General features: G+C 40.1%; 2 protein-coding genes across 8 annotated transcripts in view; one reads left to right on the top strand and one right to left on the bottom strand.

Moving 5' to 3' along the window:
* znf236 (zinc finger protein 236) overlaps positions 1-44,710 on the bottom strand; it is a 62,266-nt gene extending 17,556 nt beyond the window's left edge. The window contains exons 1-23 of the mRNA XM_016676396.1: positions 44,606-44,710; positions 42,026-42,132; positions 40,642-40,806; positions 40,371-40,549; positions 38,074-38,204; positions 35,621-35,793; positions 30,857-30,979; positions 28,975-29,148; positions 28,277-28,454; positions 27,353-27,625; positions 26,135-26,338; positions 25,897-26,029; positions 23,439-23,699; positions 23,093-23,325; positions 22,343-22,444; positions 19,831-19,973; positions 19,465-19,568; positions 18,536-18,687; positions 18,181-18,357; positions 15,544-15,853; positions 14,021-14,124; positions 12,916-13,353; positions 11,596-11,732 (exon numbers count right to left, since the gene is read on the bottom strand). Coding sequence (XP_016531882.1) covers positions 11,596-11,732; positions 12,916-13,353; positions 14,021-14,124; positions 15,544-15,853; positions 18,181-18,357; positions 18,536-18,687; positions 19,465-19,568; positions 19,831-19,973; positions 22,343-22,444; positions 23,093-23,325; positions 23,439-23,699; positions 25,897-26,029; positions 26,135-26,338; positions 27,353-27,625; positions 28,277-28,454; positions 28,975-29,148; positions 30,857-30,979; positions 35,621-35,793; positions 38,074-38,204; positions 40,371-40,549; positions 40,642-40,806; positions 42,026-42,132; positions 44,606-44,657 — 4,053 coding nt within the window. The 5' untranslated portion in view covers positions 44,658-44,710. The remainder of the gene's footprint in view (positions 1-11,595; positions 11,733-12,915; positions 13,354-14,020; positions 14,125-15,543; positions 15,854-18,180; positions 18,358-18,535; positions 18,688-19,464; positions 19,569-19,830; positions 19,974-22,342; positions 22,445-23,092; positions 23,326-23,438; positions 23,700-25,896; positions 26,030-26,134; positions 26,339-27,352; positions 27,626-28,276; positions 28,455-28,974; positions 29,149-30,856; positions 30,980-35,620; positions 35,794-38,073; positions 38,205-40,370; positions 40,550-40,641; positions 40,807-42,025; positions 42,133-44,605) is intronic.
* Positions 44,711-79,626: 34,916 nt separating this feature from the next.
* On the top strand, positions 79,627-136,638 carry znf516 (zinc finger protein 516). Of its 7 annotated transcripts, none has more exons than XR_476776.2 (6): positions 80,824-82,093; positions 116,161-118,271; positions 120,146-121,453; positions 126,808-126,912; positions 134,128-134,774; positions 134,811-136,638. XR_476776.2 is itself a non-coding variant. In XM_007559776.2 (6 exons), the coding sequence occupies exons 2-6, from the start codon at positions 116,525-116,527 to the stop codon at positions 134,185-134,187; spliced, it is 3,291 nt and encodes a 1,096-aa protein (XP_007559838.1). In that variant the 5' UTR covers positions 80,825-82,093; positions 116,161-116,524; the 3' UTR covers positions 134,188-134,281. The 7 variants fall into 7 exon arrangements, 6 of the variants coding, with proteins under 6 accessions (XP_016531701.1, XP_016531735.1, XP_016531845.1 ...); XM_007559776.2 differs by lacking the exon at positions 134,811-136,638 and adding an exon at positions 131,184-131,254 and having other exon boundaries at positions 80,825-82,093; positions 134,128-134,281; XM_016676215.1 differs by lacking the exon at positions 80,824-82,093 and adding an exon at positions 79,627-79,739 and having other exon boundaries at positions 134,128-136,638.
* Positions 136,639-144,179: the final 7,541 nt, after the last annotated feature.

Raw genomic sequence — 144,179 nt, 5'->3', positions numbered from 1 at the left:
TAGATTTCAACAACAGCCGGAGACAGACAGACGCATAACCTTGCTCCTCTTGTGCACGGCTTTAAAAATGTGTATTTCGAGCTCGAAATGAGTCATCCCTAATGGTCTTTTTTAGCATTTGAATTCTAAGTGAAGAATCAACAAAAATTACGTCAATGACGTGGCCACAAACCGCAGCGCTTTTTGTCTCCTTTGAATGGAGATAAAGTACAGGAAGGGGTTGTGACGCACCAAGCTACATTAGGACTCTTAACAGGCTAAATGATTTTTGAGAGGATTGAGAATAATATGTTTTTTTTTTAAAAAACACCCTTTAGAAAGAAGCAAACATATTGCAATGTAGAATTTCTATTATTTGTAAGCAGCTATAAAAAGCTACGCAACGTCGGTTACGATAACAGGAAATAGCGAGCGATAACGTGAGAGAGCATCCTGAAAGGTCACAACTCCAAGAAAGTTTTAAGTGATTTGAGACGACTAAGCCAACAACTTAAAAAAAAAAAAAACATGAGTATGTATGAAGTTGTTTTTATTAAGTATTTACGCTTTAAGTATCTGTTTGGGTAAAGCTTCTGGTTCACATCTTCACTGTGAAGCAAATCTTCTTTCCTACTTGTGAAAACATCCAGTAGTAGGTTTAGATGTTTTAAACTGTTTGCAGAAATCAGTATTTTACCTGCTTTCTGAACAGGTTTTATTTTAGAGAAACAGAAAGGCGCCGTCGCATGAGACGGTGGTGAATGACCACCGCCTCAAAACAACCCAGTCTCAAAAACCAAAGCATTAGACGATCGTTCGCTGGAATTACAACATAAAACAAAATAAAGAAAGTTTTCTTGATTTCAATCTTGAGTCTGTTTCCAGGTAGAGATCCATCGACCCGATATATTAATATCTGTATCTGTCCTGATATTGAAAAAGAAAAAAAATGATAGCTCAGGTTTTGGTGACAATGTGCCCGATCTATAAAGGAAGATCTATTCAGTCTAATTCTATGCTTTGTGCTCTGAGCGATGTCATGCTCTATTACTTATTTTACATTATATCCAGAATTCCTTTCTGAATCGTTTGTTCAAGGTTTTCTTTACATATTTGAACAAGGTAGTCAACCTGCTGTTTTTGTCCGTTTCAGATTCTTTATTTATTCTGCATTGGCTGTTATCCTCCTTGTTGCACTGACTGAACAGTTTAAATCTGTTTTTACATGTTTGACCAAAACTTGTGAAGTTGTTGGTGCATTTAAGTGTGCAGCTCTACTGGTGCAGCTTTAGCAAATACATTTGAAACTTTATGTGTTTAAAAAAGGAAACCTTTTAGGTGAATCCGGTTCTGTTTTTCGGTATCGGATCGGTATCAGCCGAAACCTCAGATATCTGTATTTGTATCAGAAGTGAATAAAGTGAATCGATGAGTCCCTATTTCCGTCTTGAGACAAAGTTTCCACTTTTAAACCGGTGAACGCAGCTAAAAAGTTAACTTTTCCGACGTGTTTGCTCGAGTCTCGTATTCATTCACAAACATTCCCTCCTGTCTGCTCTCTTTTATTTGTCTGCCTTATCGTCTTATGTCCCCCACATGTAGGCATATTGTGGCATTTAGAGGCATATTATGAAAACTTTGCTCGTGTCTAAATGTCTCGTAACCTCAAGAGTAAAACATTTGGCACCAACGTCTCTCGCACAAAATCTCATTTGCCGCCTGTGTGGGGGGCAGCAATGTGAACACCATCCTTGATTTTCTCAGTTTCGCTGCTTTTACGACATCCACAGAATCGCTGAAGGTGGGATCAAATCCCCCCGATATAATCAGAGTCAGACAGCGAGATGCCGAACCTGAACTCGTTCTGAGTGACGGTGTCCTCAAAGGCTCTACAGATGATAATGTGAGAATGTAAAGAGGGATGCTTTACATTCTTCTACACATTATGTAGAACTGGTACATTAAATAATATATATATAAAAAATTATGTAATTTGCTAACTAAATGTAAAAGAAAATGAAAGTTTTATGCAATACATTAAACTACCACACACAAAACAGGACATTTTTTTAAATATATTTTTCGAGCTGAAACGATGAATCAGATTAATCGAGATTGTTGAAATAATCGTCAACTGGTGTAGCAATCGATTGGAGTGTACAGACTCAAAGGAAGCCCCCCAAAAAAATCAATAAACTATTAATTAAGTCATAACTGTACAAAAAATATATACATTTTGCATTTAAAATAAATTAAAAAAAACCTGTGTCTATAAATATGTTCTACTCAGAACTCAAGTGGCAGGTTTAGCTCCAACCTGTTCAAATTCTGCAAATAAATACATAAAAATCTCCTATTAAGCACCTTTTGCCATGCAAATATTAATCGGTTTATCCAAAACAGAATCAGCAGATTAGCCCAAAGCTGTACTGATGTCAAGTTAAGCAGAAACAGCTGAGCTTTTCACACGTTGATGTTAGAAGTATTTTTTGCTACAAATGCTGTCATTGGATTTTAGGACGGTCGTGACCTCTAACCCCATGATCCACAGTCTCAAAAATCCTTTCTATTTAGACATGAGGTTTTTATTTCCCCAACTATCATTGAGGCGAATCAATGTAAAAAATACTAATTTCCTGCAGTGTATAAATCTGAATGGATCCCATTCCTGATGTGTATTCTGTATTTATTCTGTAAATAAAAAGAAACTTTAATCACTTTCCTAAACTGACTGAACAAAACTCTTATGATGCGCTTGTCACAAAAAAAACCCCAACATAAATAATGAAAATCACAGCAGACTTTTCAAAACAAAACCTATTTTTACACAGAAGCTACAAAATAAATTGCTGCTGAGCAACATTTGTTTGCCCGCTGCAGGTCTGTGGGACAGCACATGCGGTTTCACGGGGAGATGAGTCACCTGGAGTGTGATGTTGCTCGTGTCGATGCCAGAAATCTGCACGTTGGGGCACACCAGGCTGGCCGGGGTCAGCTGGAGGTGGATGCCGTCCAGCGTGGTCAGGCCGTCCGGGAGGGAAACGGTGAGGTCTCCCGCAGCTGAAACACGTACGCAGGCACAACTTTACAAGGCTGTAATGGTTTACAGTGTTCCTCCTTGAGACTGTGAAAGCCTGTTATGTCAGACTTCAAGCTTTTCTATCAATCCAAAGAGCTTTCGCTTGATCAGAAATGCATCTAAGCTGAGGACAGACATGACAAGGGATCTTTGAAGGCTCTCTGATTAGATTTAGGCTGGAAAGATTCAAAAGCTGTGCTGTGAATTGAAGAGATAAGGCAAAGAAAGTGGCGCTTGGTGGTAAAACAGCTTCGTCCTCCTGGGTTTGACTTGTTAAGCCGTGACATGAATCATATGGTCTGAGTAACAGCACAGATGCTGCCATAAAACGTCCCACCAACACAGAGATGATGATGGTGATGGTCTTTTTCAGGATTTCACCTACACTGCAAAAACACAAAACCTTACCAAGTAGTTTTGGTCCAGTTTCTAGTGCAAATAACTTATTACAATTCAAATAAGACAAAAATGACAAACATGACTTACAAGTAACTTTTTGTCAATATTTAGGAGTTTGTTTGAGTCGATAATTCCTTAATATTGACTAAAACAAACATTGTTGCACTGGCAGAATTGTTTTGTTATAAGTGAAATAAAATCTGCTAGTGGAACTATTATTTTTTAAGTATGGCGCTAATTTAAGACAAAACTAACTTCCAAGTTTTTATCAAGATATAGAAGCTTTGTTTTAAGTTAATAATTCCTCAACATCAATATTAAAAGGACTAGTTCCACTGAAAGATTTTGTTCATTTATAATATGGCAAAGATGTGTTATATGTGGAATAAATCTTTTTTGTAAATCAATATTAAGGAATAATTGACTTAAAAACAAACCTCTATATTTTGCTGAAAAGTTACTTGCAAATTAGTTTTTTCGTTTTTCAAGTGTACTATAAATCAGACCAGAAATACTTGGTAAGATTTGTGTGTTCACACGCTGCCTTTAGAGCATTAATTATGAGCCGCATATCACAGAGTAGTGATGTAAAAGTGACTCTTCAGGATAATGCAACATGTCGCCCTGAGCTGAGATGCTACGCTTAAGTGGATAAAATCAATTCTTTGTAACAAATTCCACATTAAGTGCTTTATATCTGCTCTGCAAACCATTTTCCTTCAACAAAATGCATTTCATTGTTCAGTTGTCATCAACAACACCCACCTGACATAGAGGCTGGCAGGATGGCCTGGCTTACGAGGCCCGGCTGCAGCAGGTTCTGGTCGAACTGCCCGCTCAGAACCTGACTGGTCGGAAGGTAGATGCTGGGGTCAGAGCTGGGCGCCTGCAGCAGACCCACAGGCTGGAGCGGCTCTGAAGCCGCCGGTTGCTGGCTCTGACCGGAGGCCCCGGTCTGCCCGGTCCCTGAGTCCTGGCTGTGTCTGGAGTGGCCGGCGGAGGAGCGCTTGGATTTGCGGCTGTCGCTGTTGGGCCGGAAGTGGCACTGGATGTGGGTTTTGCGGTGCCCCGAGGTCCTGAAGCGCAGTTCGCAGAAGGGACACTTGAAGGGCTTGGAGCCCGTGTGGAGGCGCATGTGCACCTTCAGGCTGCCCTTTGTGGAGAAGGAGGTGTTGCACATGTGACAGCTGAACAGTTTCTGACCTGCAAAAATAAGGCAAATCAAATCGCTGCTCAAAATCGAGTTTGCTTCTTTGAAATCAAACGTCTGTGAAAAGACTTCATTTCTCCTTTGTGCAGCTCACCTTCTGTAAAAGTTGAAAATATTTTACAACTTGAAAATTACAAGAACAACCTTTGTTTTGGGAGTCTGCTGATGACAAGAGCTTCAGCACTTTGATGGATTTCTGCTTTTGATTTCAATTTTAAATCCAATCCAATTCAATCCAAACACCAAGTACTGCCCAAAGGATGAAGTTATACACCTTCTATTAATGCCAAACTTCAGCTATTGATTAACATTACAGTGTGAGTAAAACACATTGTGATAGTCAGGGCCGTTTCTTTCATTGAAAACAACTCTTTTAAAATAAAATATATATTTTTCACAATATCACTGGTGAAGCTATTCTGTAGCTGTAAAAAAAACTTTTAGAGATGCACCAAGAAATTGTTGGTTATTTAAATAACACACTTGCATTTTTTTAAATTTATGTGTGGCATAGTAAAAAACATTCTGTTACTATTTGCGGTTTTTAAAGATAATTCAGGACTGGCTAGAATCAGCTTCAATGTAACAATGCTGCATAATTATGTCTCATTGTTTTTAATGCATTGTTCCCCTGCTTCGTACACCTCACTGGTGTTTCACCTGTGTGTGTTTTCACATGGCAGTCGAGGGTTGATTTCACCGTAAAACTCTTCCCACATTCGTCACACTTGTAAGGTCTTTCACCTGTGTGGATCCTGATGTGTCTAAATAGGAAAGCAGATTGTGAAAAGTCACATGCAGAATAACTCGCTGACAGATACGTTTCACATTTGTGAAAACAGAAAAAGAGATAAAAAAAAAAAGAGCAGGTATGAAAAACAAGAAAAAAGTTACTGCTAAGTCTCTGGGTCATATTAAAATATAGGGAGAAATACGGCTCACTGTAGCATTTTCAAAAGGAAAACGGCCTGAAGGCTTGACAGAGGAATTTGGGATTTGTCCAAAAAACATGAAAGAGGAGCTTAAAGTTTTTCATTTTAGCACCAAAACATTTTGCGATAAAGAGAAAATGTGGCACTAAAGATTATTTACCCACTTCTAAAATTGCTGAGAGACATCTTATAAAACTATAATTGGTAGAGTAGCTCCACTGATCAAAGAGAGCTAAAAAATCTTTGAAAAAAATAAACAGAACAAAAAACCCCCTGGTGTGACAGTAAGTAAAAGATAACCGTTAGATGGTATCTTTGCAAAACAATAACAGTAACAATAACTCTGATAACAACAGTTTGTTGTAGAGGTACAATTTATTCCATTTAGTTTGTTTATTCATATAAATAAATGCTAGTTTAACAAAACAGCTGCTGATCAGCTTTAAAGGAGGTTTATTTCAAAGAGGTGATTTCTCTTAAAATGACTTGGCAGACCTTGTAACCTCTTTTTGGCCATGTCCACAGCTTATTCCAGATTGAGGTCAAGACTTTGTGATGGACTTTGACCTTCTCCCTAAACCTGCATGTAACTAATTTGGATGTATGGAGCTGATTGTTGCTCATTTGGAAAACTCAAGCTGATGTTCCAGCTTAAATTCCAGACTGATGCTTCAATATTTCCATATGACGTTATTTCCTGAAGCGCACCCGTCCCTCCTGAAGCAAAACACCGACGCATCACGAAGCTGCCAATCCTTTACCTGACAGTTGGGTTTAATGTTTTTCCTTTGAACATAACTGCTTGTTATGACCAAACATTTTCATTTTAGTTGTACTTATTCAGCCTGAAATGCCTCCAAAAGATGTGGCATTTATTCCTGAGTACATGTGCAAACTATGTTGTGCTTTTGCAGAGAGAGTTTCTTTCTATTGGAGTCTTTTAGCTAGCATCAGTAACACTGCTTGCTTCCACGGGGCTAATGATGCTAGCAATTTCAGCGAGCATCTTGATAAGGTCTTTCGCTTTCTGTTTTGGGGTCAAGACTCACATTTCACACCAAAACCTGTCCATCTCTGAGATGGATCCATCTTTCTCCCAATCGATGCGGTTGCTGGAATTCTCAAGCTATTTATATCTTAAATTTGATTGAGGGTTTATAAGTTTTACACTGCAGCATTGGAAAGACCAGAAAAGCTTCCGTCCTTCTGACTTGACAGGAAAATGACCAGAAACAGAGGTGTGACCTTTACCTGACGAGGTCGCTGGGCTTCTTGAAGCTCTTGGGGCAGTAACTGCAGCAGTTGGCAAACTTGGGTTCGGTTTCCAGCTCCACCGCTTTGTCCTTGATCTCGCTGATGCGATCCCTCTCGGCCGCCGACTGGGCGAGGATCCGCTCCGACACGGAGGCCTCCTCTCCGGGGTCCTTGGCCAGCTCGGCTGCCTGCTCCTCGGTGAAAGTGATGATCTCCAAACTCCTCCTTTTGGATGTTTTTTGATCTCCGTCGTCGTCGTCATCGTCATCGTCGTCGTCATCCCCGTCTTGAGGCTCGAGATCTACAACTGGCAGACAAGCGAACTGTCAGCGCAACCTGAAGTTTGAACATGCCTACCCTTTACTTCAAGATTTTACCTTTGTTTCTTTTCGGTGCAGAACAACACAAAAAAAAGAATAAATGAGAGACGGATGGAGCGCAGCATCAATGTGAAGCTCTTTAATCACGTGAGCTGAACTTAAATAAGTTGACTGGCAAACAGACTCCGCTGAGAACCGCATGAAAAGGGTTAAAAGTAGCTGCAAATATGACTCCAAGTATCAAGTTTATCAATCCCACAGTTTCAGACACAACGGTACTTTTTTCTACGGGTCAAGACAGAGTGACGTGGTCAGGTTGGGTGTTATCTCACAGTGCAGCTGCCTACACTGGAGGACAGCCTTGGTCATTTGTCTGACACCTCGCACAGCTGAAGCTTAAACACCTGATGTGGACTCACACACTGAGCCACGCAGAGAGCATAATTCCCTCAGTGCATTTCTCAGAAAAGTCCACGCAGTCTTACGGATTTTCTCAGTATTTCTTAGAACAGATTTGTAATTCTCAAAACCACTTGTTCAGTCTTCAAATGATTGTGTCCCCTTGCGCACATTGAGAACGCAGTTTCTTGTTTCTGATGTTCAAAAGCATTTGCTTTTGCTTTTGAATGTCCAACATTTTCAACTGCTTGTGGCGTTACGGGTCTTCATTGAATGGTCTGGACCTCCACAACATTTAAGCATAAGTTTGTGACCCACAAAAAGATTCTCATGGAGTTCCTCTCATCCTGCTCCTCAATCCTTTACTTTATTGAAGATCTTGTTTTCCCCTCTGCATGAAAATGGGAAGTAAAGGAAAACTGCACTGTAATTCTTACAGGACTGCATGAACAGTTTTCCATAAGGAGATTGTCTTATGTTTTTCTTAGTGCTGTCTTTTCCTTTCTGTGTCACATTGACGAGGTATGTCAACAAATTACAGTAAAATGTGAATTCTGTCCAGTCTCTTGCCATTAATCTCCCACAAATACAATTTACAGTACTTGTCATTAAAACTTTACCCTTAGATCATATCGGAACATCCCTTCAGAGTACCCTGCTATATTGACAGCATGACTTATTATTTTCATTGCCCGATCTGTATTCAGTGAAACAAAGGCTTATCATTCTGATGCACTGAGATGTTCATGGACAAATATTTACTTTTGAGAGATGAAGTAAGGATTTTGAGAAAGAGACTAGCTTTTGCAGGTAATCCATGCTGTTCTGCTGTCTGCATGAATTGTTTCGAGGGATGCTTTGCAAATGTCGAGGTTGATTCGAGAAATGCACCAAAGCACCTGAGAATATCTGTAATTGATAAAGGGCTACTAGACCAACTGTTGTAATCTTGTTGACACGTCTTTGGATTTTATAAAACATCGAAAACTGACTGACTGTCAACTCAGGAGCAGAGCTGTATGTATTGCTGACCTGCCTTACATGCTGATTGGTCTCATGGTGATGTTTATTTTTCTAAAGTACTCCAATAATTTATCCTGACATTTGCTGAACAACTCTGTTTACTGATGATTTACCTTACACCACTTCTAAAGGAATATCCTAGCCAAACATACTGAACATATGCCAACCGCAACCAAGGTATTCATTGGTTTTGATCAGGTTATTCAATCATCAGGTTCATTCAGCATCCAGGTTTTTCAGGAACCCCTGATCATTCATGTGACCCCTTTGAAAAAGTATTTCTTTAGAAGTGTTGACTGTCGACGATGACATTAGCGTTCGGATTGTCTGTGCAACATGTTTAGTGCTGAGATGCTATTTTAGGCTTCATTAGCTTTGGTGACAATTTAACTCCTTTTAGCACAACTTTCACGCAGTAGACTTTAGAAGACTATTGTGCCATTAGATCGTTTTTTTTTTCCATCTAGTGTGCCAAGAGAAGCGGCTTTGGTGTCCATCGCTGTTGTTCTCGGTTGTCACTTGTGAGTAAAATTTACAGGTGTATCAGAAACGTGCAAATACAAAGGTTCCGGCCGCAAACGTATTAATTCCGGCAAAGTTTTAAACAATTAAAAATCTATGGAATGAATTTGCGTGAATGCATTAAAGTCCCAGCCCTCTGTTATCTATATTTAATAAATGATATAACATTTTTAGCCTTATGTCCATATGTTCCACTAGTACATAAAATCCTATAATAATATTCTTCACTGTAACACAACAAAATGTAAAAAAGTGAAAAAACCCATGAAAATGAATCTAAATCACTGAGAAGGAGCATCATGTGAGAAATTGTAACGACAAAAATCATATAAAGTGCTGAGAAATCCAGATATGGTGTCGACGTCCTTACCTTTTTCCTCCACACCGTGCTCCTTCTTCATATGCTTTTTACAAAACAGACTGGTGCGGAAGCACTCGTTACACATGGAGCATTTGAATGACTTGCTGTGGATAAACGCGTGCCGACTCAGACTTCCATTAGTAGTGAAAGAAGCTTCACAAACGTCACACTTATACGGCTTCATCCCTGTAAGGCAGAGGTGAGAGCAAAGCTGAGTGTCTGAAGTTTTCTAAGTATTTGAAACCGAAATTAGAAAGCAGATTTCCTCTGATGCGGTTCCGGACAACATTGAGGGATTTTAGAACTCTCTGTTCGATACAGAAACGATTCAGAACGTTTTCCCACCTCTGAAAAGAAAGCTCACCTGTGTGTGTGTTGAGATGGGACTTCAGCACTCCAGCCGAAACAAAACCTCGTCCGCAGAGGTGACATGCGTACGGTTTCTCCCCTGTGTGGGATCGGATGTGTTGCTTCAGATGGCTCGACTTTTTGAAAGCTTTGGAGCACCAGCTGCATCTGAAGACAGGCGAGGGTCAGGTTTAGGAAAATTTATTTATCATTTCAGGTCGTCTTAATGCAAAATGGATGAGAACAGAGTGTTCGGGCATGTAATTTTAAGACGGATTCAGCCAGGAGGAATTATCTCCCGTCTCCAGAGGAGCCGGCTGGTAAAACAAAGCCTTTGTTTCTTGTTTGTTTTGTAGCCGAAATAAATGTTTGCAAGAAGAGAGCCAGTTATTGGAACAATGAGCAACTATTGAACAAGTGAGAATGAAAACTGCAGAGGCAATAGCTCTTTGTTTTAGAAGGTTTCTTCTATTCAAGGCTATTCACACATCAGATCCGCTGATTTCTGTCTCTCTCATGTTTTATTCATTTTATTCACTGTGAAAAAGAAATTTAAACAGTGATAAGACTTTCCTAAATTTAAATCTACATTGTAAAATCCAGAGATTTATTTATTTTTTTTTTACAGTCAGAGAAAATAAGCAAACCGAGTCAATGTCATGCCCGGTTCCACAGCTTTGATTCCTATTCAAGTATCTTTTCAAGCCTATGGAATGGTCAGGCCTAATTTTATGGGATCATCAAGTTATGACAAAATTACACCATGCAAACATAATTTACTATATGCAGAGAAACATGATCTTATTAGACACAAACAGTTAAATGTTGATTTTACAGTTTCAGAAATTTCCCCAAAGCTTCAAATTTGAGTTGGAAATTTAACACAACACCCAGATATTTGGAATCATCAACTTTTTGGATTTCCTCGTGATCCTTGAAACGAACCTGTAGGCTCTCTTGGTGTTGTCTTCACCGTCTTCCTGGTAGTCTGCTGCTTCTGTAGGCAGCTGGAGATCAGCCTGGCTGCTCTCCTGAAGAAGTCCGTTTGTCTGCATTAGCAAAGAAAAACCAACACATCAACAATCCAATTATAAAATATACCAGATTATATTTCACTGCTGCGGGAAAATTCCACTGCATGCTTTTTGAAACAGTTTAATCGATTCTTAAGTCTCCTGGGAGACTTANATAAAAATCTCCTATTAAGCACCTTTTGCCATGCAAATATTAATCGGTTTATCCAAAACAGAATCAGCAGATTAGCCCAAAGCTGTACTGATGTCAAGTTAAGCAGAAACAGCTGAGCTTTTCACACGTTGATGTTAGAAGTATTTTTTGCTACAAATGCTGTCATTGGATTTTAGGACGGTCGTGACCTCTAACCCCATGATCCACAGTCTCAAAAATCCTTTCTATTTAGACATGAGGTTTTTATTTCCCCAACTATCATTGAGGCGAATCAATGTAAAAAATACTAATTTCCTGCAGTGTATAAATCTGAAATGATCCCATTCCTGATGTGTATTCTGTATTTATTCTGTAAATAAAAAGAAACTTTAATCACTTTCCTAAACTGACTGAACAAAACTCTTATGATGCGCTTGTCACAAAAAAAACCCCAACATAAATAATGAAAATCACAGCAGACTTTTCAAAACAAAACCTATTTTTACACAGAAGCTACAAAATAAATTGCTGCTGAGCAACATTTGTTTGCCCGCTGTAGGTCTGTGGGACAGCACATGCGGTTTCACGGGGAGATGAGTCACCTGGAGTGTGATGTTGCTCGTGTCGATGCCAGAAATCTGCACGTTGGGGCACACCAGGCTGGCCGGGGTCAGCTGGAGGTGGATGCCGTCCAGCGTGGTCAGGCCGTCCGGGAGGGAAACGGTGAGGTCTCCCGCAGCTGAAACACGTACGCAGGCACAACTTTACAAGGCTGTAATGGTTTACAGTGTTCCTCCTTGAGACTGTGAAAGCCTGTTATGTCAGACTTCAAGCTTTTCTATCAATCCAAAGAGCTTTCGCTTGATCAGAAATGCATCTAAGCTGAGGACAGACATAACAAGGGATCTTTGAAGGCTCTCTGATTAGATTTAGGCTGGAAAGATTCAAAAGCTGTGCTGTGAATTGAAGAGATAAAGCAAAGAAAGTGGCGCTTGGTGGTAAAACAGCTTCGTCCTCCTGGGTTTGACTTGTTAAGCCGTGACATGAATCATATGGTCTGAGTAACAGCACAGATGCTGCCATAAAACGTCCCACCAACACAGAGATGATGATGGTGATGGTCTTTTTCAGGATTTCACCTACACTGCAAAAACACAAAACCTTACCAAGTAGTTTTGGTCCAGTTTCTAGTGCAAATAACTTATTACAATTCAAATAAGACAAAAATGACAAACATGACTTACAAGTAACTTTTTGTCAATGTTTAGGAGTTTGTTTGAGTCGATAATTCCTTAATATTGACTAAAACAAACATTGTTGCACTGGCAGAATTGTTTTGTTATAAGTGAAATAAAATCTGCTAGTGGAACTATTATTTTTTAAGTATGGCGCTAATTTAAGACAAAACTAACTTCCAAGTTTTTATCAAGATATAGAAGCTCTGTTTTAAGTTAATAATTCCTCAACATCAATATTAAAAGGACTAGTTCCACTGAAAGATTTTGTCCATTTATAATATGGCAAAGATGTGTTATATGTGGAATAAATCTTTTTTGTAAATCAATATTAAGGAATAATTGACTTAAAAACAAACCTCTATATTTTGCTGAAAAGTTACTTGCAAATTAGTTTTTTCGTTTTTCAAGTGTACTATAAATCAGACCAGAAATACTTGGTAAGATTTGTGTGTTCACACGCTGCCTTTAGAGCATTAATTATGAGCCGCATATCACAGAGTAGTGATGTAAAAGTGACTCTTCAGGATAATGCAACATGTCGCCCTGAGCTGAGATGCTACGCTTAAGTGGATAAAATCAATTCTTTGTAACAAATTCCACATTAAGTGCTTTATATCTGCTCTGCAAACCATTTTCCTTCAACAAAATGCATTTCATTGTTCAGTTGTCATCAACAACACCCACCTGACATAGAGGCTGGCAGGATGGCCTGGCTTACGAGGCCCGGCTGCAGCAGGTTCTGGTCGAACTGCCCGCTCAGAACCTGACTGGTCGGAAGGTAGATGCTGGGGTCAGAGCTGGGCGCCTGCAGCAGACCCACAGGCTGGAGCGGCTCTGAAGCCGCCGGTTGCTGGCTCTGACCGGAGGCCCCGGTCTGCCCGGTCCCTGAGTCCTGGCTGTGTCTGGAGTGGCCGGCGGAGGAGCGCTTGGATTTGCGGCTGTCGCTGTTGGGCCGGAAGTGGCACTGGATGTGGGTTTTGCGGTGCCCCGAGGTCCTGAAGCGCAGTTCGCAGAAGGGACACTTGAAGGGCTTGGAGCCCGTGTGGAGGCGCATGTGCACCTTCAGGCTGCCCTTTGTGGAGAAGGAGGTGTTGCACATGTGACAGCTGAACAGTTTCTGACCTGCAAAAATAAGGCAAATCAAATCGCTGCTCAAAATCGAGTTTGCTTCTTTGAAATCAAACGTCTGTGAAAAGACTTCATTTCTCCTTTGTGCAGCTCACCTTCTGTAAAAGTTGAAAATATTTTACAACTTGAAAATTACAAGAACAACCTTTGTTTTGGGAGTCTGCTGATGACAAGAGCTTCAGCACTTTGATGGATTTCTGCTTTTGATTTCAATTTTAAATCCAATCCAATTCAATCCAAACACCAAGTACTGCCCAAAGGATGAAGTTATACACCTTCTATTAATGCCAAACTTCAGCTATTGATTAACATTACAGTGTGAGTAAAACACATTGTGATAGTCAGGGCCGTTTCTTTCATTGAAAACAACTCTTTTAAAATAAAATATATATTTTTCACAATATCACTGGTGAAGCTATTCTGTAGCTGTAAAAAAAACTTTTAGAGATGCACCAAGAAATTGTTGGTTATTTAAATAACACACTTGCATTTTTTTAAATTTATGTGTGGCATAGTAAAAAACATTCTGTTACTATTTGCGGTTTTTAAAGATAATTCAGGACTGGCTAGAATCAGCTTCAATGTAACAATGCTGCATAATTATGTCTCATTGTTTTTAATGCATTGTTCCCCTGCTTCGTACACCTCACTGGTGTTTCACCTGTGTGTGTTTTCACATGGCAGTCGAGGGTTGATTTCACCGTAAAACTCTTCCCACATTCGTCACACTTGTAAGGTCTTTCACCTGTGTGGATCCTGATGTGTCTAAATAGGAAAGCAGATTGTGAAAAGTCACATGCAGAATAACTCGCTGACAGATACGTTTCACATTTGTGAAAACAGAAAAAGAGATAAAAAAAAAAAGAGCAGGTATGAAAAACAAGAAAAAAGTTACTGCTAAGTCTCTGGGTCATATTAAAATATAGGGAGAAATACGGCTCACTGTAGCATTTTCAAAAGGAAAACGGCCTGAAGGCTTGACAGAGGAATTTGGGATTTGTCCAAAAAACATGAAAGAGGAGCTTAAAGTTTTTCATTTTAGCACCAAAACATTTTGCGATAAAGAGAAAATGTGGCACTAAAGATTATTTACCCACTTCTAAAATTGCTGAGAGACATCTTATAAAACTATAATTGGTAGAGTAGCTCCACTGATCAAAGAGAGCTAAAAAATCTTTGAAAAAAATAAACAGAACAAAAAACCCCCTGGTGTGACAGTAAGTAAAAGATAACCGTTAGATGGTATCTTTGCAAAACAATAACAGTAACAATAACTCTGATAACAACAGTTTGTTGTAGAGGTACAATTTATTCCATTTAGTTTGTTTATTCATATAAATAAATGCTAGTTTAACAAAACAGCTGCTGATCAGCTTTAAAGGAGGTTTATTTCAAAGAGGTGATTTCTCTTAAAATGACTTGGCAGACCTTGTAACCTCTTTTTGGCCATGTCCACAGCTTATTCCAGATTGAGGTCAAGACTTTGTGATGGACTTTGACCTTCTCCCTAAACCTGCATGTAACTAATTTGGATGTATGGAGCTGATTGTTGCTCATTTGGAAAACTCAAGCTGATGTTCCAGCTTAAATTCCAGACTGATGCTTCAATATTTCCATATGACGTTATTTCCTGAAGCGCACCCGTCCCTCCTGAAGCAAAACACCGACGCATCACGAAGCTGCCAATCCTTTACCTGACAGTTGGGTTTAATGTTTTTCCTTTGAACATAACTGCTTGTTATGACCAAACATTTTCATTTTAGTTGTACTTATTCAGCCTGAAATGCCTCCAAAAGATGTGGCATTTATTCCTGAGTACATGTGCAAACTATGTTGTGCTTTTGCAGAGAGAGTTTCTTTCTATTGGAGTCTTTTAGCTAGCATCAGTAACACTGCTTGCTTCCACGGGGCTAATGATGCTAGCAATTTCAGCGAGCATCTTGATAAGGTCTTTCGCTTTCTGTTTTGGGGTCAAGACTCACATTTCACACCAAAACCTGTCCATCTCTGAGATGGATCCATCTTTCTCCCAATCGATGCGGTTGCTGGAATTCTCAAGCTATTTATATCTTAAATTTGATTGAGGGTTTATAAGTTTTACACTGCAGCATTGGAAAGACCAGAAAAGCTTCCGTCCTTCTGACTTGACAGGAAAATGACCAGAAACAGAGGTGTGACCTTTACCTGACGAGGTCGCTGGGCTTCTTGAAGCTCTTGGGGCAGTAACTGCAGCAGTTGGCAAACTTGGGTTCGGTTTCCAGCTCCACCGCTTTGTCCTTGATCTCGCTGATGCGATCCCTCTCGGCCGCCGACTGGGCGAGGATCCGCTCCGACACGGAGGCCTCCTCTCCGGGGTCCTTGGCCAGCTCGGCTGCCTGCTCCTCGGTGAAAGTGATGATCTCCAAACTCCTCCTTTTGGATGTTTTTTGATCTCCGTCGTCGTCGTCATCGTCATCGTCGTCGTCATCCCCGTCTTGAGGCTCGAGATCTACAACTGGCAGACAAGCGAACTGTCAGCGCAACCTGAAGTTTGAACATGCCTACCCTTTACTTCAAGATTTTACCTTTGTTTCTTTTCGGTGCAGAACAACACAAAAAAAAGAATAAATGAGAGACGGATGGAGCGCAGCATCAATGTGAAGCTCTTTAATCACGTGAGCTGAACTTAAATAAGTTGACTGGCAAACAGACTCCGCTGAGAACCGCATGAAAAGGGTTAAAAGTAGCTGCAAATATGACTCCAAGTATCAAGTTTATCAATCCCACAGTTTCAGACACAACGGTACTTTTTTCTACGGGTCAAGACAGAGTGACGTGGTCAGGTTGGGTGTTATCTCACAGTGCAGCTGCCTACACTGGAGGACAGCCTTGGTCATTTGTCTGACACCTCGCACAGCTGAAGCTTAAACACCTGATGTGGACTCACACACTGAGCCACGCAGAGAGCATAATTCCCTCAGTGCATTTCTCAGAAAAGTCCACGCAGTCTTACGGATTTTCTCAGTATTTCTTAGAACAGATTTGTAATTCTCAAAACCACTTGTTCAGTCTTCAAATGATTGTGTCCCCTTGCGCACATTGAGAACGCAGTTTCTTGTTTCTGATGTTCAAAAGCATTTGCTTTTGCTTTTGAATGTCCAACATTTTCAACTGCTTGTGGCGTTACGGGTCTTCATTGAATGGTCTGGACCTCCACAACATTTAAGCATAAGTTTGTGACCCACAAAAAGATTCTCATGGAGTTCCTCTCATCCTGCTCCTCAATCCTTTACTTTATTGAAGATCTTGTTTTCCCCTCTGCATGAAAATGGGAAGTAAAGGAAAACTGCACTGTAATTCTTACAGGACTGCATGAACAGTTTTCCATAAGGAGATTGTCTTATGTTTTTCTTAGTGCTGTCTTTTCCTTTCTGTGTCACATTGACGAGGTATGTCAACAAATTACAGTAAAATGTGAATTCTGTCCAGTCTCTTGCCATTAATCTCCCACAAATACAATTTACAGTACTTGTCATTAAAACTTTACCCTTAGATCATATCGGAACATCCCTTCAGAGTACCCTGCTATATTGACAGCATGACTTATTATTTTCATTGCCCGATCTGTATTCAGTGAAACAAAGGCTTATCATTCTGATGCACTGAGATGTTCATGGACAAATATTTACTTTTGAGAGATGAAGTAAGGATTTTGAGAAAGAGACTAGCTTTTGCAGGTAATCCATGCTGTTCTGCTGTCTGCATGAATTGTTTCGAGGGATGCTTTGCAAATGTCGAGGTTGATTCGAGAAATGCACCAAAGCACCTGAGAATATCTGTAATTGATAAAGGGCTACTAGACCAACTGTTGTAATCTTGTTGACACGTCTTTGGATTTTATAAAACATCGAAAACTGACTGACTGTCAACTCAGGAGCAGAGCTGTATGTATTGCTGACCTGCCTTACATGCTGATTGGTCTCATGGTGATGTTTATTTTTCTAAAGTACTCCAATAATTTATCCTGACATTTGCTGAACAACTCTGTTTACTGATGATTTACCTTACACCACTTCTAAAGGAATATCCTAGCCAAACATACTGAACATATGCCAACCGCAACCAAGGTATTCATTGGTTTTGATCAGGTTATTCAATCATCAGGTTCATTCAGCATCCAGGTTTTTCAGGAACCCCTGATCATTCATGTGACCCCTTTGAAAAAGTATTTCTTTAGAAGTGTTGACTGTCGACGATGACATTAGCGTTCGGATTGTCTGTGCAACATGTTTAGTGCTGAGATGCTATTTTAGGCTTCATTAGCTTTGGTGACAATTTAACTCCTTTTAGCAGAACTTTCACGCAGTAGACTTTAGAAGACTATTGTGCCATTAGATCGTTTTTTTTTTCCATCTAGTGTGCCAAGAGAAGCGGCTTTGGTGTCCATCGCTGTTGTTCTCGGTTGTCACTTGTGAGTAAAATTTACAGGTGTATCAGAAACGTGCAAATACAAAGGTTCCGGCCGCAAACGTATTAATTCCGGCAAAGTTTTAAACAATTAAAAATCTATGGAATGAATTTGCGTGAATGCATTAAAGTCCCAGCCCTCTGTTATCTATATTTAATAAATGATATAACATTTTTAGCCTTATGTCCATATGTTCCACTAGTACATAAAATCCTATAATAATATTCTTCTCTGTAACACAACGAAATGTAAAAAAGTGAAAAAACCCATGAAAATGAATCTAAATCACTGAGAAGGAGCATCATGTGAGAAATTGTAACGACAAAAATCATATAAAGTGCTGAGAAATCCAGATATGGTGTCGACGTCCTTACCTTTTTCCTCCACACCGTGCTCCTTCTTCATATGCTTTTTACAAAACAGACTGGTGCGGAAGCACTCGTTACACATGGAGCATTTGAATGACTTGCTGTGGATAAACGCGTGCCGACTCAGACTTCCATTAGTAGTGAAAGAAGCTTCACAAACGTCACACTTATACGGCTTCATCCCTGTAAGGCAGAGGTGAGAGCAAAGCTGAGTGTCTGAAGTTTTCTAAGTATTTGAAACCGAAATTAGAAAGCAGATTTCCTCTGATGCGGTTCCGGACAACATTGAGGGATTTTAGAACTCTCTGTTCGATACAGAAACGATTCAGAACGTTTTCCCACCTCTGAAAAGAAAGCTCACCTGTGTGTGTGTTGAGATGGGACTTCAGCACTCCAGCCGAAACAAAACCTCGTCCGCAGAGGTGACATGCGTACGGTTTCTCCCCTGTGTGGGATCGGATGTGTTGCTTCAGATGGCTCGACTTTTTGAAAGCTTTGGAGCACCAGCTGCATCTGAAGACAGGCGAGGGTCAGGTTTAGGAAGATTTATTTATCATTTCAGGTCGTCTTAATGCAAAATGGATGAGAACAGAGTGTTCGGGCATGTAATTTTAAGACGGATTCAGCCAGGAGGAATTATCTCCCGTCTCCAGAGGAGCCGGCTGGTAAAACAAAGCCTTTGTTTCTTGTTTGTTTTGTAGCCGAAATAAATGTTTGCAAGAAGAGAGCCAGTTATTGGAACAATGAGCAACTATTGAACAAGTGAGAATGAAAACTGCAGAGGCAATAGCTCTTTGTTTTAGAAGGTTTCTTCTATTCAAGGCTATTCACACATCAGATCCGCTGATTTCTGTCTCTCTCATGTTTTATTCATTTTATTCACTGTGAAAAAGAAATTTAAACAGTAATAAGACTTTCCTAAATTTAAATCTACATTGTAAAATCCAGAGATTTATTTATTTTTTTTTTACAGTCAGAGAAAATAAGCAAACCGAGTCAATGTCATGCCCGGTTCCACAGCTTTGATTCCTATTCAAGTATCTTTTCAAGCCTATGGAATGGTCAGGCCTAATTTTATGGGATCATCAAGTTATGACAAAATTACACCATGCAAACATAATTTACTATATGCAGAGAAACATGATCTTATTAGACACAAACAGTTAAATGTTGATTTTACAGTTTCAGAAATTTCCCCAAAGCTTCAAATTTGAGTTGGAAATTTAACACAACACCCAGATATTTGGAATCATCAACTTTTTGGATTTCCTCGTGATCCTTGAAACGAACCTGTAGGCTCTCTTGGTGTTGTCTTCACCGTCTTCCTGGTAGTCTGCTGCTTCTGTAGGCAGCTGGAGATCAGCCTGGCTGCTCTCCTGAAGAAGTCCGTTTGTCTGCATTAGCAAAGAAAAACCAACACATCAACAATCCAATTATAAAATATACCAGATTATATTTCACTGCTGCGGGAAAATTCCACTGCATGCTTTTTGAAACAGTTTAATCAATTCTTAAGTCTCCTGGGAGACTTAGATTAAAAAATTAGCTTTACTCAACTGTTTCTGAAGCAAAACAATGTAAAGGGCATATCACCTTTTGAAAACACAAAAGATGATTGTTTTTTTTGTTTTGTTTTTTACAAATTTGAGTACTCACAACCTCTGAGCTGGGGACATGGAGCAGGTTTGGAGGATGATAGCTGGAAGACAGAGCCTGGGACTCCAGTGTGCTGGAATCCTGCAGCTGCTGGACAGCGGAGAACTGGGGCTGGTTGTAGCTCGGCTCCGGTATGGTGAACCCTGGGTGTGGGAAGTAGAGATTGTTTATTTCCTGGATAATTGCGTTCTTAGCACAACCACAGAAGCTAATATCTACGGTCTTCCTTATGTCGGCTGTTGATGATACAGCCAGCCTTCACCGAAGAAATTAAATATTGCTCCTACTGGATTGGCTACTTTGCAAATGTCAGGCCGAAGTAATGCTGTTTAACACATAGGCGAGTTTTTCACAAATAACTTAGTTACTTTCCATAGAACAAAATACTGAATAGAAAACGATGCACTGTGTTTCCATCTTCTTGCTATTTGTGTTTATTTGTATTAGGGCTTATGACAGTGATCGTGGAGGATTGTGTTGTATTTAACTGAGGCAATGGTAATGGTTATGTTTTCACTGTAGGGACATATATATATATATATATATATATATATATATATGACATAAATAGTGTTGTAAATATCGGCTATTGGCCACAGCAATATTAACTTTGGATAATGATATCGGTCCTAATTTTCATGTAGTTGAGGGTCTGGATTATTGCACTGATTATTTTAGTGGCAGTGTTTCTATTTATGATCGCAATGTAAATTGTTGTTCCTAAAACAGGTAGGAATGAAAAATAAGGAAAAAAAAATAGTAATAATTTGATGTTATCTCTCATCTTTTATCCACGTTCGATTCATATTTATCTCCAAGGATACAGTAATTTCATTTTCTTAATCTTATTGTTCCAAGTTTTCCAAAAATGGTGGGAGCTCCGTAAACAATGCCCCTTATCCTACATTTTATTTTTTACTTGACGGTGGACATCATAGACGCTACATTATCAATACTGATACAAAATGTTGTTTTATTATGAATTTTTGATATAAAATGACAATAAATGATTTTTGTTACTTATTACTATAACTGAAAGATTGCTATTTCTAGGAATCAGGTGTTTGCTTTAAAAAAAAAAAAAAAAAAGGTCTTTCATGTCTCTTTGGGGTTGTTACATTTTGAAGAGCTGCTCATTTTGAAGCCACATGTGAACTCCAAATGCTGCATCATCTCCCAGCACCAATAAAACCAGGGGATATAAACCAGCTTACCAAATGAGATTCTGCAGTAAGTGACTAAATAATGCTGGGTTTCCACGAGGGACCCAGAGGGCTGCATGTCATCAATAGCAACACTTCAATTACAGCACATGACAGCACTCCAGCTCTGACGGTGTGGCACCACAGGCTAAAGGTTTGATGTTCAAGAGCCCCACTTATCCAGATACACGAGACGCGTGCCCTTCAAAATCTGATGGCAAACCGGTCCGCGTGTCTTTCTCCTTGAGCCAATTAGATCTCCCATCTGTTCTGCTTAGATGTGAAGGTCACACTACATCCTGGGAGAGCGGAAAAAGACGGACCTATCTGCTAAATGTTTGATGAGCGAATGTTAAATTGTTTGTAGCATCAGAACAAGCTGTGTTTTCAGACTGGGCAGGAGAGTAAGAAGTGCTGGCAGGGAGGGTGGCAACAATGTGGTGGGAAGAAAATCATATATCTTTGAGTTATGCAGGAGAAGAAAGACTCTCCTACTTCTCTCTTTTCCCAGTTGAAAGTGGAAAATTTAGATTTATTATAGAAATTATGTCTACATCTCTCCTAAAAATCGTGAAGCTACAAAAACAATAATATATAATTTTTCTGGCCAGAAAATCAGTTCCACTCTAATTAAATCAGGTGTGTGGTTTAGTGATTATAGTTATTTACTGAGCAGTGTAGGCAGATGCCAAGTCATGTTTGAAAATAAAAAAAGTAAAATCTGTAACTGTAAAGGTTGTCAGGAGAGAGGAATCACATAAACTCACTATAGCCACGGTTCATACCACGATTAGCTTGTTATGCTGACATTACCGTATGACTTCTGCCCATTTTTTACTTAACTTTCCAATAATAAGCTTATAGTCAGCGCTCTAAACAGATACGATTCTTGAGCAATGTCCTTTTGAGACTTACCTGGCTTGTTCAAGGTTTCATTAACCATTTCTTGAACAAATGTCAAGCTGGTAGTTGATCAACATAATCATTTCTGTATTAAAAATCTGTTTTATTAGTCTTATGTTTGGACTTTTATTAACTGTAAGTCGTAAATATGAAAAATAACAGAATGAAGGCTTGAAGAATAACACACCGCAATTAATCTGTAAAGGAATTTCACTTTTTGAACTGAATTATTGTAATAAATTGACTTTTTGACGGTATTTCAATCTACTGAGGTGCGTCGGTTGAGACACATGTTTGATGGTGTTCAAGTTTATAGCACGCAATATGTAAAATAAAGAATTTTCAAAAATGTTAAAACCTTCGGGATGAAAGCGGAGTCAACTTGAATGACTGTTTTTTTTTTTTACCTTGTGTTAGACTTTGCTGGTCAAAGGTAGGCTGAGGTAGAGTCTGTGTCTCAAACTGACCGATATTCTGCGGCAAAGCATGTTGAGTGGTCACATACGAGTCTGCAAGAGCAAAGATCCACAAAACATTTGGTTAGGAAATGATTTCAGGGCACGTTTACACTTTAAATATTGGACTATAAACATTTGCTGACACAGCAGTTGATATGACTGAATTCTATTGTTAAACTCCATGAAAAACTTCATGGAGGGTCTCAGTCCAACAGGAAATAATACATGATTTTCTACATTTTTTATAAATGAAAATGTGTAAATTGTTGCATATATTTTCATATTCAGTATACGGCCAGTTTAAAAAAAAATAAAAGAAAGAAAAATAAAGATTTTTGTTGCACTAATGCAATTTATTCATTAGTAGCCGGGCAGGAAGTGAAGCAGAAAGAGATGAGAAAAAGAAAAACTTGTCTAATAATAGCCAATGAGTTAAGTTGATTCGTTTGATTCAGGGTGACAGTGATGACCCTACAAGTTATTGTCAGAGACCAGTTCATGTTTTAACAGTCACTCTTCTTAAGCATGTGAAATGCTAAAACACTTCAGAGACATATTTTTTCTAATCTCTATCAATTGCACAGAGGAAAGTTTAAATAGACTGATATTGTTACTAAAGAGAGAACAAGTCTAAATGTAGTTATCTATTTCATATCTCTTTGTTCTCTCTCCAAAAACACATTTTACGTATGCTGCTACCTTCGCCTTGAACTAGTGGCTGGTCAGCCAAAGGGGCATCGAGTGTCACTTGCTGGCCTCCATTCACAACCTCTCCCTGGCCCAGTCCCAGCATGCCTTGCTGCTCTGCTGCAGTAGTGGCAGCCTGCTGGAGAGACTCCGCCTCCATTTCCACCGGCATGTCATGGGTAACGGCGCCTGTTCCCAGCGGATCCTCTCCTGACTGTGGTTGCAGCTGCTGGGCCAGTTCATACCTGATTTCCCAGCACGACAGCAGAAAGTCAGAGCACAACACTAATCCTCAAAAAGGTCACTTCACTGCACACAAACAAACAAACAAACAAAAAACCCGCGAGGACCCACAAACCTGTGCGTCTTCATGTGCTTCCTACAGTTGGGTGACGACTTGAACGTCTTCTGGCAGTAGGGGCACATGTAAGGTCGGAGTTCGCTGTGAGTGGTCATGTGGCGCCGCAGGCTCCCGCTGGTGGTGAACGTTGTGTCACACACCAGACACTTGTACGCCTTTAGGCCCGAATGCGTTCGGATGTGAGCTTTGAGGACTCCGGAGGAGGCGAAACCTCGACTGCACTGGATGCACTTGTACGGCCTTTCTCCTGTGTGAGATCTGGGACAAACAGAGCAAAACGTCAACACAACTATAGTTTCACACACCAATTACACGGTGCGCGGTGGTGGGACTCGGCCAGACAAAGGTTGTGAATGGATGAAATGTTGGAAAACAACCGGATCAGTTGTGCGCAAACTGCTCTCCAATGCCTCCTCCAAGACCATGTACTACTTGGCTGACATTAATCAAATTCCATTAATTTTTCCAGTTAATCTGTGATCCGAAATAAATTGCCTCTTGGTGTAGAGACTAATCTTCTGCTTGAGACATAACCCCATGAATCCATTTCTCCTAACAGAACTTTTACTTTGTGTTCATTCGTTCCTGCTTTTAGGCATTCTACATTACAGAGTAGATTTTTGAAAAATGTTTCGCTGTGGTATCTTGCTCATTAGTTTTGTGTCGGCCTTGTGAAACACTTCTGGACAACTTAATTTTTTTTAAAATGTGCATTAAAGATAAAGTTGCCATTGAGTTTGTGAATTATTCATCGCATTGAGATTTATTAACTTTAATGTAGTTATCATCCTGGAACTTTGTTGGCAAAATGTCTGATCTTAATTACTTAGATTTGGTATAGAGGACAAATAATACTGAATGAGATATGTCATTTTAAAATACTAACAGCATCTGCCTTTATCTACTATTATTAATCAAAGTTCCATTCGGCTCAGAGCAACATTGTGTGACATGGATGGCTCTAGCTGATAAGAGCCTACAGTTTTTCTTCTTGTTTTGTTTCTGTGTAGCCACTTTTCTAGTTGAAACAGATACGACTGATGTAAGAAATCTTTTCTTTTTTTTTCTTTTCTTTTTTTTTTTTTTAAGTCTTCCACCAAGCGTCCAGGCAAACAGGGATTTATTCTTGCGGATACGTCTAAGCTCCTCCAGAAGGATCCGATTCGTATCAGATGAAAATGATCACATACAAACTCGGAAACCCCAAATGGGAGCAGATCAGCACAACACTGACAGCTGTAGAATAATGAAAAGCTCTGCTTAAAATCAAAGTGGATGTGTTGTCAAGATAGTGTTGCCACGGGAACAACATAAAAAAAAATAAAAATAAAAAAACTGCTGTGTCAGGGGGAGACATTTTTTATGAAACGAGAGGAAAAAATGTTTGTCATTATCCTTCTAGCATCTTTCACAGCTTGCAAAGAAATACAGAGCTGTGAAAAAAAAAGTGTTTTTTTGTCTCGGTTATATGGTTCAGATCTTCTAAAAAGTGTTAATATAAGAGAAATGTACGCTGAGTAAATAGAAAAAGGAGTTTTTAAAAGACGCTTTAATTTACTAAGGAAATAAAAATCAACCCAAACAAACCTTTGTCTGGGTCTTTTTCATATAGATATGTCTTTCTGTCATATCTTTTTCATTTTTCACATAGAATCATAAACTTTCTCTATGACACTGCCTTCAGAACGTCATCACAGCAACGTTTGTCCACTGATGCCATTCACAACCTTCTTAGGAGCGACGGACTGAGAAATAGTTTCTATGATAAGCTCAGTGGACTCACAGTTCCACCAGGTGTTTGCTAATTGTTGCTGCTGCTAGTCTGGAGGAGCTGTGTATGTGAACATGCATGAAATAATCAAAGCAACACTCCAGGTATGTTTTTGATGAAGGAATAACAATATAACATAATATAAAACTATTAAAAAAGCTGATTTTACAAAATAGCCCCCTTTAAGATTTTTATTTATAAAAAAAATAAAATAAAACCAAGCATACCTTGTATTTCAGTTCTCAGTTACACAAAAAGAAAATTCAACGGGGCATCCATACTTTTGGAAGGCGCTGTGTTTAGGCTTTAAGTTAAAACTAATGTCAAGAAGTTGGAACACACAAAGAGAAAAACAAAAATTGAAGAGAATCACCAGTTTACTTCAAAGACGTTTGGGTTTTTTTTTCTTTGGGGAAAAGCAGAGGGGAGACTTTTTTTACCAAACGTTAAGTAAATCCTATCTGCTCCTCCACCACCTACCAGCAGACAATTCTGTTTCCACCTTCCACATCAATTTATTCTCATTTCCCTCGGTGCTGTCATACCGTTCAACCCAAATTTATCACCTCCACCACCATCGCATTTCACTCTGCTCCATCTCGCTGGTTCCCCCTCCAGTTTTGTTCAGGAATTCATGGCATCATCCTGCCAATGTTGAGAGAATCTCAAAGAGGAAAACAATACCTGACATGTTGTTTTAGATGGCTTGACTTCTTGTAAGCCTTGCTGCAGTACTGGCACTTGTACGGCCTGTCGTTGCCCACAACTTCCAGGAACTGCTGAAAAGCAAGGCGGGGATTCTGGGAGGGGACGAGGCCTGGTCAAACAAACAAAAACACAAAACCTTCAAGTCTTCCACGTGAAGGCGCAATGGTGAGCATGCACACATTTATGACCAGCAAAATTCACAAAGTGTTCGCACCGTAATCCGTGATGAGGATGGGTTCCTGCAAGGGGATGTCGGGCAGAGGTAAGATGTTCTTGGAAGCTTTGGCTTTGTTGGCTTTCCGTTGAAATCTGTTCTTCTTTTGCTGCAGGCTTTTGAAGTGTGACGCAATGTGCGTCTTCCTGTGACCGGACGTGCGAAAGATCTTGTCACAGTGAGGGCAGGGGAAAGGACGTACGCCTGAGGACACGGAGCGCAAAAGTAGCCACGTCACGTAAAAACTCACAGACAAACTCTAGTTATTAACCTGAAACAAAAACAATAATAAGCACAGGGTCTCTGCAGGGTCCACCCAGTCCAAATTAAAGCTTTCTAAAACCTTTTTTAAGACTATTATGATGAAAATTAAGTTCTGCATTACATCAGAAATGTATGATAGAAACATAGTATCGTATGGGTTGGCAACACACGTGATTTAATGGTGAAGATGAACGTTGTCTGGTCAAACTGCATGAGATTTACACTTAAACCATAATAGATGCAAACAAGCTAGTTGCTAACTAGCTAGCTTACTTTGTTATAAATAGTTTTTTTATTAGCTAGCTAGCTAGTTTTTCTCCTCCCTTCATTTTCACTGCAGGAACCAGAACCAAAAGTTCCTACTAATAGAGCCACTAATATACATTTGCTAGCTAGCATGTGTTTATTAGCAGCTAGCTGCCAGTAACGTCAATTGCCTTGAGTCACAGAATGCAATGAAGTGACTCAAACGTTTGAATGACAGAAAAGTCCCACAAGAAAAAAGACTATGAAGGATATAAATAGTCCTGCCACCATAAAATATAAAACCTGTGATTAACGTATTTTAAGGCCAACTTACCTTTTTTTTTTTTTTTTTATGATTTTCAAACATTTTAATTCCTGAATTTTAGATACATGAATTTTAGACTTTTTAATGATGCGCGGACTCCCTGAAAAAATTAATAAATCTGATAAATGTCTGCTGAGACAAATGGAAATAGTTTACATCACCAGAAAATATTAAACACTTGAAAGGAAGCACATAAATAACCACAGGACAAACACAAAGGCAGACATTGAAAGCCTGGCTCTATCAACTCATACTAGAGGTTTCCACAGATGCTTGAACTGAATATGATCTACAACGTGGCCTTTAGACGGTATTCGGTTAAATAAAAGCCTTAGCATTGGCTTTCAGTGCAACCACTCCATGGGGCGGGCCGCCAACTTCACCTGTGTGCAGCCGCATGTGCACTTTCATGCTGCCTGAAGTGGAGAAGCGCTTCAGACAGCACTGACACTCAAAGGCCTTGATGCCTGTGTGTGTCTTCATGTGAGCTGTGAGGGTACTCTTCACTGCGAAAGCTCTGAAACACTGTTTGCACTTGAAGGGTTTCTCGTGGGTGTGGATGCGAATGTGGCGGACGAGGTCGCTGGGCTTCTTGAACTCTTTGGCGCAGTAAGGGCAGCCGTGCCAGCGCACACCGTCCTCTTCCCTGATCGAGCCTGTAGCAGAGCAAACAACTGAATCAGCTCTTCAAAGATATTCATGCTAAACAAACTGCTCCACGTCTTGTCATGTTACAACCACACCTTTCACTGTTTTACTGGTCTACTATCTTAAGGGTGCATTCTCACCTGATAGGCTTGTAGTTTCAGTTCAATTGGGGGCCAAACTTACAACATTTGTTACATTTTCAGGTGCAGCGGTTAATTTCACACTGTGTGAAATGAGCCAAACCCTTTGAAAAACCTGTTTACCTCCTCACCAGTGATGGCGCTGCACCTAGACCCACTGAAGGAAACATCTGAAGGAGACACTGAGCACAACGTCCTTCTTCACAAAATGTAAGCAAAAATGAAATGGTGTGACACCTTAGTGGTTGTACGGTTTCTTTTTTGTCTTTAGTAAAAGACCACAAGTCATTTATCCCGGACAAGGAAGCTGGCTAAAACTGACGTGAAGATTAATGGAGCTAAATCCTGGAAGAACAAAAACAACTAAATACCCTAAATACCATTCTACACATGTATTTCCAGCTGTTTCATGTCATACATGAGATGAATTCTTAGCTATGAAAGCTTTGAAGACCTCTGACAGTAGCTCTCACAATTTAATAAATCTCATCTCACCCCACATCTTCACCTCCAGCCTACCTGGCATTTGTATAGGCTTCTTAAAAATGCTCCTCCTCTTCTCCCTTAGTGATTTGTCTGGGAACTCCACTTTCTTGCTCTCTGAAGCGGTGCCCTCTGTGCTCGGATTCTGAGACTCTCCGGATGGGGCGTCACTCTGCGGCTGGACGACACTCAGACCACTGTTCTCCAAAGCTTGCTGCAAACACAGAACAGCCATCCCGCCAAACCCGGATCAAAAAGCAGTCATAAGGAAAAAGTAGAAAAAAAAACTGAGGAAACAAAGAGGAAAAGCTATTATCTACAAAATGATATTGGAGAATTCTTATCATCTCTTCATTCGTTTTTGGACATGGTTTGCAAAAGTGGAACATATCCAGGCATGAAAATGAAGCCCTGATCCCAATCCAAAGCTCAGCGATAATTGCATCCATTTACACTGTCATGCATGGGTTCTATTAACTCTACGGCCGCGGCCACGGATGAAGCTTTCTGCAGAAAATTCATTATGTGCTTCCCATCTCCACTGCATGATTGAAGTTTCCCCTACAGTGAGAGAGACCCTGACGTCCAATCACTGCAGAAAAGCACATTGAATTATATCATAATTCAGTGTGCTTTATTATGATAAAGCATATAATAAAATATATGATATGTTTTACACCAGGCCCTTCCATTTCTTAACTGTTATCCTGAATGTATGGCTGCCATTCACTCACCTGCAGGATGTCCTGGTTGATTGCAGTTTCCATGGCAATAGTTGGCTCCGGAGGCTGAGGTTGAGCCGTCTCCCCACTGACCTGCTCCGACAGCTCCAAGAGCTGCTGGATGACATCTGTCACCCCCTCGCCACCCTCCGACCCCCCCACGGTCTGACCTGTTGTCTCGGTCTCCTGCAGTCAGATAAAGTAGAGGGGGAACAAGAGTGAAAAGAGAGAGAGAAAAAAAAAAGGAATGAGCAACATGACGAAAGAACCGAGAGAGGCCAGAGTTTGATGGCTGACTAAGTTTTATTAGGGAACCCCCGGAGCATAAAATGAGCCAAGGATCGGGGAATGACTGAGCAGAATGCCAATGTCTGAATCACTGGTGTGCAAACACAGGTGACAAAATAAACACCAGGCTGTAGTTAAATCTAAATAAACAAATTTAATTTGTGGCAGCTAAACTGACATCATTTAGCTGCAAATAAAAACAGTTTGAATAATCAGTGTGAAATTATTCACCATATTCAAATAGAATATTAATATAAGCACACAAATTAAGTAGGCCGGTTTTTACAGAGACACAATTTAGATTTTTTTTTTTTTTTAACCCATCCAGATGTCTGAATCTGGATGGTTTTTTTTTACTCCCATCACCTATCCGAGCATTTTAAAATGAATGCATTTGTCAATAAGTAGCCAAAATGCGGTGAATTGAAAAAAATGAATGGGATAGACATATCTACTGAAGACAAATCTAGCATCACATTTCATTAGAGGGCTGAGATCAGATTGTGAAAGTTTTTACACAATCAATGACATTACAGAGTTACATTCTACAGAGCAACAGACACTACAGCACTAAATATTCACATTTATGTTTAGCGTTTTCAGAGGGGTTTTTTGTGTACTCCAGTAGTCAAGCAATGACATTTGGTTTTTCACTGTTGTGTCCTTGAACAATGACAATAAAGTACGTCTAAGTCTAAGGGTGCTTTCACACCTGATAGTCCGGTAGACTCGGTTTGACTGAGGACCAAAACTGCAACATTTGTTCCATTTTCAGCTGGTGTGGTTCGCTTTCATACTGCGCTGTGTAAAACGAACCAAACTAAATGAAAATCCTGTTCACCTCCTCGCCTGTGGTGGCGCTGCACCAAGAACTACTGAAGGAAACAACACAAAACCTCAGAAGAAGACACTGAGTGCAACTTCTTGCTTGTTCATAAAATGTCAACAAAAATGGAGTGGAGTCACATTTGAGCTGTTGCAGGATTTCTCTTTTAACTTTGCTCAAAGATCACGAGTTATTTCTCCCGCTAGCACTAGTCTTGAGCTTTTGTTTTGGTTGTATTTTCCCAGAATGCCCTGCACTATTGTCCACTTCCTGCGTTTGGAGCGGTCTCCAGTTCGCTTGGCATTAACATAAACATTTGAACCACACCACAGTTCACTTCAACCAGGGGCCTAGGTTTCTAGGTACACCAGTATGGTCTGCATCAGAGTTCGACTGTGCATTCACACCTCCCCAAATGAACTGAACTTTAGAGGCAAACAAACTAGAGCTCTGTTAAAAGGGCTACTATGAATGCACCCTGATATGAAGGCTATTTTAGTCCCAAAAGGTTGTGATTAGGAAAGCTGCTCTGCTCAGAATATTTTCTGACCACTCTTCACCTAAGATGTACATTTACTCCTAAAAATATAGTGGAACTGACCCATTAGCTAAGTCTACAATAAACTCACCTCTTGCTCCCTCTGAGAAGACATAGACATATGTGTTGGACTAATGCAAGTATCTCTACATTTTGACCTCCAGCCGGTGCTTATTATCTGATAGACACTGAACATGTGTGACAAGGCTTTTGCTTGCGTTTTCTTCATACGGCTCTCTTACCGAAGTGCTGGACGGCACCTCGATCACAGAGATGTGCATCTTGCTGATGTGGGCATTCAGGCTCCCCAGTTTCTTGAATACACAGCTGCAGTCCATGCACGGGAATAGAGGTACCCCTTTGGTCTGTGGGATAAAAGGAATGCACATGCGCGCTGTTACTGCTTGCAAATGGCTTTTAAATATTCCTTTCTGTGACTTATTGCGACGCACTTCAAAGGGAAATGTATGATTATAGGAGCTCTAAATGGAGACCTGAAGTCTAAGAAGACACGGAATTAGGTCTATTGATGGAATGTGAACTGGAAATTATTTGAAATCTTGAAGCTGAGCTAGTTTTATGTTGCCACTTTCACGCTCTAATCCTGAAGGAAGACTAATATTATGCGCCACAGGCGAACACAGAAATCAGCACTTCACCAGAATTGCACATTCTGTTTAAAAAAAGGAAAATTCAATTGCATGCCCCATATATAACTCCTAACATGTGCTAACGACAGAATATGGAAGTTGTTACTGCAAAAGGTTTATTCAAATAAAGCAAAGAGAATGCAAATATGAAATATGTCTGTGGTTTAATCAGGTTGCAAGAGAGTGAGAGAGAGCAAGACTTAAAACATATTAGGAAAGCTAAATTGAATACACAAAAGTTGTTCAACTGGATAAGCAACACAGAGGTACAGCAAACATCCACATTCTCATCTCTGATTTTACACACACAGAGACTGCTCTACTTCTGGTGCTAGCTGTGCTAACCATGCTAGTCAGCAATACAACATTGCCTTTCTTGCATTCCAGCAGAAAAAGTTGGTTTCAAAGGTGCTGCTCAATCAGAATGCTGTTCCCATATCTTCTTAGATTATCGGTCTTATAGACAAATCATGAGTGTCCAAAATTTTTATCAGCAGGTCAAAGTTTGTGGCGTTTCTTTTTTTTTTTTTTTTATGTGGCATTTTATCTTCGAGTCCCTGGCAATAGCCAACGTTTGACTAATGGGTAATTCTGCCAGGACAATAAATCTTAAATTCCTTTTTTTATTTTGCTTTTGCAGCACAACCAGTGCATTCACCCAGGGGTTTCCTTTTTTTTTTTTAATAAGTTAGAGGAGGGCTTCTGGTCAACTGTTCATCAAAAGTGAAGGCTGCTGTGAGAATCCATTCATTATGGCATCTCTAGGGAAATACTCTAGGGAAGTACCCGAGCTACAGCAACTGTGATGCGTCAGGTTTAATGTTTATAGAGAAGGAAGACTACATTTCTCCAAGGACAAACATATCTGCTTCAGTTTTCTTAGTTTGCCAAGAATTCTTTCATGTGCATTGTTAGCAGTGTACAGTACAGCTCAGTCGATCGCTAAATCTACACTAGGAGGGAAACAAAACTGAATTTTAAAAACTTTGCTTCAGGCAAAAAGAAACAAAAAATAACAAAAAACTGGGTTTTTTATTGGTGTCTTTAGCTGTTTCTAAGGCTCTGCCTTCCAGCTGTAAAATCCAAATTAAGCAAGTAAGGTGCGCTGCTGAAATAAGAGAGAAAATTACTTTTGAATGGAAGCACTTTTCAAAACTTGACGTCAACACCTGAAATGATGAGTAAGTGATGGGCTTTGGAGCACACCACTCTGGAAAAGGGGTTGATTGCTTTTTTGTGATGATCGCAACGGAAAACATCTGTGAGAGCGGACAGACTTCTCTCAGAAGCCGGGAAAGTTTTCTGAAGTAAAGTGGCTGCACTCTGGAAACCAAAAGGAAAACGTTGGAGAGTGTTTGGAGTGTGAAGCTATGAGTGGGCAAAGGCACTCGGTAAGGTGTTATCACCGACTTGATTGTAGGTTTGCAGCTTTAGGTTAAGACTGTGCGAAAATGTAAAACAAATACTTTTAACGAGCATAGCTGGGTGTAGGAAGAGCATTTGTCACATATGGTGGTTGCCGTGACATCAGAAAGAGGGTTAAAAAAAAAAAAAAACAAGAAAGAAGGCAACATGTCACATAACCAGCTATCAATGGCTTAAACGTTTTTTTTTCTTTTTCTATTTTCAGTGATCCAATGAATTCAGATGCTGAAAAAACAATAGATTAACTATGAACTTAATGTTCCATAAGAAATGCTTTGTTCTGAGAAGCGAGAGATAAAATTGTGCTAAATAAATTCATGGTTTCACCCTGTAATAGTTCAATAAGAAACATACTGAATGGCCATTACAGAGGCAGATATATTGCTTCATTACTAGAGGGGTGATGAGCTTGCCATAAAAGACTTCACTTCATCAAGCCGCTGTATAGTTTTAAGCTCATTAATATTAGCCCTGCCAACAGCACCATGAATGTGTCCCACTACATTTATGATTTATTTTTACTTTTTGTAAAAAAAAAAAAAAAAAAAATGTATTTACTCATAAGGGAGTAAATACAAAAAAACAGTGATAATTTCCCCTTATTAAAAGGAAGAAGCTATAAAAACCAACTGGGCTGGATGGAAAATATGATCCTCTTTAAATGTGGTCAACTATTGTATCGCTTTTCCTGGCAATTGTAAACGGAAATGCATAAGAAAATGCAAATAAATACTTCAATTCCTTTTTGAAATAGGAAAATAAATATTTCATTGCCTAAAATGCAACAGTATGGCTTTCCCTTCAGTGTACCATGCTCATTTGTACCAGAGGTTGCAACTGCAGCTAAAAATCAATTACTAAATTAATTAAATAACTCAGCCCTAAAATCTTTTAGAAAAACCTGATCTAATTTATTTCACTATCATGTCAGACCAGTAAAGAAATCCCTTAAATAGAGATGTAACAGATGTAATTACTGGTTTAAAGTACAGCACTATCACATCCCTCTGTGAGGGTAGGATGACTCAGGTGAAGAGTAAACAGGAAACACATTATCTGCATAATGGATTTCTTATTCCTTTATCGATGGAGCCCGTGCAGTTCTGGTGAAAAAGCTTCTGAGCTCTTGTTTCACGTGTGAAAATATTACTGCCTCCACATTCCTGGAAGAACCACCAGCACTTAATCAAATGCAAACAGGAACCCGTTTCCAGGGCTCTCAATATGGCTACGAAGGCAAGAAAAACACCTGCATCCAATTTATCAATTAGGCCAGCAAATCATAAACGGCAAACTCTCTCTGAAACAAGAGAGGTGAAGCACTCTTGTGGAAATTGCATGTGTTATTTAAATGGCCCTGCTGTTTTGCCTTCTTGAAATAATTCACTCACCTTGGCCTGTTGTTATCTGCTACTATGGGAAAAATACATTCATGGCAGTAATGGTGAAAATAAGTCCTGAATTTGTTCTGATGTATTTTTAGAGAGGAATGCAGTTTTTGACCTTGCTGAGGAACACTCAGATATTGTCTTTTTTTTCTTCTTCTAAGTATAACTCATAAGTAAAACCAAAACTGAATGTGTAGAATAGTGAGCCTTTATGCTGTCTGTTAGGTGTCCATAATGTTGGTAAAAAAAATAATAAAAAAAAAATCTCTGGGAAGGGTACTGGTCCATTTGATTGATTGATTGATTGATTGATTGATTGATTGATTGATTGATTGGACGGATGGATGGAGTAGTAGCACTAGCAGCAGGTCTCTGCATGACAGATAAGCTTGTGCAGAAGCAAAACCTTAATGCACCTAAATATTTTACAATCACTGCCATATGATCTCTCAAGTCTGGCAGGTGGCCATTGTTTTATGTGCTGATGTCAGAGTTTGATTTTTTTCTATGTTACGTTATTAAGCTGTTTTTAAATGTCTTGTGATTCTTTTTTTTATGTTTTGTAACATATTTCTTAACATCAGACATACTCGTGGATATAACTAGTCTGAGCTACAAGCCTAAACACAAAGTGAAATTTGAAAGTTGGTGTGAAGCTGTGCGCCCTTAAATTTGTCTTCTCAAATTTCTCACTTTTCCTCAAATGTATGAAGCAGAAGTTTAAAGAGCAAAAAGCATAGCATGGAAATAGAACCGGTTCAATTCAAGCTAAATCATCCATTTGCAGGAAATTGCAACAAGCACATCAAATTTCCACATCAGCTATCGCACAAGACTGAAGCTCGGTGTTACCTTTTAGCTAAAATATGTTATTTCTGGTCGACAGATGGAGACCATCGTGGTGCTTCACACCGACACTGACATGAAACTGAACGTAGGCAGATTGTGGCATCGACCACTAACAACGCTGAGAATCTTCACTCAGACAAAGTGGGGAAAACATCCTCACAGGCTGATTTTGCTCTTCAGGGGCGTCTAGGATATACTTTGACATCAGCGCCTCTTTTGATCTCTTAACCCCCGCTTCGCTTTCCAAGGAAAAGCTGACAGATCTTCAAAGTTCAGGCAAATCTAGCTTGCGTTTTATCATGCTTGGATTAAAGAATAAAAGTGCAGAAGAAAGAAGCACAACTTCCTTTTTACTCTTTGAACTTAACAATAAAGAGAATGTGTTGCACTGCAGTCACTCGAAAGTAAAATGCTGCAGACCTGAAGGCAGGCACTTTACTTTGTGTGTTAGAAGATCTTCCTAAAAAGTCATAACAAAAATTATTTTCAGATACGCAGCCAGGGTGCATCTTTTATATTGTCGTTGCACTAAATAAAACCACAAAAACATTGGTACACAGCTTGATGGTGTCCTTCAACCTGACGATTCAAACTGGTAGCTTTTTCCAGTATATAAAATATTTCTTTTAAATGACAAAAACAGATGAAAAAAAAGGATGAAGTGAATAGGTTCAGTTTCGTCCTGTGGCGTTACCTCAGAATGAACCCTCTGAACGTGAGAGTGCAGGTTGCCCTTCTGGGAGAAGGATGCTGGGCAGAACATGCACATGTGAGGTTTCTCTCCTGTGTGTTTCACCATGTGGGTCTGCAGCACCACCTTCTGGTTGAAAGCCTTGTTGCAATGGGTGCACTTGTAGGGTCTTTCACCTGAAAATCAGAAGACAATCTGTTCAGACAGTAAATAATTTCCATCCAGTATTATCATCTCTGATGCAAAAAGGAACAACAATGGCATAACTAGCATCTCTTTATGGGAGAAAAATCAGAGCTCGAGCCTCTGCAGAAATCCCAAAAGCAGCTCCCGACCTCATCGACTGACAGGCCGATATGGATTCCGAGCTTCAGCCGCCGCCGCTTATGGAGCCGAACCCATTAACACCTGGATGATGTGCGATCAACATGTGGATGAAAGCTGCTGCTCAGGATCATCCTCAACTCAGACAGATGAAGGAGCATTAGAGCAACTGAAGCAGCACATAAAAATTCTGCCCGCCCTGCTTTTTTGCATCGCAGATGAGCGAAAAGACATGTGCCATCTTTCACCCGTGGATAAGAAAAGTTGGCCAACTCTGAGATGTTTTGTCGGGGAGAAATATCATTGATGCTGGAGCAGGACTACGCCGTCGGATATTGCCCAGATTTGCATTAATGGGGACATAAAAGACTCCAATCAAGAAGACAAACTGCCACATCTCTTATTTGTGTCAGCGTCTTGCACCCCACACGGCAGAAGGTTGAGCTTATGTTGGGGGAGTTTTCTATGAAAGCAAGAAATCAGAAGCTAAAATACAACCTGGTTGATTGGACCACGCTCTAAAACATGCAGCTGGTTAAAGTCTATTAACACACCCTTTCAACTTGCTCTGAACCAACACACAATAGTGTATAACTCTGATTTAACCACCTATAATAAATGCCCTGCCATCAGGTAATTCAGCTCTTATCATTAAAACCACATACTCCATAATGCATTGCTGCAGCTACTTGTGGTTAAGGGATGGAGATTTACAAGCAGGGCTTGGGAGTGTTTCTCCATGAGCAGATAAACTGAGCAAACTGCACAAGGGATTCTGGCAGCACTTTGTTGACCTTGAGGTGTAAAAAAATATGGAATGGTTTTGTAATCCGTTCACTTCAGACTCAGGCCTTGTTACGCACGCACCCAGGTCTTTCTGAAAACCATTATCTCTGCCACATTGTGTAAAAAAAATATAGTACACACTATAAAGTCTTCATCCACATGAACTCGTACAAATACACCACTAATGTTGTTTTAAACATGCCAAACCCATAGGGGGCAGTGTAGTACAAAGATAAAAACCAATGTCAGCCAATCAGAATCCATCAAAACAATCAAGACTTCCTGTTGGGAATTTAACATGGCGTCAGCAGGTTCATTTTGTCAGTCGGTTTAATTACTTTTAAATAACGTATTAGAATATAAAGTTGCTCAATTATAAGACAATGTCGTTTGGGAATTGTGTTAAAACACACGTGTAGACAGATTGTAATGCATGGGAAAATCTGTTTTCTAATGTTGATACACTAACAAATGTGGGGCTTTCTCAAATCTTCAATTTGACCAGAGTTTTCATAAATAATTGTCTTTAGTAATAATAAACAGAGCTTTTAATGTGTATGAAAAGTCAAAACATGTAAAAAAAAATGTTTGCCCAGATATCCGGTTACATTCAGACTAGTCCTTGGATGTCAAGATGGAGTTTACAGCGTTTTAAAGCAGCCGTCTGTGGAGATCCCCACACGGTTTTCTCCCTTCATCCCTGAGATGTTGTTCCAAATCCGCCTCCAGCAATTGTTCTCGGTTACCACGGTGAACAAGGAGGCACACAGGAGCTGTCTCGCTGATGCACACTCCCAAGGCACTCTAAGAGTTTCCACTGCTCAGAACATTGAGTTAAACTGCTTAATTTGTTGTTGATTATACAACGCCCAGAGTGTCCTGAAGTCCAAGATTACTCTGGGCTCATTTATAGATTTATTTATACATTAACATATTTTCATGTGCATACTTGTTATTTTATTGATTTTATATTTAGGTCATACTTAAATGACTTATAACATCACACTTATGTATATATTTCTTTTTATACATTTTATATCACCAATGGTTATATTTGTATTTGCTAATATTTAATACTTTAACAGAAAAGCTTGTCGAAAAAAAAAAAGCAATTTCCCCTTTGGGGATCAATAATGTACATTTTATTCAACTGTAATAAAGTGAAATAAATCCTTCTTTCAGTACAGAAAACACACTTGAAAACTCATCATTTCAGAGAAACACCATGTGTGGGTGAATGAATATACTCCTATTTTCCTGCAGCTTTTTTTTTTTTTTTCCTGAAAATGAATGATCAGAGATGTGTGAGCGCAGAGGTTTCTGAGTTTCTGTGCTTTCTCACTCACCCGTGTGTATTCGTATGTGCCTGACAAGCTGGCTGGGCTTTTTGAAGGCCTTTCCGCAGTGATGGCAGCTGTTTGTGAACCCGCTGCGATCGATGTTTTTCTTGTAGTTTCTGGAGCTAGAGGACAGCGCCCTTTGAAGGAAAAGCGTACAAAGATTTGTAGGTGGTTTTCGGTGGCATTCAGTTTGAAAAACCTTACGCGTCACTGACAAAGAAAACATTAACTTTGAATCAGTCATTAGTATTTTAAGTTCATTTAAAGCAAATCATGATTTGCTCTAATATTTAAAAAAAATTGGGTAAGCAGTGTCTTTTGCTTGGATTTAATTATTTACATGACTTGACATGCTAGATGCTAACACAAGCTAAAAAAAAATGGTTAAAATACAGTTTGATTTTTGTGAGGTACCTCGGTAGCCGGTTTAAATTCATTAGCACCATATCAGGCACTTTTTTAGACCCAGTTGTTGAGGGGAGTCTGAGAATATCAACCCAGATTTGCTTTCCAAAAGAACACATACCTGTGGGGACTTTTCTTCTGTTTGCATTCACAGGGGCGATAAGAAGGCCGAACTAACGTAATAGCCAGTCCAACAATAGCTGTACAAGTCACAACGAATTGTATATCCCTTGCCACACAAATGCTCAGCAAAGTCTAGAGTTCAGCGCCATCCAATTCTCTGCTTTACTGTCTCATTTCTAACAGCTAACAAGCAGAACTACTGCCAGAACTAATTTTAGTGCGGTTACTCTGCAAACATGTTGTTCTCGCTGGACGACAAACAGTGACTTGCAAAAGTATTCACACCCCTAAAACCATGATTGGTGAATGATGTTTTAACAAAACATCATTCACCAACACACTAGCACATATTTGTAAAGTTGAAGAAAGAAGAAACATGCTTTTAAAAACCGCATACAACTGACTGTACAACTGAAAAACGTGATTATTATCCTGGTTTTTAGAATTAAATGGAAGTTTTGGAAGGTTTTCAATTTTTTTTTTCCATGGAAAAAACTCCAAAAACCATTGAATTTCTATAACAGGTAAACACTCAAAGCACCAGGAAAATGTTTATAGGCTTTTGGAAATATTTTTCTACAAACATCTATGTCACAAGGAAGATAATTTACCCATCATCTTTTTATATTTTTGTATAAGATATACAAACTTTTGTGACTGTAATATGTCAAAAGCTCAAGGTGAATTACAAGTATCTATGGGCTCAGATGCCCTCCAGCTCTCAGGATGTTTACAGCTTATTCCAACATTAAAAAGAGCAAAGTAAATCACACATTAATGTGCCGCCATATTCAATAACTTGAATGACAGTGAGTCTCATTTTTTGTGAGATTAGAAGTACCTTCGGAAGAGAACCTTTGAAACCGCATAAAACACTTTTCATAGGGCCCACTTACAAAATGTTTCATTGGTCTGATGTGATATTCTAGTCTTGAATGTCATGTTTTGATTAGCTATAGGCAGAAGACCATCGCTGAACGATGAACAGAAATAAAGGCAATTAAAGAAATAAAACCAATTAATTTATATAATGTATCTCACTTGGTGAGTTGAGTTACTGAAATAAGTTATGTTTTCGGAAATATCTAAAATTAACGAATGCACCTGAACTCAGGAGAGAGACATTGGCAAGTGTTATTAAACTTGACAGATTGAAAGTAATGGAGTTTTAAATAGAGATGCACCAATCAGATATTGATATCTGTATCGGTCCCGAAGCTGAAACAAATTCTAGATCATGTATCAGTGAAAATGTGTCTGATTCAAAGGGGAAGATCTATTGAGTCTAATTCTATGCTTTTAGCTCTGAGCGCCGTCACGCTTTTTTTATGTATTTTACGTTATATTTTGAATTCCTTATTGCACTTTCTGAACCATTTGAACGTTTGCTACAGTTTATCTTTGACCAAGGTAGTCAACCTATTTTCTTTTTCCGTTTATTTTTCTTTATTTTTCATTTTACATTGGCTTTTATACTCCTAATTGCACTGACTGAACAAATTAAAGTTGTGCAGTTTTTACATGTTTGACCAAGCTTGTGAAGCCATTGCTGTATTTAAGTGTACTGTACTGGTCCAGAGACATCAAATACATTTGTATTTCACTACATTTAGTCTGTGTTTAAAAAAAGAATAAACATTTTAAGTCAATTCAGCTGTTTTTCCGTGTCGGATTGTACCGGTAAACCTCAGGTATCTATATCGGTATCGGAAGTGAAAAAAGCAAACGGGTGCATCTGTAGTTTTAAACTCGCTTTAGTTTTGAACCCGGCTTACCTCATCTTGACGTGACTCTTTGTGTGCTCCCTCAGCTGCACGAACGTCTTGAACTCCTTGCTGCAGGTTTTGCAGGTGTACACCTTAATGCCCGAAAGCTCCTTCCGGTGCTCCTCCATGTGCAGCGAGAGCTGGCTCTGGAGGACGAACTCGTCGCCGCACTCCGAGCAGATGAGGTTCTGCAAAGAGCAGAGCAGAGCGCAGTGCGAGACTCAGAAACAATAGCCAGTAAAGTTTGCCGTTGAACGCAAACCGGAGGAGGTGAGCTCACCTCCTCTTTCTTGTGCAGCATGACGTGGGATTTGAGGCCTGCGACGCGGGAGAACTTCTTGTTGCAGACAGGGCAGGTGAAGTCGGCCGTGTTGTGTGTGGACTTGTGCAACGTGAGGTTGAACTCCACGTTGAACGTCTGCGGGCACTGGTCACAGCGGTTGGGCTGCGGAGAGGAGGCAGAGGTTGTAATGTGATAGCAATAACGCAAACCGATAGCAGACTCGACCGTTTTCCTTCCTGAATCAGTTCATGTTGCCTTAACAGGTGGAAGAGACAGAGTTGATAGAGTGAATGTGTCTAAAACAATAAAAAAAGTACAGTAATACTGAGCGGCAGCATTTTCAATGAGGTGAAAGTGGCACCAAAACTAATTTTCCTTTCTGTCTGTGGGGTCGGCTGACTTCATTTCTAAATCCAGTCAGTTAAACTGACTCCTGCGTCTCAGTCAGGGGGACAGACGGCGAGGCTGCCGCTCTTCAGCCTGGAGAGAATTCAAATGAAATGGAGTCCTTCCATTTGAAAAGGCAGTTAAGCACACATGCAGCAAAGTGGAAGAGTGGATTTTATTACTTTCTTTTTACATGAATAATAATCAGACAATCAAGCGGTTTTCCTGAGCCACTGAGAGCAGGACCTGATGTCAAGCATTCAGGAAAAGAATGAGGGCTGTTGCTGTTCATGAAAAGAGGAAGATCAAAACTTAAATGTGACAAGACAAATTTTTACACTCAGGACAAAAGTTGCCGCTGGCCGGTTAAATGGATCAAGGTATGCCAAGTTATTAAAAAACTACATATGTTATGGATTCCAAAGAGATGAAGAGCCGGATTGACCCAACGAGTCACTGCACGGCTGTCTGAAGGATGAGACTAATGAGTAGGAACAATGGCGGGTCAGAAAAACATGTAAGGGATGTGGGGGCACTACTAAAAAAATGTATATTAGAATCTGTGTGTGTGTGTGTGTGTGTGTGTGTGTGTGTGAATTCATCTACAAATTTATTTTTAATTTTATAGGATTGTTTATTAGATTTTACATTTAAAATGAAGAAGATGACTGTCTGTTGTTCTACAAGCACAACATGATTCTCTGGGGTGGCCTACATTACTCAAGAGTGGCCCCATCATAACCCCCCTGGGGGCGCAACTGGATACAAGTACTTCAGCAAGCGAATGTATGATCAAATGCTAACTACAAAAGTCAAGGTGTAAAAATCCAAATTGAAATCAATCAATTTTCCAGTAAGAATTTATGGTGAATATTTACCAAAATAGTCATACAGCACATTTAGAGCAAACGTAAAGAAGACATGTGGTTTTCCCACGGTAAGGCCGGTCCTATGCAGCGACCCGTAACTGAAAGCTCACACTTCATGAGATTACCTTATCGTTAAGCTCATGTTCACGGAGATGTTTCTGTAGCTTGCTCTCTTTGGTGAAGGTCTGGGAGCAGATGGTGCACTTCTTTTCCCGCGACCCATCACTGAAACCTGTAAGAGAAACAGAAACAGCGGGTCAAGAGGCTTTTTGAAGAACACATAAAGTTCTTGCATCTTGCATGAATCTATGCGGCAAAGGCAGTGTGATTACTTGTTAAATAATTAACTAGATGCATACTTTACCAAAGAGAAATACAACGTTTTGATCTGACCCTAGTTACTTCGAAAAGTTTGTGCCCATCTCGAGACTTCCTTTACTTCTCAAGAATGAAGAGAAGATCTTTATTGAGCAATTAACTACATTCTTTACTAGAAATGACTTGGGAATATACCAGTCTGGTTTTAGAGAAAACCTCAGCACAGGGACAGAAACAGCAAGTGTCTGCTGCGGGAAAAGTATCAAGCGTGTATCACTGGATTTGATCAAATTTATCTCAATAACTGGGCTGGCATTCCCAGAACATTTTTCATCTGATTTTACTCTGATTTTCAGGACAGATCTTTTAGTGTGGCCACAGAAAACTTTTAGTCATCCTCAATAAAGGTGATGTGTAAGGGGTGCCTCAGGAGCCCATCCTTGGACATCTCAGTTTTTTTCGATGGAAACCTCTAACAATTTATAAAATCATCTAACCTTTAAGAAAGTCTGTCAATTCAGTTTATCTTGCATTTCACACAGCAATGTCTGGTAAATTTTAGCTAAAAGAGAATGAGAGAAAGCTATGTTTTTTTCTCCTCTAGATTTATGTATTCCTCCTCACAACACACCTCTAAAATGATACAAAATGCATCAGCTAGACCTCTTACTTAAACTAAAAAAAGATAGAAAACGTGGCACCCATTTTTGTGTAGATTTATTGGCCACCACTGAATATCAAAATTGATTCTACAATTCTTTGAAAGCCTGTACTGGCATTGGTCAAAGCTTAGATTTGCCAACACCACACATTCATGTGCGTCAAGTCCTAGGGTCAAAGCTTTTCCGACAACTACAACACAAATAATAGCTAAAAACTAACCGTAAGCAATCTTGTTCAATTAGGCCAAAAATGATCTGTAACAGTCTGAAACAATCAGATTGGCATATCCTTTTTCAACTTTAAAAACAATCAGAAACATATAAAGTTGAAAGAAGGCTTTTTTTGTGCCTCCAAATGTTTCTTTTAGAATTTCAAGGGTTTTTTTAAAAAAATCTTATTTCATTCATGTATTAAAATGTATCCTATTTTTGCGTTTTAACTGAGTTGCTTTTAAACCACAAATTGCACTTTCTAACATTGTTAACATGCTATATGGAGTTGGGCTCAAAAATGTTAAGCAAATTTACATTTATACGATTTTGATTCAGCCAAAAATGGTTGGAAATGACAAAGCATGTTAAAATACATTTTTACAAACACAGCATCTCAAACACCCCTCTAAATAAACAAAAGAAAAGCCTTTATTGGTGTTACAGCATTTGCTTGTTGTGACAGACCCTTTTAGATGTCTTATCTTATCTAAAACTACTCAGTGCTATCACTAATCTTCAGTTCCTGACCCAAGCCAGGCTACTCAACAAGGTTTATATTTTCTTTCAGAGCATGTTGGCAAAATTAAAAGATTGTTTTAAATGTATAGGATGAATATTTTTTAGTCTAAGTGTGAATGAAGTTTATTACTATAGTTGTTCTTGCTCACAAAAACTGCACGAATAGCACTCCAAATTTTGCGTATCACTTTATTCAAATCATCTGTTTGTGTGGAACTCATTCAACTTGGTATCAATTCATAACCGGGTGCAACACGCCCACTTTAGCTGCTTTCCGACACTTTTTAACAGTAGGCTGGTCGAGCAAAGCGACTCCATCTTAATGTATTCACTAATGTGGGATGTATATTCGACTATATCTTTAACTTTTGCATCACCTCTCCAATATGTCATTTACATTGAAAAGCCGAACGTATCATAACAATGCATGTCGTCAGATATAACACTTAAATGACGACTAAACTAATGCAATTCTACATTTATGTTGTCACGTTGTGACGACTGAGGCTGATACAACTTTTTTGTAAGGAGCTGAATCCATGAGAGCCTGGAAAGCTTCACCACGGCGCTCCACAGCAACAAACTAACCAGGGCAAACAGTTTAGCGTGCTAACTGTAATGCTAATGGTGGCAAAGCGAGCTAGTTAGCAACATTAAGCTAACAACGAACTCCGTATAAACAAATATTACCTTTAAAAAGGCTCGCTCTAACTAACAATACGCGGTACCACAGCTTGCTCCTCTCTTCGCGGACACCAATTTACACTGGAAGCCAATAAGAAGAGCCACCGAAACGTTATTAATATCATTCCGCCTCAATCACTCCTTCGCCGCACAAAGCAAAGCCCACACGCAATACTATATCCGGGGACTATATACACTACATTCAAGTGTTAATAAATAGGCTACGGAGATACTTGGCAAAATAATACCCGGCTTTTTGGATAGCCCATAATAAGTGCTATTTATTTCTTGCATTTTGGTACTTGTTACCTGTTTCGTCCTTTCTATCTAGGTTCAGTTTGCGAGGCCGGCCCCGCGGCATAGTTCCTGTGCTCAAGACGGTTGTGCTGTGAACGATTCGCTTCCAAAATGGCGATTCGGTCATCTGTAGACAGTAGCGACTCAATGAAGGCTCTCAAATACACGGAGTAGAGAGACATCTACCGTTTGTCTCAATGTACATGCAGCTTCAGAAATACGCTAAACTTTGTAGAGATGAGCATATAGTTATACTATAAATAAGTGTGCTTGTTGAAATATTTGGGAATGACGTTCAAATTTCAAATATGGTCTCATAGTGGGATGGGATCACTTCAAAACTTCAAAGATCAGTCAAAGAAACGAAAGCTATCTTAAAGTCTTTGATATTTATAGGCTACTGAAAAGAAAATTCTGAAAAAAAAATTAACACGAACTTTATGTAAATACAAATGTTATTCAAAACTTTATTTCACAAAAGCAATTTTTTATGTTCTACATCTTTTTGCTGAGGCACAAAAACGTCTTAATTGTATGTTTAAAACTAAAAAAAATCTTATTTAATTGGGAGAGACATGAGTTCTTTAACTGGGTTTTTATCGGCATGAGACTAACATTTTCTGATGTGTTTCAACTCACAAATACTATGAGGAGGGTGCCACAGTGATACATAATACATTATAGATATTTTTGTAGTAATACAATTAAATTGCAAAATAAATACATTATCTGAAAAAAGATCAACATAAAATATGTATATTTAAAAAAATATTTTCATTCAATTCTGTTTTCATCAAATTATGTGTACGATTGTCCATCTCTGTGTACTGTAGAACATAGGGTGAGGAAAAAGTGCCACAACGTAAAAAATAAATAAATTCTAAAAATAATATTTATATATGTCATAGTTAAACCTTGTGCGTGCAAGGACGTAGAGGACTGTGGCAAATGATACAAGTTTTACATGTGTGTGGTTGGTTGGATCCCATTTCCAACCGATTTTTAATAAATAAATTTATTAAAAATATTTTTAATAGATTTATTGAAAAATAAATAAATCAGTGGTTATTTCCATGCCAATAACTGCTTCAGATAAATAACGTCACATTTAATTCCATTAATTAAAATGCAAACCCATTTGTAGCTCATAAATTAATACTATGTAAATAAATAAATATTTTTTTATATTTCATTGTAAAATGTAACTTGTAAAATGTACATAATTATTTATGTACACATATAATCAGATGTGTACTGACACATCTGATTATATTGTGTCAGTACAATATAATCAGATGTTAAATTCTGAAATATAATAAAAGTAATAAGGAGTAGAGCATGTGTAGTGTTGCTAAATGACTTTGAAGAGTAGGTCTGATGGAAATTTTAACCTGTCATCAAATAAATTGTTTCAGAAACATATTTTAATAATAATAGATTCAATGTATTATTTGTGTATTTCTGTCTAATTTAAAATAAATTATAGCAATTATGTATTATCTAATTTTAGACAAACTCCAATTGACTTTAAGACATCCATAATTGATTTCACTATCTTTTATCGCCAGCAGAGGGAGGCAGTGAGTTTTAAACGAGTTAGGTCATTTACTTGACAACAATCCTGCAAACGCCACTAAGACGACTTTGCTTGTGATATAGGATTTTCCTGCTGCTCACGAATCCTGTTCTCTGAGGTGCTGTGGCTGGTTTATGTCAGGCAGCAGGGAACATGAACAAGGGTGTGCTGCTGGTGATTTTGCCAGTGGTTAACAAGGTTCCTCTAGTGTTGTGTTGTGTGCTTGTAAAGCATTCATGGGCAGAACAATCCATGCAAACTCCACATAGAAAATCCCAAGGGTGTGTGCCACACATATTGTTGTTCCAAGGCTACAGTGCAAACTGAACTCCACATTCAGACACCTGAGAGCAAACGAAAAGGCATGCAGGAAAATACATCACACAGTTGCTTACAGTGCTTCTCAAAAGTATTCACACCTTTGAGGGTTTTTTTCTTCAACATTTTGCCACAACATAATCACGATCCTCAACATATTTTTGTGCATACCTTTGAAGTGGAGGGAAAATACAAAGTTTTAAATCTATATTACAAATCCAAATCTGAAAAGGGTCAATGGTTTTTAGAATTGGCTTTGTTGTGGCTATTATCCATTCACTTATCCATCGTCTATGCCTGCTTATCTGCTCATGATCACCAACGGAGCTGCTGGCTATCTCCAGTGGTCACTTTGAAAGTGGTAAGGTACAATCTGGATAATTCACCAGAGGCCAGTCTACCATAAAGGTTTTGGACTGTGGAAAGAAGCCAGAATAGCTGACAGCAACCTGCAAATGCACAAGTTGATTATGCAAACAGCAGCAAAACATACCAACAACTGCACCACTTGCCAGCCTATCTCACTATGGTTTTTTCCTTTGTAAAACAGCTCGAGCAGACTGACTACATCTCTAAATATTGATTTTCAAACCTTGTCACTCATTCTCATTTGAATTTAGTTCTAGGCTTTGACTCTGCTAGTCAATCAAACATATAAGGTCCACCGTAGCTCAGTCTGTATAGTTGGGTTGTTCTGCTGGAAATGGAATCTCCACCTCGGTCTTAACTCTCTTGATGTTGATGGAGAAATAATAGATTTCAAAGCTTCAGAGGTTCTACAAATCTGGTTTTTGAAGTGAGGCTTGCTTAATCCCTTCTTGGATTTTAGCAATATGCTTAAGAAGCAGCCAATCAGAGATGAGCCTATATTGCAAGAGCAGATAAAAAAAAAATGCTTAGCCACACAATAATGTAACTTGAGCCTGCTATCATGGCCATAAATAGATGCCCATCTGTTGTGTGGATGTGGATGTTGCGGGACATAAATCACATTGTTAGAGCCTGATTGTCTCAGCAACATTTTCCTCTGAGATAAGACCCAACAGGTGACTCTCGCCTGTGTTTTTCTTCATTTTCCAAACAGGTAAAGTCAGCTGCTTCACTCTTCGTGAATAAGTAAACCAGCCGGAGAGTACGCTCATTTTGGGAGCACATCTGTTCCTCTGGCTGGGCCACAGGTTATTCAAACGCGCCCCTCCACGCCTGTGCGCGCCCACCGATCTGCCCGTACCAAAACAAAAGGAATGGACATCCCTCTGACCTTGTGGGGACTTCTCACACCCCTCTTTGCTCCCTTTCCCTTTTCTTTTGGCACTGTGGTGTTCTTTTCTTCCCTCTGCACCGCAGTCAAGAGGAGGGAGATCAATCATTGCAATTGTCATGAGCTCTGGGAGTGGGGCCGGCAGGAACTGGAGATGTGTTGATGTCTCACGTTGGGAAAAACACGCAGAGAGAGAGGAAAAAGCAAGTGAGCGAGATGTTGCTCCCCGTCCCTCTGCTCGTCTTGTCATTCATGTTAACGAGTGTCACCAGCTGGCCCTGACATCAGTGATACTGGTCGGGTCTTTTCCACAAGGCCGGTGCTAGACGTGAGTCAGACTTAGAAATGGGGTGCTTGCTTGCAACACTTTGCAGATGAGGTGTCCTGTGAAAAAGGCCAACACAATTAAAGATTTATCATCTGATTTCGTACCTCGGTGACATTAGACTGTTCAAGGAAACATTACCTGTCTGAAAGATCACCTTACTCTTTTTTTTTTTCAGATTTGTCGACACTAATGTAATCATTTTCTAAAATCCAGACCAAGTATTCTATGATTGAAACCTGATATTTTCATAAGTTGCAATTAAAAAAGGATGCATAATCTTTTTATATGTCACATTACATCAGACTAAACTGTTCGTTTGGTCTGTATCAAAAGTAGTTCTTTTTTCCAAATGCTGTGATATTGAGAGAGGAAATCCTTTATTAGCTTCTTCAGTCTTTGAAGATTACATAAACTTTGCCTTTAAACCATTTGAGAAAGACCAGATGGTGATATTATAGCTTTGTAAGCTTCTGGTTAAATTACAACATTTGTTAATGAAATTTTAGAAAGTTTTTCTGTTATTGTTATTGGCAAAGGTTTGTAGTGGTTGGATGTATCATGGTTAGAAGACTTATTCTGAGGAATTGGAAAAGTCCCCACAAGCCTCAGACAAAAAGAATGAATGAAACTCATGACAGAGACTCCCTCATTTGGTTTGGTGATTGTAAACAACATCCAGGTCAAAACGAATTAAAAATGGGGTTGATTCATGTAATTTATTAAATAATAAGATGGATAATTTCTTTTTTTGGGGAGAGTAGTCTCACTGTTTTGTTTTGTTGGGGTTTTTTTTTTTGACAATGTATCTATGTTTGGTATGTTTGGGGTCTGCTTTTATTTGACTGAAAAGATGGAAATTTAATTAAAAAAAATTAATTTTTATTGCAGCTCTTATTGAGTCTATGTGAACATTAAATTGTTTTGTTTGAGTTTGCTGTTTTACATTTACAAGGTAAATAGAGGATCTGTGGGTGAATCTAGAGGCAGCACCTCAAACCCAGTGCTGGCTTGTTTGAGATCAAGGAACAATCAGAAGAAATCAGGCAAGACATCAGAAAAGCAACTGAGGAACAGAGTCTGGCTCATTCTTGGGTCTTCCTGATAACTAAACAGACTACCTTCACTTATTCAAATGGGAATGCAAGCATAAACATGGTAACAATCTTTGGTTCAAAATGTGTGTCTCAATCCCAGAATAAAACCAGACTACCATCTAAAGATGCTGGCTTCCGATGCTTTTTCACACGAACATGATGTAACATGATCCTCAAACTACTTCCTGTGGTCTACTTCATGGTTTGCACTAGCAGTAACATTCGGTTGTAGCTCATGTGACTTGCGTGATGTTAAAAAAAGTGTTTCTATTGCAGTTTTATGAAATAAATCAATTTCCATATGGCTAGTCAACCACCTCACCCCTAACGGCAAAACCTGTTTTGGGAAAAACAAGTTTTTTTCGAAATTGGCATGCTTCCATTAATCAAATTTACTTTCAACATGTCAAACTGCACAATTAAATGGTCAATGAAAGCTTAACTAGTGAAACTAGTTACCCTGAATACAAGGTAAGTCTGTGGGGAAAATCCCATCACTTCAAAAGTAACATAAAAAGCCAGATTACAGTTTGCAAGTGGACAGACGGTGGTAATTTTGGGAGACATGTTCAATGGTCTGATAAAACTGAAAGTGAAGTGAACGACCACAATGACCATCATGGAGGAAAAATGGGGGGAGTTTCAAAGTCTGATCACAACATCCCATCTGTGAAGGTTGGATCAAGAACATCATGTGGAAATATTGCTTTGGCACAAATGGATCTTCCAAATGAATATTGAGCTTACACGTAGAGTGAAGGAGTCACTCTACGCTTGGCTTAGAGACAAAAAAATCAGTGTTTCGGAGTAGCCACCTCAAAGGCTTGATCTCTGTTCAATAGAGAGTTTGTGAGTAGAGCTGAAAAGTTGTAGGTGAGCAAGGCGACCTACATGAACTTGACTCAGTCCATGTAGGTACTTCTGAATTCAGAAGTCATGTACTTCAGTCATGTACTTCTGAATGGACCAAAATTCCAACAAACTGTAGCGAAAACCCTGCGGTACAAGACCCAACAGATTTGACTTAAATCATACAGTGTAAAAGGGAATTCCACCAAAATTCTAGAAAACTTCTTCAATTGTGGGAAAAAAATGTCATTATTCTAAAACTTAGCAAATTCAAATAACTTAGGAAATCCTATCTGACCTAAAACAGGAAAAGGGTTTAGCGTAATTTAATGTCAGACAGAGGGAAAACATAAGCGCAGTTCTTCTCTGCATGCATCGTATGTAAATATTTATTCCAGAAGGTGGCTGAGTGGTCCTCGGTGATGGATGAGACGGGAGCGGACAGGTCTTGACGTGACCCTCGGAGCGACCTTGTTCAATAACATTTCACATTCTGCCAGCATTTCTCCTCCCAGGTGTGGCCCGGTGTCCCCCCCACCCCGTGCTGTCAGGGAGCGCTGTCGGGATCCATGAAGCTGATCATTCTTCGGCATCATGGTAACGCCATCTGACAGCCGTGGTCACCATGACGATTCTCCCTAGTGGCCCAGCTCACAGGGGACCGAGAAGGCAAGGCTCATCACTCAGTGTATGCTACCAAGATGACACGATTCTGAGCCTCATTGGTGGAGAATTTATTTTGAATACAGTGATAAATGTGCAAGAATTTACATATGGATGAGGCATTTGGAAAAAGATGTGCCTTTTATCTGATGTTTGGCAAATAAACATTTCAGTGGTATGCCGACGTATACAACGCCAAGTGCCTTGTGGCTTGTTTACTGATATGGGAGACCTAAAGACTTCCAAACCCTAAAAAAATACAACTAACCTGTTTCTGCTATCCTCCATGCTTGGCTTGTAGATTATCTTGACTGCAGATTATAACATTTACCACATGGATCCTCCACCCATCGACACCACACACCACTGATTTTCACAGCCCCTGTGAGAAACTTTGATTTTTACCTTAGTTTGTGTTCAGTTGATTTAAATTCAAGAACTCTTATTCATGGTGTGTCTCCCTACTTATTTAGTGGCCTCTGAGCCACAAAAAGACACTTGCAGAAGTAGACATGCCATTAAGTCTTTTTCACATTATGTCAGAAAACCAAGAACTTTGCTGCATTTCATTGGGATTTTTACGCAACCACAACATAAAGTCTCTCATCCAGTTTGACTACTTAATTGGATGGAGAGCAATTTTCAGATCTTTACCAAAGGTTGTGGTGGTGTCTTAGTAAAAAATTGTAAAAAAAAAAAAAAATTAAAAACCCACGATTTCTTATCCACTTGACTGATAGTCTCTATTTTCCACTGGTCTGTCACATAACGTCCCAATGTGATACAGAGCTTCATTCCTGTCGATTGACAAAATGTGGAAAAGTTCAAGCGGTGTGGATCCTTATGCATATTTTTCAATGAGTGCAGTTTGAGAGGTTGCGATTAGTGTGATTACTACACTGTGTGCACTGTTATTAAGTATGTGAGCGTAACATCTTTCTGCAAATTTTCCAACTCCAGGCTCAAGGCTTATGGGATTGAAGGGTATCAGATGTTGTGTATTTGTGTAACAACATAGAGTGTGGCTTAAGAAGATCAGCACCAGCTATCAGTTGCGCTTTGAATGTCTGGAAAACAACAGTCAGCGAGATTCAAATGTTTGGCGCGTAAAGAAACAAACAAATGCTTGGCGTCCCCCGGTGGAAGCAGCGAGGTACGTTTTTTGTTTCGTTGTTTACATCGCAAGCCTATGTTTTGGATTTTAATGTTTGTATGCGTTTTATTTTTCACGGTGACTGTGATGACTGTGGTGATTATTATGATCTGCATCAAAGAGAAAACAAAAAAACTGAAAATCACCCGTCGGGGCTGCGCTGAATGAATCAAGAACTGGGAGGCTGATGCAAAGATATTGGCTCATGATCACACGAGCAATATACGTTTTTTCGCAAATAGTCTGCAAGAGGCGTCTTTGAAAAAAGCTGTCAGGTACCATTTCTGCTTCAGTGCTGCAATAATGTAGAACTGTAACCTGCCTGGAGTGCCCAGAAGTACAAGCAGTTCAGCACTCGGAGACATGCTCAAGGTGCAGAAGGCTGAAACCCAATTATTGTGCACAGAGACAATTGGGAAGCCAAATCACTTTTACCTTTTTACACATTTTTGGGGAAGAGTTTTAGTAATATTTTGGACCAACTGAGACCTCTATACCCGTTAATAAATCCTCATACAATTCACCTAATAATTGTGCGCCGTCTGTAGAGTGACTTCTGTTTGCGTACCTGCGACTATTGCCTTGTGCAAGCTTGGGGGTGTATTATATCAGCTTCAGAGGAGAACTGGAGAAAGTAAAGTAGATGCACCTGCTTATCCGCATCCCACATGATGCGGTAAAGATGGTGAAAGAGTGATGGCTCCAGAGGAGGAGGGGGTGGGGGGCTTCAGTATAACAAACAAACAAACAAAAAAAAAACAGTAATAACACTAAAAAGGATGCACGCAAGAGCACACACAAAAAAAAACTAAACTACTTTAAAATAAAGCTCAGTTCTTATGTGAGGTTTGAAAGATGAAATAGCATTGCAGGAGTGTTTTGTAATCAATAATGCATGGCTGTCCATCTTTGGAAGAGAGAAAAGCCCCCTCCAAACAGACCAGAGGCATCAGACACTTTACATTTCAAGCTGAAGGTCAGCGGTGCGGCTCGGACGTCCCCATCGTCTTTTAATTGTGCCTCTTTCTTACATGACCTGCACTGCGATGAGTCTGGTCAGGAAGAAATCTAAAAGTCATTTGAAAGACTGCCGTGAAATGAAAGGAACGGCTGAAGAATAGTTGGAGAGTTACAACAATACAGTGATACTCACACACACACACACACACACACACACACACACGACGCAACCAAAGAAATACTCCCTGGATACCAGAAGGTATTATAAACACAGCAAACATGAAGATAAAATATATTTGCATTTAGTGGGAGGTAGGGGTGGGAGGCTTAGCCTGCAAGTCATTTTCAATTATCCATCACATAATAAATAATTACAACAGAATACATTATGACTAGCCTATATTCTCATAAGACACACCATATGTGGTGCTTCAGTTCACATAATAAACTTTTATACTGTGGCTTTACTTGAACTTATTATATTCCGGTTAAGCATGCAAAGGATTTGAGCGTTCAGGAACATCTGAAAAGCATGAAACCCGTTTTGACGCATTGACATAGCATACATTAAAAAATTGTCATTTGTGTTGCCTGTAATTATACTGCACTCCCGCACAACAGCAGAGAGAGACAGAGGAGTGTTAATGGCGTAAACGTGGCGTTTCGGTTGTCAGTTGTATTACCCTCCAGCTTGCTTTGCGTTTTATTTTCCCCTTCAGCTGATGGAGATGTCTCGGACTCCAGCTGTGCGTTACGGATTTTCACACAGCATATGATAACTAGTGGGAGTAATTTTTAAAAATATTCTTGGTTTACTTAATATTTGCTTGTACGACAAAGTATTAGATAAAATTACGAGAATAAAGTCATGATAATACAAGAATAAACTCGTACAAGAATAAAGTTGTAGTATTAAGAGAATAAAGTCATCATATTATGACTTTATTGTCATAATATTTTGAATTTATACTTGTAAAGACATAATTTGTCAGGGCACTTAAAAATTGTTGCTCTATTAATCTCCTTCGACTCATCCCTATTCTCCCATATGAATAGCACTAATTATTAAAGAGAGGCTCTTTCAAATATCAGCAATAGTTCCTACAAAGCAGCAGTCATATCACTGGTGGTTTGTTGAAAGGTTTCCCAGACGGTGGTATTCCAAAGCGTTGATTATATTTGGGCGCCAGATGTCCTGAGTGGATTTAGAAGGTAATCCCTTTGAATTATTATTATTTTTTTTTTTTACCTTCGCTTTAAGCGCACAGCATTCACTGCACTTCTTTTCATTTGTAGCGGAAACGTAGCTAAACCGTTATTAGCTACATTTCCGCTACAAATGAGCTCAAAACTATGTAGGCATTCCGCAAATATATAAAAAAAAGACTATTTAGTAATTGCGTAGTTTTTATTACATAAGTCACGCAATGTGAATAAGCTTGTTCACATGATGAGTCATTACAAAACATCCTCTTACCTCTTCCTGTCATCTTCTTCGTCTTTTCGCCAGTAGTAACATCTGGCTGTTGATCACATGACTCATGTGATGCAAAAAAACAAAGTGTTCCCATCGTAGTTTTGGCGAAATACACTTATCACGAGACAGCCAAAAAAACCACCTCATCTTAACGCAAAAACTTATTTTAAAAAAGCATTTTTTTTTTCAAATTTACCATGTTTCCATTTTTGTAATTACAATCTGGAATGATCAATGGAAACACTGGAAACACATCTATTGTCACTCCGGATTAAATCCCATATTAAACAGTTGGGAGCAAAAGAGTTTTACCAAGTGTATTGTATTGTATATTATAACTTTACCTCTTAAAAGTTTTTGTAACTTTTTCATCAACTATCACCTCTGAGCTCTTACTCAACCACCCTTTTAAAAGCCAAAAATACTTTTAGACTCTCCCCTGTAGCTCTTCCTTCTTAGCGAGTGCATCAGGACACACTTCATTGGCTAATTGTGATTCTTCTAAGATCCAAGATCCGAGGGTTTTACCTCACTCTGTGCAGACGTGATCAGGCAGATTTAAACAGCAAGGAGTTTCGTCCCATGTGACTTGAGTTGTCTTAAACTACTAATAGAGCTATTAGTGTCAATAACTTCAATGAGGCTCATTACACGACGCAGGAAAGGCATGATCTGTGTCAAGTTCTTGACATCGGGATGTTGAATAATTCTGACAAGCACTGTGATTTCCTGTCTTCAGAGTTCATGTAGACAAAAACAAAAACAAAAAACAGAATCCCATCCCCCAGGTCCTGTGCAGTAAAAGCATTTCAGTTACATTTGCCTACGCGGACACACGTGGCCACCTGCATGAACACAACCGACGTTATGACTATGCAAAAGTCAGAGCGCTCCGTGGAAAGAACATAAGGATGTTCGGCTTCCCACAGCACCAAACCCAGGGCCCCGTGACAGCCCGCATCAATTAGACGCCATTAAAGGCTGGTCCCAGAACAGCCTCGGAGGCTACCTAATGTCTTCCCCTTCCCTCCGCGTGGCGCTAACAAAATCCATCTTCTCCCTCACACGCCAAAACCTAATTACAGGTAGAGATGCTCTGTGCGAGATGAAAAGCAGGGAGACGCTTTGATGGATGGCGAGCTCCTGCAAAACAGAGCAAACAGATAATTAACATGACAATGGGGACGAGGCAGGGGTCTCGCACAAAGACACAAGTGTGGCGGAGAGCTGCGGAGCAGAGGTGCGCTCGTGTGCATTTGCGCGTGTTGCGTTTCGACAATAAGAGCCGAGAGAAAGGGAGCTACGAACTTTGATGTGCTCGCGAAATGCTCCTGCAACGTGTGCCGCGGGGAAGTGGAATTGATAACAGTCTTCCACAGCGCTCCAGGGAGTGACCAGACGCTTAATGGAGGTGTTGAAACCCCGTGCACGGTTAAATTATTTATTCCTTGACAAAGTATACCTCATTAATTTTTCATCGAGGGATATTTGCGAGTGAATCATGAAGATATGAGGTGGGGGGGTCCATTGAAATTGTCAGGTGCGACGAGCTCTCCTTCCTCTTCGAGCAGACGTGCAGCTCAATCGTCTTACTCATGTCTGTTTTCATGCTGCTCTCATTGACATTCTCACACATTGCAAACACAAAAACCATTGATATCCTGTGTAAAAAAAAAAATGTAACATGAAGGCTGAGATAACACTAAAAAGGTGATGTGAAAGCGACTTCACACTCCAGTGGCAAATGAGAATAAGGCGCACACCTCATAAGCAATAGATGTGCTGGGGGAGTTGCAAACAGCGGCACTACAACATGAATCCTCTGTGGAGAGGGTGTTAAACTTTTGTCAGGGTTTCTATATTAGGGTGGCAACAATCGCTAAGCAGCAGCATATTTGTTGGGTAAGACGGGGCCTCTTGTTATTTCAGAATTTGCTTGAGATCCACTTGAAAGTTAAAGGATGTACCCGCTCATTTGTAGTTTATGACAGACGTGTCTTTACGTCTGTGACAAGATTTGCCACTAGCTAGCATCACAATAGCTGTCTGGTCTGTGGGCCGACGGTCAGATAGCCAAGGACTGTTGACAGCTGGCATTGTTCTCAAACCGCAAGATATGCTCTAATCATATGTTGCGAATTGATTAAATTTGTCAAGGATTGTTGCCCCTCTGTTGGTTACAAAGAAACAGGGCTTGTGTGTGTAATGTAAGTATGCACATGACAGAACCACTTTTGTTTTCTTAGCCCTACTTGTAAAAATGCAACAATGGTGTTGGTTCTGGGATAACTTTTAAAACTGGTGTACAGTGTTATAGCTTGTGGCTTTAACAAGCCAAACGGTGACATTTTATGTCAAGGCCAGCCAATCTTAGACTTAGTTTCAAACTCAGACTTAAGAACACTTCACCTTAAATCTGAACGCAACATCCCCATCTTGAACATGTACTTGGCATCATGATGCGTTTATTCAGCAGGGACAGGAAGTTAGTCAGAGTTGATGTGAAGATGGATGAAGCTAATGAAAGGACAATCTTGGAAAAAAAGGCAGAAGCTGTAGAAGACTTGAGACTTGGGAGGAGGCTCACCTTTATATCAGTACCACCAAATGGCCCAAAGTCCAGACCTAAATCCAATTGACTATTTTGGTGAGACTTAAAAATGAAAACATAGAGACACTCGTTGCCCTTTCTGACTGATCTTTGATGATTTTGCTTTTAAAAGGTGTTTTTTTTTTCTTTCAGATGTACAAAGCTGATATTTCCTCCCTCCCTCTTGTGGCAAAATGTTTTTTCTTCAAAGTATTATGGTACTTGGGGTTTCTGTAAACGATGTCCTCCTTTCACCTAATCAGTTTAAGGGAACGGTCATGTATTAGTAAGTTTGTAATTTTCTTTCCATGTTCGAATGACCAGTTGAACAACACTGCATGATCTATTGTATTGAGTTTATATGTAAAAATGCTAAAACTCATGTATCCTCCTCTTTTACAATTATACTCCAGTTTGTGTTTGTCCATCGCTTGAAATCCCTCTGCAGCACATTGAGAATTATGGTTGTAAATGAAATGTAGAAAATTATGAACAGATTGGAAATACCATGGAAATTACACGTCATCCAACAAGTAGACGTACAGTTTAAGTTACGATGGCTGGAGGCCAACAGTCAACATGTTGACACAGATTTGGAATGCTTATTCTGCAATGTTGCCCGGTAGGTTCCTGATTCCTGCATTTATACTGATCTTTTATAGTGTGACTTAAGATGGTCAGAAGAACTGAGAGAGTGGCGTCAACACTTAGATTTAAAATGTAGAGTGCAAAAAAAAAACCTCTGAATGTCACTGTAGTTATGACTACGCTGCTTTCAGAAACTTGCCTGGTAAGAAACCTCTGTCTTTCCAGGAAACACCAAGATGTGGTGAAGGTGCTGTGTCAAAAACAAGCAGAACAAAGGATTAATCATGTTCTCCCCACAGGTTAGAAAACCAGTAGGATTAGCTGCTTGTGGTTTGTGACAGGGTTGGACACTATGAGCAACACACCCAGTCAACATGTTTACAGTTAGCACAGTACTTACATGCGCCTTTGATCCTTTCACTTATAACATTTTTTTTATTAATAATTAGTTGATTACTGCAATTTGGACGACTTTTCGTGTCATTAGACAGTAGCCAATATACATATAATCATAGAGGTAAATTTATTGTGGTGCATCTTTTCAAGGAAAACAGTCCAACAACGGTAAATTTTCATTTTGTCCATGTACTCACCTTAGTCTGACTTTATATTGTATTGTTATATTTTATTTAAAATTTGGAAATAAGTCAGCTATCAAAAACACAAAAATTACCCGACTCTTGCAAACATTTATCATCGAAAGTATCTTTTTCATGATCTTTTAGATGGGGGTATTTTTTTGTACATAAAGTATTAATAAAAATAATAATACGTGTAAATCTATTCTGTACACACAATTCCTTGTTTTAGAATATGACTTTTATATTGGATTTATTTGTTTGCTTTGCAGAGATTATTGTAAGTAATCCAGTGATCTGTTTAAATGTAGTTTGATTTCTATTTCGCAACTGTCCTCTCACTGACCCATTTCCAGTCTTCTGATCCAGGTTATGTTCCTCCTTCCTCACCACTTGTGTGAAAGAGCCGATCTGTTGTCCTGCCGTACACGCATTACAATTTAGACAGAGCTTAAGTTGTGAAAATGACCGTTGTGACAATCGGAACCACTTGCAGAACATCAGCTTGGATCGCGTTCAGAAACAGCCACACAAACACACACACACACACACACACACACACACACACAAACAAAAAACTGTAAACCCCGTGCTTGATGGCCCATCACATGATTGAAACACACAGTAATTCTCAGTCTATGCTTGAAATGTTCCTGTGGGATTAGCGTTGTGGGACAAGACTCCTTTGTTTTTTTGTGGGTTTTTTTTTTTTTTGGATTCCGGCGTTTTTCGTTCTCTCCGCACACCAATCATTTCGCAACTACAAAAACTGCTTTCTGTTCAGGAACTAGCCACAGCAAATGCAATCAGGCAAACGGCGCTGACCTGCCTCCATTATTTTCCCTCCGCATATTTCATTACTCTCCGCAAACAAAGATAAGGTTCATGCTCACATTTTTTTTTGTTTTTTGTTTTTTTTTGTTTTACTACAGTAAATAATTCCGCCGCATTTCCAAGCCCCTAACAGTTTTAGGCCACAATGGCTCTGAGCTATATGTCTGGACAGCACAATGCTGTTGTGTGTCAGAGCCGTGGGTGTGAATGAGACCCACGAATGCTTTCGGCAGGGACGCTCTGAAACTTCCAATGCACATTTGTCATGCTTTTAAGTGATTTACAAATGAGAGGCATGAGGGCTTTGTGAGGGAGAGTTTTTTTTCTTTCAGAGAGGAGCTTTGTGTGTCAGCCTGCCTACTCACAGCATATAGATGGAGTTGGAAATTGTGTTTGCGTGTCATCAGCGGTCATTAGACCGAGAGACACACAGCAGAGCCGTGGCGGTGATGAAGGAGGAGAGGAAAAGGGAGATGATGAGGGAGATGACAAATGTTTTCTTGAGAGTTTCCCTTATTATTCACCGGATCAGGTTGGGGAGTGTGGCGTTGGTGAAAAAAATAATAATAACGATTGTAGAACAACAGAGGAAAGCAAGAGCTTTTATTTAAAACAGACGAGCAACAATTATTTCTGGTGCCGTTAAAGTAGCGATGTTGATCATTACATTTATCTGTAGCGTAATTAGCTTGCCATAAGTTGATTTTCATACATAGATGTCAACAGGGCTGGATTTATGAGGATCTGGGCCCCAGGGCATGAGCCAGTTTTGGTGCCCTTCCCCCACAAATTTCTTCTATACATGCAAATGACCACATGATGGGTGTGTGCATGTTCTTTTCACCCAGAAGTCGCATTTTCCAAGTTCACCAGTCAGAAAACAAAAACAACATCCCTTGAAATCTGAGCGGGAAAGTCCGAGCTTACCGAGCAGCCGTGAGTTTCATTTCAAATATAAGCATTATATTTGTGAATGTGTTCTTCTTGTGTTGACATGCATAAAATGTAGAAAATATGCTACATTTTGTTTTGTGTATGTAATATGTGCTGCTAATTATAGTTAGCACCAAGGCAAATGACAAATCCGACTGTTTACAGACTTGCAACTATAACGTCCTCAACCAACGAGTAACCTTATTACTAGCTCTAGCTTCAGAGGCAAATCGACCACAGCAATGGAAACACAATTTAAGCTTGTAAGACTGTCCTTGTTGTTTTGAAAACAAACTTTTTGTATTTATTGTTCCAAAAATGTTTTGTATGAGTGAGAGATGATTTCTAGAAAAAAAGAGTAAAAATTTTTGTAACGATATGTTAAATAGTCGCTGAAATACACCAAAAACAATAAGAAAATGATTAGATAGATGGAAAACAGCTGTGAGAAAAACAAAAAATTCAAGAATCCACAAAAAATTTAAAAGCAACTTAAAAAAAAAAGGCTCACCACTCAAATCAAACCTTCAAGTCGTACAGTTCAGGCTAATCCTTGTACACAATTTTTGCTAAAGATTTACAATCTAAAGACTTCTAAAGAAAAGATGCAATAAAATAAAAACAGAAACACTGGAACACTAGTTTTGAAATCGTACTTTTCATTGATTCTTTTGATATTGATTTAAATACTGTAGGTATGAATGTGACAGATCTGTGAAATTTAAAGGAAACTGGCTGTTTTTTAATTGTTATTTATTACATTCGCGTTACCTTAATTCCCCTGAAACCACACCCACTCTTTCCCATGTACAAACCCAGACACACACACATTGACAGTCATACCACAACCATGCAATAATACTGTATCTCTGGTGTGCTGACTTTATTTTTTTTCTCACCACTCTGACTCATTTCTTATAGTTCAGCGTTCAGGGGCGGCTTGTTCGAGCCAGGCAGCCCTTGAACAAAGATGAGAGGGAAGAAAGAAAAAAAAGATAGAGGAAGAGGGAGGAGGGACAATGTAAAAACTACCCATCCCCCCTCTGTGTTTAAAAAAAAAAAGAGTATGCTTTGCCATTATTTCCTCTCTCACTTTCCTACATGGTCCGTCCTATTTTCTCAACTTCCACTCTCCTCGTGCAAATCTTTGAGCTAATGCAAAAAACACGACATTTTTTTTAATGTCACTGTGGCTTTAGTGAAGTTGTTGACAAGTTCCCCGCAGCTGGCAACAGGTTTCTCACCAAAAACAGGCTGTGTGCCATGTAGAAAGACGACGTTTTGATGAGATCAGTCTCAAATGCGCTCCACTCTTAATCCTCTCGCGGCTGACGTGCGTGAGTGTCGGATGTGTTGAACGTGAGCTACTGTCGCCGGCCGCGAGAGCTGACCCGGCGTCTGTTTCTTGCAGAGAAGACTGGGTGGGAGGGGCGAGGGGTGATGTGAAGCTGGATGCTGCCGATGGTTGTGTTGTTTTTCTTTTTTTTTTATTATTATTTTTTCTCTGTGTAGGAGCTCCTTCTCCACTCTTCGCTTCAGTAAAGTAAAACTAGAAAGGACTAATTACAAAGTCAGCTAAAGCGCTTGGAGGCAGCACAAACAACAGCTGTCTGCGACACACGTAGGAAAGTCAAACAGACACACATCTACACACACACACACACACACACACACACACACACTGGATATAATTAGCAAGATCATGATAAGTGTAGGGCGACACAAAAGCATTTGTGTCAAAATAAGCCTTTGTAAAGTTTGGTGAATGCGGATTAATGCGCAGTAGCTTTGTGTTCCACGCAAACATGGATGATGAGAACAAAGCAGGCAAATTGACTTGTGCAATGACACAAAAGTACAAAATATGCACAGCATGGACAAAGTTATTACTTAAAAGCACATTTATTTTGGATAGAGGAAAATTTGTCAGTCAAAATATGCTAAGAAAAATACATCCTGGGGTAAAATAGGAGCTATTTAAAAGCAGGTGAATAAAATCAGACAAACTTAACGTTACTGAACTGAAAACAGAAAGTAAATTAGGTTCATTTTGCAGATTCTCAACTTGAACTTAATTTGAACAGAAGCCTGTGTGGCTTTTATGTTTTGACTTTTCTAAAAATGGCTTTTTTTTTAAGTGTCTTTAGTTAGGAGACAAAGATATTCAATAAATTAGAATATGGGTTACAATAAGCCTCATTTGTCAGATATAATAAAGACCACTCAGCAGCTATTGAGCACATATTTTTTATTATGCTTGCGTTGGGCATTGTTCTAATATCGGTCTTATGTAATGTTCTAATTATCTAAATAATCATAGTTTACAGAAATAAAGGTAAACCCAATCAATCTATGTAATGTGTTTGACCTAGTGAATTAAGCTACCGAAATACATGAACTTGTCAAAAATATTCAAAGTTATTGATTATGACTGTATGTGACATGCAGTAAAACAGGAGTTTTGACCTTGTTTGGTGTATCTAATACTGCTGAGGGAACCATTTCAGCTGCAAGCTTAGCACGACTACAATTACAATCTTCACTGAGAGAGATATTGACTTACATTTACTAAGTATTAAATTAAATGGCGTAAAATTGTTTTTAAGAAATACTAACAATATAAATTTAGCTGGTTTTTACAGGGTTGAAGCATACAACTTTGTGTTTGGCCTGTGTCTTCTCAGCTTGCTTTTAACAATGACTTTCCTACCGTGCTACATTTAATGTTGTAGCTTAAATTTTGCACATCTTCACCAACAATGACAGCAAAGTTAGAAATGTGGCTTAATGTTAATGCTGACTAAAATGTTTAGTCACACTGCCACTGCCTCTTTCGCCGGTTTGCAAATGTTACCACTTTTGATGTCGTCGACTCTTTCTTCTTTCAAAGTCGCAGCAGATATGTGTGTCACTTTTCTGCGCCACACTTTATCCCTTGATATTCCAGCTTAGCAGTGGACATGGGCAGCCACACTGATGTACGGATGAGACATTGAAGGACTGGTTTGTTAACGGTGGAAAAAAATTTATCAGCCTAAAGTGCAAATGGCCCAATCATCTGCCAAGCCATAAGTTCATCCTCACAATTTCGGGCATCCAACAAAATTTTTCCTGTTAGGACCAATTGGAATATGATATACTTGACGACACAGACCATTAGCATTAATGCTATCCCATATTTATCTTAGTTAGCTTGGATAAAAGTTAAAAATAACGCTGCATTTGATGGGTATCTATGGGATTACAACAGTTTGAGAATCTTCTAATTAAAAATGATGCTAAGGATGTTTTTGCGGGGTAAGGCAAGATATTTATTTAATGGTTTTATTTCCACAAATGTTTTGAACACTCTTCCAAGTTTCAACCCTCCAAAAAAACTACATATGAAAAATCTGTACCTCTGACCTTTATGTTTAAAGACCTATCTGACTCAGAAAGGTACAACAAGTCTTCAGTTAACCCACAAATCTCAATTTGTTAAGAATCTTTGCTGAGGAATGAGTAATCAGAAGTGGCAGGCAAACGATAGATCCTGTCTTTTCTGTTTTGAGATGACTTGTTGGTGATTCGGCTCATAGCATCAGCACTTTCTGGTTTGAACTACCTGTATGTAGGCAAAACTTTCATAAAAAGTATTTTTCCAATTTCAGACATTAGGCTCTTCACTCCGTTGCAACGAGCCCTCTACAGTGAAATCCCTTCCTAGTCGTTGTAAGGAGAGCTAACTTTTAGCTAAATAGGTGAGACAAAGATTAGCAGTAATCAAGATAGATCCCAAGTTGTACTGATACTTAGATGGTTTTAAAATCCCTGATTTGTTAGATCAGATTAATGCTAACACATTTTCCCAACCTTGACTTGGTGTCAGATTAACTTGTCAGTTGGTCTGGACCTGGTGCAGAGTCTGGACTTTAGTTCGTCTCATAGAAAATCCCAATGAAATACATTAAAAGTTGACGCTGAAATGTGAGAAACAGTGTGGCACAATTGCATGTACAAGTAATTGTACAGTGAACTAATACAAATGCTGTGCAGAATATGAATAGGCAAAAAATATATATTTTAACGTTTTAACAAGAGCAATGATGGAAATGTCTGGAGGCGGGAACTCTGGTGAGTGCATGAGCATATATGAGGAGAGGGTTTTGATGAGTGGGTGTGAGTAGATTTAAAAAAATAAAATTTAGATAGAACTTCAGCTACAGTCCTTCAGATTTTGAAAGAGTCTGCAGAAAAGGTAATCTTTGATACAAAAAGTTTCCAAAAGTTGCTGCAAAACCCTGGAAGAAGGAAAACTAGAAAAGTTTGGACAGCACAAACAGATGAACAAACAAAGGAGCTCCTGTAAGCAGGATGCCCTGCTGATGACCTCAGTTTTCTTCGGTTCCAGTCCTGTTTGGCCAGTCATTAGACAGCACAGTCACAATCTCAGAAAACAACCCAAAATCCCTCAAAGTGCTGTAGGATTTCTCAAATATCAATAAACTAACCTAACTGGATCAAATCCATTACCTAACTCTGTGTTACATCAACCCAGGGCAGCAGAGGCTTCTGTTTGAAGGTTGACAAAATACCTAAATCAGATTGTTCTTTTTGTTTTTTGTTTTTTTTCTAAGTTTGTAAAGTATTTATCCTCCAGTTCTCTTCCAATTTCTGGATGCTAACCATGTTAGCTAACCACACAACAATCAGCTGCTCCTCATCCAGCTGATTGTTGTGTGTGGCCTGTTTGGGATTTTGCGTCCCAACACACCACTTCAACCACAAAACAAGTACGTCAGTAACTCACTCGCTCTCTCGTTTTCTAATCCTGTTGTGGGATTAAGTTTGGGTGAAGCTCGTTTTAGCTGCATTTCTGTGGCAGATTGTCCATCACCAGCTCTTGATCATGAATCACAAACCGATAAGTCCAGAAAAAAAAAATCCCTAAATTTGAGGGGTTTGTTGAGCTCTCTTTTGTGCTTCAAGATGTTTTGCATTTGTCAGCCCAATCTCTAAGTTAACAGTAGCTTGGCTGGAGTGTTCCTTGTGTTGTTTGGGAGTAATAATAAAACACTGAAGCGGAGATTAGTCTTTAGGTAAATGGGGAGTTGGAGAAAGCTCTTATTAATTAGCTCCAGTCCAATTTGTTTTCACACAAATTAGTTGCTGGATGTATTAGAAAAAAAAAGAGTGGGAGCTTGTGGACGCGTAACTTTTGATTTTCAATAACTGTGCTGTCTATAAAAATAACGATGGATTTAAATAGTTCTAAACTTAAGAGCTTAACCCCGTGGGGCTGTCTTGCCATATTTCACCTACATACAGGGTCTTGCGAAAGATGTCATTCTCTTTGCTACGACCACAAGCTTCAACAATTTCTTTTAAGCATATTCAGTTATTTTGAAGTGGAAAGAAAATGGTTCCCAAAATTGTTTAATAATAAAAAAAAATTAAAATGTGGTTTGCTTGTTTATTTATTCACCCCATGTACCCTGGCACTCCTAAATAAAAGGCGGTGCAAATAGTTGCCTTCAGAATTCACCTCATTAGTAATTAGAGTCAATCGACTCAATGCAGTCTTTTTAAACTTGAATAATTTAGCAAAATGTACTTTTTTGTAACTTGGATCCATTCAGTGTGTCTGACTGAATTGTTTTTTTTACTTTTTTTATTTTTTTGAAAAGAGTTTTTAGACATTTGTTGTTAAATGGTGCTATATAAATAAATTGAATTGAACTGAATCCAAATTAGTACAAGACACAACTGCAATGTATCGTCCAGAGCTAAAATGAACATCAGAGAATGTGTAACCAGGTGAAAAATGGGTACCTGTAAAAATATATTTTTGCTTTTATTTCACGTGCGGGTTGTAATTCTTGTTTTTGTCAGCCGGTGGTGCTGTTGTAACAGAGAGGTCTAAAATTACAGGAAGTTGTAAAAAACCTCCTGTTTACGTACTCTGGCAAAATGGTTTACTGGTAAAACGGAAGAGAAGAGATTTTTTTTTTGAGCTGAGACCGACTTAATGGCCACACAAGTGAAGAATCCAGATTTTCGGTAATTAATGTCTGAACTGTATTATTTTTTGTGTGCGAAGCTGAAGTGACGTCATGTTCTTATGTTTGTCCTCTTTTTGAGGTGCCACTGTCGTTTGTTATGAACTGTTTTATCCGCTTCAGTTTTCTATGAAGCCGCATTGCTACATCTCTGTTGAGTGCTATTAGAGCTATTAACGCGCCATTGAACTGAAGCCGCTGCTAGTTAGCTTTATACTAGTGTTATACAGACCATTCACTTAACAACAGACTATTTTTGCTCCATATCTTGAACTTCATATTTTTCTTTTTTTTCAACTCAGAGAAAATCATTCATTTTTGGAATAAAAGGAATGATTTTCCTTTTATTTGAAGTTCTTTGTGCTCTACTAATGCTGGCTTCGTATGTTTGATTTAAAACTAGCCAACATTTTATCCATGCAGTGCTACATTTAGGTGGTATTTTATGTATTTTATGGGGATGTTTTGCTCAGCAGGGACAAAGTTGACGGGATTATGAAGGGAACTAAATACAGGGTCATCCTGGGAGAAAATCTGCTTTAGGCTGCAAAAGACTTGAGACTGGGGTGGAAGTTCAACTTCCTCCAGGACAACAGGGCCAGAACCAAAATGAAACGGTACAGATCAAAGCCCATGCAAATCTAAAAATGGCCCAGTCAAAGCTCCAGATCAAAATCAATTTGAGAATTTGTTAAAAATACTTGAAAATTCAAGTACAGATCCTGCGTCACCAACACTTTACATCCCTTCCTTTTGAAGTTATTTATTTAGAAGAAACAATCCCTGTCGCCGACTTGACTACAACCCTGCAGTTGTTACTACTTGGTGTAGAGTTGTGGAAACATTCTTGAAACGTCTTCCTAATAGATGTTGTCTAGTTATCAGTCCCCGGCGAAGTGCATTTCACAGAAAATGGGTCACCTAAAAACAACGGCTTTTAGCGACGCTTCCGTCTCACATTAATCATAACAGACTCATAAAAAAACAACAACAAAAAAACGCCAGCCACATTCACACATGCTGTGTGACACATGATGAAGGGTGTCTGATAAAAATATTTGGGCCTTGCAGACAGGGAACCACATATCAATGCCTGTAAAACTAAAAATAATCCGCCTAGAGCTGTATGTGAAAGCACTGGCATATTTGACGATGAGAGAAAAACTTCACTCGACATGGTTTTGTGTTTTATATATATAATTATGGATGTGGAAACAGTGCAGGCAATAGTTGCTTTAAAAAAAAGTTCATTTTGTAAATCTTTATAAAAAAAAAAAACCCCAAAAAAACAGGAGGAATATGGGTGATTTTCTCTTTTTGCTTTTTTGGATTTCATATGGACACACTTGAAGCCTCGCCGAATTGAAATAACAGAGCCTCATGTCGGACAATAACGTGAGTTAAGTCCTTCAGGGCAAGGAGCTACAGAGATAGGCAAACAAAAGATAATCAATATCATATGGTGTGTCGCCCGGAGTCTAGACTCCAGCCTCTCGCCGGCATACCCATCACATGCCTCAGAGCGGTTGTCTACCACTAGATTCAATGTCAGACACAATGTCAAACAGTCAGCACGTCTGGGGCCGATGTGTTAATTACAACATAACCATGCAGATAAACAGGGAGGCACCTGACCGTCTTCAGCTCCCCGCCAAAATAAAGGGATTCAAGACCTTAACTGATTTCCAGAAAAATACAGTGTCTTGTGAAAAGCATTGCTGCCATACCTTCTTTTTCAGAATCTGCCTCGTTACAGCCACAAAATTGAATGTATTTTATTGTTGTTTTATTGTTATCGCATCAGAATAGATTCTGGGTTTTTTTGTTTGTTTGTTTTGTTATCCAAATAGAAGTTCAGAATGTTGTGGTGTGCTTTTGCTTTTACTCCCCTCACAAATCCTACATGATAACCCTAAATGAAATCAAAATAAATTCAGAGGTATCCTAACTACATACATTTACTCAGTTACATTTACTAGAGTAACTATTTAGAAAAAAAAAAAAAAACTTTTAGAAGTAGTTTCACTGCGCCTCACTTTTTCACTCTTACATGAGTAACATTTCTGGATACTCCACCCAAAATGAGTAACTCCGCTGAATGAAGAACAAACATGTTTTTAACAAAAAATATGAGGTGCAGAAACAGCTGTAAATACAGCCTATGTTGAAGTGAGACTTCTTACTTGTGCACAAACTTTGTTGTTTTACTGATTTTTTCCCTACCTGCTGATGATCCTGATGTGACATTTGGATGGCAACTGATTATAAAACAGTGAACATTAACACTAAAACACTTACCTTGTTATAACATAAATACACACATTACCTACTGTAAGTATCGGTTTGATTTTATTTTTTTTTAATCTGTCTGATTAAATAAAATATTAAATTGGGGGTCATGATCAGTTACTCTGTACTTCAGTAGACGTTTTAGCACTTTTGAGTCATTTCTCACGCAGCCACTTTTTACTTTTACTTGAGGTAAAGCCGTGTAACTCTTACGTGAATACAATATTGTGTTTTCTACCCATCTCTGGGGTTGTGGGTATGTTTAGATTGTAACCAACAACTATTACAACTATATAAAAAAAAGGTACTTCTGGAGGAGCTCCACAGGGCAGGACAGCTATTACTAAAAGATTAAGTCTGGCATTCATGGAAGAGTAATTAGACCAAAGTAACTATAGAAAGAAAGTCATGCAGAGCAGACAGGAAACATGTGGAAACATGTGGTCTGGCCAAATGAAACCAAAACTTAACTTTTTGGCTTACATGCAAAACCCTTTGTGTGGCAGAAAGTTTAAAACATATTTTACAGTGCTGCGTGTGCCACCGGTTTAACACTGAGAAGTGTGTTAATCATTATGAGCTTTAACAGCAACTTTAACTCTATGTTCTTGCAACCGCATTGGATACTGATGTTAGAGGCTGGGGTTAGGGTTGGGGTGAGGGGGGGCTGTCGATGAGCTCAGAGTTACTCAGCTATTGGGATTCTGACTTCAGTGGGAATACTTATTATGTTTTTGACAGGAAAAGAGAAGAAACCATTAAACGCAGGACAATCCTGGAAGAAAACTTTTTTCAGAGGCCAGAAAGTAGACTTTGAGACCGGGTGGAGGATAATCTACCCAGAGGACAATGACCCTAAATATGCAACCAGAGCTACAATGGAATGGTTTAGCTTGAGAAAATAATAATTAAAAAAAGAAATTTAAAACCATATGTCCTTTTACTTCTACTTCATTATTATGCACATAAATTCAGAAGAACATACATTCATGTCTGTGGGTGTAATGTGGTGGCTGCACTGCTGCATGGCTGCATGGAGTTTGGGAGTTCTCCCTGTGTGAGCGTGTATTCCTCCCACAGTCCAAAAACCTGTCTGGCAAGTCAGTTGGTCACTTTAAAAACCTTCCTTGGTGCTCGAGGTGTGTGTGCACAGTTGTTTGTCCTGTGTGTGTCTCGGTGTTGTCCTGTGATGTGCAGCCAACCTGTCCAGGGTGTACGTCGCCTCTTGCCCAGAGACCACAGGAGGCTGGCACCAGCCTGTGACCCTGCAAGGACAAGCGGTATGTATGGATGGATGGATGTATGGATGGATGGATGGATGGATGGATGGATGGATGGATGGATGGATGGAGGGTTTACTGTGATCAATTGTGAAAAAGTATGAGAGGTGTGAGTTCTGCATTGATAATATTTTTTTACTTCTAAGAGAAAATGTCTCCAGTTTTTCTTCACCTAAGTGCTCAAGCTAGGTGACCTCTAGAGTTGAATAGCAACTGATTTACTTAAGTAACATTTTGGATCAAATATATTCATTCTTAGGAATATTTTTACTGCACTGTCCATTTACTTCTATCGTTACCCTTACTTGAGTAAACTTTCTGGATGCTCTTCCCACTGTGAGTAACTTCACTGAATGAAGAACAAATTTGTTTTAACAAAAATTCACCAGACACAGACACACACACCTGCAGTTTTTGCCAAAATTTTACAAGTTTTATTTTTAAACAAATTCATCAGGAGACATTCTTCAGTTTTCCTGATTTTGTAGTTTTGTAGCTATGTTAGTTAACATGAATTATTTCGATTTTGGTCTTTAAAATACCAAAATGTCCTTATATTTTGGTCCATCTGGTGATATATTTTTTTAAATATTAAATGACTGATGATTTGATCAGTTCCTCAGTGAGTAGCCTTTTAATCAAATACTTTTTAACTCTTACTGGAGTAATTATCTTGCATGTGTACTTTTTACTTGAGTAGATTTTTTTTTACAAAGTGTCGGTACTCTTACTTGAGTAAAATTTCTGGATTCGTTGTCCACTGTGAGTCGCTTCACTGAAGAAAGAAAAAGCTCGTTTTACCCGGACACAGACACACACCTGCAGTTTTTGCTAAAAATTCACAGCGTTTATATTGAAAGAACGCATATTGTTACTTCCAGTTTTATACTGAAATAAATTTATTTGGAAAAAAAAAAAATTCTCTTGCCTAATTTTGTTATTTTGTAACTATGCTGTTTACATGAAATTGGTGTTAAATAATAAAACACCAAAAATTTTCACATAACTATGTTTTTGCTCCATCCGACGGTGTAATTTTGAAATATTAAAACGACTGACTCAGCAGTTGAGCAGCCTTTTCACCAAACCCTTCCTCACTCTAGAGTGATTTACTTTTTACTTTCACTTGACTAAAAAACATTTTGGACTAGTGCTGGACACACAATTTTTAGGCGTTCTACCAATGCATACAAGCTTTATTCACCTCTCCCCTCATCACACGCAGACACTACCAACACGCTCCCTTTCCTCCCTGTTTCTTTTGAACTTGGCGTCGACAGACAGACCCGTCTCTGTGTTCGGATTAAAGTGCCCCCCTCCACCCCTCTTCCCTCTCCGTGCGCGCGACAGGAGCGGAGTCTTCCCTTTCGTCCGTGTCGGGTCTGTACGTGACGGCGTCGCTGTCGTCCGTGAAACAAACTCCCTCGCGCATGTTGATGGCAGTAGCTTCAGTGACTCCCCCTCCTTTCCTCCCCCCAGCTCCTCACCCCTCAACACCCCGGTCTGACTTCCTGCTTTTGCCTTGTTGTGTAAAAGTCAGACCTGGGATCCTCCTGTGGGCTCTGCAATGCACTCGCAGGGTGACATAAGACTTAATGATGAAACCCACTCTGTGTATACCCTGATGGCTGCTTTAGCCGTATTGTTTGCTCTCTTGTGGGTGGGGGTAGGAGGAGGGGTGGGGGGCACCTCATCTCTCAACATGCTTGGCTGCCTTTGAATGAAGCCAGGGGAGTGTGTGTGTGTGTGTGTGTGTGTGCACGTGTGTGTGTGTTGCACACACGGGGAGGGGTGGGCAGCGGTTTTGCTGAAGGGGACATGTAGCTACCTTTAGAGTGCATGTAAAGTCTGCACTTCAGGTCACCAGCTCCCTTGTAATCAGCTGTGCCGTGTTTATTTCCACGGCTGCACTTGCTCTTGCATCTCGCAGCTGCTTGCTTGCGTTCAGGACTGATGTGTGTATATGTGTGTGTGTGCGTGTGTGTGTGTGTTTTTTAGAGTGATAATTCTGCTGAGAGGTAGGCAGACAGAAGGGGAGGGGAGAGGGAGAAGAAGGAGGAAGAGGAGGAGGAGAGCTGAAGACAATGTCAGCTCTGCAGTATGATCCTGTATCCATCAGGCAGCCTCCTGCAGTCGCCGCTTCTTAAAATGCACTGTCACACTGATACACACACACGCACACACACACACACACACACACATATACTCACACACAGGAAATGCCCTCAATCACAGTAGAACCCCATCCACAGTTTCTCATTCCAGATGGGATTATGATGCTATTATTGCTCTTATTCCAGCATGTAACTTTGTTTGCAACAGAACACAACCTGGGACTTCTCAATCAGTCACCTTCCCTTAATATTAAGAACAGTGTTCATAATAACAATAATAAGAGGCCTTTTCAGTAGCCACTCCCTGCCTGACACAAACACACACACACACACACACACACACCACACACACGCGCACACACCCAGGACTAACAACAACAGTAGTCAGCCTTTATCTTTATCCTCCCTGCCACTGCTGCTGGCAGATTAGCCATTGTAAGTACGGCTTGACAGTGTTTGTGTGCTGCGATGAATTACCATTTTGTAAACCCTGATATTTATCCAGCGATATAAACAGATCAGTGTCTTATCAAGAGTATTTTTTTCCTTCTTTTTTTTTTTCTTTTTTTACGCAGGTGGATGTTGTGGCCCCAGCAGAGAACAACTCTGCTAAAATAGCAATGAATGATCACCCGTGGGTGGATCCACCCTCACTTCCCCTCCCCACCCTATGGAATTTGATAAGTTGGGAAGGGAAAGGTGGTCGACTATAAGAGAAAAGGGAGAAAGAGAGACGGATGGGAGGAGGGAGTGGGGGTGAGGTTTGAAATGAGAAAGATGTGAAATGTTCTAAGAGGGAGAGGAAGGGAGGGGAGGAGAGCAACCAGGAAATAGATGAGATCCAAAAAGCTGTTTGAGATCAAGTCAACAAGATAGAAAAGAGAGAGAGAGAGAAGGGAGCAGCACTTCCTCCTACAGTACAGTAATGAAGAAGTAAGAGAACAGAGTCTTCCTAAATTCAAAGCGCGGCCTTTCAGGAAACATTTTCCGTCCTGCTGGGGGGGACGGAAGGGGGAGAAAAGACGTGTTGTGAAAAGCTAAAGGAGTGTGGCATGATTTTCTGACTCTGCTCTAAATTCACGCACGTCATTGGAGAACGTATGATGTGAACCGTGATCGTCTGTAGGACTGAGCAAGGCGTGCCTTCAGAGTCCAAAATAAGAAACCTGTTATTGTTACTGTATTTGTCTAATGCAAACTAGGGAATGTGATACGTCCCCATGAATATTTCACGTTGTATGGCAATCCCGCTTGGAGATGTGCGCTCATAGGCTGGTGAGGCAACAAAGGAACCCCCCCTCTCTTCCTCTCTCACTTACACACACACACACACACACACACACACACTCCAAACCTCACCACAAACACCATCAACAACACCACCGCTGCCCCCACCCAACCTCCCAGAGGTATCTCCTTGAGGGTTCCCCCTAGTGCTCCTTTTGCCAGCTGACAATTAGGATGCAGTCGCTAATGCGCTGCTAGCTAATTGAGCACAAGGGGGCTGAAGGTGTCAGTCAGTGGAGAAGGTTGGTGATAACGGCTTATCCTAGCGCGGAGCAGGAGTGCCATCTTAAGACTGTGAGGGATCAACTTCGGAGAAGAAAGTGGCTCACAAAACAGAGTGAAAATATCTCTAGGGTAACACAGACATTAGCCGGGTGCTAAAACTGTGAATGGCGTGGTCATTTTGATACTTCTTTTACTGGAACCTGAGTGTAGTTAGCATTTTGTCATGTATGCTACGGTCAACAGCCCACCGATACGTATTCGCACCGTTTCAACTTTTTGACACAATACGGCCACAAACTTCAACAGATTTCCTTGTAACACCGTGCAAACACACTGTGAGTGGCGGAAAATACTAACACTCAACAACCTGAAAATACCATCTCCATACTTTCAGGTTGCAAGGTTACTCCATGCACCATCCTGCAAGGGTTCTTTTCTCAAAAAGGGAGATTTATCAGAGTTGAGGCGAAGCCACTCCCTGATTGATAGGCCAATATAATCAGGGAGGAAACCCTTGAGGAAAACATGCAACAGACTTGATGTTGAGGGGGATGTTAACCTTGAAGGACGACAACACTAACATGTACAATAAGAGCTATATTGGAAGGGTTTAGGTCAAAGGATAAAGACCCATTCAATAAATTGGAATATTACTGAAAAGTTCATTTATTTCAGGAACTTTTTCATCAAGTCAGACACAATATGTAGATTAATTACACATAGATGGATGTTTGGGACTTCATGTCTGTTAATTATGATAATTTTACACTTACAGGTAATGAAAACGTGACATTTAAAATTAGAATATTACATAAGACAAATAACAAAAAATACTTTTAAAAACAAAAATGTGGGCTTAATGAAAGATAGGTTTAATATCTGCTCAATGACTGCGACAGACTGGCGACCTGTCCAGGGTGACCCCGCCTCTCGCCGGGACGTTAGCTGGAGATGGGCACCAGCAACCCTCCCGACCCCAGTAAGGGACAAGGGTGTAAAGAAAATGAATGAATGAATGAATGAATGGATGGACGGACGGACGGACGGATGGATGGATCTGCTCAATGATAGTTATTTTCAAAACGTATAACTGCTCAGTCAAAAGTCCAGTTGAATTAAGTCAAATTGAGAATCTGTGGCAAAACTTCAAAACTGCTTTTCACATGCGCTTTTAAGGAGAGCCTTAAGGGATATCTGGAAATTATAATGAAATAATATTGAATTGACTGGATGGATGAATTTATATGCGTGAATATTGTTCCTGTTTGTTTTCAATACTTTTTTTAAATTGTTGAGGTGGTTAATTTGCTTTTTTTTTATTTATTTTTTTTATTTGTGTGTTTTAAGGTATTTTGTGGCATCTCTTTTTTGCAAGACTCTAAGGGGGCTCTAAACTAAAGTAAACTAAACTAAACTTTCCATTGAACCTGACAAATCTTGAGCTAATTACACATTAGCAAACAGGTCTCTATTTAGACAGAGCGCACACACACATAGCCGAAAACACTTACAGCTGCAGTTCCACAAAATACTGTCTTAAACAGCTGAAAACAAAAGCAAACCTTGTTTTTTGGGGGGGTTGGGGCAGGGTCTTGAAATAAAACACAGTGATGTTTGGGGTTTTAAAATGTCAAAATGTGAGAAATTCCAAGGAGTATGGATTGCTCTGCAAGGCACTGTAAACCAAAGTGAGCTACCACACACATGTATACAGACGGAAGATATAAGCACCGGCTGGAAAACTGCACATTTTCTGTGTGTGTGTGTTGATACCAGGGGTAGCTATTATAAGAGCTGCCCTGAGGTACGTGCATGTGTGCGCCATGCATGCAAAAGCAGCATGCATGCAAAAAAATAAAAATGCACATCCTATTGTCTATCTGCATGCACCATGAGCACTATGGTTAGAGATTTTGAGAACGCCCCACCTCACCCCCTCTACCTCTCCACCTCTCTCTTGCCACCCTACCTTCCCTTTTTTTTTTTTTTTTTTTTCCAAGGCAAGGGTTTACTGAGGTGTTTTAAATTGCTGAGTGGGTGCAGGCTGAAGGGCGCTCAGCAAACGACAGAGAGACTTTGGTTCAGAGAGAAAAAGAGACAGAGACAGAGGAGACAGGAGTGGGGGGGCAGAGGAGGAGGGTGTAGGGGGAAAGGACACCTTGGCGTGTGTTTGGCTTGACATTCCCTCAGACCAGGCGAAGCAAGAATAGAGAGGAAGGGAGACTGAAAGATGGCTCTCTTTTAACAGGAAGTATCTGAGCAGTGACTCATGCGCACATTATAGGGACAGACTGAAAGACTGTTTAGGCTGCTACTGTATACATCACCTATGTGAGTCTTTATCTTACCAATGTTTGGGGGTGGATCTCTTTCCATGCATGTTACACTGATACCAGTGAAGACAGCTTTTTTTTTTCCTTCTTCTTCTTTCTGTGTGGGTCTTTTACATTTAGAAATGAAAGGATTGCGTGTTTTTAGACCTACAAAACAATGATCTAGACTATAAAAACTACGATTTGGGTCGTGTTGCTAACACGGTCCTGGCTCACATATCAATCATTTTTTCTGCGAGTTAATTCAACACAAGGGGGTTAACCTAACGAGAGGGTTAGGTTATAGATTCCATCTATCATATGGTTACAAAAAAGCAGGAGGAAATATGCACCCATAACCTGCATTACCACATAAGTAACGTTATTTAATTTTAGTTCAATTCTGTGTTCAAAACTAAAAGGGAATTGGAAACTTCATAATGTCTAATAAGACCTTTAATGATTAACGGTTGAATTTGGACAGCAAAAATTCTACTCAAACAAATGGTTAAATAAAAGCAATAAAAACGTAAATGATATTTAAGAAAACTTAAAGTAGAAACAAGAATTACCACTTAGTCTGTCTACATCGACTTTATTACTGGTTAGTAGGTAAAAGGCTGAAGGGTTTTGTCTCACCAGGTGTTCAGCAGCAGAGGAGGACCACAGGAGTCTGTGCTCTCACCATTTCTTTTCACTCTGTACACCTTTGACTTCCAGTACAAAAAAAGACTCCTGTCATCTCCTGAAATAGTCTGATGACTCTGTGGTCGTTGCACGTATCAGAGATGGTCAAGAAGCTGAGTGCGAACATCTGGTGGACCCCTTTGTCTCATGGTGTGGGAACAATCAACTCATCTTGAATGTGAACAAAACAAATGAGATGACTGTTTTCAAGGTTTGTCTGTTGCAGAGTGTGTTGGGGTAGCAGCATCACAGCCAGGGACTTGAAAAGGCGTAACAACCTGATAAAGAAAGCTGGTTCTCTTCTAGAGATGACTGTGGAACCTCTGGAGATGATGGTTCAAAGGAATCTTCATAAAATCAAGAAATCTACAGACAACCATGAACATACAAGAACAGAGTGTCTTCAGTCAGAGTAATACATAATATTAAAACGCTGCAGGAAGTCCTTCCTAAACACAGCGTCTACAGCTCTTTGAAAAAAACTGGCATAATATGACTTACAACAACGTTGAGCTTCACCAGGGGCGATTCTAGCATGTTTGGTGCCCCGGGCAAATCACCCAGGCTGAATGCCCCTCACCCCATCACACCCCTACCGTGACACATATTTTAAATTTGACACACTCAATTTTAGAATAATACTATAAATATCCATAGCAACACATGGACATAGTGCATACCATGAAGTTGAAAATATGCAATACAAATACAAAAGATGAATGCAATTCAATATAAATACATTGAATATAAGGTATTTCTAAATAGAATCAATAGTCAGATATTTATGAAATTATGTGTATAACCAATGTGGTTCTGGGAGCTATTGCTGCCCTATATGAGATGCCACCCTGGGCAGGTGCCCACATCACCCATATCAGACACCACTACTAAGTTTCCCCTCGAGGATTAATAAAGTATTTTTGAACTGATTTGACTATTAGTGCAGCTAGAAAAGGAAGCAACGTTGCGTTTCCTCACATTGGTCATTGTAAGTGTTGGGTGTAAAAGCGTAGGAAGCCCCTCTGAAGCTCTGGGCACTGTGGACTCACAGAAGCATCTCTGCCGCTATAATTTGAGGGCCCGTCGCTGACAAGACGTCCGTGTGTCTTGAGTCACCGGTACATCTGCAGTCAGCTGCATAGCTCCTTGTCACAGCTCTCGGGCTGAGCAAACAACCCTGACCTCCACATAGCACCCAAAACAACAAAGCCGAGTGACAGTGACTACACATAACTTTGTGCACAGAGAGCTGGAGCTCATTTCATCAACACATATATCTGAAAACCATCAGGATGTTTAATCCTTAAAATATGCAAACAACTGGGTGGTGATGTGATCTGAGCAGTTGACCATATGATAAAACTGCTGCCATCTGAATATATGTGCGATCAGTATTACTAGAACCAAGAAGGAACCCTTGCTTGGATGTTTACAATCTAATCAAAAGGTTAATTTTTCAAGCTTTTCTTGATTTTCAGGTCCTGCTTTTATAAACAAAGGTCTGGTGACTTTTTCCGGGTGTGTCAGAAATGACCTGATTAGTGAGATTAAGTTTTCCTTTGAGCAAGCTGGCATGCTTGATGATTTTACAGTCGAAACTGTAGCAGCCGTTAATCTTTATGTCGTGGTAGTCACGGTCATTATCTGAAGACTTTTTTTTTGCCACTTTTTTGCTGCTTGACATTCCATCTTGCGTACGTGGAACAGGATTGAGAACCTGCTGGACGAAAACAAAAAAGTTATCATCCAAGGCCAAAAGGATTAAATTTGGCTTATTTTCAATTCATAATAAGATAGACAGCTGTGATTTCCTTGTATAACGACAAGGTTTTGGCAAAATATTTTGGCTAGAGGGGATAAAATTTTATTTCTTTTTTTTTGTGTACTTTACAAGGGAAAATTTACAGCACGTGTGTATTTCCGCATAGAATTAATCTATACTCATGAGTTTCAAATGTTTTAGTGAGCTAGCAGCACTGCTCAAACATTTGTGTAACAGCAGACATTTTAAACAGGCATACAACAGGACACACTTTTCGTATTTTCGTATTTAGTTGCTTTAAGTCATAAAAACAAACAAAAGAAAACATTATGACGTTGGTGAAGCAGAATTTTCTCTGACACGGTTACAAGGAGGGAAAGCCACAAAAGGTCATTACTAGAGAAGCTGGCTCTTCACAGAGGGCTTTATTTAGGCTTATTCATGGAAAAGTTGAGTGAGAGGAAAAAATGTGGGAGACAAAGTGCACAAGCAACATGGAAAACCATTGCCTTCCTAAAAGACGTTTTTGTTTTAAACAGGGATGGTCTTAGGTATTTGCAAACTCTGCAACTTCCCAGCAGACCTGAAAGGAAATGTTAATAAATACAGAAGTTATACACACATGCAGGTGTATCTCAAAACATTTGAATATAATCAAAAAGTTAACTTATTTTCAGGACTTAATTAAAAAAGAAGTCAATCATTTATTTATTTATTTATTTATTTATTTATTTATTTATTTATTTATTTATTTATTGTTGTGGCTTTCAAGTAATAAAAGAAGTCCAATTTCAGTTTTCAATAAAATATGAACTCTTATAACTTATAAAACACAGGTAACTCTTGTTGCCTGTACACCTTTTTTGCCACACTTTTTCCTTCCACTCAACTTATTGTTGTTATGCTCAAATACAACGTCACGTGATTCTTTCTGTTACAAATCATAATTCTGGCATTCAATTTCACCAGAAATTGATATTAAATTTATTCTAAATTAATCCGGAATTTATTCGGATTTTTGTGTTTTGTATTAAATGTGTACAATAGTCTTAAAATTAACAGCTTGTAATGTTATCACTCTGTGTGTAATTAATACATTAGTCTCACTTTTTGAATTTAATTACTGAAATAAATTTAGTTGTTTTTGTTTCATTGGGATTCCAATTTAGTTGTATGTGTTTATGACTAGTGCATATGTCAACATGGCTTCAGAGGACTTTGAACTGCTAGGCAGTCGCAAAGTTCGCTTGTAACTAAGGCATCCTGTCCTCATTACTGTTTTATTTGCCTATGTGTAAAGACATTTGATAAAGGATAGAATTACTTTGAATTTTGCTGAAAAAAAGTTCGTTATTGTTTGACCCAAATAAGCAGTTCGGGTGCTCACGCGCTGTCAAAATAATGCCTCTCGATTGACAAAGGGGTGTATTAAATGACTCCCAGTGTGTTTTCCACCTGTAATTGTGCTGCACGTTTCATAAATCCGATAATCCCATCAATATATCTGCATACTGGCAGTGTCGCGTCGTTTTGGGCCACTTTTCAGAGTCTCTCCAGCGGTATCAACAACTTTTCGCTGATGAGACAATAGCAGATAGTTCCATTTAATGCGGGAGCAGCCATCAAGCTCGTGCAAGGGGGCGTCAGGAAATCGTCAGAGTTCTCCCGCGAGCTCAAAACAGGCCGAATCTACAGTAGCGCGTGACGTCTTCTGACGTGCGGTGCTTCTGCTTGTTTATTTACCGCGCGAGCGTAATACAACAGCCTGTGTGAAAATGTAATGTGGAGAAGCTTCCCTTCTCTTATTCTCCCCCTCACCCCCACGGGGACGGAATGGACTCGACCTACTCAATCATGCACTTCAGCATACACTGCAAAGAGCATGCTTTCACCTTTAGGATTGTCTCTGCTTCTTGAAGTCACCCTGGAATTCTCTCGTGAATAAAGCAGGTAAGACCGACCTTACTTTTTCCTCGTCTTTGATCCACGCACGGAGTTCAGTGAAGTGTTTTTTTTTCCCTTCCTTCCTCAATAGACTGTGTGTATGTGTGTGTGTGGAAGGCGACAGTTTGATCTTGATATATAAATAGGTTACAGCTAGAAGTGTTGTGGCTAATTAAAAAAATTATATATATATATAAGGGTATCTGTGTGTAGATTTTTTTTTCAAGTTTTATGCATGCTTTATTGACTTTGTTTTTAACTTCAATTTTAATGCTTAATAAATGAAATCAAGCTTTCTAAAGTCAGGATAAAGTTGGAATTGAAGCTTCTTTGAGAAACCTTGTGGTAAAGCAAACTTTCCACCAGCTCATGTTAGTGTTTTTTTTTTTTTTTTTTTTAAAGCACTCTGTAATCCCCTCAAACACAGAGATGGCAGATATACCTACAGAGCTATAAATGGTGTACAAAAAAAGATAGGAATCACCCAAGAGGAGGAGAGAACTGTTCTTTTTTTATTTTTTTTTAAAGCGATTATTTTATTCACTCAGCAGCAGGCATACAGGGGGAGAGGTGGACGTGAGGGAGGGGTAAAGGAGGAGGGGTGTGGGGGGTATATCCATATTAGGAAGTCGTGTCCTACATAATAGACGTGGCATAACTGCCACTGAACGGGGCACAGGTGCCAGTAGTCGCTTTTCTTTGACTTGCCAATATGAGGATCTGAAACCGCTGGAAGCTCTTTGGTGTGTCGCATTTCTTCTTCTTTCAATCTCTGCGCTTGCACGCGGGTGAGTGCGTGCGTAGTCGTGCGCGTGCACGTCGAGATGTGATGGTGGTGGTGTTGAAGGTGGTGGAGGGAGGAGGTTGAGGATGCGGGGGGGTTGCGGAAACATGTGGAAGTGAGGGATGATCGTGTGCGCGTGCACGTGAGCTTGATGTTCTAACTTTTCCCCCTTATTGATAAATGATGATGATGGTGATGATAGCGCCCACGCGCAGGTTGGGGCGATCTGTGCGCGCGCGAATGTTTGCTAAGCGTTTCGATACACACAGACACACATACAGACATATATATATATACACACACACACACACACACACACACACACGCCTACAGGTGCGTGCATGTTTCTTTTTGTATGCACAAGTCCCGGTCACAGATGTTGTCGCCGTACCTGTTTACCCAAAATTCAATTTCACGCGGTGTGGCGTGGATTGTTTTAAGCACGCAGGGAACAGGGGGATGGAGCGCGAGCTGCATGGGAGACAAATGTCCAGCGTCAAAACCTCTTCTTCTCTGGACACTTTATAATTACGCAGACGCGCACGCACACTCGCACGCGCCAGCTGATCCTCCTCTCGAGGAGGAAGCGCAGGAGACATGAGTGAAACAACAAAGAGAGATAGAGGAAGAGGACAGATAGAGAGGAACTCGCGTTGCTCCGAGCTGGGGGACTGCGTGGGGTGTGGTGACGAGGTCTAACACCAGGAGGACAAACTTTGTCTCCTTCTCTCTCGTTTTTTTTTCTCGCCCTCGGTCTTGTTCTCAGCGTTTCACACATACACACACTGGGCATATTTCCATTCGCGGTGGGTTCAGGTACTCCCTGAAACTTCACCATTCCATCGCTTCATCAGAAACAGAGCTATTTCAAGTTTTAGTTCCTTTCCATCCTTAGTTGGAGATAAATATACAACTGCTAGATTTGTTTGAGAAGTGAACAGATAAACGTTTTGTTGTGTCTGCCTGAACTAGAAAAGCATACATAGCGTGGTCTTATTTTTTTCAAAGGGAAACGTTTTTTTTGTTTGTTTGTTTTTTTACATATATGTTTTATAACAATTGGGGATTCTGGTTTAAATAAAGACTTAAAAAATAATTATTAATTCGCATAATATCCAACAGGTGTTTAACAAACACATTGCAGGCTTTTATTTTGTTTATTTCGTCGTTTTGTTTCTGAGCTACAACATTTCCGACTACCCCTGAAGGCAGCATGAGGGAAACGATAGGAGACGAGAAACACGCAGAGAGAGAGAGAGAAACAGAAAGAGGAGAGTGACAGAGAAGAACCTGTGCTCTTCTACAGCACCGGGAGATAGGAATTCACCAGAGATCACAATTTCTTGTCCCGATTTTTTTTTTTTTTCTTTTTTGACAAACTTAGTTCGGGTTTCCTCTCCTCTTTTTGTTGCTGTCAGTGTGCAAAATACAGTGGAGTCCCTATCTCTGTGTCTCTGTGTTCGTGTATCTCTACTGGATCTTCACTTCTGAAGCTGTGTACAGTTTTGGTTTTGGAGAACTGCACCGGTTTGTTTTTTCCTGCGAGGTTTTTTTGAGCCGAGTGCTGCTTTAACTGGTAAGGAAGTGGCTGTGTATGTATATTATTGCTGGCTGTTTTCAGGGTGGCGTTGTGCAACCTTTTGTGCAGAATGGATTCTTTTCACGAACTTAAACATTTTCATAAAGTTAAGCAAACACGAACAGTAAAAAAAAAAAAAAAAAAAAAAACAGAAATAAAAAAGTAGCAAAAATGTTAGGTGCTTTACTAGAGATAAAGGTTTTTCAAGGGAGTTTTTCACTGATAAGATTATTTTCTCCTTGTTTTAGTGGGAAAAAAAGTCAGTAATCATAAATAGTTTTACCTTAGAGGGATGTCAAAGTATGAGTTTGTAATGTTATAAAGCAACAGAACACAGCTGTAAACATCTGGAGTCCTTAACTGATAATCATTGGAATGTGGTCATGGGCTGATATGAGGTTGTCATGATAAAAATAACACAGTAACATAATACTAAATGAGGAGTTGGGAGAAAAATAGCCAGTAAAACACAAAATGACACTTTAAGAAAAAAAACAATCTTTTCAATGAACTAAAGATAAAAGTGCTGAGAATTCCAGTGCTAAATTGACGCCGTCTCTTTAAGAGTGATAGGTGGTGCCATTTTTTTTCTCCCTCTGGAACAATGTACAAATTGAAGAATTTAAGAAAAAAAAAATTGTCGAAGCCTCAGCCAGCTGACCGGCAGTGCCTAGCAACACGTGGGGGAGGGGCAGTGTAGTCTTAATCCATACTTCAAACTCGGCTCACTCTGACACATTCTGTTTTTTGTGGTTTGGATTTTTTTTCCCTTCTTCTTAAACCTCGGTACGTCCACGAATCAGTCCGTGCCAGTCTTAGGCCAGCTTGGGGAAGCTGTGTAAAAAGCTTTAAAATAAATTATTAATTAATCATTGCAGTGAGACGGGGAGGGGAGGCAAAGGACTTGCGTTGCTATACGGCCCATACAACCAGAGAAATCTGGTCGCTCCGCCACTTTTTCACTGGCATCTCGCTAAACGGAAAGGCACGGTTAAATAATCTTAGTAGGTTTAAAAAAAAAAGAAAAAAAACTTTGTAAAAACCTTGTCATACCAATAAACAGGGCACGAAGAAACAAAGAGGGTGAATTCACGACAAAAGTGACAAGAAACCAAGTAGAGCAAACAAAACGTACTTGTTGAGACATTGTGGGCATTGCCTTTGTAGAGTTCCTCCATTAGCAACTGGCTACAGTGTTTACCACAAGAGACAGCCAGCGGAGAAAGAACGCACAGAATATGTATGTGTGTGTGCCCGCAACTTCTTTTTTGCGCTTTCACAAAAATAAAAACAAGGAAATGCCTTAACAGTCGGTACTGGGCTTTTAACTTCCAACAGTAGCCTATAGTAGCTGACTTTACACACACACACGCACGCACACACACGCACACACACACACACTCACATTCACACACCAACATACACAGCTCTAGAGCAGTGTGATAATAGGGCTGTGTGTTGGCCGTTTGTATTCCAGTTATTATCTGTCTCAAACTGACGGCGTGTGTGAGATCATCAGCTGCAACTTTTCACTACTTGATAGCGTTTTTCTCTTTTTTTCTTCCTCCTTTTGAGATTTACTTTATAAACAATACCGTCATGGATGCACCCAACCCAACATATTTTTTTCCCCCTTTGCTGTGATGTCACACTAACTCGTAGTTAGAAAGAGAAAGAAACAGATAGCAGAGGGAGGGAGGGAGGAAGGGAGAAGAGACAGCACGTTGTTTTGCAGACAGGATTACATTGTCTCCCCCCTTGTCAGTTTGCAGACATTATCTTAAACGTTTCTTCTTCAGCCTGACAAAATGCTCACTCTGTGGTTTTGTACAGCATCTTCTAAGTGTAACATAACAAGCTTGTTCATAAATATTGGTCAAGCTGGACAGAAGTGCTGATTGGATGCAAAGATGAAGTTGTTCAGTTGTGAATGTTTTGGGTAAGAGTGACAAAAGTTGGTTTTGAGTGATGTCTTTTTTTTTCTGAAAAAGGTGAATGTGGACAATTTGTTACACTCTGACATGTTTCCCTTTTATGTTGATGAATTTGAGGCTGCCTTTATGCAAATAGGCCATGAGATAGAACGCACGTCTATGTAAAAATGTCGATATCTGATTATAATAATGTAATCCTCTTGGACTGCGGAAGTCCTTTGTGAAACCTGTTGATTTACTTCAAAGTTGTGATACCTGTTTATGTTACAGCCGCCACCTACTATTGCTCTCCATTGACACCACAAATTACACAAGTTGTTTTTTTGTTTTTTTGGGGGGTAAATGGAAACTCTTTGAGCTACTCGCTGGGTATTGTAAAGTGCAGCAAAAGAGGAACCTGACCTATGCGTAATAGTGTCTTGTTTTTCAGGTTTCCTAATCCAGATGTGATTCATGCTCCTGCTTTTGCACAGCATAAGATCAATAAGATGTAAAATTGAAAAAAAAAAATAAGAAGAGAAAAACGTACATGCTTCGAGTGCAGCGCACTTTCTTTTCTGCTTCTTTTCTCTCTATCTGGTCGCCTTCTGCCATTGTCTGTCTTTTCATACACTGGAGAACCGCTGCATACATTTGGGCTTTTGTCAATAGCAGTGTTTGTCTTCTGTGTGGTGCTTGTGTGCTTGTTTCTTCATCCACGTGCTTATCGTGATCAAACTTTCTACTCTAACACGACTCTTTATCTCCTCCAAAGATTTGCTTCACTTGCTTGCCTCTTTTTTTTCTGCTTCTTCTTTTTTTGTGTTCCCATACATGTGGGTGTAAAATTAGCAATTCCATTTTTTTTCTTTTCTCTTGTCCTTCCAGAATGTGGAAGTGTTTTCTTGGTGTGGTGAGAAACAATGAGGACAAGGCAGGGCTTTGTGGTGGCAGAAATGCATTTTTAACCCATGTGAATGAATGGTGCCTCACATTCCACAGCACCAGGCCCTCGACTGAATGGCAGCACTAACACGGCTGTTTTCATTACTCATTACTGCCCTGTGCCTTTTCACCATGGACTTAGTCATTTACCTTTACCTACTCATACCGGGATTTAGTGGTGTGCTGGTTTTTTCTTCTCCTTTGACTTGCGCTTTTATTATGCGTGAGCTGTTATTTCAGCAGCATTTCATGTTGCTCGTAAGCCCTTATTCGAGTTATCATCAACGAAAGGCTCAAATTACAGTGTGTAATGTAAAAAGCTTGTTATTACTTGTGATCGCCTAATATGTCCCACCCTAACATTTAGATTTCTGCTGTGTTGTGTTTCTGTTTTGGGGGTGGGGGGAAAAGCTTAAAGTAACACATTTTATTGCCTAAAAGTCAGTGCAACTCCTTGGTCAGCAATAACGTTCATCCATCAGTTTGTGCTCAGTCTCCATGGCAACCAGCTGTAACACCTGACTGGTAGTGAGAGTGTTTTCCACTGTCAGGAATAGGTGTGGGAGATATAAACTTGAAGTTTCATCGTGATATTTTGTGGTACAATTGTGGTAACAATAAAAATGACAATAAGAAATATTTATTAGTTCTCTTTTAGATATCTGTAGGACTGTGACTGCATGGCACAGCAACACACCCATATGAAATATGCGACTGTAGGACACCAGTCACTTAAAGAAGTGTGCTATGTATCACTAAGCTGCACATGCAATCTGCTTTTAATCATATTTTTAAATGTATTATTACTTATTATAGTACTGATTCTCTCATTGAACAAGCAGTAAGACTAACAATCCCAAAAATACAGACAGTTTTGTGTGATTTAATCAGAATTTATCATGACGATAAATCAAAATTCTTATGATAAGAAATGTATCACGATAAATGATAAACAATACGATAAATGCCCAACCCTAGTCAGGAACATGTGGGTTTGTCGCAACTGATATTACAAAGTCTAACATGCTAATGGACTTACCTAAAGGCTAACGACAAGCTATCCCCTATCCTCCATGCAAAATCAGAGCCATTAAAAATAAAAATCTAAAAATAAACCCTTTATTGTACCACATGAATCCAAAGCCAAAGGTTTCCCTATTCTTGGTTTGTGACCATGAGCAGAGCCATTATTGTGCTTCAGTCTCATTGTACTCTTTGGACAGATGAAAAAAGCCACAAATCTAGCATGGGGTGGATCTGAAAACAACTGAGTAAGGGTACAGTTTGATGTTTCTTTCCCTGTTTTTTTTGTTGTTGATTTTTACTCTTGAACAATATTAGTGGCCTTAGTGGAAATCCTTGGAGACTCGTTCATTTTCTTTGGAATATAAATGATTGGCTCTAAATCAAGTCCCTCCCTTCCAGTTTCCAATACTTTCAGTTTGTGCCCTTAAACAAATCATTTCCTATTTATGTACAGTACATAATAATTGGGTAATAGTCAATTTCTTTTGTTATTTAACTGTTTAATTGAATTCTGCAAATTACATGCTTGTTAAATGATAAAAATACATTTGTAGTGCAATATTTTCATTCGTCGTTTTCCTGAAAATTGTGGTTCTGCTTCTTCTCTGGGCCAGGCGGCACATAAGAGATTTTGACCCCTGATCAAACCAAAATAACTCTGAACAACCTACTGTTGGTATACGAAATGCATCAGACTCTCATCAGGATACTTTCTCAAAGTAAACTATGAGAATATATAGCAAGTTACTTATAAATCATCATCTGTCAAAGCAGGTGGAACACTTCCCCACAGATTGAGTCGAAGTACGAAGGGGATCCTTGCTGTACCCAAATCATGTTGGGTATAAAATAGACAAAACTTGAAAAGCATAAATGAGTAAGAGGAATTTCCTAAGAGATTCCAGAGCTGGCTAGTTTCATTGTAAACATTCAATTGCAAGAAGTTTTGACTTGATGGATGTGAGAAAAAGTGTAGACATCGAGTCACGTTATTCCCTACCAGGTACAGTCGATGTTGCTCTAGCATTCTCCCTCTTGTCTCTGCCTTGTTATGCTTGAGGTTGTATCAGTCCTTTCTGCCTGAACGCGAAAAGTGTATCTGCGTTCAAAGGCTTAAATAACTTTGTGTGGCATATTGAGGTTGGATTAGGAACAGAAGCAGGAAATGGCAAGTGCGAGAACCTATTTTAGCAGCTGTTTCCTTTTTGTTCCGATGAAACAAACCATGAAAATAAACTAGGAAAAAAAAGCGACTATCTCTTCGCTGATGGTCCAGACATTTCTGTCATTTCTATCCAGAGTCTCATGCCTGTTCTGGCATTGGTTGATGGCATTGATTCCCCCTGCTGCATGGTGGGGGTTTTCACTCTGAAAGGGCAATCTCTCTGGGTTAGCCTTGAAACACCACGCTCCTGGATTAAATTATAAATGAGCCCTCCGTGGGATGCGTATTGCTTACCAACCTTGGATAATGAGAGGGAATTTGGATTCGAAGGGGACAGCACTTCTGTAGATTTTTTTTTTAGACTACCATCCATTTTGTTGCTAAAAAGTTTTGGAAACTGGTGGGGTATTTAATCCCTGTATTTGGGTCACACCTGCACCCACTGCATCCACGTGGATTGATACGAGCCAAGCCGAGACTGCCCGGGCCCTGGGACGCGAAGTCTGATAGTTGTCTAAATTAGTGCCAAGAATATGATGTGGCAATCAGAGGATTAAGATAGGACAGGGCTCAATGGGGGTAGAGTTGGTGGGCGGGGGGATCTGTAGTCACAGTGATTTAGGTAAAAGGCCGTTTTAGCCTTTGTTGTGCTCTCGCGTAGAGTTGTTGCTGCTCTTTCTTGAAACAAAATTGATATCAGGAAATATTCTTATCGCCAATGTTGTTGTTATGACAAAGGCTCACTTTTTTTTTCTTTTCTTCAGTTAATTGCTGTTGTGGTGGAAAACCCCCTCTGAAATTCAAGAAACTACCCACAGAAAAAACAGTGACACAATGTGCATATTATTTATATGCCTACAGTTGATCCTATTCAAATTTCCTGTTTTGTTTCAGGGTTACTGATAACGCAAAGGACAGGTCCTGACATTAGTCACAGTGATTAGAGAGAACAGTGTGTCTTTGAAAACAATCCACAATCTTATTGGTAGTAAGTGAACATTTGCCCTTCAAAACTGTAAAACTACTAACCTTAATGATTTGAAATAATTTGAAACCCATGTAGCTTCAGTTACACCAATGAATTACTGACAACAAAGTTTCACATTAGTCATTTTGAGAATGCCTACAAATTCCCTGTATCTTGAGTAGGTGTAGACCATATGAACTTGAGAAATTTTAGTAAACTAAAGTAATTACCACAAAATAACTATGCATTCAAATTTTGTACATATTTCTATTTGTTGTACTACTAAATAAGATGTTAACCTGTAATGGATGGTAGTTAAAATGTCTAGTTTACTTTAGAGCTCCATCATTTCATAACTTGTTAAAAACAAACTAACTGGAGTTACTTTCTAACCTGGTCACAGGTCAAATATGGGTTAGTGTTCGATCTCTAATCATAGGTTGATTTAACCCGATTGGGCTGGGTCAGAGGTTTGTCAAAGCATGCTGGGTTAGGTTTTCAACCAAACCAAGAAACCAATGTCTCTGGTTTTAAAGTAATTCATGTCTAATAATAAGGCTACAAGAAGGAAAGAAAACCCATTATTTGGATCGCTACGGAAGTATTAATGGTTTTTAAAATAAATTTCTTTTTAGTTCAATTCTGTGTATTAGGGATGGGCCATATGGACTTGAAGTTTTATCGCGATATTTTGTGGTGCTACTGCGATATATGATACAAGAGACAATAAGAACTATTTATTACTTCTTTTTTTAGGAAACTTTATTGCTTTGACTGAATGGCACAGCAACCACAATCACATGTAGAAGTGAGATTTGTGTCACTAAACTTTACACAGCGACTGCATTTAATCATAACTTCAAATTTATTGGCACTTACGAATGCTCCCATTGGTGAAATGGCAGAGGAAATTGTGAAAATAACTATTCTGACAATACATACAGTTGAGCTTTTTCTTTAAATGACATGATGGCAATAAATCAAAAATCTTGTCAAGATAAGAAATTTATCGTGATAAATGATAAGCGATATGATAAATACCTGCCCCTATTGTTTATCACAACAAATTTACTTCAAGAAGGTTGTCAGACGAATAAGATATGCAGCAGGTTGTTTTAAATCTTTTAGAAGATTGAGCCAAACCTAATACCTTTAAAACTGTTTCATAGATCTGAACCAGTTAGCAACATTCCAGCATAGAAAGTTTTCACAAATTCCTACGGTTTACCACCACAAATGTCAGTGTCTAGAGCTGTATGGAGGAAAACATAGAGCCACCTTGGCCCTTCTCCCACCTGTTGCTGTGCACTGTGAGTCAGCTGGCTTAAATAAGTCATTGTCATTTTTTCTTATGCTTTCATAATACAAACTAATAAGTAATTTATCTGTGGAAAAAAAATTACCATTACAACAAAACAGTCAGTCATTGCTTGGAAACTAAAATATCACTTCCCACTCAGAAAAATATGCAACCTTTAGTCTCCGCAGCATTAACCAAGCAAATGAGTTAAAAAAAAATATATATATATATATTTTTTTTCGTGCGGTCAGAAATTCAATCAATTGAACAGAGTTTCACCTTGGGTCAGTCATGTTTGCCGCCGTTTCCATCTTTGTCCCTCGTGTTGATTTTCCGTTTTATTGATGAGCCGATGAAACCGAATGCTGAAAGGACTGGATTCATTAGCGGGGCGCTCGTCAGGTTTGGAGTATGACACGCGGTGATCACGGTTAATAGATTTAGGCCTGTTTCTGTGAACCCTCGCTTGGCATTGTTGCTGTGATTGCCGCGGGATTAAAGGGGAGAAATAAGATTAGCTGGGAGAAATAGCCCTGGAGAAACACGTGGCTGTGATCGGGGATTGAGGGAAGGAGAGAGAGATTGAGAGAGAGAAAGAGAGAGAGGGGGAGAGAGAGAGAGAAAGAGAGAGAGGGAGGAAGGGAAGGAAGGGGAAGGAACTGCGCTCTTTGTCCAGCCCAGATGTCACCGTGTTGGACTACCATTATTGATCCGCTGCTTTGCACACGTACAGCTGGCACCCGCCACACACACACTCACTCACTCGTGCCTTAAATAGTTGGCAGTAAAATAGAAACTAAAGATAAAACTTTGTTAGCTTTGGATTATGAACACTTTTTAATAATCCTTTATCTTTTCAAATCACTTAACATACATCATCCATCAACGCTTTTCTCTGTATTACAGCGTGATGAAGTTCATCACACTCATACAGACACAATACTTTGCTGTATACAAACAAAACATCACGTCTTCTTATTGCCTAATAGTGTGGAAAAAAAACCTCACTACTTTTCTTATCTCTGGGCTCTTTCTTCCTCTTCTGTCGAGACAAGATGGCTTTGTTGACGGCCTTGTTTAGGTGCGACGGGCCAAGATCACGCACAAACTTTAGCATGTAGGTGTCTGTGTGCGCCCTCGCAAGGCTCGGCAGGGAGGGGAACATGGCACCCAAACTTAATCCAAACTCACAGCAGCCCAGAGGGCATTAAGGGTGAGTGGGGGTTGGGTGATCTGTTTCCTAAGCAGAGAGGCTCCTTTTTAGCATTCTGTTCCAGTTTATTAACACCCTCTGAAGGCCCACACATGTTTTTTTTTTCAGATTCTCAGAAAAGGGAAAAAAAACAAAACATAATATTTTTAGAAGGAAACTGCAGGACATCTTGTGTATTTGCAGTTTTGATAAGCGATTCTGGAGACCTGACAGAGCAGAAGTGTAACTGAAGTTGATATTAATAACTTAAAATGAAAAATGGGGGGGGGAGTGGGAGGTGAAAGGGTGAAATAAAAAAAAAGAGGAAGTCCAGGATTACACTTTGAAAGGAATCCGTCATTCCAACTTTGGTTTCACTTTGATGCAAATACCTTCCTGCCATATAACCTCCCCCCTCAAACGGACACGTTCAACCATAAAGACACAAACAGTGCAGCCTGATCTCCCGCAAAGACCTATTGATCTGACTCCATTTTACTATAAAAAACAACTTGAAACACAACAAACTTCTCTCCTTCCCTATTTCACCTCATTCATCCCAACTGCTCCAAATTCGCTATATATACTTAAGCTTCTCATTCATTACTGCTTACTCTCTTAATTGTGCCGAATCAAAGAGAATCGGGGGTAGTGGGGGGGGGGTTGGTTCTGACTGAAGGCCAGTGATGTTGCATGTCTGACTAACTTAGGGAAACAAGCTGGAAATGTCTCCAGGCTACTGCAGCTAATCATTCAGGAACTGATCGTTAGCCGCTGATGTCAGCCTAACCTTGCCACTGTGTGTTTTAGTGAGTTGTGTGTGCATGGATGGGGGACATGGAGATACATATAGATAGAAATTTGGAGCGTATCCTGCCAAAAAAAAAAATATGGCGCATATAAAAGATAAATAGCAGTGTTTCTTTTTATCTTCATTTAGGAATATAGCACAAAACTACATTATTTAGTACAAGAATTTGGCGTACATCGCTACAAGACTGTGAAACAATTTCATTCTGTTTTGTTCCTTTGTAAAGCTTATGTGAAGCTTTCACCTTCTGATTAAAACCATCTTTAAGAATTTTACGTAACAGCGTTCATTTTTTTAAAGCCATAGATACAGTCCCTTGGTGTGAGTGTGCAGTCGATGCAAAACGCGGTTTTTATAACACAAAACACAGATAAGATCAAATTTACATTTTAGGATGTTTTCAGCCTCAAATATTTGGGATTAGCATGATTAGCATTGTTAACTGTAAACATCAATCTCTCTGGGTGTGTTTCCAAGAGGATGTAGAGTCCAACTTTGCTTGAGATTCCCAAATGGTGGCCACATGTTTAAATCCTGCAAGTATTGTGACAGAGAGAGAGAGAGTGCTAAAGATAAAGATTCTAATAATAAAGCTTCAGGTCTTTTTCTTTTTTCCTTTACCAAATCGTGGGTATGAAAGGAGCAAAACTGCAAAAATACAAATCAACCAAGGAGCCATCAAAGTCTGGCGGTCTGTTGGGACAATATTAAACATAAATACTGTTATGCTGTCTATTTCTCTTGGTAACAACTTCCACACCAAAGAGTGTTGTGGTTATTGCTGCCAGGTAGAGCATATGAGTGATGCATTTTCTGGTTGGAAAAGCGTTTTCTTGGATTCCCAGCAACCCATTTCAAGACAATATAAAGGGGCATTTCTCAAAAAAATAGTTTTGTGGCAAACTACATGATTGTGCTATAAGAGCAAAACTGATGTATATATATATTTTCTTTTTACTTGGGGGAAAAACAAAAAAACATCCATCTGGAAGGGTAGATTCATTTCTAGGGAAACTTGGGGTATTTTGGGGTTTTCCTTTCTTTACCCAAAAGTTATCCTTCTTTAAAAGAACCAAGTGACCATGTGTTTTTACCACCGGCAGAAAAAAAACCCCTCAATAATTTTTGAGTTTTTATCTGACATTTCTCTGCACCTCCAGTCGAGGTGCAGAGAACCAGGTCTTGGGGGAAGTAGCAACTGGAGGCACTCTTGTGGGGTCAAGCAGGCTGCGGGGTCACTGAGTACAGAGGTGAGGAGGAGAAGGAGGAGGAGGATGTTCGCCCAGGGGCTACAGCGCTCACCCAAAATAAACACATGTATCAGAGACACAGTTCAGCAGCAAGCAGGAGGAATCTGGGAATGCAAGCGCAGGTTGCAGTCAGTGTCCATCGTGTACAGCGTTCCTGGGGATACTTTCTGTGAAAGTACAAGAAAGGACTTTCTTCTTTGTGTTCAGGGATCCCTTTCTTACGCCTGTCTGATCCCTGATTGTAGTTCACAGACAAAACAGAAAAACTGCTGTCAAGATTGCGAGTAATACATACATGTAGTAGTTGTGGTAACAACAGATTCATGTAATTGTTTTCGCTCTCAAACTTATGCAATATGTCCTCATATTTCATAATTCTTAGCATAAAGTGATTGTGTGCATAGGGGGTGTAAAATCATGCTCAAACTTTGCATCTTTAGCCAAATGCATCAGTTTGAAGTAAGAAACACAAGAAATCTTAGGAATTTTATAGACTGTTTCATTTTTAGACCACAGAGTCAAGGAATCTTCTGTATTAGACTTGTTAGGTTGTGCCACCGTGGGTAATGAAGGCAGGAAAACAAGATGCAGTGTGTTTGGAGTGAGATAAACCATTGTCTAGTATTGTTTAGCTAAACCCAGTTGGGTTAGCCTGGTGAACAGTAGAAACACTTGATTTGTTGTACTTCATCTGGGACAATGCCTCCTGATTGTGTTTCCTGGGCTGCAGTCTGCTGCTCACCTCAGTTCCCACCTGCCCCTCTCTGTCCGTCTGTTGCTCGGGGGGCTTGTAGTCAGCTAGGGAGGAAGGAGACCAAAGACCGGAGGATCTGAAGTCCCCCCGGCCCCCATCATCTTCCCTCCATCACAATAAACTCAATCTAACTGCCCCAACATCCACCTCTGCTCTCAGCAGCAACACTCTTGATGTTTTGCGAGGATCCCCTCCCACCCCCCTCTAACCCCTTCAACTAACCCTCCCTTCAGCTATTCTCATGTCCTCAGTGCCTTCTTCCTACATTGCATCCAGATAGTTGAGGGGAGAAGGGCGAGTCCCACTCGTGTCTACCTCTCACACCTCCAGTCCTAAGAAGACGAAGCGAACTAAACTAATGAATTTAGCTTCCGGTATTTAGGGAAATGCTGAAGTTGAATCTATAGATTCATTTAAGGTCAGGCAATACTAATTTTGCTATCATGCCCTTCTAAGTGAATATTTGGGAGAAGACTGTACAGTGTTTTACCATCAGCCAAGACAGGCGTGAATTGTTAGGAATGTTTGATTTTATGGCATTCTTAAGATTTTTCACTTTAATTTGTTAGACTGCAGATGGATCTGCATCATGGAACAAAGTCAACTACAGCAAAAATATATTATTTTCTTACCACTGCAAGAAGATCATAAAATAAACATGTTACTTGTAAAGACAGCGTTTGTAGAGATCAGCCTGTGTCAGCTTACTGGTCTAATTTGGCCTTTCTTTTTCATCTAATGTGATTCCCACTGCCAACCAAGTTTCTTTAGATATGACAGAAGTCTGGCTTAGTTGAGTCTTTTCTGGGTTGAGGTTAGCATATGCATTGTTCTCCTCCTCAGGTTTCAAGTTTTCCAGCTCAAAAGACTTGCTTCAAGATGGACATGGCAGGAAGGAGGTGTAACTAACGTCCTTTCAGCACAGCATTTTCTTCTTGTTTGTCCTTTAAAAACTGGGGTTCAGCTCGTGCATCTTTTGGCTTTTAGTTTAAAGATGCTCTGTCAGTAAAATATGACTTTATTTGACTAAAAACATAAATATATTAATGCCAAACGCCTTTCATAAAACCCTATAAGGTTTGACTTGGCGATCTTTTTGACTGAGGTGATGAGATGGGTTAAAGTTAACCCACCACTATTATAACCATGACTCTACAAGTGAGGCAGTGAGGTGCAAGAATAAACCAGCATTTTTGTGCGTAATGTAGTGATTACAGGGGGTCCACGCGACGAGCTGGCCAGGACTTGTGTGGTTTATTTCTTGCTCTACAGTTCATTTTGACAGAACGGAGATCTCAGCCATAGGTTCTTCCTTCAGGTGAAACCTGATTAAAAGTATAACAAACATTTGTTTTAAACATTTGTCTTTTGATTTTATATCAACCACCTTCCTTTTGGTTCCACGTTGCAGGCTTGATTTATGATGACTCGCTCGTTTTGCCCAATATCTTCAGCTGGATTATTGATTTCTAAATTACTAAAAGCAATCGGGAGAGGTTCGATTGTCTTTATGCGTTTATGATGGAGCCGTTTTGTGAAAAAGGCTGAGGCGTCATCAGCCGAGAGTGTTGCTACCTGTAGCTCGTGCTTGCTGCCGTCACAAGGCGTCGCCTTTGAGAAAACGACACTTCTGTAAAGTAGAAGTGGTTGCAAATGTTGCGTTAACAGGAAGTACACCCATTCGCATCCATAAATAAAAGTATGATATCAAATTGGTGCTACATCCTGAACAATTCTGTGATGATCCCACGTTTATCTTCTCCATATAATAAGCACGGTAGCATATGTACGTGTCCCACCGTAGCGACACCTTCTGTGTCTTCTTCCCACATCATATAGATGAAAATCTGTTACTCTTAAGTGCGACCGCCTGTGATTATCTAATCCCTGGCTGTGCAACTCTATTTAAAGAGTGCAGCCGCTAATCCTATCAGATTATACCTGACCAACTCAACAGAATCACCCAATTAGTGGTCTTAAGGAAGACACCAAAAGGCCATCTTACCGAGAAAGAGGAGAATGAAGAAAAATCGTGTTGAGAAATTTGACCCAGTTCTGGCTCTTAATGCTTAAGCCCAAACAGAGAGGTAGCCGAGACTAGAATAAGGAATTTTGCAGTACATCATTATTGTTTGTCCATTGTACATAATACAGATGGGACTCTCTGTAAAAACACTTTTTTTTTTTTTTTTTGCCAGCCAACTTTGAATCTGAGATTCACTGGGGAAGCTTGGATTTAAGTGCCTGGGCAGCAGGCGCGGCAGGCACCGTTGTCCCAAATAGATCTGTGTGATATCCTCGTACCTATCAGGATTTGTGAAAACTGTTTCTGCCAGCAGCGAGCAGCAGAGCAGCCTGTGCCAATTTTCTTTTCTTTAAAAGAAAGGAAAAAAAAAAACCTCTCATTTTTCTTTTATCTTTCGTGGAGTACCAACCAGAGCAACAAAAGGTTTCCAATGCTGTTATTTTAAACAGAAGTCCAACTCAAAATATGCAGAACTATCAACTAGCAGCATTTTAACAATATCACTTTCAGGACAGTGTGTTGACTTCTCAGTCTGCTGTAGCGTTCCATGTTCGACTCGCTGGAGAAAATCAATCTCTTCCTCATGTAGTGCAGTTTGCAAACACTGCATCTCATAAGTTCCACTTCAACACTTCATCAGATCGGTTTTTTTTTTTTTAAACAAAGGTGTTTTTACATGTAGTCATATTTGTTATTACAGCCATCTCTCTGTCACACTAAAGCCGTGGTTGCTGCAATGCAAACTCCCAGCTGTTTGATTGTTGATTGCTGTTTATCTTAGGAGTCATGCAAATTCATGCAAGTGAACCAACATTGTCTTTGACTTCATGTGTTTATTTTTGTCTTTTTGAACCGACTCATCGCCGCTTTCATTATCCCGACATCCAGCCTTCGCTCGGCACCCGACGTCGTTTAAAAACCGTGCAAAGTCGGGAACGGCGCGGGAGTGGCTGCCAGCAATTCCCCGGTCTTCTTCTGCTGCTGATTTCTGGCCTAGCAGACCTGTTTGGTTTCCAGCAGTAGCTGATGAAGGCAACTCCCGCCGGAGCTGCCTGACCCCTCCAGGGAAAGCAGGGCAGGCATGGCTGCTTGATGCAACATTTGCCTTCCCTGTTGCCCTCCACCTTCTGCTCTGAATCTACAGGCCGACATTAGGCGGAGTGCAGAGTCGAGCTGTTGCGGCTGCTTGATCTTTGTCATAGTGGCTTGTTTTGGTAACGCAAATCACTCCGATGGTAAAGGAAAGGAATAGATTACTGCTAAACAGATGGCGGTGCTTCCTTTGACTAGTTCATCTTTTTTTTCTTTTTTTTATTACGAAGTTGGTTTTATTTGTTCTGGCTATATTTTTGGAACTAAGATGTTGCTTAGATTCAAATGCAGGGTGGATTTTCTGGGCATGATCCGGTTTCAACCCACAAGAGCAGCTCTATCAGACGCTGGATCCACCGTAGACTCCAAATCACCCTTAGATTTGAGTTGAGTACTTAAACTGCTTGTCTTTCCTGTCTGTATGATGTCCCTGTGATGGGCTGGTGATCTTTCAAGGGTGTATCCAGGCTTTTACTCATTTACTGCTGCAAATGGGTAACAGCCTCGCCCCATGACCCTGGAATGACTTAAGTGGGCGTAGAAATGCAGTGGATGGAAGCAACGACTCAGGACATGGATCTCTCAACCTGCCAACTGAACTGGTGACCGGTAGCATACCTGCCTCGTAAACACTGTGTTTTAAGAAAAGTAAAAGGTAATCGACATCCTAAAAATGAGCGTGGCCATGCGTTGTGGTTTATCTCGCGTATGTCTGAGTTGACCCTGTGATAGATTCATTCAAGATGTAGCCCACCTTTGCCCCGTGGAAGCTTGTATGAAATCCTTCACCTCACGACCCTGGTAGTATGAAGGGGGGGGGGAATGGATTTAATTTTGGAAAGCAAATCATCAACATTCAGAGGTCAAGCCGCTGCCACTGACACTCTTAGAAACAAATAGGTTTAAATGTGAGATAATAAAGTAGATTTTATTTTATTGATTTTGAAATATACGTGTCACTGTGGATGTATGACGGAGTATTAGGGCCACGCTTAGAAAATAAAAAAAATAAATATAATTATGAGAGTGAAGTCATAAAATTCTGAGAATAAATTCATAGTATTAGAAAAATAAACTTGAATAAAGTCATAATAAATTTGGAACAATGTGCTTGTCATAAGTATTGTGATAAAATTATAATATGTTCTCATATTATTACGACTTTATTCTTGCATTATTTCGACTTCATTCTCGTAGTAGTATTACTTTGTCAAAAAATTATTTTTACAAATGTATTCTCTTGAAATCACGACTACTCTCATCATTGTATGTTTTTTATTTTTTCTTAGTATGATCCTAATATTCCATTGTAGTGGATGTGCTCCTGCTCTGAAAAGTGTTTTTATGTTGAGGTCAAAATGTCAGAAAGTGTGCCAGACCGCTTCATGCTGTTCATACTGCAGCTTCATACTTGTAGGATTTGGAAGTATTTTCTGTCAACGGCATTGAAACAAAAGGCTGATATGCATAGAATGACCGAAGTATTACGTTTTAACTGAATTAAACTTTCATATGAACAGCTAAGACAAAAAAGGAAACAAGAATAAGCCGGGGACTGCAAGTAAAGAATCAATGTTAAATCAGACAAAGTATTCTTTTTGTCTAAATAATAACAAGACTGCAGGTTTTAGAAGCTTTAGCAGATGTAGTCTAAGCAGCTGAACAACAGTGTAATTTAGCATTGAGGCTGTAACACATGTATAGTATGAGATCTGGGAACAAGGCGAGTGTTTTAGAGACGTTTTTATTTTTCACAAATGGAGAACAGTTTCATAAATCACAAAAAAATCTGTGTTCAGTGTAGAAAATATTTTAAGGTTTGAACTAAAGGGGAATGCATTCCAGTATTCCAGGTTCAGTAAAAAACAAAACAAAACCAAAAGTTGCCTAATTTGCATAATTGGCTAAATATATCTCTAAGTAAAATTATTTTTTTACAGTTTCTTGCTTCCACGTTTTCCACAGCTCAGCCTGAAATTATTCACACTCCTGGCAGTTTTAACTTTAAAGCAATTTTCATTCAGCCACACAGTTTATTATTGGTATGTGACAGATGTCGCATTGATCCATTTCATAGATTATAATCAAATAATTTTTTCATATCTTTGTAAAATAATCAATGGGAAAATCCTCACTGTAACATGGTATTTTCCCATTTATTTAGGTGATTAGCTACGGCCTGCTACCGTTTACCAGGCCATCAGTGAAGGTCCTGCCATATGCGGATCCAGTTGCTGCTCTCCTGTAAGATCACAGCTACACATCAGGCCAAGCTGATAAGCTTTATTGCAAACAGACAGGTTGAGGAATGCTCCTTATTTACCAACAGGATGGTGCAATCTGTTGTTTTGGGGGGTTTTTTAAACCGACTTTCAGGAGTTGAGAGAACAAACTAAAGCAGACCTGCAGAATTTATTTGAATCAGTCTCAAAATAATTCTTGAAGTGCATTTAACTGATGTAAACACAAGCTACTCAGTGCATCATTCTTCTTAGCTTTCCTGACTTTGCGAGTGTTGCATCTCTTCACTCCGTCATAAGAAATCCGTTTTCAGTTTGTAACAGCTAATAGTTCAGCGGGACGTTTCTCAGCTTCCCTAACTAAAACATTCATTTACGAAGGAGAAAGAGGCAACCTGTCATTTGCTGCACCCAGACACCCACCCTTTTACAAACACACCTATGTCAAACATACTCATTTGTTTTTTACATTGCAGTTGGACTTTAAAAAAACCCAACAAAACAACTGAAAGCAAACCTGTAACAAAAGACGGTCTCTGTTGGTCTGCTTTGATTAAAGAGGCACAAAGATATTGTCTGATTTGTCTTCTTCATTCTGGCTGTGAGAGAGCGAGAGAGAGCAAGACTTTAGGTAAATAGCAAAAAGGCTAAAGTGAGCACAGATCTTGTTTTTATTCTTTTCCTTCCCAATTTTTTCAACACAAACTATGAATTTAATTATGCTGAATGTGCTCATCACACAAAAAGTCGGCGACTTTTAAAGTGAATACTTGAAATTGGTTCAGCCAGCTTCTCAACAATTCAAAATCAACAAAAAAAAGCACCAGTACATCTCTACTTTAAGTATTTTTATTTAATAAGAATAAAGAAAACATTAAGTCACAGCTGATAGCCATTTTGGCACTGGTACCTTCTTATTAAATGCTACTGATCAATTTTCCAAACACCTCAGGAGTCAGGGCCTTGCTACGTGAGTTAGCTCTGTGGCGTGTGGATCACGACCTACATTTTCCTCCATTCCTTCCCTCCATCTGCAGCATCTCCGTTTCGTTCTCCCTCCCAGTCCGCTCCTATTATCCCCATCCATCTCCTGCCGACTTTACATCTCTATTTACCACTTATCTTCGCCTTGCTGCCCTCCCTCTCATTATACGCGCTGCCTTCTCTGCAGTCCTTGACGTGCATCTGTTCCCGTCGTTCTGATGCTGCCTTGCTTTGCTCCGTTTATTGGTTTATGGTTGTTGTTTTTTTTCTTTTAACTGGGTGGGTTTGACAAGCCACTATGATTTCATCGGTGTGGATAAGTTGGCCTGATAAGATGTGACCCAGATGGGATCTCCGTCTCCTTACACATCTGTCCATCATAACAAGACGCATAAGCTCCCACTCAAGGTTCAAGATAATGAGTCATGTGACTGCCTGAAAAACTCTTGAGTACTAACAATGCTTGTTATCCTCTTTCTAGGAGCCCTAGTTTTTTGTGCAGTTTCTGTTTTTCTTCTTCTTCTGCTTATTGGCTCTAAACTCCTGGGCAGATGTGGAGCTTACATGTAACTTCTTGAGTATTTCTTTAGGGTCTGCTAATGGTCAGCTATAAATTAGTTTTACTTTTTATAAACTTTGGCGTTTTGCACTTCCTCTCTCAAATTCCCTCAATAATTCTTCTGTAAGGACTAAAACTATGTTTTGATGACGTAAAGATGACTTTCCAGGCTCATGAGTACGTCAGATGTTACATTTTTGTGTTTAGGGAATGTTGCTCTTTATTGCCAAGATATATTCAGTAAATCTTACACACACATAAAAAAAACATGTAATCACCAGATACAAATGAAATATGATGTTTTTAAATCACATTTGGCTGTACTTTTTTTTTTTATGCAATAAATGTCTAGTTTGCAGCTTTGAACTAACTAGAATTATACTAGAGAAACTAGTCTGCTGTGGTTGAAGAGGTTTTGAGAAGTCTTTAGTTAAAAGACATCGAGTGTGATGTCTTTTAACTATAAGACGTTAAAAGAAAGATCAAATTGAAGCAGTTTAGGAAGATAAAATTTGTTGCCACAGAGAAAATCCTAACTATTTTTCTCAGACTTCTCAAATGAAACGCTCTTTAAAAGCTTCTCTTTTTGAGCTTGTGTGTGTCATCTTTGTCCTTTTGACCTCTTTTCAATTTTGGACTTGTGTGGCTTTGGTTGTTACTTACTCAATATTTTTTGGTTAGAAGTTGAGTCATCTGCTTTGTACTGTGAGAGGGACGTTTCATAATTGCCTTGACAGCTAATGGTTTAAAGACGCTTTCTATTGTCTTGTAGTTTTCTGTGAGGAAATCTAAACATACGTAACTGATCAGGGATCCTAATCTTGTATATTTCATTAGGAATAACTATCCCTAGTTATGATAACAACCAATGTTAACCAAACTTGAGTGTAATACAAAGTTTTTAGAAATACACTGAGAATTTGATTTAAAGTAAAAGTTAGATTTTAACATTTGTATGACGGTTATCTCCATAATTGACAAAAAATAAAAAATAAAAAATACGTAACTGAAAAGAAAAATAAACTGTGATGGGATAATGGTTGAAGTACCCCAGGAGATGGCAGCTTGTTTACGGGAATTTAATTAAAATATAAAGAGATGAAACCTATTGCTAAGATTCAAAAGTACAAAGTGGTGAAGGGGTGAATTGACCTTTAGCTACGATTCATAAAGATATATTTTGAGGGCAGACTTGGAGCTCTGTCAACGTTTCCATTCTCTTTTAGACTTACTCACCCAGCATCTAAAGTAAGCTAATTAGAGTTAGAAATTGGGCAAAAATAGTCAAAATTCTCCTTTAAAATGTTAAATGTAAATACATTTCTGCCATCTTTCTGCAGTTTGTTGTCCTTTACTGTGGTAAATATGGACACATTAGGTCAGACAAGTAAAACAGGGCTGTTATTATTGTTGTTGTTATTATTATTATTATTATTATTATTATTATTAATATTATTATGATGATGATTACTAAGCAATATGTATTTCCATCTTGCATGTATTTGTGTGTTAGTGTGGTAGAAATGGTTGGAAAAGTGGTATTTGTTTGGGCATGTGCTCATTATCATGGCATTAAGTGAATAGATGAAGTTACCGTCTACAGCACTCCACACACACAAAGCAATGCAAGAATAGTCTGGCAACGCAGATGTTCAAAGATGTGGATGGTTGGTTGTAACAAAGGAGGTTTTATAGCAGCAGTGGAGACAGAAAAAAGGGTGATTATTCAGTGCAAATTATTTTAGAAACACTACTTTTTAAACTTGTACTAGCCTGTTAAGCAAAAGGGCAGTTGGCATTAAAACGCTGTTACTATAAAATGTTTATTATTTTGTTTCTTTTGTGTTTTTACTAGGAAGATGCTTTAAAGTTCTAAACTGCATTTTACGACCCCTTTCGACTACGAGATCTGAAATGTTTCCCCCCAGAACTTTAATTTGTTCTGGCCTTTTTTTTATTTTTTATTTTTGTGATCACCCCCACTGTGGAACAGGGCCATTGCAGCAGCAGAAGCTGAGCGGTAGCCCCCCCACCTCCCCCTTCCCCACTGCAGCTGTGTCAGCCAAGGTCTTACTCAGACACCGAGAGTGACAGAGACGCTTACATCATGGACTTGAAAACCATGATTTTTCTACGAAACTAAACTGTAACTGATGACTCCGTCTCATTAACTCCAAATTCAGAAGTTACAGAGTCATCACAAACTGTGGAAAAGGTGTAGCTGGAGCCACTTTTTAAAGAGACTTCACTGAGACTGTGCTTTTTGACTGGTCTCAGTCTCCCAACAATAGTTATGTACAATAGCCGCGTTTCCACTGACCATATAATTGTGAAATTTGATATTTGCTAAACACAGCAATTTTGGAAAAAAAAAAAAAAAAAAATTGTCTTACGATAAAAAGTTTTGGCAAGACGATGAGGTGGTTTTTATCAACCAATCAAAATTGGTTTATTTTGCAAAACTGCCAAGAAACATTTTTTCCCACAAAAGTCACACATTCAATGATCGGATCTTGCCGCTGGCATAAACCATGAAGAAGACGACAACAGGAAGTAGTTTGAGGATGATGATGAAGCGGCATGGTTTGTAATGACTTATCATGTGAACCAAGTTATTCACGTGTGAATTTTGTTTTGTTTTTTTTGTACTTAATGGGAACACTGCAATTGCAAAATCGTGTTTTGCAATTGCAAAACACGATTTTGTTAGCAAAATATTGACAGAGTTTTGTGCACATTTATAATGGAAACACAGCTACTGTGAAATCACATCAAAATCATAGAAAACAAGTTTGTTAACTTGTGGATAGAGAATTGTGTAGGAAGACTCCTAAGTAAGTCCAAGGGGTTGATTTATTTTTTTTTCAACGTTTAAATTCAGTATCAAATTAAACTAAACAACAGCTCATGTATTCTATCAACTTTGATATTTTAAGATCAAAGTTTCAAGTCTTTCCCAGACTTGAATACAAGCAGACATTAACTATATTAGATCTTAAAATATCAAAGTTGATAGAATACATGAGCTGTTGTTTAGTTTAATTTGATACTGAATTTAAACGTTGAAAAAAAAAAATCAACCCCTTGGACTTACTTAGGACTCTTCCTACACAATTCTCTATCCACAAGTTCCTGGTAAATAAAAAAGCACTACCTCTATACTGTGCCTTTTTCTGAGGAAAGTGTGTTGCTGGTAAATATTTTAAACATTTTTTTTACCTTGTTAAATGCATTGCAAATATAAGAGTGTGATAATGAACCCATAAAACTAGCCCAGTTCTAGAAAAGCTTCCTGTAGCGGAAAGACGCCTCTAAGCGTTTGCATGTGACCGGGCCCCGATGAAGTGAAACAGTGGTATGCTCTACTTTCATATGAAAACATAAATGCTTCAGTTTTTCGCATGATAAAATAATGCATTTTCTTTTTCATATAAAGTATGTGAGGGACCGTGTAGCTCAAACTGGAGGATAGTTTAGTTGGCTGAAGTGGCCAGCCCACAATCCTGCCTTAAATTTACACATGGGTTATGTTTTTTTTTTGTTAAAAAGTGAAAATAACTTGATCTGTGTACCAGGACTTTTTGTCTGTAAGCATTTTTTCTTTTTTCCCTTTAAAAAAATATATTTATATTTTACATTTTCTAAGTATGTACGTACAAAAAAAGCAGTGTGTGAACCTCTCTCAACAACTGCCCACATACTCTTTCTGTAGCAGAGTCACTAGGAGATTTCACTGGAAACCCTATTATCCTGCCTGGCTGTGTTTTTCGCCTGTACAAGCGCAGGCGGCAAGAAAGACTCCGAAGCAGATCTGTGTTCTCTTATCTGATCTTGTCAGCTCCTGTAATGTGTGTTCCTCAGGTGGAGGCAGGTTTGAAAACGAGACGCGCGGCACGGCTTCCCGGTGAATGGGGCAGGCGAAGAGTGTTTTCACTCATCATTTTTATAGTCCGTGCAGCGATAAAAACGCTGGATGCGAATCAATGCAGCTCTTCAGCCTTTTTGTCAATGCAGGCGGTGATGTACGACTTAGCAGACATGTTTTTGGCTTTTCTCGAGAACTCAAGTGTCTTCACGTCAACATCCTTTGGAAGGAAGTATTTGAGATATCGCTTGAGTCTTGTCTTGTTTATGTAATTGAAAATTCAACCCAAATTAGTTTTTTGTAGGTAGCAGAACCAGAAACCTTCAGTTGCAAACTTATTGATAGGACAGTATCTTACTAGGAGTGTGAGCGCTAGCGATGTTAAAGTGGTACCAACGTTTTGAGCACGGTGAAGTCTGTCTTGCTAATAGTTGAATCCAGCTGGTGTCAACATGTGACTTTGTCTGGTAGAAAAAGTGCAATAAATCACGAGTGCAGAATATGAAGGTGAGTTTTTTAAGATTAGCAGTATGCTGTATCTATGATTGAGATCTACAGAAGTGCACAAATATACATGTTTTGATGTAATTAAATTAGATAACGAAATAAATGAATTAAAAAGGATTAAATATGTAATGAAAGCTCCGTTTTTACCAGCTTGTGTTTAGCACTGTTGCAGTTGCTAGGTGACGGGATAAATCTGAGGGCTAGACCGTCCAATTTTTACAGTCGTTCACTTCTGGTCTTTACTTGTCGACCGGGCTGGCCGGGTTCTTCAAAGGATTCAACCCCCGAATTTGGACACGCCGTCTTATTTTGGAGTATAAAAGGAAGTGGCTCTAACGTAGCCCAAATGTGTCAACAGAGCTAGCTAACCAAGATGTCTTGTGCTGTCGGACAAAACTACCTTTTAGTTGTTTGTGAGAGAAAAGAAATGGTGACAGACAAGAAAGAAGCAGACATGACAAGCTAGCCGTTAGCCTCTAATGCTAATGCGAATGCTTCAGCACTTCATATCAGTCAGCTGAAATATATGCGCTAAAATCTGAAATAGATGCTTTTCACTGTTTGAATATAAACTTTAAGTGATACAATGAACAGTGACTCTTTAAAATGCAGCTTATGATTTTTAAAACTTTTATTAAATTGAGGTTTTGTTATTTTTGAAGCTTTTCTGGCTTTAGGACCACTTTATGCTGAGACAAGCACAAATAAAACATAATTTGTGGAATTCAAACTTAAATTTGTGAGAAAGTATAAACATACTTTCTTAAGATCTATGGTATGTATGTAAAATTATTCATTTTATATATTTGAAAACATAAAATGGGGCTTCCCATCCTTTTTCTAGTAGAAAGAATGATGCTAAAATTTTGTTTCATTCTCATTAATACAGCATAATTTAGGTTGGTCTCTTTTTTAAAATGAGAATCAGGTGTAACAAAATGACACGAATGAGCCACTAAGTTGCAGTTACATAACAAAGTATCCATGGACTTTATACCATGTATAATATCTCTTCACAACTTCACAATCCGGCCTCAGAAAGCAACAAAATGAAGCACTTTCATCAGAAAGTGCGACAGCTTGACAAACCAGTGGCCAGAGTTGAGGTCTTTGGTCTAATTACACTTCAGAAAGACTGATTTAGGATTAGCTGCAGGGGCCGTTTGGAGCAGCAGACAGATGAGGAGGCGCACCGAGGAAGAAGAGGAGGAAGTTCAGCCGAAACCAAAGTGGACAGCGGGGAGTGATGTGAAAACAGAAGGAGGTGTTTCAATTTAGACTTAAATCAGAAGCTATTACGAGGATCGGCCTGTCCACTAACCGGACTCTTGTTGCGCTCTTGCTCATGCTCCGTCTTCTTCTTCCAGTCTGTACTGCCTTCACTTTTAATGTAGGATAATAATAAGAAAAAGAAAACGTTAACATTTCCTTACACAGAACCATTACAGTGCTGTGAAAACACAAAAACATTGTTTTTGAGCAATTATGAAAGGGAAAAAGATATCCACACGAATTCAGTCCTGGGTGAATAAGTAATAATCGCTTTGTTTAGTTTCACTTCCACAAACCATAACCAGGCCTGGTTAGCACCTCAATTGTAAAATCAAGAAATCCCTTGATAGATCGCTAACAACTCGAAGTAGACTGAAGGATCTCATGAAGTGACGCTTCATGCCCCAGTGCAAAGAAATTCAAGATTAGATGAGAAATAAATTTATTAACATTTATAAGTCTGGAAAGGGTTATAATAACATTACTGAGGCTTTTGTACTCCAGAGTTTGGGAACCACGCCTGCAACTACTCAGTGCCCAGGGTTCAGAAGAATGGACAGAAATGGCTTCAATTAAACAGTTTTAAGCACTGCTAACCAGAACGAACACACAGGTCTTTCTGACATTTACCAGAAAAAGCATCTTAATGACTCCTTAGACTTCTGGGAAGAGATTCTGTTGACTTGGCACAAGTGGAAATCCTTTGAAGTCCCATTACATCTGCCATAAAACTAAAATGAGCTTCGAGAAAAAGAATATCTTACCTACAGATGAGAGGAGGACCACAGGAAGGTGGCAGGGGGAACTCAATTTTATTTTATTTTTTTCACAAACTATCTTTCTCGTACTGTTAGGACATAGTGACAGTTTCAACATTTAGAACAATGTCGTTTTCTAAGAAAAATGATTTTACGAAAATACACCATCTTTCAAAAATCATATACTAAAACCATCTCTGTTAACATTCGTCAAACACTCTGACACGTTAAAGTGTGACAACAAAAAAAAAGAAGAAATCTGTGGTGGGGTAAATACTTTTTTCATCACTTAGAGTATGAATATCCAAGAAATGTCTTTTTTTGTAAAGAAAGTAAAGAAAAGACACAGTTGGTTAAGAACATCCAGCCCAGCAGTTCAGGATTAAGATTTCTTGGACTTTGGGGGTTTTTTGTTGTTGGTTTTTTTTGTTTTTTTTTGGCTGGTGAGATTTAAGGGTGTGGGGTTTTGTTGCCATTTGGACTCCAAACTAATTAAAAATGACTTTTGAATTTTATGCAGTTGAGAAAAGACAAAGTGCTGCGGTTCAGGAGTGGGGTGGCTGTTGTGGCGCAGAGTCCTTTTAGTTAGGAGCAACCAGGGGTTAACGAGCAGTGTGAGAAAAACAGGCAGAGTTTGAGAAGGAGGGGGGAGGGAAATACACACACACACACACACACACACACACACACACATCACACACACTTATATGCAAACACACTGTGAATCCCAGAGAAAGCTGAAGATGGTTTGCCCCCTGAGAAAAGGCAGTGGTTGTCGGCTGAAAACGAAGCAGAATTGTCCCGGCAGGTATCGCTCAGGCTCGATTACTAAAATGTTGGAGGTATAGAAAAAATACTTTAAGAAAAGAAAAAGTTTTAAAAGTTTGTGTTTTTTACAGCTTAACATTTTTCAGACTTTTTGTTTTGTCTAAAGTCCTTTATTTACTCACTTTTTATGGTATTGAGTCGAGTACTTTAAATCCATCCAGCAAACCCACCAGCATGTAACAGGACAGGGTTGACTAAAACACCTGCCATCTTCTACACACACAGACACACACACACACACACACACACACACACGCGCACGCACACACACACACACACGCGCATGCACACACACACAAACAGAGACTTGATGGACTCTCTCCCTTCTCACGCTAACAGAACAGGGCAAGCAGGATCCCCTCTCAGCCTATTTATCGGGGCGGGGGCGTGAGGGGTGCGGGTTGGGGGGGGACAGACAGCGTGGACTCACTCCATTGTTCTGGCTCGGTTTAAGGGGTGGGGGTAGGCAGAGATGAGACCAGGAATAGGGATGGGAAATGGAGACCCCAACAATGCCACAGAGCCCCCCCACTGCTTTTCCTGCTTCTGAGAATGACCTGCTCTGACACAGCGGGGCGTAAAGGAGGAAAACCATCGTATAACTCGGCTGAAAGTGGATCCAAAGTGGTCAACGATCGAGTTCAAGACTGGAACCTGTGTAGGAGTCAAGTTTGAGTCTTAACACGAAGCTTTTTCTGTGATAAAACAAAGTAGAAGAATATGACCATCGCCATCAGATCTGATCAAGGCTAATTACTCCTCGGTGTGTTGCTGTTGGTCTCCTGTTCTGGAAAACACAAAAAAACTGATTTTGTTGGGTTTTATCGCTTCTTTTACCAAAAAAAATAAAAATAAAAATGGAAGACTAACATGCAGCAGCTTTTTATGACAGATATTAAATGTACAATGTTTCATATCATATCTTACCTTTGCACAATTCTGTTAACTTTGTCGAGGGCTAATAGTCTCTATCAACGGGTCGCCACATGCTGCCGTCTGGATACCTTTACTCTGAGATTTCAAAGAAAGTCTCAGTCATTTCTAAATCTAACATCTGCCACAAGAGACAGAAGCTGAAACCTCTAAAAGGTAAAACCATGAAATGTTGATGTACTACATTAAGCCTTCCTGTTACCTGCGGAATGTCAAAAAATAGCTTATTTACCCCAAATGACGCTGTTGTAACTCATAGCATCCAAATATCTTCGGAGAGTCATTGGTGCTGGCAGTGCTGTGGGCAGGAAGAATCTCTAATATTGCAGTCTTGCTTTCTCTCGCTTCCCTGCAGTTTGACTTCATGCGTCTCTACTGCAAAACAGAAACAGCTCTGAATCTGTCAGATGTTTGGGAATCAACACCAAAGATGCAGGAGGTTCTCTGAAAGCCACATTTGCAGATTGCCTTCCTTGTATTTTGCTTTTTTTCCATGGCATGACACATTTGTTGGCCTTAATAAAGTTTTCAGTGCATGTGTGCGTGTGTGTGCATGTGTGTGTTTTGCCAACAGCCTGTAGGCGTGTATTTGTGTGTGTTTTTGGCAGATCTTTCCAGCTGTGCTTTCCTTTTCTCTCTTCATTGCGGAGCGTACAGCAGACCTCTTTGTCTGCTGGTTTTGAACGGGGCGGGAGGTGAAGAGCAGTTTGTTCATAATGGATTATTGATTGGTCTGAGAATACACTGCCTATGCACTGAGTTGTTGCGTGTGTATGCGTATGTGTGCTCCATACTCCATAGATCCCCTCTGTCTTTGTGAATGTCTCCACTTTATGAGCAACTGTAGAGAGTAGAGCGAGGATTTTTTGTGTGTGTGTGTGTGTGTGTGTGTGCGTGCGTGCGTGTGTGTGTGTGTGTGTGTGTGTGTGAAGTGCTCTATGTATGTAGCAATGCATGTTTGTGTGTGAACCTCTGTACAGCTGACCAAGCTTTCAATGCTGCCTGTATGAAACACTGTCAACAGCCCGCAGTGTGTGTTCGTGGACTTTGAAAAGACGTGCACGCACAAAATTAAAAGCCCCCTCTGTTTTACATCTTGATTTTTCAGCTCCCTCAGACGTGTGCGTGCGTTTGTGTTGCTGTTCCAACAGAGCTTTCAGTCTCTGCTACCCCCCCCCTCAACCCACAATTGCGTATCTTTTTTATAGCGTTCCTCATCCTCCGCGCTGACGCGTGTGGGAGGAAGAAAGATCCCGTCGTGGCTAAAGGATGACCCCCACGAGAACAACCTGGAGTCGTTACCAATGATAAGGTGACAGAGTGAGTGAGCCAGTGTGTTATGAGAGCCAATCCCCACACCCCGGGGGTGCAGGAGATTTGTGCCAGAGCTTCCTTTTGAGATGATTGCCATGATGGAGGACGAAGCCTGGCTGCAGGACAGAGTTTTTATCAGAAAACAAACAAACAGAACGAAAGGAGAATTTCACTTTCAGAAACCTTTCGAGTAAAACTTCATTTAAAAGACGTCCGTACTGGGATGTCCTCTTGCCAACTTCCTGCAACATATGGAAGCAAAATCTGAACCCTCTAGAGGGAGCTGTTGAGTCAGCAGAGGTTTTTTTTCCCCGAGTTTATGCCTCGAGGGAAACGCACTATCAAGCAGTTGGTTGTCATGTTACTTCTTTTTGGCAACAAGTTGTTTTCATGCTTCTCTCATAATAATAATAGTAGAGAAATGTTGAAAACTTGTTTTTTTTGTGTGTGTTCTGACAAGTGAGACTGTCACAAAGCTAATAGTTTGATTCTAATACCAAGACTAATTCTTGATATGCATTTTTTGGTACTACAGAGGTTTTTTAGGGTACGTGTCAAACTCAAGTCCAGCGGGCCAAAACTAAATCAGTGCCAAATTACTTCAGTGTTAAATATCTAACATTAGAAGTACACATCAAATGCAGAGAAAGGTCTATTTTAGTACCTCAACACATTCTGCCTCAGGACACTAATGATCTTGATGTGGCTCCGAAATGAAAATGAGCTGTTTTAGGGCAACTGGTTAAAGATTTCGTAAAGGAAATCAGTAACAGTCTGGCCATATTTTTTCTTGCAGAAATTTGCAAACAAAAAAGAAAACCTTATTGAGAAGTTCTGCTTCAGCTAAGCACTTACGTATGGAAGTAGGTGTCAGGCGACAAGACAACCCTTCCTACAAGTGTTAATGTCCTTGATGGGGGTATGTAGTTTGGATTAAGTTGAGCAGTTAGTTGGAGCGCGGGTTTCTCCACGATGTGAAAAGGAATCTGATGCAGGCGAATGTGTTCAGCAGTTCAATATCTGTGTTTCTGGAAAATGTGACTCATGAAGGGACAGACAAGAGTCAGCAGGAGGTTGCAACGGGCTCTGACTAATTTCTGGTTGACAAAACGTCTGAGTGTTCCATCTCTAGTCTGATTTCGTGATGTTTTCTAAGAGTTACCTGGTCCCTACGAGAGATCAGAACCAAGATAAATGGGAGTAGTGTGTAAGCCTGTTACAATAAGCAATAAATCAGTTCGTCTCATGATAAATTAAAACAAGCTCAATCATTTGCATTTGCATGATTGCATGTTTTTCTTGTGTTTCTCTCTTTCTACCAAAGGCTGAATCTCAGAAGCCTCAGAAGAAGTTTGTTTAGGGAGACTTAACTATGTATTGTATTTATTGTTTCGGCCTTGGTTGCTCTTTCACAGGGTGTACTCGCTTTATTATGCCTTTATGTTACATGGAAATGATCTCAAAACAATAATATTATTGTTTATCGCAATAATTTCTGGGCCGATTTTTTGTTTGTTATCATGACAGGCCTAAGAGTGTGTAATGTAATGTTTTTTTTTATTTTTATTTTTTATTGTTTTATTGAAGCAGAAAGAAGCAATGCCTTAATTACATGGGTATGAGAAGTTTTGTTTATGGACGTAGGAGGGAATGAGATGGTGGGTAGTTGTATGAACTGGTGAAGGGGCAAACTGGCCCGGAGCGTTAAGAGTAGGTAAAAACAAACACAAACGTAACACTGTAAACGGGTCCTCTTCTGAGCTTCACGGACAATTTAACGGTGCTCGTTTCAAGATTCTCTCCAGATGTGGACCTCACAAGTCCGCCCCAAACAGAAATAGCCGGGCCTGCTTCGTATCGGCCCACTTATGGATGGGAAAAATCCGAACGGATTTCCTGCTCTCTCCTGTTCCTCCGCCCACTGCGCCTCGGCGCTCGACTAGTGGGGCAGAAGAGAGCCTGAGCTCGTTCGGATGGCGGTGGTAGGGGCAGGGGAGGGAGAGGAGGGGCGGGGTGGCCGGGGGTTGTGGTTTGTTTTTGTTTGACACAGCAGTCATCATCAACTGAGCGAAGGGCTCCATTCATTCCCGGTGACTCATGATAGGCCTGCTCAAGTGTCCATTAGTGACAAGGTGCTCGGCTGAGGTTGGATAGGTCACTGTGTTTCAGGATGATTATCTCCCTGCAGGCTCAGAGAAACAGGTGTTAAATGTTGGGATGGGTGGAACCTTTACACTCCGAAGTAAAAGACCAATTGCCGCTCCAGTTAGGGTTAAACACGGCCGGTTTTATTTATTTATTTTACCTTTTTCTTTAGGCTGTCTCTGCATGGAAGACTTCCGAAGAAGCTTTATTTTTTTTTAATAAAAGAAAAACAGGTTTCCCAGCAGTTTTTGTTTTTAGTTAATATTTTGAAACATCTTCTCGTTTTTGATGACTCCAGTGATTAGTAATCTTGTTCATCTCTCCTGGACAATCCCCCCCACACACACTCTCTGTAAGCCATTTATTTATTTTTTCTCTCTTTAGCCACAGTTTTCAGGGGCCCACATTGTTTCCCCTCTGGTGGATAATCTGATTACATTTCAATTTGCACGTGACTGTCTGGTGGAGGACAGGCTTACTGCTGCATCGTCTGAACACTGGTCAGTGAGGCCATTTAATGGCAAATAAGATCATTATCCCCTGATTTTTTTTTTTTTTTTTTAGCACCAGAAGCAGAGGAAACGAGTAACATTAGGATGTGGAGACAGAGAGCAGATGGAATGGGGAGTGATTGGATTCTTTTATTTTTTTTATTTGTACTGTTGTATGTTATTTCTTGCAGTAGCATAATCTCACTGAAAATGCAAGAAAAATCTGAAATTTAGGAACATTTAGTTGGAGAGAAAAATCCCAGATTATTTTTTTTTATTTTTTTTTTTTATAAAATTCTTTATGCCCAGTTATTGAACCACTTCTAATAAAACAAATATGGAAATACACTTTTTTTTTATTATGGAAATTTTTAAAGTCTGTTAAAGTCTGTAAGTGACTGTTAAACCTTGTCTGTCTTAGGCACTCTTCAAAATGGGAAGCACAAGAAAACATGCCATTCAAAAGCGAGGTGTGTGATTCAAGAAATTATTATTAGAGGGGAAAAAAAGCTACTCATTGAAAAAAATTTAAAAGTTGAAAGCAAATTGAAACATAATGACGGACAAGGATCCATTTTTATCTTGTCGCCACCCGCAGAGAGCAGGACCATAAGGGAAGTAAAACAAATCCCTAAAGTTCACTTTTAGAGAACAGTTCTGTGTTTTGGAAAACTTAAAACAGCTCTCTCTGCCCCACCATCACGAATGTAAACTTGTGAAGTTAACCAAACGCTGCCAGGAATTTCACTGTAAGACTGTGGCTTGGACAGTTGAGGCGAAGGGTGAATTTTTCAGGAACAAAAACTCAAAGTGGATCTGGGACGACGATGCAGAAAAGCACCTAACACCCACTGTTACGTATGCTGGGGAACATATGTGATGCTGTGGACGAGTCAGTGGTTCTTCTTATTTGAAACTTTGGCCTCTTTGATCAGCTCATGTTCAACGTAGTTCTGATGGACTTTTCATTTTAAAAGTATAAGAATTCAAAATTGCCAAATAAGCAGAGACATAAAATAATCAACGTTCTTCTAAAAACCAACTGAGTCTCCTAACGCCTATGGAAAATCTGTGAGATTTTATATTTGACAAAATGTAGCCATATTGGCAAAAGATACTTTATTTCTGAATTTATTAAGTATGTATTACCAGTAAAAGTATTTTTTTTCTTAAATTTACAGTGTAAGAATATGCCATAAACTGGATATTATTACATATGGCAGCGTATTATGTGTTCCTAATAAGGGTTATACATAAATATGTAAAAATATATTTAGTTCTCTCATATGCAGAAGTAAAAATGCCACCAACCATTTGCTTTCTCAGAATTAGTAATTTGGCATATGAAACAGATGGACAGATCCACTTATTCCTTTAAAGGCCATTTTTATAACTTTATTTCACTTGTGTTGGAAATTGTAAGCAGGTCAGATCACAAATATGGATCTTAATACAATGCAGAAGAAAAACAGCTTTTCTGACTTTTCCCTGGCATTAGTATAAATATTCTACCACCAGAAACGACCAGCTAATGGAAGTTCGACATGCGTGTTTATTTACACCGAATCCAAAAGTTATTCACATGGAAAACGGAGGCTGGAGGTGATGCGTCATCGATGATCTTCCTGTGTGGAGCATGAACAGAACACAGACTGTTTCTGATCACGCTGGCTCCCTGATGCGAAAGCAAAAAACCAGCAATAACTTAAACCACTGTAATATTTTTTTGCTGTTTACCTTGTTTTTATTGCTATATGTAACTGAAAACGCCTCACTTTTTTTGGTCCTGATTATGTGTTTCAGACAGGAAGATCATTTGTGGTGCACTGCCCCCTACCTCAAATTCCCATTTAAATAATTGATGGCTTCTTTGCAAAGACCCATCCAATGCAAACATGGCATCACTTTAAAATGCTCCCTGACGTGGCGTCCACATGAACTGTTATAACATTGTTAAATCCGAGTCGCTTTAGGAAGCAAGAAGTGTGCATTCGTCTTGGTTCCTCTTGTGAGTAGGTGTTGGCTTTAGACTCTGGGACAAGCTAATCTAGATTTAATCTCAATGAAGACAAGAGAAAATTATCCACTGCATGCATCACCTGCGTAGACCCTTTAAACAGAACCACATACTTGAAAACCAACGAGCTGTCTCTTCGTATCACTTTGTTTTTGTGGGACACCTGAGTGACAATTCGTCAGTTTTGGGAAAATAATTTGGGTTGAAAGAGTGAAAAGCAAACCAGTCTGATAGTAGTTGAGAAATTCTTTTGGACGAAGGTGAAAATCTGAAAGCCAGTTCGATTCATGCGCTCTTTTAGGACTCACTGACAGTTTAAAGGGAGCTTTAAACTGGACTCTTTTCTCTTTAGATCTTTTTTCTTCAGTAACTTAAGAGGTCTGGATTTGATAACATACTTTGTTTCTAAAGAATGTCAGCCACATCTGCACTCCTGGCGGTGGCGCTTCTCGCCTGTTGGAAGTAAGCTTCCCGGGAACAATCCCAGTATGCCACTGAGGCGCTTTCCAGCAGCCTGTACCAGACTAGATAGATAAGAGGCTCTGGTGCAAGGGTAGTCATTTTCATTGCAAGAATTTAAGACATATGATTGTTCTCCTCCCCCACCTTATCCTCTTGTGATTATGATCAATTATCCACTTGTAATTAGAGCCTGGCAGTAACTGAGCTTATGGGTTCTGACACTCTGTGTAATAGCCTGTAATAATGTTGTCAGTCACATTTCATATAGTCCACGCGCACAGGCAGGCTTCCCGTGGAAATTTCTTTTAACGTTTCCATTGTTTAGTGATGAGAATTGCTGACTTTACGAATAAAATGTGCTGTTTTGATCGATTGAATGGTCATAAATGAACTTTTAGATGAAGCAAAATGATGAGATTCACATTTAATCTGGCTAATCTCAGACCAAAAAAAAAAATGCACGAATCACAACACGGTGTTGAGGAGTCCGACCGTTTACTGAGTAAAAAGTGCTCTGGTGGCGTGAAATTAGTCAACGCTGTTGAAGTCTCAATGCCTATCTGTATTTCTCTTTCTGTTTGACTCGTGCCCCGACCTCATTCAGACTCCCGTTTGAGAAACGGAGCAAAGCAAACTGTCTGAAGAGCCACTTCCTGTTGTGTACTTAAGATCCCTGTCATGTGATAGCGTCAGTTGATGGAGGCGTGCGAGGAGGGGAGGGGAGCGGGGAGGGAATAGGGTGGCACTGCTGCTGATCTTGCTGATGTGCACACAACTACCATTCCCCCTCACCTCAGCCATCACCCTGATTGTGTAAAGTGTTGACTCAGCCGCTGTGGCATCAAGACCCTCCAACCCCCCCCACCCCCAGGCTGTGCACCACTAAGGCACAATCACAGAGCCACCACGTAGACCTGAATAGCAGCGGTGCACAACACTAGTTTGAGAGTAGTTTGTCTAAACTCCGTTTTATTGGCTTTGTATGTTTGCTTGGTGTTTATTGGCCGTGTTTTACGTTACCACTGCAAATGTGTGTTTTGACCTACAGTGATTCTCAAGTTTTGCTCTTTGATCTACCTAGAATTAAGCAAACAGCTTGCAGATTTTGCCAACAATACATATTTTTGGTCCAACTCTCTCCGTATTAAAATATCAGATTAGTTTTATTGATTTTGAAGCTAAAGTGACACAGATTTACTAACAATTTTCCCTGTTTTTTTCCTCTTTTGTCTCCTTTCAACTCTGCAGGTCCTGTGGTGGAAATTTCACTGTGACACATGTGTGGAAATACACAATACACTAGAACTAAGGCTAACGGAACCAGAACAAGGAGTACAAAAAGTGTTGTGGATCAGCAGAACCCGAGAAAAATCCCCTTAATCGACAATGACCATCAGGACCTGAAAAAGAAACTGATATGTTGAGTTTTTACTTGAGCAGTGAGGTACACAGTTCATTGACTTTATTAGTATCTTGAGATCTGAGTGTGGCGTTTTAGCTGACAGGACTGATACAGATATACATCCCTAGATGTACTTCTCTAGATAGCAGTGATTTCCAATGTTTCTGAACCTGTGAACAACCAGGTACAAAAGGGGGTTTCATCCATACCATGAATCCTAGAGACAGTGTAGAGGTGATGGAGACGCAGGAGAAGCTGACTGGCAAAAAAGCCAACACTGAAAAGGAGTTTGAAGGTGAGGATGACAAAATCCCAGAGGCATACAACTGCAACATCTGTGGACGCAGCTTCCCTTTCCTCAGCTCGTTCTCGCAGCACATGAGACGCCACACGGGCGCACGCCCTTATAAATGTCCCTACTGCGACCACAGGGCATCTCAGAAGGGCAACCTCAAAGTCCATATCCGCAGCCACAAACTGGGCACGCTGTCCAGCCACCACTCTAATGAGGACGAAGAGGGCGGAGCAGAGGAGGAGGAGATGAAGGTTTCCGAGGGTCTGGACGGAGGCACCAGTCCAACTAAGAGCAGCTCTGCCTGCAACAAGATGGTCAACGGGGATGTCGGAGAGGAGAGTCGAAGGAAAATGCCTGCACGGAGCATGAAAAGAGAAAAGTCTGTCAGCAACCAGCGGCCGTATTGTTGCCGCCTTTGTGGGTACGAGGCCCTGCGGGAAGACCAGCTCCTGAGCCACATTGAGAAAGTCCACATAACAGCAGACGCAGAAGAGGACACGGTCACGGTTAAGGAAGAGGTCATTACCGAGCCTGATACCGTCCAGCCGCAAAGCGATGGGACGTTCCCCTGCGAGACGTGTGGCCAGGTGTTCAGCCAGGCCTGGTTTCTGAAGTCACACATGAAGAAACACGCCGGAATCCTTGACCACTGCTGCCGAATATGTGGAAGAAGGTTCCGCGAAGCCTGGTTTCTCAAGTCTCATATGAAAACCCACAATACCAGGTCCAGGTCTCGCTCTAAAGCAGATTCGGCAGAGCCTCCCACCACTATAAATGACGTAGCACAGGATCCCGACATAACGACAACTTCTGTTACATCTGTCTATCAGATGTGCTCGAAATGCGGAAACCTTTTCCACAGCAAAGAAAGCCTGAGAGCCCACGATAAAGTTCACAGTCCTAATTGTGGCAGAAAATCCCCAGTTCACTGCAGGTCTACTGATGATGAGGATTCACCAGCTGCGAAGAGACGTCTCCTGGAATACTTTAACCTACAATGCGTTGAGGGAAAGACGCCGGGTGAAGAAGAGGACAGAGAGAAAAGGACTCTTGGTCAAAGGATTCCAGAATTAGATCCAGTTTGCAGCTACCAGGCTTGGCAATTAGCCACTAAAGGAAGAGTTGTGGAGCCAGTGGAGCCAAGTTACAAAGCTTCATATAGTGGAGGGAGCATGGAGGACGAAGCCCTTACCGATGCCGCAGTGGTTTATGAGAAGGAGAACAGCCGTTATGTCTTGCAAGGCCAAGAAAAACGCAGCTCAGGGAGACGCAGCAGCTCAGGGTTGGGAAGCCACACATCTTCAGGCGACAGGACACCGGAGAGCTTCAGCGACTCAGAGTACCGCCCTTCAAGTCGACAGGACAAACGGCGACCATCCCAGTCTTCTTCCAAAGGCAAAGAGTGCTTCGAGTGTGGCAAGATGTTCCGCAGCCGCCATCAGATGATCGTTCACCAGCGGGTTCATAGGAAGGATGGCGGCAGGGCACCAGCGGGAGACAAGGAAAGAACTGGAAGGGACGATCAGTGGGGACCCACCAGTGACCCGGAGTCCGGTTCCCCCAGCAGACCCAGCACCCCAGGGTATGGAGATTCTCCACCTGCGTCGACGCTTGGAGATCAGGCTTCCGAGATGGGGACCTCAAACTCTGGGGAAATTGCAGGTTAGTCGGTAACTTTTGACTTTTTCGGTTCTCCTTTATACACAACAAATATCCTTTACATTACAGTGGTAGAAAACAGTAACGAGAAAAATAACACTGTCATTACAGATGAATAAAAAGGATTTGCTAGTAAGTACTTGCCTTAAGTTATGGCTTCTAGTGCTTTGTATTAGCTGTTGAAACTGGAACAAACTCTGTCAGCAGTTTTAATTGCAGAAAGGACTGTAGACCTCATTAAGTCTCCCACTCGATACCTCTGTCACTCTGATGTAAACAACTAATGATGAAGAATGCTCGGCTTATCAGTCTCTTTGGAGTGGGCACTGGAGCCACCATGTGGTGAAATGTCCAAACTTCATCAGTGTGAGTTACATTTAAAAAAAAAAAGTGCTGTTTAAAAACACTATCAAACAGATCGCACAGCTTCCAGTCCTGCTGGACAGTTTGTTGACATTATTATGTAATATGAACCTGCTGTAAACTTCACAGCTTAACTGAGGCTCTTCTTCCTGATGGCACTTCAGCAGCACAAAAGGCATTTTTGGAATGCTAATCATTTTTAACGACCTTTGTAGCCTAGTGACACTACGGCGTAAATAGAAAAATAAAGAAGGAAAGACAAAAGAAAACGTAACCATTACTGAAAAATGCTCAACGATGGATTGTAATATATGTTTTTTCTTAATATTTCTGCATAACCTGATGCATTTGTTTATATTAGCAAAGAAACAAAGCGATCGTCTCCACTCTTCCCAGCTGGTGCTGACATTCTAAAATAGCTGCAACATTTCTTCAGGCCCAATTGAGCTGTGTGCTATTTCAGGTCTTCCTGTCTCAGGAAACTAACCCCCCTTCTCTCCCCCTTCAGATCTGTGTGTGAATGTGCTTTTCACTTACTGTTATATCTTTCAGCTACTTAAGCATCCTTTTATGTTAATGTTAAAACAGACTGCTGTGAGAGAGAGTTAGCAACATGAGAGGAAACAAACAAAAGGGGTTGTTGCACTTGGGCATTCCCAGGCAGGGGCATCTCCTTTCTAGTAGTAGGTTGAAGTGTAGATAATTTTTTCTTCTTGGTTTATCTCTGTATGTCTACAAATGTGCACAATGTCCTGATATTCCTATTTGTTTTTGTATTGATGAGTGACATTTTTTAAATGACTTACTCTTGGTATTTTGTAGTTCTGACAAGAACTTGTTTCCTGTCTAAAGAAAACTTTGATTAATGTGGAAAACCATTTTTTTCAATTACAAGGCTGTGAATGCCACCTTGTGGACAATTGAGGGAGCTGCACATCAGAGAAATTGATCAGTTCAATGAAACAGATGTAAACAACAACAAACAAAAAAACAATAGAAATTTCTGCAGAGGATCTTAAAAAACATAATAATAATAATAATAATAATAATAATAATAATAATAATAATAATAAGACATGTTATTATAATGGCTAATAATAATAATTATAATGGCTGTTATAATAATAGCCAATGTAATTATATTATTATAATTATATTATTATATTTATAATTATTATTACAATGTCATTATCATTATGACTACTAGTCATAATGATAAAAATATAGTAAAAATCCAAAGTCATATCCATCAATATTTATCATCATGCTACAACAAACCTAACAAATGTGTTCATTGTTTGATTTATGCGTTGAACTAGAAACTAATCTTAAGGTGACCTTTAAATCAGATTTTATATTGGGCTACACTGACCCCTGGTGGTTATTTACTATAACTACATCCAGACAAAATTCTGATAAATCTGGAGGATTGTTGCCGGAGTTAGATGGTATATTAAACATTGTTTAGTTTGTAGTGCCTGATTTTAGTAACTATGTCTTTTTTCCCCTCACAGATGAAAAGCCATATATCTGCAGCCTTTGTGACTTTGTCACTGCAGAGTCACAGGCCTACTTCACCCATGTTCGTGTCCAACACCAGGCTGCCTCCAAAGACAGACCCAGCCCTGTCCCCAGTCCCAGCTCCAGCTCAGACAGAGGGTTCCTCAGCAGTTATCCCAAACTTAAGAAAGCTTTTACTCCAGGGCTAAAAACCTCTCCGAATGCTTATCTCTCTGCTCGTCCTTCTTCATCTGATCCCACCATGATCCCGATGGATTTATGTGTGAGAGCCAATGGGATCAGGGGCGTAGCCTCTATAACTTTAGATAAAAAGAACCTCCCAAGCCATAAGTGCTCCTTCTGCTCTCACTCCACCCGCTATCCAGAGGTGCTCTGGATGCATCAGACAGTGGCTCACCGCATCAACAGCAGTAGCTCCAATCTGGCTCCGAAATGGGCTGTTAAGAACAACTCTAAGACCTCCAGGGACAACTCTTCGTCCTCAAAGAGACGCACCGGGCCTCCACCTGTACTGGAAGGGAAGGAATGTCAGCCGCTCCCTCCGACGGTGCGGAGCCAGCGGACGCGGCCTCCTACCTGCACCAGTGAGGTTGTAAAAAAGAGCAGGCCTGTCAGTCACGCAGTCACCCCGTCATCATCTTCTACTCCTTGTACGCCATCCTCAAGAATCTCTTCATCAGCATCAGGCAAGCAGGTTGGGAGAGTCCCCGTTCGGCCAGTCAGCAGCAGCAGCACCAGTAAACGTATGGAGGACCAAAGTCAGCGTTTCAGACCCAAGGCGGAAATCTATCCCCGTGTCAGCACTCAGGCACCTTCTGGCTCTTCGGAGAAGAACACCGGGAGCCGTTCTCGACCGCCTGCATCAGGCCTCAGCTCTTCCACAGCATCCAGGATGGCAGACCGCTACATGATGCCTCAGGAGGGTCTGGGCTTCATGCTGACCAACCAACACAGCCTCTCGGAGTACAGCCGAGCCCGGGGCTCCTCTCATCAACCGCTCCCCAGTTCCCAAATCCACAGTCGGCCAAACCCTTCAAGACCCAACGCCATTAACCACTGTTTGCCCACAACGCACAGCTACGGCATCTCCCAGACACAGGGAGCCGTGGCGCAGGCCTCTTCCTCCCCCTCATCATCATCGATACCATCAGAGAGCCGTAGGGATGTGAAGCAAGAGCCGATTGGAGAGACACCAGACATGTCAACCGACGTCCTGGGCTACCTTAAGAAATACAACCCGCACGATCTGGCTCCTTTCTATCACCACTGGGGTGCGGCCAACTCTCTGATGGACCCCACAGGTAGAAATTACTCATTAACCACACACTGTTCATACATTTACACCAAATTGTTATGCTTCTACGATGAAAAGCGCTTTCTCACATGAAATTCCCCATCATCAGCTCACACAAAAGTTGCTTCAAGCAGCTGATCTCAGAGAAAATGTCAAGTGTCAGAAGGAATAAAGCAATGTTTACTGAAATTGGATGGCTTGCTTCTGAGCCCTTTCGAACAACAATAGCTGGCAGAAGAAAAATCTATAAAGAGAGTCCGCTACCTTGCTGCTCTGCCCTTCTGGCGAGGAGCCACTCGCGCCGTGCTCAGGCTTTTACAAAAATGTAGATGTGCACGAATGATGAAGCGACACCGCCTCCTGCAGACCTTACCGGTGTATGCGCTTCTCTCTTGCAGCTCCTGTCAACATGATGGAAATGGTGGGTGTAACCAGAAAGGAGCTAAACTCTACCTGGTAGATGCAGTAAAACATACCCTCAGGATAATACCACCACCAACGTGTCTCATGGTGGGTTGGTATTACGAGGTGACGTAGCGATCCATATGTAAGCCCAGATCACTTTTTGAATGCATCGCTTTGACCCACTTGTCCCCCCACATGATATGTGGCAAACTTCAAGCAGAAACTCTCATGACTTTCCTTCAGAAATGACTTTCTTTGATTCTGCCAGCTGAGCTGTGAATCTCCTTCACAGTTCTATCAAGTCAAGGCAGTGGAAAATACCTTACACCATTGACACTTATTTCAGTCACCAATTATGAAACAAGCAATAACCATTACACTTTGTCAAACACCATCATCAAGCAAATACACATCAAATATGTTGTTTGACGTTCCAGTTACTAGGACTCAAACGGAAACTCAGTGGTTCAGTCTTTGCAGTTTTCTGGAAGCTTGTTCCAGATTTATGGTGCATAGAAGCTGAATGCTGATTCTCCATGCTTGGTTCTGGTTCTGGGGAGGCAGAACAGATCAAAACCAGAAGACGTGAGAAGTCTGGAAGGTTGATACAGCAGCAGCAGATCTTTAATGTATTGTGGTGTTAAGCCGTTCAGTGATTTTTTTTTTTTTAAACTCCATCCATCTTTATCCCTAGAGGGATTGGGAGGATTTTTTTTTAAACTGATAAAAGTATTTTAAAGTTTATTATTTGAGCTACAGGAAGCCAGTGGAAGGACTTCAGAACTGGGGGGAAGTGTTCTGTCTCGCTAGTTTTAGTGAGAACATGAGCAGTGGTGTTCTGGATCAGCTGCAGCTGTAATCAGTGCAACTAAAGAAACACATGGATGAGTTTCTCTACATCTTGATCATTTAACCCTGGAAAGGTTATTTAGGTGATAGCAGGTGGATTGTGTAACTGTCTTTATGTGACTAAAGGGTTTCCAGCTGTAGTAACTGAAGTCTACTATGAAAATCTCAGGTTGTCTCATCATTTCATTTCCACTCCACAGAAATGTGCGCCTTTGTGTTGTTCCATCACATGAAACCCCCATGAAGCGCGCTGAAGTTCCTGGTTGGACTTGAATGTTCTTGGGTTTAAGATGTAAAAGCAGTAGTAGTGCGTAGATAACATTTGTCTTTTTTTTTCTAACTGTGAAAGACGCGAGAGAACCTTTTCTGCTCTCAGGTCTGCGAGGCATTCACGGACCCCCGCTCCACTGTTCCAGAAAGCTGTCACAAACTGTTTGGGTCACGGCTCTCCACCTGACGAAGAGACTCGCGCAGAGGAAAGCGAACAAACAGAAAAGGGAGGCCAAAAAAAACAACAACAAAAAAAAAAACAAGAGAGATGAGACAGAATAATTACCCCACCAGCTGCTTTGGAAATGGTCATTACTCAACATCCGTAATATTTGCCCAGTTTGGGTTGTGTCTCCGAGGTCAAGCAGGGCTGTACGGAGCCAGGGGTCAGAGACAACAGCCCCAGAGCAGACGTGTGACATCGCTGTCACCCGTCCAGGCGCATATCGTCACCATCTGCCTTAGCCCTTTGAGTCACATGCTATAAAGTGACCTTTTTTGAGCAACTGAGTCTTTCTCCTGTTTCCCTCTGTAGTACATGCCGACATGTACATGTGTGTGTGTGTGTGTGCGTGCGTGTGTGTGTGTATGTGTTGGTGCGCTTGTGTTTTCTGTCCAGCTCTGTCTTGTCTTTCATTAGTGCGTCAGTGAGAAGGGCTGGCGGCCCAGAGTAGAAGTGGAGTATCCAGAGGCCAGCAGTCGGGCTGCCAGACACACTCTCTTTCACCTCTTCCACCTCTCTGTCCTCCTTGTTCCTGCTGTGCCCCCTCCCCATTCACACGCTGCCCCCTACCAACACAGAAACATTCATAAACAGCTACTAGGTACTTTTCCAGGTATGCGCACAGGGGCGATCCTCGTCCGCTGGAGGCTTTGGAGGCATTAAGCGCCACAAAGCCTCAGGCTTGTTATCCGTCAGCAAGAGAGGTCATAGGAATGTACGTGTGTGTGTTTGTGGGTGTGTGTGTGTCTGTTACGTCCAGAATGTCATTAAATGGATGCGAGAAGTTTAAAATGCCCCATGCGAATGCTGCCTCTGCTTCCAATATTGAAAGCGGACTGGAAATAAGAATCTAGCGTTGGTTGCAGAAATGGAGCTGGTTACACAAAAGGTATCAAAATGGGTTTTGAAAATGCAAAAAAAAAAAAAAGTCCTACTTCATGTTGAAAACCGACTCCTGGAGCCTGTCAGTTCAATGCCAGGCAAAAGTATTGACACAGGTCAGCACAAATTAGTGCACAGCTGCAAACTGGAAGGAAAATGATAGCTTTTAGTGCATGTGTGTTCAGCTCCCTTTACTCCCATAGCTCTAAATAAAATCAGATGCAATCAATTTACCTTCAAATGCTGTGAAATGAGAAAATAAAATCCACCTCTGTTTAATTTAATAGTTCTGTGAAGGCCTCAGAGGTTTTGTAAGGCGTATTCACAACAGCTCTGTTTAGTCCGCTTTAATAGAACTCCGGTTTGTTTGTCTAGAAAGTCCGGTTCATTTGGGGAAGTGTGTATGCGCAATCAAACCAAAAAGCAAAGTCTGGTCCACCTAAAAACCTAGCTCCCATTTCAGTGAAGGTGAACTTTGAATTCATGTGCGAATGTCAAGCAGACAGGATTCCGCTTCAAACACAGGAAGCAAGACTAAAGCAAAGGGAATTGTGGGTATTTTACAACCAAAACAAACAAAACGCCTAGCAAGAAAAAATGTCTCAGTCTTTTGCCAAGGACTGCTAAAATGTCACACCACTCCATTTTTGCCTGCATTTCGAGAAGAAGAAAGACTTGCTTATGTCTTCTGCACCAAAAACCATTGAAGGTTTTGATAGCTTTTAGTGCAAAAACCATTGAAGGTTTTTGGTGCAGCGCCACCACAGGTGAGGAGGGAAACTGGTTGCTGAAAGTGTTTGACAGTGCAGTGTGAAAGAGAACCACAATGTTAGAATTTCGGTTCCCAATCGAGCCAAGTCTACCGGACTATCAGGTGTGAAAGCATCCTTAAAGAGCATTGGAGAACAAACGGCACCAGAAGACCAACCTCCTGAGCTTTGTACATGCCAAAATGGAAAGACTATAGCACAACTGCAAACCTGCCGAGAGCGTCAACCTGAACTGACGGGCTGGGAGTAGATAGGTTCATGGTTACTCTGGAGGAGTTGCTGATTTCCCGCAGCTCAGGTGGGAGAATGTCAACTGAACTTAACTGGATGCTATAAGCTAAACTTCTGGTTTGCACTCTTCACCTAGATCAACTCAAGTTTCAAGCAAACATGTTGAGCCTTACAAACTGTACATAACCTCTTACTTTGCATTTTGCATAAAGTTTCTCTCTCAAGTTCCTTCTTCCTTGCTGCTTAAGTCCATTAGCGTGTCCACACAACATCAGTGTTACTGTCTGCGTGTGTGTGTGTGTGAGCGTTAGCGCAACAGACCATGTGCCTCACCCTCTACCAAACACGCACACTCAGTTCTTGAAACACGTACGCATACCGACACACACACACCTGACATGTGACACGCGGGCAGCGGAGCGGGCACATCACAGCCGGGGCGTTTTAATTGCCTGTAATTTATGCAGTGTGTGTGTGTATGTGTGTGTGTTGCTGTCAGCCTCTGAGATGATGCTGTGTGACAGCTGCAGTCCAGCCCCCCGAGCGAGCCGCTCATAATGACACATTAGACATACTAATGATGCCTCCCCGAGTCCATTGCTGATGCTACCTAGGTCCGCTGCATCACCCAGGCTTTTACACGCACACACACACACGCACACACACATTGAGTCCATTACTGACCTTTATGTCTTCATTTGGTTCCTTCAAACATGGTGGACATTGCCTTCCCACTTGTAGCAGTGTTCGGATCGGTTGTAAGTTTACGGTAGCTCCTGATTTTTTTTGGGTTTTTTTGTTCGTTCTCCAAAAAGTGGCATTTTACAACGGAAATTAGGGAAACGCCAGTTTTTTTTTCATGTTGAAAAAAAATATATCTTAAAGTCAGATCCATTGATTCACAAGAACTGATTCTCACAGTGCCTCCCAAAAGTATTCATATATCTAGGCCTGTTGCAGTAAGCAATAAATCAATTAAAACAAGCTCAATCATTTACATTTGCATGATTTATTTATTTTTCTCCTCACTTTCTTTTTACCAAAAACAAAAGTCTTCAGTCCTGTACTTTGGGCTCAACTGGCCCTGTTATTGAACGACAACTGAATTATGAAGTCATAGAGATCATAATTCATTTTATTTAAAATATCTTCCAGTTTCAGTGTTAAATATTTATTAAAATTTACAGTTTATTGATCTGTAAGAATGCATTGTTGCATTCTTATGCCATTGCCGTTATATGACTTGAAAATGGTGTCAAAATAACATTATTGTTTATTGCATAGAATTCTGGGACAATTTATCATTCAGGAAAATGTGTTATTGTGACTGGCTTACATACACCTTTAACGTCTGTAGCTACAACTACACACGCCGGCGTATTTTATTGGGATTTGATGTGATGGACCAGCACAAATGGATACATGGATTTCATTTTATGTTCTTTTTTTCTTTTTACAAAATATCTAAAAAATATCACATGTTTGTAATACATCTCCCCTCAGTCAACACTTTTTGCTGCAGCTACAACATCAGATCTAGAGATCTGATTTATCGCCCACCCAAAAGCACACCACACTTTTCAGATTATTATTATTTTTTTTTTGGTCTGAATACAAAATTCTCTTTTCCTCTTTTTTATTAGTTACTCTGTTTTGATCAACCTTGTAAAACATGCATAAACTGTGTCGTGACCAACTTCCCCTTTCCTTCCTGTTTGTGTCCGGGACCAGGCATGCTGAGGTCTCTGATGCGGCCGGGCCAGTGCTTCTGCCGCGAGTGCGGGAAGAGCTTCAGCCAGCCGAGCCACCTGCGCACGCACATGAGGTCCCACACAGGTAAACACGGCCTGGACTCACCACTCTGCAAAAACACAAAAACTTACCAAGTGTTTTTTTTTTGTCTATTTTTTTTTTTTTTGTTAATCTAGCTTCCAGTGAAAATATCTTGGATTAACACAAAACTAACTCAGAAGTATCTTTTAAGCAAGATATAAGGAGCTTGTTTTAAGTCAGTAAGTTCTCAGTACTGATGATACGGTACTAGATTGTATCATTTATAACATGGGAAAAATGTCTTGTTATAAGTGAAATAATCAGCCAGTGAAACTAGCACTTTATCGTCAATATTAGGGATGTGTACTAAGATGTTTTCACTAGAAGCTAGAGAGAAAATACTTGGTAATATTTTGTGTTTTTGCAGTGCAAACAGGAACACAAAAATACTTCCACTCATCTGACAAATCAGCAAAACATTCCTTTTTCCGACTGTTAGCAAGAGAGTTCTTTGCAGATCTACAGTAATTTGTTAATATCATGCATAGTTAAAAAAAAAAAGAAAAGAAAAGAAAACTCACTTTTCTTATAGCAATGTAATTAAGGTGTCACTTCCTGAGTAGATGGTCTTTAAAACGCATTAAAATTTCCTTAATGGATTTGATCAAAGCTCCAATAAACATTCTTTAAACTTATGAGAATCCGCTCCCGCTCGGTATTTATTAGACGCTTACATCTTTATTAGGCTCTTGAGATGCTGAACTTAAGAAAGCGTTGCACCTCCAGGAGCCGAAACACAACACTGATATTAAAAAAGTCTGCTATTAAGCTCTGCTCTGTGAGTTTATGAAGTCACATTCAGCAACTTGATGAGAGTTTTAGTTGCTAATCCAGTTCCAAAAAAACTAATCGCAGCAACAGTAGGAGGAACGTTAATAACGACCAGCATGATGTTCCGTACGGCGTCCTGCTTCTTTACAAATGCACCATTCTCTTGTTATTAATGCGCTTTTCGAACTTCTGTCGCCACTTCTTCATCAGTCACTCACATGGCCAACCCCCACAGCTCCATCCAGCCGCCGGACGGCATGAGGGATGGTGAATATATGCACGGGAACTCGCATTCCCAGCGATTCCTCATTGTCGGACGCCGCGTTCCGTCGCTGGCGTTGAGCAGAAATAAATCAAGAGTCGTCTTCCACTTTTCTTTTCCTTTTTTTTCTTTTTCCCTGTTCAGGCCGGGCGTGACAGCCGGAGCTGTGAGTCCCTCCCGCCCTGAGCCAGGCAGCTGTCTCTATTTTTTTGTTGTTGTTGTTCTTGAAACGGAGACTTGATTCGCCGCAGACACCTGACCTGTGACAAATTGTATACATTATTAATCGCTTGTCAATTAGAGAGATGGAATTGTGCATTCTAATGAAGCGGAACGGCGTTAAGTCATCGCCAACTTTGGGGGAAACGGATTTGCCTGACTCTGAGTGCCACTCACCACAAACAGCTTGATCTGGACACCCTGTTTGTTTTGTTTTTTGTTTTTTCTCTTCTCCCTACTCATGTTCTTTCATTTATTTATCTTTTTTTTCTTCTCTGGTTTATTTTTTGTCTCTGTCTTGCTCTGCAAAATGATTCATACCTCAGAAATTTGTTCACAAAAAAAACTTTCATTTGGATTTAATGCGATAGAAGAATACAAAGCTGTGCAGGTTTATGAAATTGAAGGGAATGATTTTGAAACAAAAAAAAAGAAGTATATCTGACAAATCTGGTGTTTCTTAACTCTGATTAATTAAATCCAGAGTAAACATTTGTTCACCTAATTAAATAAATAGTTACGCTGTGTGTAATTCGATCCCAGTATAAGTCCAGCTGTTCTGTGAAGGATTCTGCAGTTTGTTGGTGAACACCAGAGAACCGCCAAAATTAGACTCAGGAGTCTAATTTTATAGTGGTTTGGGGAAAAGTAAAACATTATCTCAGAACAGCTGAGACTTTAACCCCTTGCTGTCCAGCACATGGTTGGTCCAGTTGAGCTGCGTTGTGCTGTCAAAGACCTGTGATCTTGCCCAAACAGGAAGCAGCCAACGCCCCAAACCAAATAACTCAAGGAAAAGAAAAAAAAAAAAGATTAATAACAGAAAACATTATGGGGAAAGAAAATGTTGCACAAAAATTGGACCAAACAAACTGAACTTTGGCAAAGCGCCACCTTGAACGCACCATCTCCATAGCAACAAAAAACAAGAAACAGGTCAAAGTGTATGAATACTTTTTCATAGCTGTGTATTCCTTCTTCTACCTTTTCTTATTCATTTCCTCTAGTCTGCAGTTTATCTCTTTCTCCCCTTCTTTTCCTTTTCTCTCTCTTTGTTCTCCTTTCGGCTGCCTGCCTCCTCCCTCCGTCTCTCTCTCTCTCTCTCTCTCTCTCTCTCTCTCTCTCTTTCTCCTGTCCTGTCATGTCCATCAGCCGGGCCGGCCGTGATCGCGGTCGACACGGAGATAAGTAGCTTCTTTACAGAGAGTGTGAATGATATGTGGCACAGCCAGTGATTCTAAGTGACAGAGGCCAAATGGTAAGTGATGCAGCGCCGAGCTTCCCCTCAAGCCCCGCTGTAAACACACACACACACACACACACACACCACGCAGAGGGGTCTGTAAACACTCCGCCGCGGCTGTAATTAATGTTGTCACCCAGAGTCGTCTTCGGCGCGGACGTGCACGCGCGGGAAAAGGCCAGCCACCCCGAGGCCCTCGATTAACATGCGTCACATTAAATCACCGACTCGCCTCCGCCAGGTTCCGTCACCGTCTTCGACCGCCATCGTCGCCGTCATCGTCACTGCCAGACCCCCTCTGCTAACGAGGGCCGCTGGTGGCGAAAAGAAAAGGCTGTGGCGTTCACGCGGGTGGGACAGAGAGAGAGAGAGAGAGAGAGAGAAAGAGAGAGAGAGAGAGAGAGAGAGAAGGGGAAGAACGACAAGTAAATGCCTGTATGGACCTGGTGGAAGACGGGGGTGTCGGACTCGTTTTCATTTTGGGTGGGGGTTCCCAGGTCTGACTGATGTTTTACAGTCTAAACACAAAGTAAAACCCACCAAACTCAAAAACAAACAAACAAACAAACAAAAAAAAAAAAATATATATATATATATATATCACCCCAGCTGCAACCTCTAATGAAGCTCAGAAAGTCCTAAATATAATCTTATATGTCCTATTGATTGACTACATTTTTAGACTTGTGACAGTTCACAAAGTTTTTGGTTGTTATTTCTTATATTTAAACCAGAACTGGATTTTACAGGGACTGCAAAGGACTTCGAACACAACTCGACTTGTGTGGGATTATACACTTGATTAATCAATGACTAATCACTGATGGTGTCACGTTTGAGATTCTAGACGTTTCAAAACAGATGAACTAATACGATAATTGCAATATTAAAAATGTTGTGCTCCTCTGCCACACCATGACAACTATTTCAAAAGTAATTTTCTGCTGAAAACTGTCTAAAATCCCGCCATTTTGTGAAATGCTGCCCAAATTTTCACAACCAGCCCAAAGCCATTTTTGTCAAGCCCAGTGTGTTCAGAAGCATCCCAGATGGGTGAAAACCTGTCCAATCTGGCAACACTGATCTTGGGGCCATATCAATATCACAAATGTTATCTAAAAAATGTGGCAGAATATATTGATACTGAACAAACTTTTAAATATAGCTGTGTCTACTAACCATAAGTACTTCATAATATTAATCATCTTTTCACATTGATCAGTTCCTCCATTGTTTTGTGATTTTGTGTTGCTGATTTAGAAATATTTGCAAGAAAATTTGCGATATTCCCGCTTATGGATGACGGTAATTTTTTGTTACTCGCCTCATTGATCGTGAAGTATAACTCGACATCAAGTGAGTGTAGCAGAAGTAAGAAATTCTGCCACCTCCACAGTTATACGTCAGCATAAAAGAGCGCACCACCTGTTGATCTTGCGTGATTTTCCGCGGTATATCGTGGAATCGCGAAAAAGCGGAGGGACTGACTGATGTCATTTGGCAGGATTCAGGTGAAAACACTTCTCTGATTTGATTGATAAAACAATATTTAGGCACACGACTGTTATCGTGAAGGTTCTGTTTACGTGTCCCTGTGGAGTTTAGAGGGCCACATTGAAGGCTATAGTGGGCCAAATTTAGCCTCCGGGCCTTGAGTTTGACACGTGTGGTAGAGAGTTTAACCAAATGCCCTCCTCCTCCTCCTCCTCCTTCCTCTGCCCCAACCCCACTCCTCCTCTTCCTTTTCCTCCTCTTCCTCTATCCTTCTCCCCCTCACAGTTGGGTTTGATTATAACGGACTCCACCGAGGTACTGACGCTCACACCACCGCTTCTGAAGCTCCCAAACAAGTATGTGGCACAATGGCTAATCACTGGGCTCCATCATGGCTTCTGCATGTCTCTCATTATCGCTGTCTCACCTCATGCATGCCTGCCTGCATGTGTGTGTGTGTGTGTGTGTGTGTGCTTATGTGTGTGTTTCATGTCCTGTGCATGTTTGGTCCCCATTTTTTTATTTGTCTTTGCTCGTGTGTGACCATCACATGTGGCGACCTCGCTGCCTGGCATTAACATCAGGCATCCTCACCCCACACACAGCAGGATCACACCTGGTGCCAGTGTGTGTGTGTATGTGTGTGTGTGTGTGTGTGTGTGTCCTGCACACATGGAAACAGCCTAACAGCTTATTATGACAACTTTGGTTTTATTTTATTTGTCCATATATGTTTTGGTAGAAAAAGCTCGTTGATCATTCTTCTCAACATTTATTCTATAACCAGCTTCAGTTTTAGTTATTTAAGGCAATGACAGCTGCAATACTGCAAAAACAATAACCATATAACCTCATCTTGTACCAGAAGAAAAATTTCAGTCTCTTATAGTTCCCTTCACATATATTTGGAAAAGCCTTAAAAATGGTTGCTGTGGAGATTTTGTTACCCATGACTCTGTATTTTTCAGGAGTACAGAGTCCCGTTTGTTTCTGTGGAACGGTAACTTGTTTCGTTGAGCAGCGCGTACACGAGAGTGATTGACAGTGCTGTGACCTTCCTCCAGGCTCTGATTGGTTGTTTTTGACTGGGAGGGGTGCATTTTTGCAGACTTGTTAGCACCACAGAACAACTACCAGTTTATTTGTCTCACAGAAAACACGACTGTGATATTTGCTAACTTAGCAAGCCTGTAAAAAAAACTTAACTTAAAAACATGTGCAACACAAAAGTGATCACACAAGTTAGTGTGCATGTGTGCGTGGCATAAAATCCTCTTCTGCCATCTAGAAAAGCTGAGTTTCTGAGCATCCGTTTGGTTTCATGTTAACTAAGAATGAAGAATTTTATCAATCTACTAAAAGAAATCTGACATTTGAAACTTTCTAGTTTCAAATGTCTGATTTTTTGTATTAAAAAAACCCTCAGCTCAATTAAAGAAAAATAAAACCTTTTCATCTGAAATTCATCGAAAGATCAGATAAATTGTTCTTGCAACCTCCTAAGAATGTCCAAATAAGCGTAAGAAGTCCAATAGAACATTTCCTTGAACACTTAGGCGTTCTGAATGTTTTTGGAGTTAGTCATGTTGATAAAAGATCTACATCTGTTCTGCTTTTCTCGTTCAAACAGAGCCGGGTTCTAAGACTGTGCCTCCGTCATCATTTATCACACAGACTCAGATTTACCTCGCACTCTGAGTGATGGGAGCAGGCGCAGCAGAGGGGTCCAATTAGATGTACTGTTGACGCTGCTTTACGACGACGATAACCTTTAGCATAATGTAGTGCACCGGTCCCGTCAGCCATGTTTCCTCCCAGGACGATGTCTTTTAGGTTCTCGCTTTTCCCCTCACGTCTCTTCTGCCTCGACGATTTTTATTTTCTTCCACGTTCTTTTTTTTTGTGATTAATTACACCTTTTTTTTTTTTTTTTATCCCTCTCACCCACCTTCCCCGTATTTTTTTTTCTTTCTGTTGCGTTTCTGATGATGTATGATAACAGCCATATTTTCTTGTTTCTTCTTCAGGGAGAAAGGTACGGGAGGGGTGGCGGGAGCCATTTGTTTTCTCACTTTGATATTCTTCCATTTATCAAAATGATAATTAGGTGCAATTAAATGGCACTCTCATTTGTTTTGCTCACGTGTGTGTTGCTTTTTTTTTGCTTCCTTGCAGAGGTGTCTGTGCCATTGTAGGTCAGTCTAATTAGAAGAAAGTGCACAGGGTTGTGTGTGTGTGTGTGTGTGTGTGTGTTTCAGTGGGAGGAAGGTGCATGCATCAGCCCCAGTGATTGAGTGAAGTAGAAGGAAGACAAAAGAACAGCCTGTTCAGGCAGAAGTGTTTAATCTGTTTCTGCTAACTTTGATTCTTCTTCTCACAGTAACAACTTGCCCACTGAAGAGTGTTTTTTGAAACCACAAAAAGAAAATCATATAAAACTTGGATTATTTTGTTAACTTTTGACATCAAAAGTAATTAAAAGTTTAAACTAGGTAAAAAGAATGAAATATTTCAACAATGTGACTAAAAAAAATATCAATAAAGAAAATAGCAACTGAATAATTGTCACAATCTAACAAGAAATAGAACAAGTTTTCATTTGAGCAAACGAATTATGCTCAAATTACAGTGCAGAAAGATTCATTACATGTATTTAAAATTAGCAACATGTATTGAAAAAATGTATGCACATTTTTATGTCCATTGCTCAAACACCGTTGTGTTGTGTGCTGACTTTGTTCTTTTTGTGATGTCTTGGCTTTGAAAGCGCTGACATTTTTCATCGAAGACATTCTACGTTTTAAAGTTGTTTCCTATTAGTTTATGGAGTGACTTTTTATATTCAGCTGATCGCGAAGTTGCCCCTACCTGTTGCTATCCACGGTGGGTTAGAAGGCTGAAATTTCTCGCGCTTGCAGACGAGGTCAGCCGTTTACTTACCAATTATTTACAAAGGCAAGAAAAAAAGAAAAAAAAACACGTACAGAAAAAGTGTTCGAAAGCTTCATCTGATGCGCATTCCACTTTTCCAACTTCAGTGCCATCTCGTGCATCCGTTCACGTTCGCTTGTGTTTGTTGTCGCTTGTTGTCACATTCCGCCGCCTCGTTCGTCATACACGTCGCTGTGCTTCGTTCGCTGCTCTCCGTATCAAAGCTCTTCCGCTGCTGCTTTACGGTGTCTCGTGTGGCTTGCGTCTGACCTGTTCTCTGCCTGTGTTTGTTCTCCAGGGGAAAGGCCATTCTGCTGCCAGCTCTGCCCATACCGAGCATCTCAGAAAGGGAACCTAAAGACGCACGTGCAGAGCGTCCACCACATGCCTTTCGACAACAGCCAGTACCCCGACGCGAGGAGCTCGTCCCTGGGCCAGGAGGAGCGGAAACCAGCGGCTGCCAAACACGTACCAAATCTGCAGTGACGCCGACGACAGACCTTACTGTGATTAACTGGACCGCAGCCTCAGCACAGACGACTCCTGAAACCCAAAATCTGAACCTAGACTCTGGATTGACTCGTGATTCTGGAGGAATGAAGGTTCTTTTAGGATTTCTTAATGTTTTTTTTTTTTTTCTTTTGTGAAAAGGCCTGCCAAGATATGTAAAATTATGTAAAAAAAAACAACAAAACAACAACAACAAACAAACACGAATCAGAAAAGAATTTTGACGACGACATGAAAAGACGTACAAGCTGACTGTGAGAAAATGAAGATTGAAAAATCTTAAGTGTCTTCTCAGCTGGACTCAACAAATTTTAAATCCTTTGCATCGTTTTGGTCATCTTTTGGACATGAATGCTTGTGTCATTTTAAGGATTCCTGAATCTTTTTTGTTGTTGCTGTCAGAATTGAGATCCCTCTCTTGCTTTTGTGTTGGAGGTGTAAAGTTGCCAAGTGCAGCCTTAAAGAAACAAGTCAAGTGACTGTAAAGATGGAAAAAGTCAACTCAGACGGAGCTGGTTTAATCAGAAACAGTGGAAGTACTTGAGGGCCAGAGTTGTCCCTCAAACGCTCGCTTTTTGGCTTCATTGTACGCGAGTATGGACCAATCAGCAGCAGAAGAGGACGCCCTCTGGACTTGAATTCAAAGGAGGACAAATTACAATCCGCTCACCTACAACTTCTTCACTGCAGGAAGCTGAGGAGCGCAAGTCGCCGCATAGAAGATGCATGGAGGGGCAGGATAAGAAAGGAAGAAAGAGAGAACGCTAAAGGTGACGTGTGCTTAAGTGCTCATTAAGAAAAAAAGAAGTCAAGATGTGTTTTTAAATAGCCAATATAAATGAGCATCCCATTTTTAAGGTCATTCATTTATTGTCCATTTAAAACGAAGAGTTTTCCTTTATAACCTGTTCATAAAAAATTTCTGGCTCTAAATTAGACCGAGGCTTCAGCGTAAAGAGTAGCCGGGAGGAGTTGGCTCCAGATTTTATTGCAATGTGTGTACTTGGGGGGGGAAAAAAAACTCTCCTACAAGATACACTTGGACTTTTCTGCATATTGATCTGCAAAACGACCTGCGTGATGACATCATGGTCATAATCTAGTTATGCTGGTTTTTAAAACAAATCACACTTTCATCTGATGATTTGTGCCATCAGTTTGGAGAAACGCAGCGTTGATTAATCTGCTGGTTATGAATAAGACCGGACATAACCTGTTTGGTTATACTGGGAAGGTGACAAGTAGTGACAATATGTGAGCTTGTGTCAAAAGTAAAAAAAAAATGGACAGAATATATCTGATACGGGAGAAGAGCAATCTAAAAACAAACCATCAGTGAAAGGTTTAAGCTTCTATGGTAAAACTATTAAAGTTCAATCAGTCAACGTTGGTTATTTCAGGAAACATGGTATTTCTGTTGTAACAGTTAAACTAGAGATGCACCAATTAGTGAAAAGATGCATTTGAAATTTTCAATTTACATACTTTTATACATACATTCAAAATGTTTTTACCCTTCCTGGCCGGAGCAATTATCGATTACTCAAATAAGGAAGAGGGTGAAAATTTACCCTCTTTCAAAACCTTTAAGCGCTCACTGATACTGAACCTAGCCTACTTTGAAACTTCTTCCTTACTTCCACACCAAAGAGTGTTGTTGTTACATCACATAACGAAAATGTAAGATTTTCCTACAAGCTGATGAATGATGGAGGCTAAAAATCATCCAGTCCCAGTCATTCAGTGCATCTCTACGGCAGATACAACTCAGTACCATTCAACCCCTACATAAGCTGTGTTTTGTTCAATTTTACTTTCAACCGTGCCTCATTTGCGCAATATTAAAAAATATATATTTTTTTTAGCTAATGTCAACATGAGAAACGAGCACTTGTATAAACATGCCAATCCGTAACCACATGTTGAAGATTTGAAGAGAGCCACTCTCCAATGCTGTCGGTCCAGTTCTGTGAATGATGATGTCTAGATCTGTATTCTGCTGATAGCAGTCAGAGGTCAGGAGATGAGATTTCTTGGGACTTTGGGGATATATACATCAGGAGTTGGTGAGGGGGGAGGCTTATTCTGAAGCCCTCGGAGACATGGAGCTGTCACAGCCTTAACGGGGGTTAGTGTGGGGTTTAGATCGTCCCCTTTCCAAACTTACTATTATCTGCATCTCCGTCTCGATGTTCTATATACTATCCTACCTCCTTTCGCAATGACAGCCTGTTAAAAGTTTATCGCAATGAAAGCTGAACTCATTAGCTCTGCTCGCTTCTCACCCTTAAAACAACAACAACAACAAAATCCCTCACTTGAAATCAGGCATGCCTGGATGAAACGAGGCACCGACAAAAGCGAAAGCAGCTCCAGACTTTTTAAAGAGCCGACTTCCTGGACCGAGAAATCTGAACTGTAAAGCTAATGAAAAGGCGTTTTGTACTCTTGTTTCAAGACGGCAGTACTTTTTACATGCTTGTAGGTTGTCTTTTTTTGTAATGCATACAATGCCATGTGCTTGAATTTGCCTAATTTATACACACGCGTGTGTGTGCGTGCATATGCGTGTGTGTGTGTGTGCGCGCGTGTCTGTGTGTGTGTACAGAAGGCGTGGGTAGTTAAAATACTTGAATTGGATCCTCTAGCCTTTGGGGGTAGTATAGTACTAATACCAATGTTGTACAGAATTCCCTTTAAGATCAACTCCTCAGAGTTTGTACTCCAAAGTGTGACTTAGAAAACTGTAAAGCAGGAGTGAGTGTGTGTAAAAACACAAAGTGTATATCTGTAACCCACTTTTACCAAACCCTTTATAAGCAGCAGTAGAAACCAAATGGCATTACTAGTGCACTTAGGCTAGGTTAGCGCTTTAACTAGTTTCATTTGTCTCCACTTACAGTTAAGATTTCTTTGAGAATGTCTCCCTCTTTTTTTTTCTTTCTTTTTTTTTTAATTGGTGCCGGCTAACAAACTTCAATGTCATCCTTCATATAGATGCTTTTTTAGGGGTTTTTGTTAGAATGATTCCAGATATTCCAATGATTAGAAAAAAATAATGAAATAAAGATTTATCACATGAAGGCTGTACAGCACAGCTTTTTAGTGTGTTCTCTATGAAAAGATGGATATTGCTAGCTACAGCTGTGCTTTTTTAAAATAATGTAATTTTTCTTTTGTTTTAGAGCTTATTTTCTCTAAACTGTAGGATTTATTCATTAGCTAGTCAAAGCAGCCACCCCAGAGGGACTGGCAGGTGTTTCTTTTTGGTTGGGTTTTTTTTTTTTTCTTTCCATGCCTATTATATTCTGTGTTATTTTTGGGTTTTTTTTACTTGTTTTGGTCTATGATTAATTTACCCTAGGAATCATTATTTTTCCAAATGTACTTGGTTGAGATCTGTATTTATTATCACTTCAAAAACGATGAGAGGACAGCAGCGAGACGGGGGCGTTTGTTTTCATTTGATTTTTCCAGGTTGGTTTTTTTCTACCGTGTAGTTTTGTTTTGTTTTCTTTGTTTTGTTTGTGAAGCCAGCAAGCCGTCGTGAAAGCTCTACCTCGTCTGAGCCATTCTCAGTTCTGTTACACTTTTGTACATCATTTCAGAAAGATGTAACATCATGTCCACAATAAAGATCAATACACAAATATGGCGCCTGGTTGCCTTGTTTTTTATTTTTTAAATCGGTCATTTCAGGGAGTATCTCAAATTATAGCCAGTCACATTGCCTGTTTGATATTCAGTAGCCTTCATGATGATTGTTCTTGGTTCCGTTAAACAGCTGGGCTGTGTCGAGGCTGCATTTAATTTTAGCAACCCGTCAAATTGTATCTGTTTATTTTCTATTCAAAATCAGTATGAATGAATAGTTATGTTCTCATGAAATACTTTAAAGGACCAATGATGAATTTATATATTTATCAAAACCAGTATGAGAGGACAGCAGCGAGACGAGATTAAAGAAATTATATGTTTTTTTTTCTCGTTATTTCTCCTTATGATTTAATTAAGCAGAAAAATAACATAAGTAACACAAAAATATACATTTCTATGCCTGGTATTGAATGTTTCCATTGGGCACTTGAGACCAAAATATATATGTTTCGGCCAGTGAATGAAATTCCACACCTAAAACACCCATGACCCTGAACACACCATCTCCACAGTGAAGCATGGTGGTGGCAGCATAATAGTGTGGCTCTGGTTTAGTTCAGTAGGCACAGGTAGGAATATGATTTTTACTATGTACAGGTCAGGATAACCCTGAACATAGAAAATCTGTTAGACTGTAAAGGACTTTAGACTGGGACAGTCTAAAGGACAACCTGAAACAAAGACATCATTTAGATCAAAGCATACTGGTGGGTTGTAATGGCTCAGTTAAAGTCCAGAGCTAAATCCAATATTTGGCAAGACTTAACAATTGATGTTCATGGATCCATTCAGTCTGACTGAGCTTCAACTGTTGAGCAAAGAATAACAGGCAAACATCTCCAGCCTTTTGTCAACAATTCTGTTTATGGACAGCAAAGGTGTTGAGGGGAGCCGTTTTGATGGCTCCAGGAAAAGGTATCTGAACTTTGTAGATGATGTGGTTCTGTTGGCTTCATCACACTGTGATCTCCAACTTTCACTGGAGCAGTTGACTGTAAAGCAGGCAGGATGAAAATGAGTGCCTCCAAATCTAAGATCCTGGTCTTGAATCAGAAAAGGATTCCTCCTCTTGGTTGGGGATGAGGTCCTGCCCAAAGCAGAGGAGTTTCAGTATCTTTGGGTCTTGTTTACAAATGACAGAAAAATGGAGTGAGAGCTCGATAGGTGGATTGGTGTAATGATGCAAGAGCTGTACTAGTCTGTCGTAGTGAAGAGAGAGCTGGGCAGAAAGGTAAAGTGGTAACTCCATTTACCAGTCGATCTACGTCTCTACCCTTATCTCTTGTCGTCAGCTCTGGGTAATGACCAAAAGAAAGAGATCTTGAATACAAGCAGCCGATACAAGTTTCTTTCACAGGATGTGTGCTGCTCCACAACAAGAGGAGCCAGTTCAGGCAACTTGATCATATAATTGGGATGCCACCCAGGTGAGGAATTCCAGACGCATCCCTTTAGGAGGAGACTTGGAGTAAGACCTAGGACATGCAAGAGCGACTGTATTTCATGGGTGGCCTTGGGACGCTCTGGGATTCCCCCCAAGGAGCTGGCCCAGGTGGCTGGGAAGAGGGAAGTCTGGGCCTCTTCACTCAGGCTACTGGCCCAAGACATGATCCTGTTATCTTCTGGATTAAACAAGATAACAGGCGGAAGAACGGATGAATGGACGGATATTTCCATCTCTAGACAGACAAACCTAAATGGACTTACAGGAGACTTTTAAAAAAAATGTATTAGTAAAAATTGAATTTTTGGTCTCGTCAAGATTGTCAATAAGCTACATTGAACTTTGAGGTTGTAGTATCACAGAAAGTTCAAGGCACATGACTACTTTGGTGAAGCATGTGTTGATCATCAAACCCTCATACCCTGACCCGTTCCTGCATATGTTCTGATGTCTTTAAAAACATGAAGCAACTTTGATAATTACTTGCAGTGCGAGTGTTGCTGATCCACGGTGAGCTGAAAACAGATCAAACCTGAACCACACCGCAAGCAGCCGCTCCCTTTCATACCGCGGTGACACGACCGACGGACCCCAACTTTGATGTTCGCCCAGGCCTCGCCGCCACCTTCATGTCCGTGTGTGGCCCCGCAGCCGAAGTCGAGCTGCCCAGCAACGATGATAAGAAACTCACAACCTTCAGCTCTGAGCGACCACCTGGGGATCGGCTGCTACTTTGCCAGTCCCTTTCATGTTCTGCCTCTGTGTGCGCGCGGCGCGCCTGTCGGTTTGAGTGACGCCTGAATGACAGGTTCCCTCTGAGAACATGGCACACCGCGTTAATGCCAGGCAGGCCCCGTGGGCTGAGAACAGACTGCAGCTGCCCGTCACTCTTCCCAGACCTCATCAGTCACTGCGAAGGCAGACGTGAAGGCCCTGAGCTCCCTGGAAAAAACCTGTTGGCTGACATCTCTTCTTTCTGTCACACAGCAGAGAGACGCTGACTGACTGAATGACTGACTGAGGCGGAAAAATACGCCAAACTCCAGGCTGACTCTCAGCTGATGGATAGGTGCATTAGAGAACACTATAGTGTGATTTTTTTATGTGTCATAAAAGAAAGCTGCTGCTCTTAGAGGAAGTCTTGTTTTGCAGGTATAACCACAGGGGTGATCTAGACATCGGTTTTTCCCAAAGCAGAGGGAATTTTGAAAACTTTTTAAGAACATGTTTAGAGTTTCTTTTTTTTAATTACTATTAATTGGTACTACTTGGGGAATTATTTCCCAATTTATTTTTGTAGTGGGTAGTAGCTGCCACTCTTGTGACGATGAGATATTTCAGACACCAATATTTGATCTAATAGTTTAGACAGTTTATACAGGATAGCCTTCGACTAGCTCAGGTTCGATTAGCAACCTGAGCTATTAACTGTCTTCCCTTTTTGTAAGCAACCCACCTCTGACAATATCATCATCAGACTCACCTTGCCCACTTGAGCTCCAAAAAACATGCCTCTCCTCCTCCAGACGTGATCGTTCCTGGCTCCTGGAGAGAAACTGAACTTAATCCCATTTCTCAATCTCTGTGAATATTCTTGTAAATAAACCTTTAACTCTTCACCTGAGTGATTCTGTAGGTGAGTCAGGAAATTGAACCCCAAAATGATAAATGTTTTTGCTTTTCATCAGAGAGGCATTCCGACCAGAAAACTTTTAAACACTTGCTTCAATCTTCTCAATCGTCCCGGCCCAGTAAAAACGTGAATCCTAACTATGTTCAGCTGATTGTGAAGCTGGTTACCGTACAAGTTTTGTTCCGCCATCTTGAAAATCTATACTCACCTTTCACCGCAATCTTTGCGGTTTTCACCAGGCTACTGTTGAGAAAATAAATTTAAAATAAGCTAGTTTTAAAACTTAACATGTCTTGATTCAAATGGCCTAATTGTGGTTTTGAAATTAGTAACGTATTCTGACTTTTTGACCTTTAATTTACCTGTAGTTACAGCAGATGGTTTGCTAGGATCGTTTGAACTGCCTTTTGGTAGTTCTGACACATGCTAAACTGATGCTAATGCGTTGCTTTATCAGTTCCTCATGTTTGTCTTTGCCTCTTTTTACAGTTATTGTAAGTTTGTTTCATTTTTACTAGAAGAATGTTACTAACCTAGTAGCATTCAACGATGATGAATGATGTACTTTATCTGGAAGTTGAAGCATCATCCATTGTATCGTGCCATACCTGACCAGGATGGCATTCATAAAATAATACTGTATCTTACAGAGAGCTGTTTGACTATCAATTTATAATACACAGGTGGTGTCCTGACATTTTTAAACTTAAAAATAACATTTCTTTTTAAATATTGACCTTGGCACTTAACAGCTGATACTAAAACCAAACTAAGAATTTCTAGTGAAGGTGAATTTTACTACTCATAATCTTTTGAAAAAGCCTGATTTCAAAAATCTTGAGCTATGCTCCTTATGTATTTCTCAATTTTCTCTAGTCAAATCAAGTCCAGTTTAAATCTGACTATTATCTCTTAGCTCTTATGTCCAAGTCAGAGAGCCTGATCTCAATCTGCCACCAGGGAGCACTATTCCTCTCTAATGGCTTCCTAAATGCTCTTTTTCTTTTTTTCTTTTTTTTTTTAGAAGGGTCCAGGTTCGCGTTGAGAGGACCAAATGGCACTTGTACGTGCAGGATGGCAGTTTGGAGTAAGTATACTTAAAACACACTAGGGCACATATCAGCGCAGAAGCCCTGACTACAGCTACCACCAGAGAGTCTGACTCCTCCGCATTTCTCAGGCAAAAGGCCAAACACATTTACAACACTTCAAGTGTCTGCGACACAAGAACGCCCTCTCCACTGTGAGATATGTAAATATTGCACTAATCAAAGGGTTGTGGAATCGCAAAATGCCACGGAAAGGTTATGACCTGGAGCCTGTGCTAATAGGGGAGGGAGGGAGGAAGAGGGGAAGAGAAGTAGGAGGAGGAGGGGGGAGGGCTTGGGGGGGAGAGTGGGGCTGAGCTGTGGTGGTGGAGGTGGGAGGGAGGAGGAGTGACAGCTACCACAGGCGTTCCTCCTGCCTGAGGAGGACCTTCACATGCTGACCTCCGCCTCCTGCACTCCAACGCTCTGACAGTAATGAATAGGAAGGGGCTGTTTATGCATATCAAATGTTATTTACTCTCGCACAGTCAACTGTAGCCAAAGAGGACAGAAAGAGCAGCACAAAAAAAAAAAAAAGAAAAGAAAGAATAAAAATAAAACCAGGATATTCCCAAAGACCGCCGGCTGCCTTTGGAACAATGTGGACAGAAATGCAAAGGCCTGTGGTACGCTGAGGTTAATCTATCCATCGCAGTGAATTACATGACATGGGTTTTTGTGGGGCTTTACATCGACCTGCTGCATTGTTCGCTAGAGGTGGGCGAAGGCCTGTCACGATGTCCGAGTTTTTCTGGACGATAAATCGTCCCAGAAATTATCGTGATAAACGATAATGTCATTTTCAGATCGTTTTCAACTAAAGCAACAATAATCGTGGTATAAATGCAAGAATACCCACTCAAAGATATAAGAATAATAATTTCTAAAGAATGTATAATACTTGATCTGGAAAACATTTTAAATCTCCAAAATAAAAAGACAAAACAACAATAATTAAAATGGATTATGAGGAGTCTGCAACTAAAATTGAAATTAAAAAAATATTAATTAATCTTAGAGTATACAGGAAAAAGTGGGAATTAGGACCTTAGTGCAAACTTTGCACAAATATTTGCAGGGTTTTTCAAAACGCTGACTTTTAAAGGGGACCATCTCTAACAATTGCTGTCCAACTTAAAATTATCAATCTCATTTTAATTTACCATGCAACTGATTTATTGTTTATCGTGACAGGCCTACGTGGGTGGATCAATCAAAAATATCGATATCGGTATCAGTATGGAATCGACAAAAGTGTGGTAAGACTGATACTTGTAAGTTTCAGGTTCCCTCTTGAAGTTTTGTTTTATTTTTTAATTGTAGTTTCCCAAGAATATCTCAAATAAGATTTTGTTTCGATTTGCACTGCAGTTCTTGTTCGTATTTTTCATTCTTACGGTTACAAAGGTATTTTGTAGATACCTAGAAATTTTGCCCAAATTCTGTCCTAGATTCCAACAAAATCTTTCAAAGAAAAACCCAAAAGAAGATCTAAATGTCAGAAGTTTGATATGTCAAACTTCAATAAAAAGTAGTGGTATCGGTATGAGTATCGGGGATACTAATTAATTATTTACTTGATATTGAAATCAAAATATACATTATCAAAAACCTCTCCTGTATCGCACAATTTCATTATTATACAGATGAAAACCAGTGCAGTGTTTTCAGAACCAAACTCAACAACGAGCTCTTGATATCTAACCCACACGGTCATTATTCCAACTATCTCCGCCACCACCAGGCTGAAAGTCTATATCCAGCCGCAGAATCTAGTGGGGTGGCAGGCTGTTAACATGCATTCTAGTCGTGTAACATATTTTTAAGCAGGATTAATTCTTCTCCGCATTGACATGATTGCTCTTAAATAGCACAAACCTTAAAAAGCCAGAGGGAACAGAAAGGAGAAAAAAAAAAAAGCCTGAGCAGAATTATTCAAGGGAATGACGTTCGACTCAAGAAAATAACCTTGAGCGGGAACAATAAGGAATCAGCCGCCAGAAAACGTTTGTGTTTTG

The sequence above is a fragment of the Poecilia formosa genome, unplaced genomic scaffold, assembly GCF_000485575.1.
Source record: "Poecilia formosa unplaced genomic scaffold, Poecilia_formosa-5.1.2 Scaffold0, whole genome shotgun sequence".
Classification (NCBI taxonomy): Eukaryota; Metazoa; Chordata; class Actinopteri; order Cyprinodontiformes; family Poeciliidae; genus Poecilia; species Poecilia formosa.
This window is presented reverse-complemented; position numbering and strand designations above follow the sequence as displayed.

Excerpts from the sequence above, each read along its gene's own strand:
- znf516 (XM_016676215.1), top strand. The coding sequence starts at position 116,525 with ATGAATCCTAGAGACAGTGTAGAGGTGATGGAGACGCAGGAGAAGCTG. Across the intron at positions 118,272-120,145 it reads AAACTCTGGGGAAATTGCAG|ATGAAAAGCCATATATCTGC; the intron begins GTTAGTCGGTAA and ends TTCCCCTCACAG. Across the intron at positions 121,454-126,807 it reads CTCTCTGATGGACCCCACAG|GCATGCTGAGGTCTCTGATG; the intron begins GTAGAAATTACT and ends GTCCGGGACCAG.